At 48.9% G+C, this 140865-nt stretch overlaps 5 protein-coding genes across 13 annotated transcripts in view; 1 reads left to right on the plus strand and 4 right to left on the minus strand.

Annotated features, from left to right (window-relative positions):
* NSFL1C (NSFL1 cofactor) overlaps positions 1-411 on the minus strand; it is a 23997-nt gene extending 23586 nt beyond the window's left edge. For both annotated transcript variants that reach the window (XM_063147418.1, XM_063147417.1), the window contains exon 1: positions 268-411. In XM_063147418.1, coding sequence (XP_063003488.1) covers positions 268-369 — 102 coding nt within the window. In that variant the 5' untranslated portion in view covers positions 370-411. The remainder of the gene's footprint in view (positions 1-267) is intronic.
* A 19421-nt stretch (positions 412-19832) lies between these two features.
* Positions 19833-44298, plus strand: TBC1D20 (TBC1 domain family member 20). Of its 2 annotated transcripts, XM_063147414.1 has the most exons (8): positions 19833-19937; positions 29354-29539; positions 32413-32493; positions 35322-35508; positions 37215-37316; positions 40465-40606; positions 41824-42008; positions 43247-44298. In XM_063147414.1, exons 1-8 carry the CDS (start codon positions 19898-19900, stop codon positions 43503-43505), a joined length of 1182 nt encoding a protein of 393 aa, XP_063003484.1. In that variant the 5' UTR covers positions 19833-19897; the 3' UTR covers positions 43506-44298. The 2 variants fall into 2 exon arrangements, with proteins under 2 accessions (XP_063003484.1, XP_063003485.1); XM_063147415.1 differs by lacking the exon at positions 37215-37316.
* Positions 44299-49245: 4947 nt separating this feature from the next.
* On the minus strand, positions 49246-78696 carry RBCK1 (RANBP2-type and C3HC4-type zinc finger containing 1). 5 transcript variants are annotated; one of them, XM_063147400.1, is made up of 14 exons: positions 78631-78696; positions 77911-78059; positions 72343-72400; positions 70863-71007; positions 69018-69111; positions 67154-67352; positions 64442-64584; positions 64167-64340; positions 61217-61377; positions 58917-59028; positions 56307-56486; positions 54187-54285; positions 52710-52853; positions 49246-49899 (listed from the first exon to the last, which is right to left on the minus strand). In XM_063147400.1, the coding sequence occupies exons 2-14, from the start codon at positions 78055-78057 to the stop codon at positions 49819-49821; spliced, it is 1737 nt and encodes a 578-aa protein (XP_063003470.1). In that variant the 5' UTR covers positions 78058-78059; positions 78631-78696; the 3' UTR covers positions 49246-49818. The 5 variants fall into 5 exon arrangements, with proteins under 5 accessions (XP_063003470.1, XP_063003473.1, XP_063003472.1 ...); XM_063147403.1 differs by lacking the exons at positions 77911-78059; positions 78631-78696 and adding an exon at positions 77779-77796; XM_063147402.1 differs by lacking the exons at positions 77911-78059; positions 78631-78696 and adding an exon at positions 74980-75101.
* Positions 78697-87348: 8652 nt separating this feature from the next.
* TRIB3 (tribbles pseudokinase 3) lies at positions 87349-115368 on the minus strand. Of its 3 annotated transcripts, none has more exons than XM_063147422.1 (4): positions 115153-115368; positions 95453-95737; positions 90544-90836; positions 87349-89189 (listed from the first exon to the last, which is right to left on the minus strand). In XM_063147422.1, the coding sequence occupies exons 2-4, from the start codon at positions 95735-95737 to the stop codon at positions 88694-88696; spliced, it is 1074 nt and encodes a 357-aa protein (XP_063003492.1). In that variant the 5' UTR covers positions 115153-115368; the 3' UTR covers positions 87349-88693. The 3 variants fall into 3 exon arrangements, with proteins under 3 accessions (XP_063003492.1, XP_063003493.1, XP_063003491.1); XM_063147423.1 differs by lacking the exon at positions 115153-115368 and adding an exon at positions 110758-110783; XM_063147421.1 differs by lacking the exon at positions 115153-115368 and adding an exon at positions 101358-101547.
* Positions 115369-130299: 14931 nt separating this feature from the next.
* NRSN2 (neurensin 2) lies at positions 130300-133633 on the minus strand. Its single transcript, XM_063121203.1, has 2 exons — positions 133445-133633; positions 130300-130692 (listed from the first exon to the last, which is right to left on the minus strand). The coding sequence occupies exons 1-2, from the start codon at positions 133631-133633 to the stop codon at positions 130300-130302; spliced, it is 582 nt and encodes a 193-aa protein (XP_062977273.1).
* Between the last annotated feature and the right edge of the window lie 7232 nt (positions 133634-140865).

A 140865-nucleotide genomic window follows, 5' to 3' on the forward strand; every position in this document is an offset into this window, starting at 1 on the left:
CGAGGTGTAAAGGGAGGGAGGAGAGGGGCCGTACTCCTGAGTGTGTGGGGAGGGTGGCTCTTTCCTTTTTTCCAGGTGGGGGGCGATGGCAGCCCGAGAGAGGGGGGCAAATGGCGAGGAAAGAGGCGAACGGGGGGGGTCGCCCAGACGGCCCCTTATGAGCCCCCCCCGGGGGGGGGAGAGGAGTCTCAGGCGCCCTTTTTCCCTCCTCAAGGAAGGAGAGGGGCTTTAGAGGAGGGGGCGCCTCCCTCCCCCCGCCGGCGGTACCTGCAGGTCCCCGCCCGCCGACTCCAAGAAGAACCGCGCTCGCTCCTCCTCGGCGCCGGTCACGGCCACGAACTCCCTCAACGCCTCCTCCCGATCCGCCATCTTGCCCGGTGCAACCGCCAAACCGCTCCGGCCGGGCTGCTCCAGCCGCCGCCGCCGCCGCCTGCCTCAAAGCTCAGCTTCCGCCCGCCCGCGGGAGAACTTCCGCTCCTCGCTCCAACCGCGCGCCCGTGGCTCACTCAAAGCGCTCCGGGCGGAAACAAAAGCCCGCGCAGCGCCACCTGACGGCCGGGCGCGAGAATAGCCTGGAAAAGGAAGTGGGGGGGGGGGTCGTTGGTTGGATGACCCTAGGAAAAGGAGGACTGGGCTCCTGTATCTTCAACGGTGGTATTGAAAAGGGAATTTCAGCAGGTGTCATTTGTATATATGGAGAAACTGGTGAAATTTCCTCTTCATCACAACAGTGAAAGCTGCAGGAGCCCTGCCCTCTTTTAAATCTGGGCACTGTAGTATGGTTCCTGCAGCTTTAACTGGTGTGATGAAGAGGGAATTCCACCAGGTGCTGCATGCATACAAATGACACCTGCTGAAATTCCTTTTTCTATGCAACTGTTAAAGATACAGGAGCCCTGTCCTCATTTTCACATGGTCACCATAGTGAAGAAGGCCTTCAAGAGGCAGCTAGACAGCCATCTGTCAGGGATGCTTTAGGGTGGATTCCTGCATTGAGCAGGGGGTTGGAGTCAATGGCCTTGTAGGCTCCTTCCAACTCTACTATTCTATGATCTCTTCTCGATCCTCCTTTCATATGGTCACCCTAGTCCTTGGTGCCTTCTGGTTAAGAGACCACGAAGAAGAGGGAGGTCTTTTGCGGCTGGGTGGAGGGTTGTCTGTTTATGGGGGCGCCAAAAAAAAAGAAAAAAAAAAGAGGGCAGTTAATTTGTTTGCAGGCATTTTAAAGAGAAAATTGTAAACTTTTTAAATTATTTGTTTGTTAAAAAAAATGGGGGGCAGCTAGAGGCCTGTCAGCCTCCTCATCCTTATGGGATAAGAAAGAGAGGCCCCATCTTAAGAACAACAAACAATGGCTGAGTTCGGATGACACCCTAATCAATGGTTGTTTCCCATTCTGTTCCTATTAGCCCCCAGTTGAGTAGCGTGTGGTCCGTATTCAGCCAATGTTGTTTGCTGGTCCGCATTTTCAAGATGAATTAGTGCTGTGAGGTTTTTTTTGTTTTTCAGGTTTCTTCTAAAACATTCCCTGGAAGCAAATTGTTTTTTCTCTTGTCCTCCCGTTATTTCTCTGATTCTTGAGACGGGAGCGAGGATCAGATCCTGGGTCTTTATTCACGATATAAGGCAAAGAGCAAACTGAACCAAAGGCAGAGATATATCATAGAATCATAGAATAGCAGAGTTGGAAGGGACCTAACAAGGCCATCGAGTCCAACCCCATGCTCAATGCAGGAATCCACCCTAAAGCATCCCTGACAGATGGTTGTCCAGCTGCCTCTTGAAGGCCTCTAGTGTGGGAGAGCCCTCAACCTCCCTAGGTCACTGATTCCATTGTCGTACTGCTCTAACAGTCAGGAAGTTTTTCCTGATGTCCAACTAGAATCTGGCTTCCTTTAACTTGAGCCCGTTATTCCGCGTCCTGCACTCTGGGAGGATATCAAGGACTGCCAGCCCTTGTAAATAAGTCCCCAAAAATTACTAGCCTGATGGGGGCCGTGCTCCTTCAGCACCCTGATGCATTTCTATATTGCACATAAGAAGAGCCAAGTTGCTGGGGAACATGGGTGGGAGGGTGCTGTTGCACCATGTCCTGCTTTCATAGAATAGCAGAGTTGGAAGGGACCTAACAAGGCCATCGAGTCCAACCACCTGCTCAATGCAGGAATCCACCCTAAAGCATCCCTGACAGATGATTGTCCAGCTGCCTTTTGAAGGCCTCTAGTGTGGGAGAGCCCACAACCTCCCTAGGTAACTTTGTTGGTCCCTGGTTGATATCTGGTTGGCCATTGTGTGAACAGTGCATTGTGTGAACTAGATGCACCCTTGGTCTGATCCAGCACCAGGGCTCTTCTGATGTTCTTAAGCTGGATCAGAGACCAGGAGTCTTTCCAGTCCAGCATTCTATTTATTTATTTATTTATTTATTACATTTATATAATGCCCCATAGCCGAATCTCTCTGGGTGGTTTACAAAAGTTAAAATCAGTAAACTTTAAAAATATACAAAATTTAAAACCATCAAAAACATAAAAACAACAGTATAAAAATAACGGTATCCATTTAAAAACAATAGTTCTGGGGTCCGTTAGAAAACAAACTTAGCATTGTTAAATGCTAAGAGTGCAGGACACGGAATAACGGGCTCAAGTTAAAGGAAGCCAGATTCCAGCTGGACATCAGGAAAAACTTCCTGACTGTTAGAGCAGTACGACAATGGAACCAGTGACCTAGGGAGGTGGTGGACTCTCCCACACTAGAGGCCTTCAAGAGGCAGCTGGACAACCCTCTGTCAGGGATGCTTTAGGGTGGATTCCTGCATTGAGCAGGGGGTTGGACTCGATGGCCTTGTAGGCCCCTTCCAACTCTGCTATTCTATGATTCTATGAAATGCTGTTAAATGTCTGAGAGAAGAGAAAAGTCTTGACCTGGCGCCTGAAAGATAACTGTGTTGGCCAACCAGTTGCCTTTGCGTACAGGGGTGTGAGTGAGTGAAGGAGCACCCTGCCTAAGGTGACCATATTTGGGAAACCAAAAAGGAGGACACCTAGTGTGTGTGTGGGGGGAAGCAGCTTTCTGAGTCCTGCAGAAAGTACGTTATTCCCCCGCCACCTTAAAGAACCCGATTGGAGTGGAGGAGGGGAAAGGATTTCATTCTGCACCACCACCATCCACTCCAATTGGGGCCTTTTCTATAATGTCCACGAATGACCCACTTTCCCCTTTAAGACCTCAATTGGAGCTCGGGGTGGGGGAATGATGTGCCTCAAGAAAGCATGTCACTCCCTCCTGCCATGCTAATGGCAGCCTTAAAGGGGAAGGTGTGTCATTCCAGGACATTATTGAAAATTATAGAAAATCCCCCCTGACACCATGGAAAGAACAAAAACCAGGACAAATCTGGGAAAATCCTGACAGTTGGTCACCCTAACCCTGCCCCTCCTCCACAATGGGGATATAACCAAGCAGAGGTGCACAATGTTGGAGCTGTGCACCCCAAGGGTATAGATGTGGAGCCAGCAAAAGAAAAAAACCTTCCTCAAAATTCAAGATTCCCAGTAGTATTTTGGCCAGGACAAAGTGGATGCGTATGTGGAACTCTTCCATCTTGGAGTTGGATATGGAGGATACGCCTGGGGTACTTTGTAGGGGAAGAAACCATTGAACCTCATGTATTTGTGTGCATTCATGTATTGATCATGGACCACCACAAACACATTGCTTGAGGGTTTAAAAAAACAACACATGACTAAATTGGCTTCCAGTTTGTTCCCAGTCTCAGTTCAAAGTACTGGCTTTGGCCTTCAAAGCCCTAAATGGCTGAGGACCAAGGTATCCTTTTATTGATTAATGAATCCTTTTATTGTTTCAACATAAGCTGCTTTGAGTGATGTTTAAGCAAAAAGATGGGATATAACAGCCAGTGTGGTGTAGTGGCTAAGGTAGGGTGACCATATGGAAAGGAGGACAGGGCTCCTGTATCTTTAACAGTGGTATTGAAAAGGGAATTTCAGCAGGGGTCATTTGTATATATGGGGAACCTGGTGAAATTCCCTCTTCATCACAACAGTTAAAGCTGCAGGTGCTCTGCCCTCTTTTAAATCTGGTCACTCTAGCATAGCTCCTGCAGCTTTAACTGCTGTGATGAAGAGGGGAATTTCCCCAGGTTTTCCATATATACAAATGATACCTGCTGAAATTCCCTTTTCTATGCAACTGTTAAATATACAGGAGCCCTGTCCTCCTTTTCAGATGGTCACCCTAGCTAAGGTGTTGGACTGGGAGTCAGGAGATCTGGGTTCTAGCCCCCACTCAGCCATAGAAACCCATTGGGTGACTCTGGGCCAGCCACAGACTCTCAGCCCAACCTACCTCACAGGGTTGTTGTTGTAAGGATAAAATGGAGAAAAGGAGGATTATGTACACCGCCTTGGGTTAATTGGAGAGAGAAAAAGAGATATAAATGCAATAATAAATAAAATAAATATAAGTTTCTTTAAAATCATGAATAAATTAATAAAATTGGCATTTCCTGAAACATCCCTTTCTATGGGCTTAATAGTCTTGGGTGTTACACACACACACACACACACACACACACACGGATTCACACGTTTGCTACTCCAAGTATGTTGCAGTGATCACGTACACCACAAACCATTGGTAAGTTCCCCTGCCATCTGCCAAGATAAACTGCACAAGATGAAGCACAATATACCAAGCTCTTGTTTTATATTAGTTTCTGTCCAATCGCTGCTTTTGCAGCTCTTGCTTTGTTCTGGAAATTCAGTTATGGGTGCAACCTTATTTGAACAAAACGTTTATATACACAGTAGCTAACTAACCCAATGCAGAAAAAGTACCCAGTGTTTCCACCCTCTGCCGTGCCACTAGGCTATTGCATTCAGCCTCATGCCGGCAAACCACCCTCCCCGCATTGGGCGTGCTTGCACGAGCCCTAGAAAATAGGGATGTGCTCCACTTCTAATCGGACCGGCAAATTAGAAGCGGAGCGGGGGGCTTCGCCTCCCCTTAAGGCGGAGGCGAAGAGGATTGGGGGGCCGGCGGAGCATGGCGAAGAGGATCGAGGTGAAGGCGAATCCTTCACCTCGATCCGGAGCTCCACCGGAAAGGTAAGTGGGGTTTACCGGGCCCTGCCGCTGTCGCCCATGCGGCGACAGCGGCAGGGCCCGGAATCCCCCCCTCCTCTCCCTTACCTGCGTCCATCCGCGGTCCGTCGGCTTCTTCAATTGAGCCCGCGGTTCAACCAGGAAATCTGGGCCGTGCGGCCCAGACTTCCTGGTTGAACCGCGGGCTCAATTGAAGAAGCCGACGGACCGCGGACGGACGCAGGTAAGGCCCCCCTCCCCTTTGGTCCCTTACCGGGCTCTGCCGCCGTCGCCGCATGGGCAGCGACGGCAGCAGGGCCCAGTAAATCCCCCCGCCCTCCTCTCCCGGCCTTACCTGGCGCCACTCCCCTCCACTACGGAGCTCCGATTCGGAGCCGGAGCTCCGCGGCAAAGAGCAGCGGAGTATGGGCGGGGCGGAGCGGGGGGTCCGTGCACAACCCTACTAGAAAAGACTGTGTTTGATTAGGCTTATAAATGTTCACGCAGGTAACCCCAGAACTTATCTTAACCCTCCAAACCAGTCCTTCCAGAGGTTGCTTTTCTGGATTTTGTTGTGACCAATTCTTCAAATTAAGGGCACAATCCTATGTATGTATAGGGGAACGCTGGGGAGTTGTATGACTTTGGTCTAAACATGATTGATCCCTAAGTTCCCACAGCGAGAAGTTTGCCTGATCCTCTCCTTGTGGCCTTCGTTGTATTGTGAAGGCCTTTCCCTGTAGACCTGCCAAATGGAGACTGTGTTTATTGATTTCCTGAAATTAATTTATTATTTATATCTACTGGTATATCTACTTTCTATATCTACTGCCCCTGGGTTATAGCTAAATCCTGTCGTTTTTTCCTGTATAATATTGCCAGGATTCAATAATTTTTGTCTGTCTCTCCTACCAAGACTCTTGTTCATGCATTGGTTATTTCTCGGTTGGACTACTGCAACCTTCTTCTCACTGGCCTTCCTTCTTCTCACATCAGTTTGTTGGTTTCTGTTCACCACTCTGCTGCTAAGATCATCTTCTTGGCTCGCCGCTCTGACCATGTTACTCCACTTCTGAAATCTCTTCATTGGCTTCCAATTCACCTCAGAATCCAATATAAACTTCACCTGTTGACCTACAAGGCTTTTCACAGCCTAGCTCCTTCCTGTCTTTCCTCTCTCATCTCACACTATTTATTTATTTATTTATTTATTTATTACATTTTTATACCGCCCAATAGCCGAAGCTCTCTGGGCGGTTCACTATCACCCCGCTCGTGGTCTTCGCTCCTCTGACGCCATGTTTCTCACCTGCCCAAGGGTCTCTACTTCCCTTGCTCGGCTTCGTCCATTTTCTTCCGCTGCCCCTTACGCCTGGAACGCTCTTCCAGAACATTTGCGAACTACAAGTTCAATCACAGTTTTTAAAGCTCAGCTAAAAACTTTTTTTTCTAAAGCTTTTAAAACTTGATTTTGATCTTACTTTTATACTGTTAGTTTTACTGTACCCTGTGCCTGTTTGGTGCATTCTCTTCCCCTTCTTCTTATTGTTTTATTATCATTCTATTAGAATGTAAGCCTTTGCGGCAGGGTCTTGCTATTTTATTGTTTTACTCTGTACAGCACCATGTACACTGATGGTGCTTTATAAATAATAATAATATCGCTTTGCTTGTTTTATGTATGAAAATATAAAAACAGCCACACAATAAAAAAACCTTATGTATTACTTATCACATAAAATAAACAAACATTAAAGATTGGGGCGTGAATCCCATTGAACTCAGTAGGGCGGCTTACTTCCGATTAGACATGCAGTGGATTGCACTGTTAAATACATTCTACTTAAAGCATTAAGTTGTAATTATTGTCTTAAAATGTACAAAAAATATAGTAGTGAAAATTGTAGATGTGGCTGCATATTATGTCCCAATGATTTATGAATAAACTGGGTTGTTTTTATTGAAACATTTATTTAAAAGTATTTTTGGACGGTCTTTAAGGATAGAACTCTTTGCAATGAACTTACTTACTGAGCGTCTTTCTTCAAAATATTTTATCCTAAGTTATTGCTGTTATTAAGTACAGGAAGGGGCAGAGAGAATGCCTTGTTGGGTTATTGTGCCAGAACTTTTCTCTCTCTGGAACTCTGTTTGTGCTCAGAAACAAACACACATCACGCAGGTCTTACACAGCAGAGCTGGTTTATTTCCTTCAGGCTTCTGTGCAGTTCAATTCAGATCAGTTCAGATCAGCACACTGAGGCATACACAGAGAGCAGTGATCAGAGAGCAGTGATCAGTAAGCAGTGATCAGTTCCATTTTACACAAGTGAGAAACTATATACAGATCTACACAATTGTTAACTACATTACATACAGCTGTGATGAGGCTAACTTAGAATCTTGGCAAGGTTCCCAGAACAGCCTCTATCTCAAGGTAATTGCCCACAGATAGACTTTCTCTGTTTAACCCTGAGATAGCCATACACACACAATTTTAATGACTAAGCAAGTATTTATTTTCATATACTTAACAGTCCTCCTCTTGCGCATGTTGTTTAAATTGGGGACGGTGTAAAAGCCGGAACGGAACGGAACAGGCCGGAACAGCCCCATTATATTAAAAAACCATACCAAAAACAGTGGCATGTGTTAGCAACACTTGAGAACAATATTTTAGGACTAAAACCATACCAATATTATATCACTATTAACCCCAAAACTCCCAAAACGACGCCCGGAACAGAATGGGATGGCCGGAACGGCCACTAGGGAACGAGCGATACCAACCAAACTCAACAGTCATGCATAACTAAATGGCAGGGATGCAATAAGCCACAAAAGTTGCCCCGAAACCACGTTCAGATACCCGTTCCGGGCAAAAACACGTATTGCGCAAAACGGGCCGTAACGGCAGCTTCCCAATGAGGAAAGTCAACCAAACTCACCAGAGGCACTTGACAAGGTGGGGCAAATATAGAAAGCTCCAAAAGTTGCCCCAAAACCACGTTCAGATACCCGTTCCGGGCAAAAACGCGTATTGTGCAAAAACGGCCGTAACGGCAGCTTCCCAATGAGGTAAGTGAACCAAACTCACCAGATGCACTTGACAAGGTGGGGCAAATATAGAAAGCTCCAAAAGTTGCCCCGAAACCACGTTCAGATACCTGTTCCGGGCAAAAACGCGTATTGCGCAAAATGGGCCGTAACGGCAGCTTCCCACTGAAGTAAGTGAACCAAACTCACCAGATTCACATAACTAGGTGGGGCAAATATAGAAAGCTCCAAAAGTTGCCCCGAAACCACGTTCAGATACCTGTTCCGGGCAAAAACGCGTATTGTGCAAAACGGGCCGTAACGGCAGCTTCCCAATGAGGTAAGTGAACCAAACTCACCAGATGCACATGACAAGGTGAGACAAATATAGAAAGCTCCAAAAGGTGCCCCAAAACCACGTTCAGATACCCGTTCCGGGCAAAAACGCGTATTGCGCAAAAACGGCCGTAACGGCAGCTTCCCAATGAGGAAAGTCAACCAAACTCACCAGATGCACATGACAAGGTGGGACAAATATAGAAAGCTCCAAAAGTTGCCCCGAAACCACATTCAGATACCCGTTCCGGGCAAAAACGCGTATTGCGCAAAAACGGCCGTAACGGCAGCTTCCCAATGAGGTAAGTCAACCAAACTCACCAGATGCACATGACAAGGTGGGACAAATATAGAAAGCTCCAAAAGTTGCCCCAAAACCACGTTCAGATACCCGTTCCGGGCAAAAACGCATATTGCGCAAAACGGGCCGTAACGGCAGCTTCCCAATGAGGTAAGTGAACCAAACTCAACAGATGCACATGACAAGGTGGGACAAATATAGAAAGCTCCAAAAGTTGCCCCGAAACCACGTTCAGATACCTGTTCCGGGCAAAAACGCATATTGCGCAAAACGGGCCGTAACGGCAGCTTCCCAATGAGGTAAGTGAACCAAACTCAACAGATGCACATGACAAGGTGGGACAAATATAGAAAGCTCCAAAAGTTGCCCCGAAACCACGTTCAGATACCCGTTCCGGGCAAAAACGCGTATTGCGCAAAAACGGCCGTAACGGCAGCTTCCCAATGAGGTAAGTGAACCAAACTCACCAGATGCACATGACAAGGTGGGACAAATATAGAAAGCTCCAAAAGTTGCCCCGAAACCACATTCAGATACCCGTTCCGGGCAAAAACGCGTATTGCGCAAAAACGGCCGTAACGGCAGCTTCCCAATGAGGTAAGTCAACCAAACTCACCAGATGCACATGACAAGGTGGGACAAATATAGAAAGCTCCAAAAGTTGCCCCAAAACCACGTTCAGATACCCGTTCCGGGCAAAAACGCATATTGCGCAAAACGGGCCGTAACGGCAGCTTCCCAATGAGGTAAGTGAACCAAACTCAACAGATGCACATGACAAGGTGGGACAAATATAGAAAGCTCCAAAAGTTGCCCCGAAACCACGTTCAGATACCCGTTCCGGGCAAAAACGCGTATTGCGCAAAAACGGCCGTAACGGCAGCTTCCCAATGAGGTAAGTGAACCAAACTCACCAGATGCACATGACAAGGTGGGACAAATATAGAAAGCTCCAAAAGTTGCCCCGAAACCACATTCAGATACCCGTTCCGGGCAAAAACGCGTATTGCGCAAAAACGGCCGTAACGGCAGCTTCCCAATGAGGTAAGTCAACCAAACTCACCAGATGCACATGACAAGGTGGGACAAATATAGAAAGCTCCAAAAGTTGCCCCAAAACCACGTTCAGATACCCGTTCCGGGCAAAAACGCGTATTGCGCAAAATGGGCCGTAACGGCAGCTTCCCAATGAGGAAAGTCAACCAAACTCACCAGATGCACATGACAAGGTGGGACAAATATAGAAAGCTCCAAAAGTTGCCCCCAAACCACGTTCAGATACCTGTTCCGGGCAAAAACGCATATTGCGCAAAACGGGCCGTAACGGCAGCTTCCCAATGAGGTAAGTGAACCAAACTCAACAGATGCACATGACAAGGTGGGACAAATATAGAAAGCTCCAAAAGTTGCCCCGAAACCACGTTCAGATACCCGTTCCGGGCAAAAACGCGTATTGCGCAAAAACGGCCGTAACGGCAGCTTCCCAATGAGGTAAGTGAACCAAACTCACCAGATGCACATGACAAGGTGGGACAAATATAGAAAGCTCCAAAAGTTGCCCCGAAACCACATTCAGATACCCGTTCCGGGCAAAAACGCGTATTGCGCAAAAACGGCCGTAACGGCAGCTTCCCAATGAGGTAAGTCAACCAAACTCACCAGATGCACATGACAAGGTGGGACAAATATAGAAAGCTCCAAAAGTTGCCCCGAAACCACGTTCAGATACCCGTTCCGGGCAAAAACGCGTATTGCGCAAAAACGGCCGTAACGGCAGCTTCCCAATGAGATAAGTGAGCCAAACTCACCAGATGCACATGACAAGGTGGGACAAATATAGAAAGCTCCAAAAGTAGCCCCGAAACCACGTTCAGATACCCGTTCCGGGCAAAAACGCGTATTGCGCAAAAACGGCCGTAACGGCAGATTCCCAATGAGGTAAGTCAACCAAACTCACCATACGCACATTAATAGGTGGGACAGCAATTCAATAGTCCTGTTTCTAGAAAATCACCGAAAGGAGCATTCTCTACAATCCAGTTCTTGTCTTCAGCAATACAACAGTATTACACTTCATCTTGGTCTTTGTGCTTAATGGGTGATCAGTGCAAGAAACCCAAGAGGGACACCATGGTTCTGTGCGAGGGAGCATGTCAGGACTGGTACCATCTCTCTTGCCTTGAGATAAATCAAGCTTCTCGTGGTATATTCAAATGTCCAAAGTGTTGTGAGAAATGAATAATCTACACTGTAGGCAAAAATTTATGTTAACAGGTGCTATATGTTAGCATTTACATTTACACACACACACACACACACACAAACAGAGAGAGAGAGAGAGAGAGAGAGAGAGAAAGAGTATATATAGATAGATATTATGTACATTGTTTTTGTTCTTACTGTTTGTGGTTATTTTTCTTGTATTCATGTTGTCATAAAGAATATGACTAAAGAAGCGTATATGTTAATAAAGCTTCAGAACATCACAGCCAATGACAATGGGTTATACTGAATCAAACAAATGGTCAACCTAGCTCCCTCTTATTCACATGGGGCTAACCTATTCAAAACACCTAACATACAATTAAAAATTGTGTGATTGGCTTTTAAAAATAAATTCCATGTTTGGGGAGGGGAGGGGTACCTGTCAAGATTGTGGAATGTGGGCATTAACGCTTTGTCTCCTGGTGTGATAAGGGTGACCAGATGACTCGGAAAACCCGGGGGACCTCTGGAAAAATGGAGATCTCCAGGGCAACCGGGACTGGCACCCAATTTCCTGGGGGAAAGGGCTGAGGGGGAAGGCCTCCATCAGCCCTGGAAGGGGTTGGGGGCCACGTTTTTGGACTTCCTGGAATGCAGCCTCCAGTACTCCCATGGCAATCCTCAAAAGACCTGGGCTTTTTTGACAGAACATTTATATCCCACCCGCCACCCAGAAACGCATGGTGAACTACAATGGCCTTTCCCAATTTTGTAATAACCCTGTGGGATAAGTTAGGTTGAAAGATGTGAATAGCCACAGGTCATTGTAAGCTTCATGATGGAATGAGACAGGCCAACTCCAACAATGCCATCATAGACTGATATTTTAAGCACACTACCAAACCACATGACAACTATGGGCTTCTGTAGGAAACCATCTTTGCAGAACTTCACTCCGGATTCTGAGAAAGTTTATTAAATGTTCCAGTTAGTACAATGAAAGTAGTTTATTTGATTGCATTCACACACATAGAAGTTGCCTTTCGAGGCAATTTCCCGACAATAGATAGTGCCTCATTTTCCTCACCCATAATTTTCTTTTCCAGCTAATTTTGGGAATATGAACTATGGCCCGGAATGGGTAACAGAACCTGACTTTCATGGAAATTTCAGAGGTTATTATATCTGTCCCACCTTGTCATGTGCATCTGGTGAGTTTGGTTCACTTACCTCATTGGGAAGCTGCCGTTACGGCTGTTTTTGCGCAATACGCGTTTTTGCCCGGAACGGGTGTCTGAACGTGGTTTCGGGGCAACTTTTGGAGCTTTCTATATTTGTCCCACCTAGTTATGTGCATCTGGTGAGTTTGGTTGACTTTCCTCATTGGGAAGCTGCCGTTACGGCCGTTTTTGCGCAATACGCGTTTTTGCCCGGAACGGGTATCTGAACGTGGTTTTGGGGCAACTTTTGGAGCTTTCTATATTTGCCCCACCTAGTCAAGTTCATCTGGTGAGTTTGGTTGACTTATCTCATTGGGAAGCTGCCGTTACGGCCGTTTTGCGCAATACGCGTTTTTGCCTGGAACGGGTATCTGAACGTGGTTTTGGGGCAACTTTTGGAGCTTTCTATATTTGCCCCACCTTGTCAAGTGCATCTGGTGAGTTTGGTTCACTTATCTCATTGGGAAGCTGCCGTTACGGCCGTTTTTGCACAATACGCGTTTTTGCCCGGAACGGGTATCTGAACGTGGTTTTGGGGCAACTTTTGGAGCTTTCTATATTTGCCCCACCTTGTCAAGTGCCTCTGGTGAGTTTGGTTGACTTTCCTCATTGGGAAGCTGCCGTTACGGCCCGTTTTGCGCAATACGTGTTTTTGCCCGGAACGGGTATCTGAACGTGGTTTCGGGGCAACTTTTGTGGCTTATTGCATCCCTGCCATTTAGTTATGCATGACTGTTGAGTTTGGTTGGTATCGCTCGTTCCCTAGTGGCCGTTCCGGCCATCCCATTCTGTTCCGGGCGTCGTTTTGGGAGTTTTGGGGTTAATAGTGATATAATATTGGTATGGTTTTAGTCCTAAAATATTGTTCTCAAGTGTTGCTAACACATGCCACTGTTTTTGGTATGGTTTTTTAATATAATGGGGCTGTTCCGGCCTGTTCCGTTCCGTTCCGGCTTTTACACCGTCCCTTTAAATTGTGTTACAATCTGAGACCCAGCTTTAAAAGCATCTCTTTGTGTTTTACCATTGAACGTTCCACCTGTCCTTCCTCATTTTGTTTTACTTTGAATACCCATTTACAGGTAATGGCTTTACGACCTTCAGGTAAAGGTACTAGCTCCCACGTTTCATTTTTTTCCATTGCTCTGATTTCCTCTGACATTGCTTCATGCCAGCCCTGAGCTTCTGTAGGTTCCATTTCCTGAATTTCCTCAAATGAAGTAGGTTCATAGGCTATTAGTAAAGCTCTATGAGAAACCTGTTTGCTTTGGTATTCATCTGAGTAACGAATTGGAGCTTTGCGTTCCCTTTCTGATCGTCTTGGCATAGTTACAGGCATAGTTTCCTCCTCTACAGTTTCTTCCCCCTCCCTCTCTTGCTGAGATTGTTCAGGAATTTCTTCTGTTTCTACAGCTTTCTGTTCTACAGGCAAACTTACATACTGTTTTGTTTCCTGCATTTGTTCATGAAAAACTACATCTCTGCTCACAATTACACTTTTGTGATATGGAGACCACAAACGATAGCCTTTTGTTTGTGTATCATATCCCAACAGTTTACATTCCAAACCTCTTTGAGCTAGTTTTCCTGGTCTGTTTTCTTTCTGAATATGAGCAAAACATTTACTTCCAAAAACCCTTATATGTGACACTCTAGGTTTTCTTTTGTAAAACATTTCATATGGAGTTTTTTCATGTACAGAGTGGTAAAGCCTGTTTAACAAATAATTTGAGGTGGACAAAGCTTCTGCCCAGAACAGATTAGACAATCCTGACTCTTTCAATAGAGCTCTTAACATGTTCTGCAAGGTTCTGTTTTTCCTTTCTGCAACTCCATTTTGAAATGGTGAATATGGAGCAGTAAGGTCATGTTGTATACCCTCATCACTGAGGAATTTTTTTAATTGGTTGCTAAGAAATTCACCTCCCCGGTCCGTTCTTAGATTAGCTATAGGTTCTTTAAATCTATTTTTACTCCACTTAACAAACGCTTTGAACTTTCCAAAAGTTTCACTCTTCTGTTTTAACACATACACAAATCCAAATCTACTGTAATCATCAACAATAGACAAGAAAAATCTGTTTCCTCCTTGACTTGTCTCAAAAGGACCTGCAAGATCTGCATGAATTAATTCAAAAATTCTTTTTGTTGTTCTCTCACTATGTTTTGGAATGTTTGACTTATGACACTTGGTTTCACTGCATACATTACATTCTACATAGTTAGAACATGGTTTGATTTTCACCCCTTCACACAATTCTGGAATCTTAGAAATTGTTTTATAGTTAGCATGACCAAACCTTTTATGAGTTAAATGGATACACTCTTGGTGTGGTTTGCAATTGGCTATTGTTTTTGTTGTGACTTTGCTGGCTACAACTTCATTTTTTGTACAAGTATTAATCACATACAAAGATTCTTTCATTATTCCCTGCACACACACCTTGTTTCCCTGTTTTATAGTACAATTTTCTTCAGTAAAACAAACCTCATACCCCATTTCTGTTAACTGAAACACACTTAGAAGGTTTGTTTCTAATTCTGGTACATATAAAACACTTTGTAGTTCAACTCCCAGACAATCAAAATATACATTACCCACACCACAAATCTGGATTTTTATTCCATTTGCAAGGGTAACACACTTTTGCTCTGAAGTAGAAGTTTCCAAGGTTACAAATGAAAGTTTGTCTTTTGCCATACTTATTGAAGCCCCAGAGTCCAAAAACCAAGGATTCATTGTCTCTTTGACTCTTGCTAGAAGACACTTCTTTGTTGATTCAGCTTCATTCATGTTGTTTTCTTCTCTCCACTTTGCTGTCAACAGCTTTTTCTTCTTCTTGTTGCAATCCCGCCTTAAGTGTTCTGTGGAACCACAGTTAAAGCATTTCTTTGCCTTTAATGCAGCCCCCACATCAGAAGATTTATGGCTTTGTTGAAATTCAGCCACAGGATGTTTAAAGCTCTGTTGTTTTGAAGCTTGTCTTCTTTCATAGGTTTCCAGTAGTTTTCCAGCTACATACTCGAGGGTTAAATTTTTCTCCTCTTGACTTTCCATCATGGTGACAACCGCGTCGTACGATGAATCAAGACTTGACAAAATCACATAGACTTGGTGTATATTTGTAAACTCCATCCCTCGTGCCCTGAGTTGATTGAAGATTTCTCTCATGCTTTTCAAATGGTTTGACATAGACTCCCCTGGTTTTAGCTTCATTCCATACAGCTTCCGGGTTAGAATTATTTTACTGCCCGCTGTTTCTCTTTGATATACAGCTTGTAGCGCATTCCAGCACTCTTTTGATGTATTCAAAAACTGAATGAAGGAAATTTGAGAGTCTTCCACAGCTAATGCAATAACTGCCATTGCTTTTGCATCATCCTTAAACCATTTAGCATTCTGTGGATTTGCTCTATCTGGTGGATCCTCTGTGACTACATACCACAGTTCAGCCTGAATCAGATACATTTGCATTTTGTAAGACCATAATGCATAGTTAGAGTCATTCAGCTTTTCTAACAATTGATGCAAACCAGACATATTAGCTCCTGCCATTCCCTCTGCTTTAGGAATTGGTATCTCACCGTCCTCCTGCTCAGAGTCCTCCTCAGAGTCAGCCGACTGAGATTCTTCCTCACTTTGCAGCACTGGCTTTAGCTTGATGTCTTCCTTCATCAACAGTTTTCTGTTTTAGCAGACTCCTGGTTCTGATACTGCACCGTTCCCACCAAGTTCTGGTTCTTTTGCCTGGGTTAGGCTGGCGTAGGCTTCCTGGACTGGACTGGGCTGGGCCCATAACCTTTGTTGGGTTATTGTGCCAGAACTTTTCTCTCTCTGGAACTCTGTTTGTGCTCAGAAACAAACACACATCACGCAGGTCTTACACAGCAGAGCTGGTTTATTTCCTTCAGGCTTCTGTGCAGTTCAATTCAGATCAGTTCAGATCAGCACACTGAGGCATACACAGAGAGCAGTGATCAGAGAGCAGTGATCAGTAAGCAGTGATCAGTTCCATTTTACACAAGTGAGAAACTATATACAGATCTACACAATTGTTAACTACATTACATACAGCTGTGATGAGGCTAACTTAGAATCTTGGCAAGGTTCCCAGAACAGCCTCTATCTCAAGGTAATTGCCCACAGATAGACTTTCTCTGTTTAACCCTGAGATAGCCATACACACACAATTTTAATGACTAAGCAAGTATTTATTTTCATATACTTAACATGCCTTTCTAAAATAAAATAGATTTATGAACGATGGGTTGTATCCAATACTCATATAATTGAAATCCCATTCATTTCAATGGATCTACTCTGCATAGCACTAAAATTGGAAACCGCCCATTGAAAAGTATAGCTACATTGTTTTCTTTCCGTCACCAGCTGAAGACCTTTTTATTTTCTCAGTATTTTAATACCTAATTTAACTTAAATTTAAACTTTGCTGTTTTAATCTCATATTTTAACCTATATTAATTTTTGCTGTGTGGTTTTATCCTGGTTGTGCTTTTTATGTTATATTTCGTATTATTATTATTATTATTATTATTTATTTATATAGCACCATCAATGTACATGGTGCTGTACAGAGTAAAACAGTAAATAGCAAGACCCTGCCGCATAGGCTTACAATCTAATAAAATCATAGTAAAACAATAAGGAGGGGAAGAGAATGCCAACAGGTACAGGGAAGGGTAAGCAGGCACAGGGTAGGGAAAAACTAACAGTAGAAAGTAACAGTAGAAGTCTGCACAACATCAAGTTTTAAAAGCTTTAGGAAAAAGAAAAGTTTTTAGTTGAGCTTTAAAAGCTGTGGTTGAACTTGTAGTTCTCAAATGTTCTGGAAGAGCGTTCCAGGCGTAAGGGGCAGCAGACGAAAATGGACGAAGCCGAGCAAGGGAAGTAGAGGCCCTTGGGCAGGCGAGAAACATGGCATCAGAGGAGCGAAGAGCACGAGCGGGGCAATAGTGTGAGATGAGAGAGGAGAGATAGGAAGGAGCTAGACCGTGAAAAGCTTTGAAGGTTAACAGGAGAAGTTTATATTGGATTCTGAAGTGAATTGGAAGCCAATGAAGAGATTTCAGAAGCGGGGTAACATGGTCGGAGCGGCGTGCTAAGAAGATGATCTTTGCGGCAGAGTGGTGAACAGAAACCAACGGGCTGATGTGAGAAGAAGGAAGGCCAGAGAGAAGAAGGTTGCAGTAGTCCAACCGTGAAATAACCAGTGCATGAACAAGCGTCTTGGCAGAAGAGACAGACAAAAATGATTGAATCCTGGCAATATTATACAGGAAAAATCGACAAGATTTAGCTACTGCCTCAATATGAGGAATAAAGGAGAGCGAGGAGTCGAAGATAAAGCCAAGGCTACGAGCTTCCTTGACCGGAGTAAGCGTAACATCATTGACAGTAAGAGAGAATGAGAGATGAGGAGAAGGTTTAGGAGGAAAAACAAGCAATTCAGTCTTTGCCATGTTAAGCTTCAAGCGACGATGAAGCAGCCAAGCTGAGATATCTGAAAGACATGCCGAGATACGATCGTGAACATCAGGAGAAAGTTCCGGAGATGACAGATATAGTTGTGTATCATCGGCGTACAGATGATATTGGAGACCATGAGATTGAATAAGCTTGCCCAAGGGCAACATGTATAAGGAAAACAACAACGGGCCAAGCACCGAGCCTTGCGGAACCCCTACCGAAAGGGGAAAGGAGGAAGACAAGCTGCCATTAGTCAACACGCTGAAAGAGCGACCCGCTAGATAGGAGGCAAACCAGTTATAGACAGAGCCACAAAATCCAAGGTGTGTTTTAAATTCGTTGGTTGTTTTTATGCTATTCGTGGTTTTTAATTTTTGTGAACCGCCCAGAGAGCTTCGGCTATTGGTGGTATAAAAATGTAATAAATAAAATAAATAAAATAAATAAAATAAAATGCAAAGAAACATCTTGCAGTCAGACAGAAGAGAATGCGTGTCTTCCCAATGTGTTCAAAAGGGCTTAATTTGCGTGTTGAGCACTGCAGCTCGTGTGGGAGAACTCAAATTTATTATTTATTTATTATTATTTATTTATTTAGAATATTTATATACTGCTCCCCATTGAAAAATTTCGGAGCGGTGTACAAGGTAAAATGAAAATAAAAACAGAATAAAACAGTTAAAACAAATTTTAAAAAGAAGCAAAAACAGAAATCCAAGGCTGCATGTTAAAGAAAGGCTTCTTGGAATAAAGATGTTTTCAGGAGGCGCCGAAAGGAGTACAAGGTTGGCGTCTGCCTGACCTCCAAAGGCAGGGAGTTCCACAGGAGGGGCGCCACCACGCTGAAGGCTCTTCCCCTGGTGGACTCCAATCAGAGGATGGATCTATGTGGAACCACCAGGAGCAGGCCCTCGGATGACCTCAGTGACCGGGGCAGGTTGGTAAGGGAGAAGGCGCTCTCTCAGGTATCCATCCTCCCAGAGTGCAGGACACAGAATAACAGGCTCAAGTTACAGGAAGCCAGATTTATTTATTTATTTATTTATTTATTACATTTTTATACCGCCCAATAGCCGAAGCTCTCTGGGCGGTTCACAAAAATTAAAACCACAGTAAAACACCCAACAGTTTAAAACACAATTACGAAATACAGTATAAAAAGCGCAACCAGGATAAAACCACACAGCAAAGTTGATATAGGATTAAAATACAGAGTTAAAACAGTAAAATTTAAATTTAAGTTAAAATTAAGTGTTAAAATACTGAGTGAATAAAAAGGTCTTCAGCTGGCGACGAAAGCAGTACAGTGTAGGCGCCAAGCGGACCTCTCTGGGGAGCTCGTTCCACAACCGGGGTGCCACAGCGGAGAAGGCCCTCCTCCTAGTAGCCACCTGCCTCACTTCCTTTGGCAGGGGCTCATGGAGAAGGCCCCCTGTAGATGATCTTAAGGTCTGGGTAGGTACATATGGGAGGAGGCGTTCCTTCAGATAACCTGGCCCCAAACCGTTTAGGGCTTTAAATGTTAATACCAGCACTTTGAATTGGGCCCGGACCTGGACTGGCAGCCAATGAAGCTGGAAAAGGACTGGCGTAATGTGATTCAGGCTGGACATCAGGAAAAACTTCCTGACTGTTAGAGCAGTACGACAATGGAACCAGTGACCTAGGGAGGTTGTGGGCTCTCCCACACTAGAGGCCTTCAAGAGGCAGCTGGACAACCACCTGTCAGGGATGCTTTAGGGTGGATTCCTGCATTGAGCAGGGGGTTGGACTCGATGGCCTTATAGACCCTTCCAACTCTGCTATTGTAGGATTCTATGAGTCAAACAAAAACCTCAGGCGCGTGTATGACTCTCTTTTTTTTATCTCTAGGTTTTCCTTCCATCCCGGAACTTGCGTCCCTATAAACGTCGCTCTACACTTTCCCACGTCATCTCTATGGTGAAGCTTGTCCTCCACCATCTAGAGGTGTACTGAATGGTACAACGGAGGAGGGGGTTGGTGGCGCATGCGCAGTGGCGCCGCGCGAGCTGCTGTTTACTCCTCCTCCGGCGTGCGCTCGAGGCGGTTGGTGGTGACGTGTCCGGGAGGCGCGAGCCGAGGCGGAGGGAGGAGGGGGCGGAGCCAAGCGAGGAAGGGGTTGGAAAAAGGCACGGAGTCAAGGAGGCCCGGCCGGGATGGTCCTCGGCGGCGCCGGGAGACCATGGCCCTGCGGAGGCCGTCGCGGGACAACGGCGGGCGAGGTAGGGAGGAGGCCCGTGGTCGGGAAGGGAGGCCGCGGCCCGGTCCTTGGCCGGCGGGCGCCCTGAGGAGAGCGAGGCTGAGGCCTTTCCTGGGGCGCCTCGGCCCTGAGGGGAGAGCGGAGGGGGCGGGGCCTGAGGAAGCCGCGCCCACCCCCGCAGCGGCCAATCGGAAGGGGTGCTTCCGAGAAGGGGGCGGGCAATGAGCGACGTGCTCTCACCCTCCCCCCCATTTCACAGAAGAGGTAGGGGCGGGGCCACTTGACCTGGGGGGGGGCAGGCAGAAGTTCAACAGATGAAGCCTGTGTGTGTGTGTAACTTTCTCTCTCTCCCACCCCTAGGGTGACCATATGGAAAGGAGGACAGGGCTCCTGTATCTTTAACAGTTGCATAGGAAACATTCTTTCCTTAATATGCAGCCTTGAATCTCTGTTTTTGCTATTTTGTTTTAACTGTTTCAGTCTGTTTTTTATTTTCATTTTATCTTGTACACCGCTCTGAAATTTTTCAATGGGGAGCGGTATATAAGTATTATAAATAAATAAATAAAAAAGGGAATTTCAGCAGGTGTCATTTGTATATATGGAGAACCTGGTGAAATTCCCTCTTCATCACAGCAGTTAAAGCTGCAGGAGCTATACTAGAGTGACCAGATTTAAAAGAGGGCAGGGCACCTGCAGCTTTAACTGTTGTGCTGAAGAGGGAATTTCACCAGGTTCCCCATATATACAAATGACACCTGCTGAAATTCCCTTTTCAATACAACTGTTAAAGAAACAGGAGCCCTGTCCTCCTTTTCATAGGGTCACCCTACCCACCCCATCCTTGCCACGAAAGCAGCAACACAGAGAAAGAGTCTAGTGGCACCTCAAACGTCTAACACGTATAAGAACATCAGAAGAGCCCTGATGCTGGATCACCCTGAGGATCCATCTAGTCCAGCGCTCTGTTCACACAGTGGCTGATGAGGTGCCTGCAAGGAACCCACAAGCAGAACATGAGTGCAACAGCACCTTCCTGCCCATGGAAGGTGCTTAAAGGAAGCCAGATTCCAGCTGGACATCAGGAAAAACTTCCTGACTGTTAGAGCAGTGCGACAATGGAACCAGTGACCTAGGGAGGTGGTGGGCTCTCCCACACTAGAGGCCTTCAAGAGGCAGCTGGACAACCATCTGTCAGGGATGCTTTAGGGTGGATTCCTGCATTGAGCAGGGGGTTGGACTCGATGGCCTTGTAGGCCCCTTCCAACTCTGCTATTCTACGATTCTATATTCCCCAGCAACACTGCCTCCTATACTGGAGGTAGCACGTAGCTGTCAAAACTACCAGCCATTGGTAGCCTGTATTGAATGATGCCTGTGCCTCTAAGGGGTTACTACTTGTAGGAGCGAAATGGTTTATTATTGCACATATATTTAACCACTGAGGATATGTGTGTGTGTAAGAGAAAGGGCTTCTCCTCCCCTGACTGCTGCTCTCTTGGTGCCAGAGCTCTGAAGGCCTTGCATTCTAATTACTGACACCCATACAATTTAGTAGTAAGGAAAATAAAATGAGAGAGAGAGAGAGAGACCATTATTAAATTGTGTAATTCAGCTAGCACCTGTTCAGATTAACTAGCTTGTTAGACATAATTCGGAAAGGAATTGAAAGTGAAACTCCCAAGACCATACTGCCCTATGGTGCAACCACACTTGGAATATTGTGTTACAGTTCTAGTCACTGCACCTAAAAAAAGATATTGTAGAGTTGGGAAAAGTACAGAAAAGGGCAACTAAAATGTTCAGGGGGCTAGAGCAATTCCCCTCAGAAGGCAGGTTAGAAAAATGGTGAATAAGGGGAGACACGATAGAGGTGAACAAAATGATGTATATGGCGTGGAGAAAGTGGATAGGGAGATATTTTCGCCTCTCTCACAATACTAGCACCCAGTGAAGCTGATGGGTGGGAGATTTAGGAGAGATATACGGACGTTCTTCACAAAATGCATAGATAAAATCTGGAGTGTCCTTCCACAAGATGTAATGATGGCCACTAATTTGGATTGCTTTAAAAGAGGATTGGACAAATTCTTGGAGGATAAGGCTACTAGTCTTGATGGATATATTACTTCCAGTATCAGAGGGGGGCTATGTCTGTATGCACCAGTTGCTGGGAGATATGGGCGGGAGGGTGCTGTTGCACTCATGTCCTGCTGTGGGTGTCCTGGGGTCAGTTGGGTTGGCTCCTGGAGAAACAGAAAGTTGAACAAGATGGAACCTTGGTTTGATTCAGCAGCATGGTTCTTAAACATTTCGTTTATTATATTTCTGTCCCGCTCAATATCTGAAGAGCTATGGGTGGTTTACAAACCTTAAAAACCTTAAAAATACAATATTATACATAGTGTAAAAATTGTTTACACATAAACAGATAGCACACACACACACATAAATATATTTTAGCAATTTTAAACAATAAGAAAATCTAAGGCCTGATTAAAACCTTAGCATATGCTGCCAGATACCTGAGAGTAGAGGAAGATCTTAACCTGGTGCCAGAAAAATAACAATGTTGGTGCCAGGCCTGCCTTATTGGGTAGATGATTGTATAATTGTTCTATTACACAATTGTCCTTATGTACTTATTGACTGAAATCAGCCAGTTCTGCTGGGAGTGTTGTCATAGCCTGGATGCCCAGGTTTCGGCAGTGGCCAGGAGTTCATTTGCACAGTTAAAGCTAGTGCGCCAGCTGCGCCCGTTCCTAGAGATGTTGGACCTGGCCACGGTGACACATGCCTTAGTTACATCCCGTTTGGATTACTGTAACATGCTCTACGTGGGGCTGCCTTTGAAGAGTGTTCGGAAACTCCAGCTGGTTCAAAGAGCTGCAGCCAGATTGTTGAGGCCCAGCATTGGGCAAAAGGCAGGATACAAATAATAATAATAATAATAATAATAATAATAATAATAATAATAGCAGCTTCAGCATCTTACCAAATGTTTTAGCTCTGGTTACAGTTCTTCATGTTTTGAATAATTGTTCAAAACAGTCTAGTGCTGTAAATCCCCTGTGTTCTTCTACATTTCTGATTGCCATGGTAGTCATACAGGGTTGGTTTTTTTTACTATTGTTTATTAAAGCTTATGTAGGGATGAACTAAAACAAGTGAAATATAGTTGCACTTGGTGCCCAAAATTTTATAGAGCCCTTTGGCATTAAGCAAATATTGGGATCTTAATGCCCTTATTCATAACCTGAAATACTTGGCTTGAGTTGCAAGTACAATCAGCCACTCAGTACTTCTGTCTGTTTCCATCTGCTGCTGGAATACAAGGATCCACATGACTTCAGGGATCCCAGAACTAAATATGTGGTCGTTACAGCTTTGCTCTGGAGCCTCTTAGTTATCAACAGAGTACTGCTGACAGACCCCCTTGCTTTAGTGCTAGAAACAAAAATAACTTGCGTCCCCTTGCTCTGAAGAGGGCCAGGCAGTGTAACTTGGTGGAAGGCTTGAAAGGCCTCGTTTGCTTGTATCACTTTTTATATGGATGCCAAAGTGCAAGTATGGGTGTGTGTGTGTTTGCATTGGGGGTGTGAGCATGCACCAGCTGGTGTGGTGATTATTAGACCAGGAAGTCCCCGCTTCAAATCTTGGCTCAGCTGATAGTTTGTTGGATGGCTTCAAACAAGACCTGCTCTCCCTCCACCCACCCCAAATCTGCAATACAAGGATAACAGTGATAACTGATCTTTATGTCTGATGGTCTGTTGACCGTGTAACAATAAAGATTTGTCTAGGATAACTGATCTTACAAGATTGTTGTAAGGCATACAAAGATAATTCCTGAAAAGCCTTTTGGTCATTACGATAAATGACAGCTCCCACCCCAATATTGTAATTTATTTACTGGCTTTTCATGAGGAAGACTGGGTTCACACATCACAAAAAGCAATGGTGGTTCATCCACCATGGCTTATTGTGTCATCTACATGCCGTTTCTCCATCCATGGTGACTTTTTTAGTCAAAATAAGCCACCCTGATAAGCCATGGCTTGTAGTTAGGTTTATTTAAACCATCGTTGCTTATTGTGTTGTCTGACTCTCCACAGAGGCTTATAGAGTGGTTTAAAAATCGCCTTCAGAGTCGCTTGGCAAGCGTGGTCAAAACCACTGCCGCTACTCTGCTCCAGCCACAGATCTGTTTCCGAGATCTGCCTGGCCACACATGGCACTTGCCCCCACCCTAACCCTTCCCCTGGCAGAGTGCTCAGCAAACTCCCAAGGTGTCAAAGACCTTCTCAGTCGGGCACCAGCAACCGCGCAGGGTTTTCATTACGCAATGGGTGCCTCCCTACTAGAAGCTGTGTATGAGACCATTTTGGTGCGGGTGGGCAGTGGGGAAATGCGGATTGCCAACTGCTTAAAAGAAAACTAGCTTGGCCTGCTCTTATGCACCAAAGAGCAGCGTGTCATGAACTCCCTAATCAGAGTTCATGGACGCGGCCAGAAAATGTATGTTCTAGTGATGGCTGCACTACAGATCGCTGTGGTGGTGCAAGGAGAGGCAGGGATGCAAGTGGGCAGGGCTTTGAAACCCAGCTCGGAAGTGGGTGGGTGTCAAAGTGGCAATGCCAAGGAAGCTGGGATACCACCCCAGCAAGAGGGAGGAGGGGAGAGGGCGGGGGAAATAAGGTATGCGCAGTAGCATTGTCTGATCATGTGGGGGATGCAGTAGTTTATAAACTACTGTAAGTAATTTATAAGTTACTGTGAGTAGCTTATAAACCATCATGGTTTAAAGTGACGTGTGAACCCTCCCGGTCTTGGTGATTGGGGACTTTATTTGGTACTTCACACCAAAAGTTAAAAGAACAGCCTGGAAAAAGAGGAAAGTCCAAGCTGTATCCATAGTGCGAGAGCACCATCGACTTAAATTCCCCGTAGACAATCCAGGTTTCTTCTATTGCGAAATAACCTTTCAAGCTTGTTTTTATGGAGTTATCTTCCATTCCTTTCTTCCTGTGTTTATGACCTTGTGTTTTTCCTTTCATGCCTGCTGACATCCCACACGCTGCCATGCAGCATTCAGGGAAATCCCTGCCCTCTCCTTCTGGTTTTAGGATTAGGAATGTCAGGGATGGGGGAGTCATCGTAGTACAGCACAGAGAACTGCAGCATGGCACTATGGCAGCATGAGGGTCAGCGAGAGACTTGCCTGGAGACATTTCTCTTGCTACAGGAAACCCTCAAATTACAAAGCAGTTGTCGGAGTGACCGAGCACAGTAGGACAGCCATCACAGCTTCAGTGTCCTTATTTTTAGAATTTGGATCTAGCAATCTTCCTATTTGCTTGACCTACTTATTTTGGGATGCATTTGTGTCTAGGAGCATTATGCTCACTTTCTAAGCTCTGGCGTTATATTCTAGAGAAGTGGGATGCTTGTGGAATTCCATACCAAAACAACCCCACTACATGCAGCTGGAAATGCAGGGAAAATACACACATCCCACACCAACGTTTTAAAGATGATATTGCAAACTGGAGGGGTTCAGATAATTTGGGGAATGAAGCTTTTGGGTCTCCCTCCCCTTAGGTTGATTTGTGTTTTGAAGAATTTTCAATCAGAATGACAAGTAGTCTTCCCACGTCAAAGCCCTTCAAATCAGGATTGGTCCAATCAGCATTCAAAGACTGGGCTTTAAGATGCAAATAGGACAAACAGACTCTTATGAAAGAGGCCTCTAAATGCCAAACTGGTCATGCTTCCTTGTCCTTGACTCACTGAAGGCATATGAAAATAAAAAGGCAATTATCACTGACTTTTTCTTGGCTTTGATCAGATGTTTAGCAGCAACCTCAGCGTGAATGTGAAAGCTTTTAGGTCCTTTGGGAATCTGTTGTATAGTGCACCGTGCAGTTTATTTATTTATCATATTTATACCCTGCTCCTCAGCCAGAAAAAGACTCTCGGAGCGGCTTAACAATTAGTTAGCGAAAAAGACAGTCCCTGCCCTCAGGTTTACAGTCTAATAAAGACATGACACACAAGGAAAAGGAGTCCAGGAGGGAAGAGGGAAAGAGAGAGAGAGAAATTAAGTGGACCGGGAACAGGGCTGATGGGATTGTCCAACTGGAGCAGACCCCAACGTTTCCTCTGCCTGCTCCTGTCCTGTTGCACTTTCTTCTTCCCCACAGGGCCAAGATGACAGTTTGCCCTGTGGGGGCGGGGGACGAGTCCAACTGGATCAGGCCCCGATGTTAGTCACCCTGTTAGCATTTATTTGCTGCTTTACATGTTGGTCAAGTATCCTTAAATATATGTGCTTTAATAATGCTGTTGAACCTTGGCATGAGAGAGTGAAAAGAACGAATTGGGTAATTCCTAGCAACAGTGAAGTGCCAGGCACTACTGACGCAAGCATTGCCTAGTTTCTGCATGAAGCCCTAAATCAGTGCTGGAGCCCCAGTGCTTTGCCAGCGGAATGCCCCACGTTCTACCCCTGACATCTCCAGGTGGAGCTCAAAAGAATCCTGCTAGAAACCCTAGAGCAGGGCTGGGGCACCTCCATTTTGGAGACGTTCTCAGGGGCCACATTCCAGTGGTGGGCAGGGCTGAAGGCAGAGGGGCGGGGGTCAAAGGCAAAACGGGGAGGGCCCAATAATAATAATAATAATAATAAATATTTCTTATCCGCCTCTCCCTTTGGATCGAGGCGGGGAACAACATCAGAACAGGAATCAATACATCTTAAAAATTCATGATTTAACATTGCCGGAAAAGGCTAGTCCAAAGCTGCCTTAAAATCACACAGAGAGTTAATTTTACGAATCTCCTCCGGCAGGCCGTTCCACAATCTGGGGGAGACAGAAGAAAAGGTCCTCTGGGTAACAGTTGTCAGCCTAGTTTTAGCTGACTGAAGTAAGTTCTCCCCAGAGGACCTGAGTGTGCGGGGTGGACTGTATGGGAGAAGGCGATCCCGCAGGTAACCTGGACCCAAACCATTTAGGGCTTTAAAGGTAATGACCGACACTTTGTACTTTGCCCGGAAACTAATTGGCAGCCAGTGGAGTGATTTTAACGTTGGGGTAATATGCTCACCCCTAGATGTACCGGTGACCAACCTGGCTGCCATATTTTGAACTACTTGAAGTTTCCGAACTAGGCACAAAGGTAGCCCTATGTAGAGCGCATTGCAGAAGTCAAGCCTTGAGGTTACCAGCGCATGCACAACCGTCTTTAGGTCTTCTGATTCTAAGAAGGGGTGCAGCTATTATATTATTAATAATAATACCAACATATTAGATCTTAAATCACTTACTGCGTGCAACTGTGGCCGTAGCTAGACCTAAGGTTTATCCCAGGATTGTCCTGGGGTCAAACCTGTTCATCTAAGTGCCACACAGGGCATCCAGCGCTCAGGCAGGGACGAACCCGGCATGATCCTGGGATAAACCTTAGGTCTAGCTACGGCCTAAGCCTTAAGAGAGGCATTTCAAACTTTGAAATGTGCGGAGGGGGACTGCATACCTACTGGGAAGGCACCAAGCAATAGGTGTTGTGGCAAGGGGAAGTGGTGGGGCTATCTGGAGAAGCCAGGAGTGCCCAATTTGGCTCCCAGTCCGGAGATTTCTCAACCCTTCCCTAGAGAGCCATTGCTGCTCCACATCAACAATACTGGACCAGATAGACCAATGGTCTGACTCCGTGTACGTCAGCTTTTTTCATAGTTTGTAATTAATTTGCATGGGGTTGTGTGCCTATGTCAGTGTGTGGGAAGCTCTCTGTGTTGTAATTTTTTTTTATTGTATCCTGTTATTATTTATTTATTTATTTATTTATTTATTTATATAGCACCATCAATGTACATGATGCTGTACAGAATAAAACAGTAAATAGCAAGACCCTGCCGCATAGGCTTTCATTCTAATAAAATCATAATGAAACAATAAGGAGGGGAAGAGAATGCAAACAGGCACAGGGTAGGGTAAACAGGCACTGGGTAGGGTAAAACTAACAGTATAAAGTCAGAACAAAATCAAGTTTTAAAAGTTTTAGGAAAAAGAAAAGTTTTTAGCTGAGCTTTAAAAGCTGCGATTGAACTTGTAGTTCTCAAATGTTCTGGAAGAGCGTTCCAGGCATAAGGGGCAGCAGAAGAAAATGGACGAAGCCGAGCAAGGGAAGTAGAGACCCTTGGGCAGGTGAGAAACGTGGCATCAGAGGCGCGAAGAGCACGAGCGGGGCAATAGTGTGAGATGAGAGAGGAGAGATAGGAAGGAGCTAGACAGTGAAAAGCTTTGTAGGTCAACAGGAGAAGTTTATATCGGATTCTGAAGTGAATTGGAAGCCAATGAAGAGATTTCAGAAGCGGAGTTACATGGTCAGAGCGGCGAGCCAAGAAGATGATTTTAGCAGCAGAGTGGTGAACAGAAACCAATGGACTGATGTGAGAAGAAGGAAGGCCAGTGAGAAGAAGGTTGCAGTAGTCCAACCGAGAAATAACCAATGCATGAACAAGAGTCTTGGCAGAAGAGACAAGTTTGGACATTACAGGCACCTGTTAGGAGATGAAGGGCTCTTACATTGACTTGAGAGATCTTTTGGGTTCTCAGAAGACAGCTCTGGAGGTGGCTCTGAGAAAGAGTAGGCAAAACGTAGAACTGGATCTGCTGATTGATATCTGGATGAACGGCATTATACTGGCAAGGATTTCTGACTCCCAGATGTTTAACTATAGGAACATAACCTTCCCCGACCCCAATTATACTGCTGAAATAAAGAAAGCTTGGGGTAACCAGGAGTGGATTATTGTGTGGAAGGACTGTGAGCTCAGTTCAGTTCTGATATTCAAAATTCTTGAATTCTGAATGTATATCTTTTGCAACCGGCTCTAGTTGGTGGGTCTTGTGGTTTCAGTAAAAAACGAAGTAGATCTCACGAGCCTGAAATTCGGCTACCCCTTGCTTTTAGTGGCAGTTTTGTGGATAACACTAAATTGAAAAAAGATGGTGTGTGGCTGTGTTTGTGGTGCATAAAAAGTTTTATCTTCCAAAGTGATTCTCAAATAAAGGGTGTAATTTTTTTAAAAAAATGGGAGAAGAAATGCTAGCCAGTTTTGCAAAGGAGTTCAACCCACAACATTCTTACTAGCCTGCCTGATGTTCCTTGTGTCAAAGTTGGTCCACTTTATAGGCTATTGTTTGGTTCCTTCTGAAACAAGGTCATTGCTGTCCTCTAGGAAACAACATTGCCAGCCCCTAGTAAGCAAATCTGATCTCATGAGACTGCTATGCTTCCGTCTTGTCCCAATTCAGCTTTTGCCATTTTTTTTTAGTGAAGCCTTTGACTCTGGGCTGAGGCCCCTACCATTTGTGGGGGGGAAACTGCTCTTAAGACTGATTTGTACTTTTTTTATTATTATTTCTCTTGCAGATTGTGATTCAAAGAAGAAAAGGAAAGAAGCTGAGATCTATCAGGCCCTGAGCAGTGACCCTGTTGATGTTGCTGCCCTCAGGCGCATGGCGATTAGCGAAGGGGGTCTCCTGATGGACGAGATTCGCTGCAGAGTGTGGCCAAAGTTGCTTAATGTGAACACAGAGGACTTGCCACCTCCGCCAGGTGAAGGCACCTGGCTCTTGCCACTCAGGGAAAGACTCTGGGAACCTTTGAATGGGTGGGTTGGGGCATGGGGCCAGTTAGCCAAAGGAAACGCAGGCAAAAAACACAAGTTTGTGTTCTTTTCATGTATTTTCTTTCTGTAAGTGGAGCTCTCTCTTCTGATAGCCTTGGCTTTACCCTTGTTACATATTTAATGGTAGTAAAAGCAGATCCAGGAACGGTTTGGATTTGAAAGATATAAATACATTCCAGAGTGCTGTAAGTGTCTTCTCAGCTTCAGGCCCCGTTTTGGACCCATGGGCACATTTGGGAATTTGAGACGCTGCTGTGGGCACCACCACAAAATGGCTGCCACAGAAGATGTGGCTATTCACAGGATGGCTGCCACGGAGAGCCTGCCTAGACAAAAGTGAGCTGAAGAAGGTGTGTGGGTGGTAGAGATACAGGAGGGAGGGGGAAATACCCTAAAGGTAATTCAAACAAAAACTTTTTGAAGGGGCCCGGGAGTGTAGAGCTGCGTGGGCGCTCTTGGGGGTCCCCTGCAGGCACCACAGTGCCCCATAGGTGCCACATTCGGAGGCACCGCCATAAGTGGCAGGCAATCCATTTGGAGACGTGTCCGGTGCAAGTAGCTGGTGAAGGGCAACTGTTCAGCAGTGATGCCAGTGGCAAAGGGAGTCTTGCTCAGTGGTGGATGTTGTGGCAGAGAGCGCTGGGCCTCTGCTGTCTATGAGGTGTTGTTGTTTTGGAAATACCGAAGGAGGTGTCCAATCATTAAACTCGAGCTTAATGGCTCCCTGAATTTGTGGGGGTAGTTTCCATTCAAGAAAGTGAGACACACAGGCATCAAGGCATTCCAGTTTCTTATCCTGGGAAATTCCCATGATCTTCAGTTTTCGTTTTGATCATAGTCATCTCCCTTGGCTTTGAAACAAAGCAGAGGGGATTCATTCTTTACTTATTTATTACATTTTTATACCGCCCAATAGCCGAAGCTCTCTGGGCGGTTCACAAAGGTTTGACAGGGAGTCTTCCCTGAAGACCTGATCTCTCTCTCTTTCTCTCTCTCTTTCTCTCTCTCTCTTTCTCTCTCTCTCTTTCTCTCTCTCTCTCTCTTTCTCTCTCTCTTTCTCTCTCTTTCTTTCTCTTTCTCTCTCTTTCTCTCTTTCTCTTTCTCTTTCTCTTTCTCTCTTTCTCTCTCTCTCTCTCTCTTTCTCTTTCTCTCTTTCTCTCTCTCTTTCTCTCTCTCTCTCTCTCTCCACCTTTAGCCCCCTCTCCCCACTCCTCTGCCCTTGTCTTTGCCTTCCCCTAGCTACCCCTGGTCTCTGAATAGGACACCGTGAGTTGCACGTGCCCTGGCCTCCCCCTCATGAGATTCCCCTCTCGCCCACGTATTTAAAAAATAAAATAAAAATGTCACATGAGGGTTTCCTGTCTTTGATGCTTTTAATTCGTTTTCAACCCCCTCAACCACAGGCTCACACAAGCCAGGGATACAAGGCAGCGTTTTATTATGGCCCCTGCTTGTTTTGTTTTTTGTTTTAACCATTCTCTGCCTGTTTAGAAATGTATCAGGTGAGCAGGTGCTGGGGGAGGAGGCAGCAACGACCAGGCAGGCATTACTTTTTCCAGAAACGCTCCAAAGCTTCTGCAAGCATATTTGGCAACTACTGAGTTGGACCAGAGAGATGTTTTCCGTGTCCACCCTTCATAGAGCAGGTGTTTATTCTGTAGAAAATCTGTGCAGATGACGGGAAGCAAAAGTTTTAAAGGCTTGTTACTACAGTTACAACAGACAATTTAATGTAGGTTTCACCATGCCTGATAGAGAAGGTGATTCTAACTTTGCATGGTGGAAAAAAACAGCATTATGTTTTGCCATTGAGCCACACTGACCTTGTCATAGAATCATAGAATCATAGAATAGCAGAGTTGGAAGGGGCCTACAAGGCCATCGAGTCCAACCCCCTGCTCAATGCAGGAATCCACCCTAAAGCATCCCTGACAGATGGTTGTCCAGCTGCCTCTTGAAGGCCTCTAGTGTGGGAGAGCCCACAACCTCCCTATGTAACTGATTCCATTGTCGTACTGCTCTAACAGTCAGGAAGTTTTTCCTGCTGTCCAGCTGGAATCTGGCTTCCTTTAACTTGAGCCCGTTATTCCGTGTCCTGCACTCTGGGAGGATCGAGAAGAGATCCTGGCTCTCCTCTGTGTGACAAGCTTTTAAGTATTTGAAGAGTGCTCTCATGTCTCCCTTCAATCTTCTCTTCTCCAGGCTAAACAGGCCCAGTTCTTTCAGTCTCTCCTCATAGGGCTTTGTTTCCAGACCCCTGATCATCCTGGTTGCCCGCCTCTGAACACGCTCCAGCTTGTCTGCGTCCTTCTTGAATTGTGGAGCCCAGAACTGGACGCGATACTCTAGATGAGGCCTAACCAGGGCCGAATAGAGAGGAACCAGTACCTCACGCGATTTGGAAGCTATACTTCTATGAATGCAGCCCAAAATAGCATTTGCCTTTCTTGCAGCCATATCGCACTGTTGGCTCCTATTCAGCTTGCAATCTACAACAATTCCAAGATCCTTCTCATTTGTAGTATTACTGAGCCAAGTATCCCCCATCTTGTAACTGTGCCTTTGGTTTCTATTTCCTAAATGTAGAACTTGGCATTTATCCCTTTTATCAAGGTGTTGATAATCTCTGTTGTTGGTGTCTCACACTTCAGAGCGAACCACAAGCATTGATGGATACTGGCTAATAGGTGCAATTAAAGTTTTTGCGACTGTATTACATAAGCTCTCTCCTTAGTCTGCTGGCGCCAGATCTCTCCTTCGTGACCAGAATGGTTTTGTAACACTCTTCTATATCTGCTAGGAGAGGAACTTCGAGAAGACAATAAAGATTACCAGCAAGTGCTGTTGGATGTGAGGCGATCCCTCCGCCGCTTCCCTCCAGGTACTGTGAGAACTCTCTCTCCTATTTTGGTTTGTAAGGTGAAGCACGTGAACTGCGCTCCAGAATTAGCTTAGATTGAAACTGGCTTTTTTACTGCAACTTCCTCCAAACAGCCCTGGGGACTGCAGTCTTGCAAGGGTGCTGAACTTTTCCTGTCAGGCATCGTGACCCCCTCTTGCAGAATTACAGTTCCCCGAGCTCTTTGGTAGAAAGCTGTGATAGTTGAGCAGGTTCTGCTAATAACCTAGACACGCTGCTTGCAGTTGTGTGGCCATAGCAACGCCCCCGAGTTCCAGAACAAGCGGGTCTTTAGGGAGGCCTTCTCCTCCTGCCTTACCCGCACTGTTTTTCCTTACAGCCAATGGGGTGTCATAGAACTGATGCTGCTGCCGGCTTCCTCTAGCTCAGCCTTCCTCAACCTGGGGCGCTCCAGATGTGTTGGACTGCAACTCCCAGAATGCCCCAGCCAGCTCTGCTGGCTGGGGTATTCTGGGAGGTGCAGTCCAACACATCTGGAGCGCCCCAGGTTGAGGAAGGCTGCTCTAGCTGTTGCTTGCATCACACTGTGCATCACACTGTTCAGCCCCAAGTGAAATAGAAGGTGTTGTTGGTGTTTATCTGGCCCTTAGTCTGCTGAGTTTCTTTGCTTGCAGGTCTGGTACAGAGGGAACGTCTCCATACAGAAGGAGTGTGGCTTGCATCTGGTCTTGCTGCTGTTTCCCCTTATGTGGGAAAGGGTCTTGTGTGCTGCCAGAGGGTGTCTGCGTTTACTGAACATCAGACCGAGATATTTGTAGCTGAAATGTCGGGAACCCCAAAAGTAGATTCCAGTTTTTTTTTTCCAGACCACTTCAAGCCAATTAAAGTGTGTCACATTTTCAATTGCGACTCAGGTCAGCTAAATACATTAATATACGGTGCTGCCTTGTGCTGAGTCAGACCATGGGCCCATCTAGTCCACTTACTGCTAGAGATGTGAAGGCCCGGAAAAAAACCAGAAAATTTCAGGGAAAAAAACGGGTTTTTTTCCGTTTTTTCCCAAAGCCTTTTTTGTTTTTGTTTTTCTGAAAAATTGAAAAAAATGAAGAAAAAACGGAGTATGGAATGTTTTATTTTAGCATGATGAATAAAATGTTTAAGACAAGGTGTTCAGATATTTACTTCTCCAAATGATTTCTAAAAACTGTACAGGATCAGATTATTACAATGTCTGTGCGCCAAGGACAAGCAAGTCCTAGGTAGCAAACTGAGACTACAACTCTCCAATGCAAGGGGAAGACGCATTTCTGCCTCTAGGGGGCAGCACTGCCATGGAAGCAGAGACGGAAACTAATACTGATAGCGATAGGTCAGGAAATGAGTCTGATTAAATTTCATGCCTATTCATTGAATCTTTGTCCCTCCCCCCCCATTTTTCTCAGTTCTTTTTATGGAATGGGGGCTTTATGTCTTGACACTGGAGGACTAGCGGAGACAGAAATAATTTTCTTTGTTACTAATGTTGGTGGTTTCTTCAGTTTTTTAAAAAAAATTGTTTAAAATTGCCTGCTCCTCATAAACTGGCAGAACCAAAGAGGTTCCTTACAGTTCAGGTGTTCCTAACAGTTCAGGAGCTTGTAGCTCCATTTGTTACCAAAAAAAAGTTTAAAAAAAGGAAATTAAGTTTGTAATAATTGTTTGAATACACTAGTTTTAATATACCAAATGTAATAATTTTATGCCAAACCAACTTGGACATAATTGCATTTTATGTTCCTAAAGGAACAAAGTGACTTTCAATCTGTAAAAAGTGCTAATATTGCATTATTTCAATTTTTACGAAAATTAAAAAAAAACCAGGAAAAAAACAGGTTTTTCCATGGCTTCAAAATTTCCGGAAATTTTACATCTCTAGTTACTGCGTACTGTGACTGGCAATAATTCTTCAGGCTCTTGGGTAGGGTTTTCCCCAGTCCTGCTGCTCCTGGAGCCCTTTGCATTGAGAGATGCCAGGGCCTCAACTTGGAAACTTCTGCATGTGTTGACACTGAGCTGTGGCCCTTCCCACCTCAGTTCCCATGATAGGCTGACATTTAATGAACTCTAGACTGTCTTTTGATTAAATAAGAGTTACGTTACACGGGGAATGGGTCGCAGGATGTCCACCATCAGGCAGGGGTGCTGTCAAACTAAAATTACTAAGCTTTCTTGCAGGCCAGGCAATGGCGGTAAAAGTGCTTTATGCTTGTAATGTAGAGCTGCTGAACTTCCACAGTTTGGCCTTGCAGGATCGTGCAGAAGTTAATGGGAAGTGGGGATAATTAAACCCAGTAATTAAATCCAGGAGTCTTTTCTTAACCTTGCCTTCAGGCTCTTGCGTGCCCTCAGCCAAAATCAGGGAGCCCACTGTGGCTCCTCAAGCGTGACAGAGCTATTTATTTATTTATTTATTTATTACACTTCTATACCGCTCCCATAGCCAGGGCTCTCTGGGCGGTTTACAGAAATTCTAAAATTGAGATAAAAACGGGTATGCAAAATTTAAAATTCTAAAACACAGAACATACACACGTAAAGCATTAAAAACCGTTAAAAAAACTAAACATGTGGGTGATTAGGATGTGCCGCCATATGCCTGGGCGAAGAGGAAAGTCTTAATCTGGCGCCGGAAAGATAGCAGCGTTGGCGCCAGGCGAGCCTCGTCAGGGAGATCGTTCCATAGTCTGGGGGCCACCACCGAAAAGGCTCATTCTGGTGCGGCTTGAGGTGACCGGTCCTGTTGGGATGCGGGATGCTTCTCCCGGCTTGTCCGTTGCCTGACTGAAGCCCTCTTGCTGCTCTCTCTGCAGGGATGCCGGATGAGCAGAGGGAGGGGCTGCAGGAAGAGCTGATTGACAGCATCCTGCAGGTGTTGCACAGCAACCCACAGCTGCACTACTACCAAGGCTACCATGACATCGTGGTGACGTTTCTGCTCGTGGTTGGGGAGAGACTGGCAACCGCCCTCGTGGAAAAGCTTTCGACCCATCACCTCAGGTACTCCTGCCCGTGTTTGAGAGCACCCACGACTCAGTCCGTAGAGCAGAAGGAATCCCCACGGTTGTTGTGCAGGGGCAGGATGAAGCAGTGGCTGCCTTTCAGCTAGACTAGAGCATGATGCCACTGCCTTTAATAAAGAGTGAGCCACAAAGCAAAAATTATAGACGAAGGAAGAGGAACATGTTCAAGGTTCTCCTTCCAGGTGCAGGGGGCTCTCTTTGCCCCGAGTCTTCTCACACTCTCTGAGCTGATCTAGGGGGGGTTTCCAGAATTGGTTCTAGTATGGAGTTGCCTCACACCAGACTTCCTTCCTTTCTTTACTTTGGTTTGCAGCCTCCCGGTAAAGGTTAAACTCTAAATTCCCCGCTCTTAGCATCTGCTGGCCCCTCTCCCTGCCCAGCAAGAGAAGGGACACGTTGGCCTTTTTAGAGGTGGAAGCTGCACCCTTCCTCCTTCTCTCTGGGCTACATCCTCAGCATCCCTCCCAGGCTTCCTTTTTGAGAGAGAGAAAAATGCAACGCCACCCTTCCTCCACCTCCACTGCTCTACACCAAAGGTTCAGGCTAGAGGACATACTGCAGAAGCACAAGAAAGGTGGGAGCAGAGAGAAACAGGCTGGATAGATTAAAGTCCTCTGGGCAAAAGAAGAGGATCGAGTTGAGGGATGGAGGTTCTCCAGCCTTCCTCAACCTGGGGCGCTCCAGATGTGTTGGACTGCAACTCCCAGAATGCCCCAGCCAGCTCTGCTGGCTGGGGCATTCTGGGAGGTGCAGTCCAACACATCTGGAGTGCCCCAGGTTGAGGAAGGCTGTTCTAGTCAAATGGCGATGGCACTATAAGCAGTGTTGGAGAAGGGACTGGCATAATGGCCCCCAAAGATGAGTGGAGAATGTATTTCACTGTAAAGGAGATGGCAGCAAAAGGGTCCAAGGAGATTAAGAGAGGCAAATGAGTGCCTGGTGCTTTCCTCCCTCGCCCCATTTCCGTTCAGTCTTTGCCCTTTTTGAGACAGGACTGACTGCAGTTGGGAGAGGGAAAAGGGGTCATTGCAAGTTGCCTTGATGTACAACATTACGGCCCTGAACAAGTCAAGGCTGGGCTCTTGGAGGTATCACTCGCACTCCATCCCAAACTGTTAGAAGATGTGGCAAAGGTTGGAGGAGCGAGAGAGATGGGGGGAGGGAGGGAAGGAGTGGGGAGGGGAGGGGGAGAGGGAGAGAGAGGCTTCTTCAGATTCTGAAAACACCATTTCATCAGGGTCAGAAAGTTTGCTGCATGTAAGCTGCTGTCGGCAGTGAACTCAGAGGGTTTGTGTTGGTCAGCTCTGTGAGGAAAGCTGCAATGAAAATGGTACGTGATTCTGCTCAAGTCTTGAAGACTTGCCTTCTCTAAAAAGCAGAATGAAATGACTTTGTCAGTTTGGCTCTCCGGGGTCGCTGTGCATTCTGTTGCGACACCCCTCTGTTGCGTTCAAGACTGTCAGCGTGCAAGTCCCGCTGCAGGAAAGTTTCTGGCTGTCGGAACTGAAAAGCTTCCCATTTCCCTGAGCCAAGCTCTTCTCACTTCCCCGGGCAAGTGCTGCTTTGGCGACTCTTGGCTTCCGGTCTGCTTAGCGTCATTGATTATCCGTGCCTAATGGGAGCATAGGACTTTTATCAGTGTTGCATAATTACTTGGCTAATCCTACCTGTGTTGCCTGGCAGGGATTTTATGGACCCAACAATGGACAACACCAAGCACATCTTAAACTACCTGATGCCCATTATAGACCAGGTGAATCCAGAACTGCACGATTTCATGCAGAGGTACAAAGAATTATTGTGATTTCCCCTTTCTTTAACACACCTAATGGATATGTCATCCTGGGAAGGTCCTTCCTTGCTGCTCCACACCTGGTAGAGTTGCCTAACGTGGTTGAGCAATGACTTTTTCAGCACCCCACCCCACCCACCCAGGCTTCCATAGGGGAGGCAAAACCTGGAGAATATTTATTTATTTATTTATTCATTACATTTCTATACCGTCCAATAGCCGGAGCTCTCTGTTGTGAATCTGTTAGTTGCTTCCAACCCTTCCATGTTAATATCCTTCTGTATGATCCTGGGAGCAAAACTGGAAGGGGACCTTGAGATGGGACCATCCAAAGTATTTCTTATAGACGTCCAGTTCTGGAATATATAATTCGATGATTTAATACCTCATCTAGAGTATTGCGTCCCATTCTGGGCTCCACAATTCAAGAAGGATGCAGACAAGTTGGAGCGTGTTCAGAGGAGGGCCACCAGGATGATCAGGGGTCTGGAAACAAAGACCTATGAAGAGAGACTGAAAGAACTGGGCATGTTTAGCCTGGAGAAGAGAAGATTGAGGGGAGACATGAGAGCACTCTTCAAATACTTGAAAGGTTGTCACACAGAGGAGGGCCAGGATCTCTTCTCGATCCTCCCAGAGTGCAGGACACGGAATAACGGGCTCAAGTTAAAGGAAGCGAGATTCCAGCTGGACATCAGGAAAAACTTCCTGACTATTAGAGCAGTACGACAATGGAATTAGTTACCTAGGGAGGTTGTGGGCTCTCCCACACTAGAGGCCTTCAAGAGGCAGCTGGACAACCATCTGTCAGGGATGCTTTAGGGTGGATTCCTGCATTGAGCAGGGGGTTAGACTCAATGGCCTTGTAGGCCCCTTCCAACTCTGCTATTTAATGATTCTATGTTGAGCCTTGGCAATCTCCAAGGCAGAAGATGCCACAAACCCCCTTAGGTAGCTTGGCTGTTCTTGAATTGAACCATAGAATAGTAGAGTTGGAAGGGGCCTATGAGGCCATCAAGTCCAACCCCCTGCTCAGTGCAGGAATCCACCTTAAAGCATCCCTGACAGAAGGCTGTCCAGCTGCCTCTTGAAGGCCTCTAGTGTGGGAGAGCCCACCACCTCCCTAGGTAACTGATTCCATTGTCGTAATGCTCTAACAGTCAGGAAGTTTTTCCTGATGTCCAGCTGGAATCTGGCTTCCTTTAACTTGAGCCCGTTATTCTGTGTCCTGCACTCTGGGCTAATCGAGAAGAGATCCTGCCCCTCCTCTGTGTGACAACCTTTTGAGTATTTGAAGAGTGCTATCATGTTTCCTAATGTTTAATCTAAATCTACTCCCCCTGCAGTGTAAGCACATTACCTTCTGTGATCAGAACTATAAGAAACACTCGATTCTGTTTTCATCAGCCCCTTGTCCTCTGCTGTTTCTGAGTGCGGTTACTTTCAGTGGCCTTCTTGTTGGGCCCCAGTCCAAAACAGTGAGGAACAAAAAGGGATCTCCATAGAAAGAAACCTTAACCACCCTGATCAGGGCTAAGCTGACAATCCTGCTTGTTTATTTGCTCCCCTCTCTCGTCTTGTTGCTTTAGAGAAATGCCTGCCAATGCTTTGTTTTTCATTATTATTTATTTAGAACATTTTAATCTGCCTATCTGTGCAAAAACGTCCTCAGGTCAGGTAACGGTTACAATATTTTTTTAAAAAAACACTCAACACTTATTAAGTTTATAACATTAAGAATTACAGTACAATTAAAACAGAGGTAAAGCAACAGTATTAAAACTCACTTCAAAAGGCAGTGTCTGAAAATGTCCGCTGGAAGGGGGAACCCATAGCTGCTTCCCAAAAGACCAGGTAAACTTCCATGGCAGGGTGTTCTAGTATCTGACACCACCACCGAGAAGGGCCTTACGCTCTTGCCCAATAATATGCTGGATTGCATGACTAGGCTCCCAGTTCGGAGCTTTTAGTGCGCAAAAAAATGGTCGCCAGCCCGGAAGCATTTCTGTGCCAGTTTGAAACAGAGAGGCTTCCCCCCCCCTTTGTCATTTAAAGTGACATCCTGCCCTCAATATTTCACCAATCTTCTTGAAACGCGCAGGGTATGTAAAACCAGCATTTCTTTCTGGCAGGACTCCGTTTCAGAAAGATTGGTGAAATATTTTTCATTTTAGGATGCTAGAATGTCCCACCCCCAATAACTCCTTTTAACGTGGTGGAATGCTTTTTTTACTGATCATCCTTAACACAGGGAAACACTGCTGTGTTTCCCTGTAATAATAGGCACTGGCTGGGTTCACACAACACGCTAACCCACCCAGTGTGGGTTGTTGTTGAACCATGTTGTCTGAGCACGGCATGTTTTCTGCAGGGTGGGTTATTGTGTTGTCTGAACGCAGCACGTTTTCCACAGGGTTGCTCGACAACCACGCAGTGTGGTTTGTTAACCATCCTGAACAACCCAACAACAAGCCGTGGGTTCTCAGGGTGGCTTCTTCAAGGAAAACCACACTGCACTTTGACTTGAGTCTGGAAACCAATTAGTAATGCGTAAATGGTAGAGCATCAGAATTACAGATCCCCACTTCCAGGAAGTCTCTGTTGCTCTTCAATCTCTGGCTGGCAGTTCATTTTTAATAGGGGGTATATTTTGAATTGAGCAAAAGCTGAAGTTTTCAGCCATGGATTCCTCCTTGACATCTCCAAAATAATTGAACTACAAGGAGGAAACTAAGGTTACGGATATGTGGCACATCTACACGGAATAACGGGCTCAAGTTAAAGGAAGCAAGATTCCAGCTGGACATCAGGAAAAACGTCCTGATTGTTAGAGCAGTACGACAATGGAACCAGTTACCTAGGGAGGTTGTGGGCTCTCCCACACTAGAAGCCTTCAAGAGGCAGCTGGACAACCCTCTGTCAGGGATGCTTTAGGGTGGATTCCGCATTGAGCAGGGGGTTGGACTCGATGGCCTTGTAGGCCCCTTCCAGCTCTGCTATTCTATGATTCTGTGATCTTTTACCAGGCCTAGTCTGTGCTCTGTCACAAACCCTTGTCACTGCTGCGTTTTGCAATTTGGAGGGAGAGGACTGAGCGGATGGGCCGCTTTACCTTGCATGTTTTGTTTGTGTTTTCCACAGTGCTGAAGTGGGGACCATCTTTGCACTCAGTTGGCTGATCACATGGTTTGGACACGTCCTCTCTGACTTCAGACATGTGGTGCGGTTGTATGACTTCTTCCTAGCCTGTCACCCGCTGATGCCCATCTACTTTGCAGCAGTGGTAGGTGCCACGCACTTCAGCGCTGCAAGATGCACCCGTTGCTGGGGAACATGGGTGGGAGGGTGCTGTTGCACCATGTCCTGCTTGTTCATCCCTGGCCGACGGCTGGTTGGCCACTGTGCGAACAGAGTGCTGGACTAGATGGACCCTTGGTCTGATCCTGCAGGGCTCTTCTGATGTTCTTAAAATGAATTGAATCAGGCCGTGGGTTTAAAAAAGAAAAACATTGGGCGCATAGAGCAGGAAAACCAGCTATCTCCCCAGTGGCCTTTGCCTTATGCGCAGAGGTCCAGTCTCAGCTCTTGGTTCAAGAGAACAAGGTTGAGTCTGTAACAGAGGATCATCTCTTCTCCCCCCGCCCACCCACCCCCCGGGCTCCTTCTCAGTGATTTGAGCCCCTTTGCTGTGTCCAGGCAAGGTGGGGGCAGCTGAGGGCAGAAGGGTCTTGTAGAACATTTTAGCTGGTGGTCCAAGCTGTGGGGATGGAGAAGTGCATGTTGGAAAGGCAGGTTTCTCCTCTGTCGGAGTGGATGGCTTAGGAGCGCTCCGTAAAGGCGAGGGCTGACTACGGCTGTGCGCTCGGTGCGGGCTCTGGCTCCCTTTCCTGACAGCTCACACGTGGTGGTGGCAGGGCCACGTCTAGTTGCCTGGAGACCATTGTGGCTCACCACAGCTACCAGTCAAATGCCTAAACCCAAAGACATGTAGGGGCTCCACGTTATGTTCAAGACACCGTGCCATTTCCATGCTCCGAAATGCCAAATGGGGCACCCTTGTAAGAAGAGTCCTGGCGGCGTGCTTCAGCAGAGGCCTTTGGGTTCCTTATGGTGGTAGCCCTGGAAAAGAAAGGAAAGGAAAGGAACCTCTCGTGCAAGCACTGAGTCATTGCTGACTCCTAGAGGGACGCCTGCTTTTGCTGACGTTTTCTTGGCAGTCTTTGTAGTGGGGTGGTTTGCCGTTGCCTTCCCCAGTCACGGTTACCTTTCCCCCAGCTAGCTGGGTCCTCATTTTACCGACCTCGGAAGGATGGAAGGCTGAGTCGACCTGAGCCTGCTGCCTGAGAACCAGCTTCTGCTGGGATCGAACTCAGGCCGTGGGGAGAGTTTCGGCTGCAGTAACTGCCGCTTACCCCTCTGTGCCACACGAGGCCCTGGGGAAAGGGAAATGTCCGTGTCTTCCATCACCAAGACTGAGTTGCTGCTTTCTTCCTTCTGCAGATTGTGCTCCATCGGGCGCCGGAAGTTTTAGCCTGCGAGTGTGACATGGCTTCCGTCCACCATCTCTTGTCACAGATCCCGCAGGACCTTCCGTACGAGACTCTGATCAGTCGCGCCGGGGACCTTTTCGTGCAGTTCCCTCCGTCGGAACTGGCCCGGGCAGCTGCTCAGCAGCAAGCGGAAAGGTGGGTTAGGGGCCTCCTCAGCTGGCAGTCCGTGCCTTTCCCACATGTGTGCTCACACACACACGCACACACACACCCTTCGCACACTTTGGGTTTGGTGTTCGTGCCTGGATCTGCACCACTGTTACAGAAGGAACACGGCTAGCTAGTCCTCAGCCAAGCCCTGCAGCAGGACAACTCTGTGCTTGCTATTTGCCCTTGAGGAGCAGAGATGAGAGTTGTTGCCCTCCTTTTGGGGAGACCTTAGCAGAATTGAGCTGGGATGGCTCTTCAGGCCAGGGCAACTTTCTAAGTGGCCGATGAGACCACATCACGCCAGTCCTTTTCCAGCTTCATGGGCTGCCAGTCCAGGTCTGGGCCCGATTCAAAGTGCTGGTATTGACATATAAAGCCCTAAACGGCTTGGGGCCAGGCTATCTGAAGGAACGCCTCCTCCCGTATGTACCTGCCCAGCCCTTAAGATCATCCTCAGGGGTCCTTCTCCACGAGCCCCTGCCAAAGGAAGTGAGGCAGGTGGCTACCAGGAGCAGGGCCTTCTCTGCTGTGGCATCCCGGCTGTGGAATGAGCGCCCTAAGGTGGTTCGCTTGGCACCTACATGATATTCTTTTAGACGTCAGGTGGAGACCTTTTTATTCTCCCACCATTTTAATAGTCTATAAATAAATTTTAACTTGGTGTTTTAAATTCGTAATTTTGCATTGTTGCTCTTTTTATCTGGTTGAGCTTTTATATTGTATTTTATATGATGGTTTTATACTGTTTTTTATACTTTGAATGTTTTTAATTTTTGTGAACTGCCCATTGGGCGGTATAGAAATGTAATAAATTAATTAATAAAGTGTCCGTGGGAATGGAGCAAGTCAGATAAGTCCAAGTGTGATCTGCTCCGCCCTGCCCTTGTCGGAGAGTTGGGCTAATCCTCACGGAGGTGACTTTCCTCCTCAGTATTCACATAAGGAAATCTGATATTGTGAAAGGGCACGGTCTAGCAGTTTACCAAGTTCTAAAAAACGAAACAAAGATGGAGACCACAAGACCATTTTACCAGATCTAGTACAGGGCAAGGGTCCGCTTGTGGTCCTCCCTCCTCAAAACGGTCCTTACGAATTAGCCTAGAAGACAAATCCTAGGCAGAACCCCCCACTTTGAGGTTGTCTTCTGCACTTCGAGGAAGCCATGTGTCCCCCCGGTCGCCCGGAATGACGCGCCCTGCCTCCTTTTTCTTGTTCCCATCCAGAACGGCTGCTTCCACCTTCAAAGACTTTGAGCTGGCTTCGGCCCAGCAGCGGCCCGACACCGTTCTCCGGCAGCGCCTCAGAGATCGGCTCCGTACCGAGGAGCGGGCGAAGTTGCTCCTGGCGACCAAACCGAGGACCAACCGTTTTGTCAAGCTGGCGGTGATGGGGCTGACGGTGGCCCTGGGTGCCGCGGCGCTGGCCGTGGTGAAGAGCGCGCTTGAGTGGGCACCCAAATTCGAGCTGCAGATATTCCCCTGACCGCCAAGCAGGAAGTTCCCCTCTGTCGCATTATGCTTGGGTGCCCGTGTCTGCAGAAGGAAAACTGGGCTTTCCGTGGTCTGCTCCCCTTCCTGCCCCCAGGTCCGGCCCTGCTGCGATTCCGCTTTCCAGCCCCTGAGTGTTGACCACCCTTCTGTTCTCCTTCCCAAGCACCCAGAATTTCTTAGGCGTGTCTTCGTCGGGAAAGCGTGAAGGAGCCTTGGGCTGCTACCAGGCTGGAGTGCCTCAACTTTGCTGGGTTTCCTGCCCAGTTGGTGGACTTGTAACCTGGTAGTGACTGAGCAGTTGCCGCTCCATGGCTGTTCCCTTCTCCCTTCACCTGCTTGGTGAAATGGGAGAGGAAGCAACACGGAGTATTTTCAGGGAAAGTGTTTGTTGCTTCTGAAATATTAACTGGAACGGAGTGACGGGAGGCGGCATGCCTGGGATACATTTTCAGAGGTGTTCTCCCCTTCTTTGCCTCACGACTCTTTGGTGGCCTGCATTTCCAAATCTGGAAGTGGGTGGGCAAAACTCTAGGACCCAGCTAGACTCCTGCTTGTTTCTGCTGTTGAGGTCTACTACAAATTGGTTAATGTTGTTATTTCTCCAGGCTGGCAGGCATGCAGCTGAAACAGAGTGTGTATGAATAGGTTCAGTTTTGGGGAAGAGGGTAGCTGTCATACAGCTGCACTCCACAGAACTACCTATTTTGGCCGGGATTGATAGTACTTTTGCACCTCTGAATATGTTCCATCGTGACTCTCAAAGTTGTTTTATGTTTCTACAATCTTTTTTTTAAAAACAATAGTAAAAGCCATTTCGGTTTAAAATGGAGCAGGGGGAAAGGTTGTGAAATTTAATTATTATTATTATTTATTTAATAATAATAATAATTAAATTTCACAATCTGCTGACAATTGTCCCTTTAAAATACCTTGGCTACTAACAGAAAAATAGACATCGCATTGTTCTATGTGAACGATTCTCCCAGGACCTGCCAACTAAATCCAAAGTCCCACGCACTCCGTAGATACCTCTACCTCCTTCCTCTGCTAAAAAAAACCCTCTCACAAGTGTCCTTACCTAACCTACACCACTGACTGTCGTTTCTCTGGCGGCAGCCGTGTTCTTGGCAATCCCTAAAACAGCCTGTTCATCTGGGCAGGAACTTCACAGGGAGACTCCGCTGTCCTGAGGACTGAGGAAAGTCACTCTTGATGACCAAAGCAAGGATCACCTGCTTCGTCAAGCTGGCAGGACGGGCTGAGGCTGGGCGCAGCGACGATGGCTGGGGTGAAGAGTGTTTGAGCAGCGAATCGGTTACTGAGGTCTGCGGCTTTTAAGCACCGCAATGAACCCTTTCCTGCAGCAGCAGCTGAAATCCAAGTAATTCCTCATGTGCTCCCCAGGGTGGAGGATGAACAGACCTTGCCGTTTCGAAGCAGCAGCTTCTAGAGGAAGCCACAGTGCCTGCAGCCCATAATGACCTGCACAGTAGAAAGACCTGGAACGGACGGGTGCATCATGTGTTTCTTTAAAACAATGGCCTTGCTGAATTCTGCTGCGTAGTGGGATTTGCATACACACAGGAAGAACGGTGTTAAAGGAACAGAGAAACCCCTTTCCCCTTTGTCTTGCTGGAACTCTCTTTTGGACAAGCTTCGGACTTCGCCCTACAAGTACCTTCGACCGTTCCTCTGGCTGGATTGTGCCTGTTGTTCCAAACAAATCATTCAACTAATAGTGTCCTTTTCTTCTCAGATGCAGCAGTGGACTTCAGCTGTGTTGTGGGGCGTATCAGCCCAGCCGAACCAGTTTCCCTCCCGGAACCGTTCCCTCTAATGTACACCTGCTGCTAGAGGGGACTGCTGACACCCCAGTCCCAACTGCCACGGATCCGTGCGCAGTGCAGTAGTATCGCAAGGAAATGGTGGGAATGGAAGAGCAGCAGAGAGAAAAGTGGGCGGGGGCGAAGTGAAATCTTCAGTGATCTCACTGACCTTGCCTTGGGCTGACTTGATGCCTCTTGAAGAACAGGAGTGTCACCGGCTGGAGCTCCTCCGTTGCTGGTGGCGGGTGGGGAGAAATATTGAAGCATTATTTTACTAAGCACTTTATGAAAATCGAGGCTAAACCGAGGCCATTCTGCCCCTTGTGGGTTTCTTCTTGCCTTAGGAGAAAATGGCCTCTTAACCGTTTGTAGCGTCTCACCTTTTGAGGTGTGAAAAGACCTCTGAGAGGTCTGTCCGATGAGTGAATGAAGATGGATGCAGCCTGGGCCTGTATCTTTCTGGGCAAGAGAAAGGTTACGACAGAACACACACACACACCCTTTGTGCTGGTCTCCTGATGTCTGGCTCATTAAAAAGCAACCGAGTCATTTCCTCCATCTGCCACATAATCTACCACTACGTTGAAAAACAAGAAAACCAAATCTTAGCAGTTCTAGAAACTCTTCGTTTAGCAAGAGTGAAGGAAATGAAACTTGCGCAACGGTAGAGGCTGAGAAACTTTCATGGTTGTCATCTTGTTATATTCAAGTCCTTCAGGCCAGTTTATACAATCAGCAGAACCCAGTGGTTAAACTTTTTTTGAGACTGCTCTACTTGAGGCCTGCATGCTCCCCTGTATTAATACATAAATAAAACCCTGCATGTAGAAAAGTAGCACGTTGGGGGGGGAAGTGTTCAGCCTAACCTTTCTCCCTAGTGTGCTACTTTTCTACATGCAGGGCCCTAGACCCAACTTGGTTTTGCTGAGTATATAAACTTTGCCTTATTGGCCCAGAGCAATAGGCTGGCCCAAACACTCCTCTACAAACTTTGCTGAAAGTTTGGGAATAAGCTAAGTGGAAGACCATCTTCGAGGTGCAGCCAAAGGGGAGGCTGCTTAGCTTCATAGGCCTCTTTGATCTGTGCAAGTCCCATGAGATGAGCCCCAGGTTACACACACGCTTCTTGCTGTTCATCTTTGCAGCCTGGTGAATCTGGCAGCCGCATAGCCCTGAGTCTTGCTGTAAAGTGGCTTCCTTTGCTCACTGTGGCTATTAAATCCATTCTGGAGCGAGAGCCTGCGTTTTCACCACGAGTGCAGATTATGGGTTGCTGCTACCTCAGAAGGGTTCCTAAAGTGATCCTTTGGCTGTGCATTGAATGGTTACTGTAACCCACTCTCTAACACTAGCAAGATGTGGCTTTGCCTATTGGCAGTCGTACGTCCAGAAAAAAAGAGACACCGGTTCTCAGGATGCAAATAATTTATTAATAAATTATTTGCATCCTGAGAACCTTCTTTCTTTTCTTTTTTCTGACCTGGCTGGGATGCTCTCCTCCTTTTGTTTTCGGCATTTCTGTGTCCACCAAGCCAGACGCAAGTCACCATCCTTGAAGGGGGGGGGGGGGGGCTAACACTTGCTTAATGACAAACCCACCCACCCCATTTATGCAATCACAGGAGGTTTAATTGAGGCTAACTGTGTTTCTGGGCCAAATTCGGTAGGCTTAGTTGCACGCTGTGCAGACCTGGTTGATACCAACCTCTTAATAAATATGGTGGCAAACAGCACTCTGTCCCAAAAGCAGCCTTGTAGTACCTGAAGGGAGGAGAAAGCCGGAGGGGGGGGGTGTCTTGATGGAAAGAACAGCTGCCGTTCTTGCTAGAGGTGGGCAATCGCATCAGGGCCCCCAGGGCAAAAACGTGGCTGAGGTGACCCCCACCTCTCCGTTTCCATCTTCAGTGGGGAAATCAGCTGCTGCTCCCCTTCAATGGTTTGGCTACTCTGTATAAAGATTATACATATGTATGTAAAACGCAAATTTGTACAGGGCCTGTAATTGTGTAAAATAAATAAATGCTATATCCACTTACTAAAGCAGGTGTTTTGCAATGCTTGGGGTGGGTTAGGACCACAGCAGCTCCTCTACTCATGAGCTCAAGTGACAGGAAACCAGATTCTGGACATCAGGAAAAACATCCTAACTGTTAGAGCAGTACGACAATGGAATCAGTTACCTAGGGAGGTGGTGGTCTCTCCCACCATAGAGGCCTTCAAGAGGCAGCTGGACAACCATCGGTCAGGGATGCTTTAGGGTGGATTCCTGCACTGAGCATGGCCTTATAGGCCCCTTCCAACTGTACTATTCTATGATTCTTCTTCTATCCCCCCTGCTCTATTAGGCTTTGTGTTATTTCCTGGCCAGGTAGATGTTAGTCTACACCGTGAGTTCACTTGAAATGGTTACCATGCATTTTGACGCAAGTTTGCAACTCATCGCATGGCTCACCCTGCCGTATTCATTATGGCTGCCACCATCTACCCATGGAGAGATTAATGTGTGGTCTCGCCCTCACTGCTTTCTTTAAAAACTTCCAAAGGGCTCTGCTGGGTTAGGCCAAAGCTGCTCTCTCTCTCTCTCTCTCTCTCTCTCTCTCTCTCTCTCTCTCTCTCTCTCTCTCTCTCTCTCTCATAGAATAGCAGAGTTGGAAGGGGCCTACAAGGCCATCAAGTCCAACCCCCTGCTCAATGCAGGAATCCACCCTAAAGCATCCCTGACAGAGGGTTGTCCAGCTGCCTCTTGAAGACCTCTAGGGTGGGAGAGCCCACAACCTCACCAGGCAACTGATTCCATTGTTGTACTGCTCTAACAGTCAGGAAGTTTTTCCTGATGTCCAGCTGCAATATGGCTTCCTTTCACTTGAGCCCGTTATTCCGTGTCCTGCACTCTGGGATGATCGAGAAGAGATCCTGGCCCTCCTCTGCGTGACAACCTTTTAAGTATTTGAAGAGTACTCTCATGTCTCCCCTCCATCTTCTCTTCTCCAGGCTAAACCTGCCCAGTTCTTTCAGTCTCTCTTCATAGGGCTTTGTTTCCAGACCCCTGATCATCCTGGTTGCCCTCCTCTCTTTCTTTCTCTCTCTCTGCATCCTGTTGATAGCAGTAGCCATCCAGATGCTGTCTGGGGGATCCATTTCTAGTTTGAGGGACATAAAACTTTCCGAAGGGAAGCATTACTTCAGCCAAGCAAGAATTTCTTCTTCAACCTTGGAAATCTGAAAAGGCTTGCAGGAAGTAAGGGAAAATCTACCATGATGTCTTGGCTGACTCACGCCAAGGAACGCTTTCCAAATCAATGTTGTACAGAGGTACTGACGGGAAAACTTCTTCCCCTTCTCTTCCCTGACGTGAACCTTTCAGAAACCAGCACAGAAATGTTCACGGTTGCTACATAGCAATGCATGGATGGCTGCATCTATTTGGAGTTTCTTATTTTATAGACCCACCAGGGCAGTAACTATCTCTGGCAAGCTAGAGAGGAAGCTTGCCATAGAAAAGATACTCCAGTTACCTGGATCCTGAGGCAGAACATTAGATTTGTGTTGGGGAACCATTTTGCAGATTTCTCGCTTACCTTAATTCTAAGTTCTTACAACATTCTATGAGCCCATCTGATCCTCACGTTGACTCTGTAAGCTAGATTCAGCTGACAGAAGATACGCGCATGGGACTGTTAAATCCAAAGCCCAACGTGGTCTTAAATAAATTACTTTGCAGCTGAACTACCCTATTTCTTCAATTCTAAGACGCACTTGTTCCCCCATATAAACATCTCTAAAAATGGGGTGTGTCTTAGGTTGTTGTTTTTTCTGTTGGTGGTACTGAAATTAGTGTGCGTCTTACAATCGATGGCGTCTTACAATCGAAGAAATACGGTATTTGCAGAAAAATGCAGCAGCAGGTCAGTTTATAAATACCACTTTATTTGGGCAAATCCAATGAAGATTGTATATACACTGAGTCAGTACATCTTGTAGTGAAACCAGAGCCATCAAGCTTGGTTCTGATGTACTGTAGGGCAATGCAGATCCTGTGACAAGGGTCAAAGATTTTGGCTAAACAGCTACGCCTTGGCCAGAAAGTAATGCTACTTGTGCAGAAGGAACACAAGAAGGAAAAATTGTGCTGTTGGTGGGGAAAGGGAGCTGGAACATCAATAATACTAGGAAATGCCTCTCCACATGGTGGCTACATGATGTATGATAAGAATACCACACGCCCTCAAGGGCAGAGGCCAGCACCTCCACTCGGTCTCTTCATCCGGTCATATATTGAAATACAAGGAAGCCGTCTTTCTATGAAAGATGAATCTGCGCGTGTTGATCTCCTTGGAGACAAGAGCACCAATTGGAAAAGGCTGCAGATGTGCCCAGTTGTCCAGAACTCTGCTTGGTGGTGCTCCTGGCTTTTGTACTTCCAAGTGAGACAGCTTGTCCTTTCAAAAGCCCAACAGAGAAGTTCTCCTTCCCTCTTGATCAGTGGCAGTTCTGACAGTTGGGGTGGCAGGGATTTCCGTTCAGCTTGCAGTGGCAGCCCCCGCTGGTATCACCGGAGCCCTGGGTAAAATGAGGACAGGGATGAACAGCACGAAGGAAACAGGCAGGAGGGTAAGTCAGAAAGAGTTGGAGGGCTGTTTAAGCAGGAGTGGAAATTCAAGGTAGGGTGCTGACAAGAGTAGAAGGACAATGTAGGCCTTCCTGTATATGAGAGAACAGAGGAAATCAACAACTGAAAGAAAGGAAAACAGGAATCACAGAATAGCAGAGTTGGAAGGGGCCTACAAGGCCATCAATGCTATTTTGGGCTGCATTAATAGAAGTATATCTTCCAAATCATGTGAGGTCCTGGTTCCTCTCTTTTCGGCCCTGGTTAGGTCTCATCTAGAGTATTGTGTCCAGTTCTGGGCTCCACAATTCAAGAAGGACGCAGACAAGCTGGAGCGGGTTCAGAGGAGGGCAACCAAGATGATCAGGGGTCTGGAAACAAAGCCCGATGAAGAGAGACTGAAAGAACTGGGCATGTTTAGCCTGGAGAAGAGAAGATTGAGGGGAGACATGAGAGCACTCTTCAAATACTTGAAAGGTTGTCACACAGAGGAGGGCCAGGATCTCTTCTCAATCCTCCCAGAGTGCAGGACACAGAATAATGGGCTCAAGTTAAAGGAAGCCAGATTCCAGCTGGACATCAGGAAAAACTTCCTGACTGTTAGAGCAGTACGACAATGGAATCAGTTGCCTGGTGAGGTTGTGGGCTCTCCCACACTAGAGGCCTTCAAGAGGCAGCTGGACAACCCTCTGTCAGGGATGCTTTAGGGTGGATTCCTGCATTGAGCAGGGTATTGGACTCGATGGCCTTGTAGGCCCCTTCCAACTCTGCTATTCTATGATTCTATGAAAAACACATTTCCAGAAGATCATTATTCCTCAGCTTGCGGGTTGGGACCAATAACTGCAGCCTTATTATTATTATTTATTTATATAGCACCATCAATAGCACCCCAACCTGGTGCCCTCCACACAAGTTGGACTACGACTCCTCCAGCCAGCTGCACTATTTATTGGATTGCCGGCTGACCTGTCGTGAGTCACAACAACAGTAATGTCATCGTAGAGAGATAAGGCAGCAGATCCCCAAATGCACATTCAGACCAAAGACTGAACCTCAGGTCTGAACAGATTGAAGACCTGCACTAGATCATCCATGTTAAAAGCCAGGAGACGAACACCCATACTAAAAATGGCTCCTGAGAAGCGTTAGCCCCAGAATTCTCGCTTGCTAGCTCATCTCCTTCCTCGGCAATCTTAAAGCAAAAGGCCTTAAAACGGGAGCCCAGTTGCCTTGCTAAGGTCTCCCTCTTAGCATGTCTGGAGGCCGAAGCCCAGCAGCATCAAGGCGATTTTCCTATAGACGTTTCTCCCTTTTTATCCCTTTTAGACCACAGCCATGTCTTATCCACAGGAGACTTTGTATGTCAGCTGACCATCCGTTGGCTCATTCAGTCCAGGGCTGGACAGACTGTGGACTTACAGGATCTACTTTCTTTTTTACTAGAACCCCGGGTTCCAGTAATCTGAGCCAGGTGCAAAATACAGACAGGAAGGGAGTCACCTACTGCACCTGCATGATCACTGTATATACAAATCTACATCCGAGTTACTATGGATCAAAGATCCTAAGCACAACATTCAAGCTGCTCAGTAGTGTTTTGCAAAGTCCTGGTCAAAGGCCACCAATTAATACCCCTATCTTACAGGTGAGGAACCCTGAGGCTAAGAGATTAATGCTTAGCACAAGGCTAGCCATGGTGGAGATTTTTTTATATATATAAAAAACCTTGCAATATGACTTGCTATTGTTAAGTTATGGGGAGTCAGAAACCCTTGCCCATCTCTCGCTAATCATCCCACGATCTACCAATAGATCCTGCTCTGTTCTCTGCCTGACACAGGATCCAAATCCTCTCCTAGGTCAGCTACCCACTGGGTCCTCTCAAATGTGTGGAAACAGATGTGATATATGTCACAGTAACTACAGTTTCAACACACTGGAGCCATTAGCACAGCTTGTGCCTTCAGTTACAAAGTGGAAGCTTGCGATTAAAGTTTCTCAACTCTGGATGCAATCGGAGAACCGTTGACGTGGGGTAGTGATGGTGGCATGGGTGGTATCTCCCTTGGGAGCACTGCAGTAGCGGCCCTGTTGTTGAGACAGGTTTACTGGCTCGGCTACATCCTGCAAGGCCAGGAAGATTCCTGCATTGAGCAGGGTGGTGGGACTCGATGGCCTTATAGGCCCCTTCCAACTCTATGATTCTAGGGTTCCTATCATCTTCAGAGATAATGCAGAAAATCCTTTAGAGAAAAAAAGGTGGAACAGCCGCACATTGGCTTCTCACTGAAGATGATAGGAACCCTAGAATCATAGAATAGTAGAGTTGGAAGGGGCCTATAAGGCCATCGAGTCCAACCCCCTACTCAATGCAGGAATCACCTTAAAGCATCCCTGACAAATGGTTATGCAGAGGCATCTTGAATGCCTCTAGGGTGGGAGAGCCCACCACCTCCCTATGTAACTGGTTCCATTGCGGTACTGCTCTAACAATCAGGACATTTTTCCTGCTGTCCAGCCGGAATCTGGCTTCCTGTAACTTGAGCCCATTATTACACAAAGGTGCACCAAGGTTCCCTAAGGCCACAGGGCAGTTAACTAGTGAAGGCTTCTCAGATCCTGTTCAGGCATAAGAGCCATTGCCGTGGGGGTGGGACTTCCAAAGCCTTAAGCCTGTACCGATTGGGTTATGTATGTGAAAGCCCACCGTAGCCACCCATTCAGATTGCTTCCTGGATTGCTCGGCCAACCCACATACCGCTGGCCCCCAGCGTGGGCCTTTGGTCACCCAGCAGATCTCCGTGTGGCAGACGGTACACCGGATCCAGTCGCAGCCGTCTTTCTTCTGGACAATGATGTTGCATGTCGGGCAGTACATGGCCTCCCCTTTCTGCACCATTCCCTGAAAGGAGAGGAGAGCCGTGAGGCACGTTGGTCTTGCCTCTTCCGATTCAGGGAGGGGGCAAATAAATCAACAGCCAACGTGCAGCAGAACTGCGTGATGCAGATTTTGCTGGGACTGTACCATTGAGACTCCCAGGGCAGAGAGGAGATTGAACAGGCAACCTCACCCCTCCTCTCCATCTCTCTCTCTCTCCCTCTCCCCCTCTCTCTCTCCCCCCTCTCCCTCTCTCTCTCCCTTCTCCCTCTCCCCTCTCCCTCCCTCTCTTTCTCTCTCTCCCTCCCTCTCCCCTCTCCCTCCCTCTCTCCCCCTCTCCCTCCCTCTCTCTCTCCCTCTCTCTCCCCTCTCCCTCTCTCCCCCTCTCCCTCCCTCTCCCTCCCTCTCCCTCTCTCTCCCCCTCTCCCTCTCCCCTCTCCCTCCCTCTCTCACCTCTCCCTCTCTCCCTCTCCCTCCCTCTCCCTCTCTCTCTCCCTCTCTCTCTCTCAGATTACTAAAAATTTGACAGCCGATTGAATGCACGAAGATGGCTCCACTGGAAAGCAATGCATCCGAAGGGGGAGGAGTTTTAAAAACTCCTCTCTTTGGTACATGAAGCACTATCCTGTGAATTACTCAGAGGCAAGTAAAGGTGTTCCAGATCGCAGCCTCAAGCTATGATGCGCTCATTTATACATGCTCATCACCACTTTATAGTTGCATCCTGACTTCCCCTTGCTAAGGAGCTCGGGATGGCATATGAGGTCACCCCCATATTTTCCTCGCAGCAAAACGGGTCAGACTGAGAGAGCCCCAAATCACCCAATGAGCTTCACAGCGAAGCAGGGATCCAAATCCACGTCTCCCCGGCCTAAGGCCAGCTCACCATCCACTAGTCCAGGGGCCCACATCCAGTCCTCCTAGGGGCCCACATCCAGCCCTCTAAAGTTTCTCAGGTGGGCCACATTCTCTTCCCCTGCTCCCAATCGTCTGGAGCTCCCCTACTTCCGCAAAGGTCCCCCCACCACCCCAAATTCTAAAAGGCTTATTCGTTGGCAGTAAAAGCTTCAAGCTAAAATACGCTGGCATTTTTTTTGTCCTTTGGGGCCCTCCCCTTACGCTGTTGACCCTGACCACCAGTGGGATGTAGCCCCGAAAGCTCCCTCAAAATGGAACTGGGGGCCCTGCACCCCTTCCCTGGTCCATTCCGGTTTTTAATGTTGCATCTTAACTAGGCCCAGCTCTCTGTCCCGGCGACTTTGTGGTCCTGCTAATGGCATCCTGGGGGCCTGAACCTGGGGGGTGTGTGGTGGTGCAGGGGGGACCCTCCCCACTTCAGGCAGCCGCCCTTTCTCACCAGCAACATGGCCGTGGTCTGCTGTGCCGCCTGGTCATTTTTAGCTCGGAGTTGGAGATCATCCTGGTATTCTCTGCAATCCATGTTTTCGTGAATAGCCTGTGGACAAGACACCGTTTGGTTTTCTGGCTGCTGTGGAAATTTGTTCGGGGGCTTAAATAGCGGGGCATTTCCTTACATTCTCTTAGCACTGCTAACCCAGGCATCTGCCTGCATGAGCCTCATAATGTTTTCATATTCTATGTTGTTCCCTGCCTCGATCCAGAGGGAGAGGCGGGTAAGAAATAAATATATTATTATCATCATCTCTTTCTCGATCGTGGTTTTTCTAGACCAGCCTTCCTCAACCTGGGGCGCTCCAGATGTGTTGGACTACAACTCCCAGAATGCCCCAGCCAACTGGCTGGGGCATTCTGGGAGATGCAGCCCAACACATCTGGAGCGCCTCAGGTTGAGGAAGGCTGGTCTAGACGGACATGACGGGCAAAGCCAAATCATGCTGTCTTTTACAGATTCAGGAATTTCCTGACAATTGAGCATGTTTTAAGTATGACTGCTTTCTGGATGTTGGCGTGGATGTATTGTGGTAGGCCCAGTTTCTGAAGGTTTTCCGTATAGTTTTTTGATTTGATGCCGCTGACTGATGTGACTAACAGAATAATTGCGACCTTTTCCTGTTGCCATAGTTCTTTGACTTCCATGACCGGTGGTGTATATATTTTTCTCTCTTTTCCTCTTCCTTTTCAACAACGTTTTTGTCATTCAGTATTGCTATGTCGATGAGGTATTATTGCTATTACCGTATTTCTTTGATTGTAAGACGCCATCGACTGTAAGATGCACACTAATTTCAGTACCACCAAAAAAAAAATACCACCCTAAGACACACCCGCGAATCTAAGACACACCCCATTTTTAGAGATGTTTATATGATATGGTCTTTTTTTCATTTTTGCTATCTGGAGGGCTCCGCATAGATATTACATCTGAAGCACCCGTACATCTGCACAGGTTAGTTATCTTTTGATATACTTTAAGCCAGCCTTCCCCAACCTGGCACCTTCCAGATGTTGTCCAATACATCTGGAGGGCACCCTTTTCCAGAAGGTTTCTTTAACATGAAAAAGGCCTTTTTGGTGTCCGCTCCCTCTCTGCAGTCCTTCCACTAGCAGGCAAAGATCGCTTTATTCAAGCGGGACCTTCGCGTGTGAGCGAGTCTGTTGGGTTGGAGGCTATATTTAGTCTGTTGTTATTGTGGTGTGTTTAATTGTGTTTGTGTTATTATTGTTGTTTTAATCAAATTTCATTCGAGATAGTAAGCTGCCTTTGGTGCCATCTGTTGTAGAAAGTCAGGGTACAAGTTGTGTGTGTGTGTGTGTATGTATGTATGACTGGATGAATGAAGAGTCCCCCTATATGCAAGATCATAGAATCATAGAATAGCAGAGTTGGAAGGGGCCTACAAGGCCATCGAGTCCAACCACCCCTGCTCAATGCAGGAATCCACCCTAAAGCATCCCTGACAGAGGGTTGTCCAGCTGCCTCTTGAAGGCCTCGAGTGTGGGAGAGCCCACAACCTCACCAGGCAACTGGTTCCATTGTCGTACTGCTCTAACAATCAGGAAGTTTTTCCTGATGTCCAGCTGGAATCTGGCTTCCTTTAACTTGAGCCCGTTATTACGTGTCCTGCACTCTGGGAGGATCGAGAAGAGATCCTGGCCCTCCTCTGTGTGACAACCTTTCAAGTCTTTGAAGAGTGCTCTCATGTCTCCCCTCCATCTTCTCTTCTCCAGGCTAAACCTGCCCAGTTCTTTCAGTCTCTCTTCATAGGGCTTTGTTTCCAGGCCCCTGATCATCCTGGCTGCCCTCCTCTGAACACGCTCAGAGCCTGCTTTGCATTCCGCCTGCCCGCATCTAGCCACAGCACTTACAGACCCTCCTTTACCCATAAGCAGAGATTTAGAAATGTTTAGGGCTAAACAAAGTTCTTCCCACTGTTCTGTTTGCCCTCTGCTGACTGTGCATGGGACCCCTTCCCGGCACTATGTTCTCAGAAGAACATGGATGGATGGATGGATGGATGGATGGATGGATGGATGGATGGGTGTGCCTCATCTCACCTGGCAAAGCAGACAGTTGTTTTTCCCACAGACTGGGCAAAGGAACTCGTTCACGTCATCCTCGTAGAAGCACCAGCCCCGGCAGTCCGTGGTTTTGCAGTGGTAGCTGGAACGGCTGCGGTTCTCGGCGATTGAGATGCCCAGGTCCAAGAAGTGCTGGTATTCGCCATCACTCAGGAGCTGCGGATCAAGCCGAGGACACCTCAGAGATGACTCCAGAGAGAGGGACCGGGTTGCCCATACCGCCCCAATAACGCTTTTCATTTGGGAGGTTAGCCCTGGAGGTATCTCGTGACAACAGTTTTATCCGTGGAAGCCATTGCTCCAGGACAGCCTCCTTCAACCTGGTGCCCTTCAGCTGTCTTGGACTTCAACTCTGATCAGCCCCAGCTAGCGTCACCCACGGTCAGGAATGCTGGGAGTTGTAGTCGAAAACATCTGGAGGGCACCAGACTGGGAAAGGCTGCCCAGGGTATTGGGAGGGCAGCCAGGGAACGATAGCGGGCTTCTAACTGGCAGATCAGTGGATCAAAGGTTTAGTAGAGACTCATTTTAATCAGCAAGGGCCAATTTTGAAAAGACCAGTGTGTTGTAGTGCTTTGGGAGCGATGATGAGGATCAGGGGGAGGTCCTGGTTTAAATCCTCAGGCAGCCCTTCCATTTGACCTTGGTCCAGTTACTTTCTCTCGGCCCATCCTACCTCGCAGGGTTCTTGGCAGGATTAAACGCACACCTTCTCGAGCCGCTAGAACAGAGGTAGCAAACCTCTTTCCGCTTGGTGGGCACAGGCAAAAGGGGCGGGGCTAAAAATCAGCCACTGAAAGCTCTTACTGCCAGTCACTGTACTTTAGTAGAGGGATTTCAGCCTTTTAGGAAGAGGAGGAAGCTGCACAATTGCTGGGAAACTACCGAGCTGTTGGTGGGAAATGTGGTGAGACCACAGGTTGGTGCCCAGGCAGGCTGTTCTACACCCTGGTCCGAGAAGAGCACGAAAATGTAATACGACTGATTCTGGCTGGTAAGGCTGAGATCAAACAAACAGCCGTTCTTTGGGGAGCACTTTTCTGGCTCTGAGGTCGTACTGTATGTAGTAAGGGAATGAAAAAGAGGATGTGAAAGGAAGTCCTTCGTTCCATTTTCTTTTTAAATAGAATCACAGAATAGTAGAGTTCGAAGGGGCCTACAAGGCCATCCAGTCCAACCCCCTGCTCAATGCAGGAATCCACCTTAAAGTATCCCTGGCTGTCCAGCTGCTCTTGAAGGCCGTTAGTGTGGGAGCGCCCACCACCTCCCTAGGTAACTGGTTCCATTGTCGTACTGCTCTAACAATCAGGAATTTTTTCCTGATGTCCAGCCGGAATCTGGCTTCCTGTAACTTGAGCCCGTTATTCCGTTTCCTGCACTCTGGGAGGATCGAGAAGAGATCCTGGCCCTCCTCTGTGTGACAACCTTTTAAGTATTTGAAGAGGGCTATCATGTCTCCCCCCAATCTTCTCCAGTCTTTATGCTCTGCATCAAGTGTCCTGTGCCAAAGCTTTATTTTTTATTTTTTTTATAGTTTCAAATACAAATGCCTCTCGGACCTGCCAGTGAAAACTGGGCCTCAACAAATAAGGAATGAAGCCCATTCAAGGCTGTCCTCCTTCTTGCTTGCCTTGCTCGTGGCCTTGACAGCGATCCACACGCAGTGGGTCGGATGTGGTGTCAGGTGGCCCCGATCCAACTTAGCCATGCTTTGGTGACCACTTGGCTCTATAAGGCTACTGAATAGCTCATGGTTCCCTCGCACTGGGGATGGATTTGGAATAGAGTGAGGTCTGGCAGGCAGCGGAGGTTGGTGGCTCCGATGCCAGTGGGGCTGCGAATCCGCTCCAGGTTTCAGTCACAACTCTAAAGGAGCAGAGGTTGGTGGCTCCGATGCCAGTGGGGCTGCGAATCCACTCCGGGTTTCAGTCACAACTCTAAAGGAGCTCCTTTAGAGTTGTGACTGAAACCCGGAGTGGATTCGCAGCCCCACTGGCATCGGAGCCACCAACCTCCACTGGGTTATTCCTGTTTAGGAACAAAGACCTAGACCAAGGGTGTTGAACCTCCGGCTCGTGGGCCAAATCCGGCCCTTTAGGGTTCCCTATAAGGCCACGTCCCTTTCCGCCAATCGCAGGTCGCTTGGTGGTGGCCCAGTTCCCACCCACCCCCGTTCTTAAAAGGTTGAACCGCCTCTCCTAAAGCAGGACGTTACTGGCACAAAGAGCTTGGAGCTAAACTACGTTGGTGTTTTCGGCATTTTAACTCCGCCTCTATGGCCTCTGGCCCCACACACTATCGGGTTGCCGCCGGCCAGACATTCTCCAAGATGAAAGCGGCTGGACGCCCCTGAGTGCGATAACCGGGAATTTTGCAAGGGGCTCCTTTGCTTCCGTCATAGCCAAGGAGGTAAAAAAAAGAGCCCTTTGCCAGCATCTCAGCTCCTGGGGCACAATGGCTGACGTGTCTAATGAAGGGTGGGCCTCTGGGATGTGGAGATGGGAAGCCCAGGGCAGCCCAAGCACTTCCCCAACCTCTGCGACGCACACAAGGCCCCGCTCCGCCTGAGCCACCCTGGATGCCTACCGCTTTGATCTCGCGGTCCAGCAACTGCCCGGGGCAGGAGTAGCTCTCGTCGATGTAGGGGCAAGGCACTTCAGGCTCCGGGCTGTTGAGAATGGTCCCTCGCAAACAGTCCCTGGGGGCGGGGGGGGGGGGGAGAGAGATTGGTGGAACAACAGAGCAAAGTGGATGGCAGCTTCCTCGTAGAACTGGGGCACAGTCTAGAATCATAGAATCATAGAATCGCAGAGTTGGAAGGGGCCTACAAGGCCATCGAGTCCAACCCCCTGCTCAATGCAGGAATCCACCCTAAAGCATCCCTGACAGATGGTTGTCCAGCTGCCTCTTGAAGGCCTCTAGGGTGGGAGAGCCCACAACCTCCCTAGGTCACTGGTTCCATTGTCGTACTGCTCTAACAGTCAGGAAGTTTTTCCTGATGTCCAGCCGGAATCTGGCTTCCTGTAACTTGAGCCCGTTATTCCATGTCTACATCTTGTAAGAACGTAAGAAGTGCCCTGCTGGATCAGACCAAGAGTCCATCCAATGATAGAATCATAAAATAGCAGAGTTGGAAGGGGTCTACAAGGCCATCCAGTCCAGCCCCCTGCTCAATGCAGGAATACACCCTAAGCATCCCTGACAGAGGGTTGTCCAGCTGCCTCTTGAAGGCCTCTAGTGTGGGAGAGCCCACAACCTCCCTAGGTCACTGGTTCCATCGCCGTACTGCTCTAACAGTCAGGAAGGTCAGCCTCCCGCTGCCTGGCCCTCTCCAGGTGTACCAGACTACAATTCCCATCATCCCTCAGCCAGCATGGCCAGGTTTATCCCCTCCTATCCTCCTGTCTTCAGTTTCACATCTTGTTTGTTTATTTAAAGCTAGGGTGACCCATATGGAAAGGAGGACTGGTCTCCTGTATCTTGCACAGTTGCATAGAAAAAGGAATTTCAGCAGGTGTCTTTTGTAGGCAAGCAGCATCTGGTAAAATTCCCTCTTCATCACAACAGTTAAATCTGCAGAAGCCCAGCCCTCTTTTGTATCTGGTCACTGGTATAGTATAGCTAGAGTGACCAGATACAAAAGAGGGCAGGGCTCCTGCAGATTTAACTGTTGTGATGAAAAGATAATTCCACCAGGTGCTACATGCATACAAATGACCCCTGCTGAAATTCCCCTTTCAATACAACTTCCTGGCTGTTCGAGCAGTATGACAATGGAACCAGTGACCGGGGTGTGTGTGTTGTGGGCTCTCCCACACTAGAGGCCTTCAAGAGGCAGCTGGACAACCATCTGTCAGAGATGCTTTAGGGTGGATTCCTGCATTGAGCAGGGGGTTGGACTTGATGGCCTTGTAGGCCCCTTCCAACTCTGCTATTCTAGGATTCTATGGTTCTATGTTAAAGATAAAGGAGACCTGTCCGCCTTTCCATACAGTCACCCAAAGCGTTTTTATCCTGCTTCTCACCTGAAAAGTCTCTTGAAGTAGCTTAAGTACAATGGATGTAAACAAGACAGTCCCTGCTTAGGATCTAAAAAGACATGACACAAAAGAAGGGTGTCCCTAAGGAAAGGAGGATGGGGCTCCTGTATCTTTAACAGTTGTATTGAAAAGAGAATTTCAGCAGGTGTCCTTTGTATATATATGGAACCTGGGGAAATTCCGTCTTTATCACAGCAGTTAGAGCTGCAGGAGCCCTGCCCTCTTTTGTATCTGGTCACTCTAGTATAGCTCCTGCAACTTTAACTATGGTGATGAAGAGGGAATTTCACCAGGTGCGACGTGCATACAAAGGACACCTGCTGAAATTCCCTTTTCTATGCAACTGTTAAAGACACAGGAGCCCGGTCCTCCTTTCCATAGGGTCACCCTACACAAAAGGGAAAAGGGAGGGGGAAGGAGGAGGCAAGCGCTCCCCACCTTATCTTGCTTTTAGCCAAAGCCTGATGGGTTGCAGAAGGAGGCCGGCGGAGAAGGAGCAGCTGGGGCCACGCCTTCCCAAAATACCTTTAAACCTGGCACTTATGCTACTGGGATGACTCCACTGTCAAGTTGGAATCCACGAGATTAAGCAAAAGGAACTAGGTGAGCCACTGGTGACCCTCCAAGCCAGTGACGGGGAACCTCCACCCCACGTGGCTTCCGCCACAGGCCTTCCGAGGCTCCGCCCCTCTCCCAGCCTCAGCGGTTCCCAAAGGATTCCCTTGCCCCTCCCCTTTCACGCTGCGAGATGGGAGGGCAGCTGTCTCTAAGCCCAGCGCCCTTCGGCACCTCTCTAGCAGGGCCTGCCCCGGGGCCAACAGGCAAGGCTCTTCCGGGGAAACTTACTTGCAGAAGGAATGCAGGCATTCCCGCAAGGTCACGCCCTCCCCGGGCTCCAGGGTGACGAAGCAGATGGGGCAGTCCACGGCCTCATCGGATGGCACCAGGCTTTGCCCGTCCAGCTGCAGGAGCTGCTGGTAGTTCCTCTGTTTCTGCTGTTCCTTCGCCTGCGTCGAGGAAAACAGAGAGAAAGCGTGCTGACCACTAGCTGGGCACCTCTAAGAAACACACTTATTTATTTATTTATTTATTACATTTATATACTGCCCCCATAGCTAGAGCTCTCTGGGTGGTTTACAGAAATTCTAAAATGAGATAATAACAAGTATACAAAATTCTAAAACACAGAACATGCACACATAAAGCATTAAAAACCGTTAAAAAACTAAACATGTGGGTGATTAAGATGTGCCGCCATATGCCTGGGCAAAGAGGAAAGTCTTAACCTGGCGCCGGAAAGATAGCAGCGTTGGCGCCAGGCGAGCTTCGTCAGGGAGATCGTTCCACAGTCTGGGTGCCACCACCGAAAAGGCCCTGTCCCTCGTTGCCACACTCCGAGCCTCTCTCGGGAGTAGGCACCTGGAGGAGGACTTTAGATGTTGAACGTAGTGACCGGGAATATTCACGTCGGGAGAGACGTTCCGTCAGGTATTGTGGTCCCAAGCCGTGTAAGGCTTTATAGGTCAAAAACAGCACGGGCTACCTTTTATTTACCCAACCTGGTGCCCTCCAAATGTGATGGACTACAACTCCCAGTATCCCCCAGCCAAACTGCTACTAGTCCTCACTTCAGCGCCCATGTTACCTAGGGTGACCGTATGAAAAGGAGGACAGGGCTCCTGTATCTTTAACAGTTGCATAGAAAAGGGAATTTCAGCAGGTGTCATTTGCATATATGGGGAACCTGGTGAAATTCCCTCTTCATCACCACAGTTAAAGGTACAGGAGCTATACTAGAGTGACCAGCTTTAAAAGAGGGCAGGGCACCTGCAGCTTTAACTGTTGTGATAAAGAGGGGATTTCTCCAGGTTCTCCATATATACAATTGACACCTGCTGAAATTCCCTTTTCAATACAACTGTTAAAGATACAGGAGCCCTGTCCTCCTTTCCATATGGTCACCCTAACGTTACCTTACAGCCAGGGTGCACTAATACCCGTGTGTGCCTGCGCACTAAGGAACGCATAGCAAGGGACAAAGCTCAGAGGCCGAGCGCACCCTTCTCATGCAGAAGGCCCCAGATTTAATCCCTGGCAGGGACCGGCAGGGTTGGGGGGAGACCCCCAATCCACCCCAAGGCAGAGTTTCCTTTTGGAGAAGCTTTCAGGAGCCCCCTTTCAGAGGGAGGGGGAGCGAAAGGGAAAGCGGGATGGAGCCATAATACCAGCACACTTTCACTGAAAGTCCTTTGCTCCCAGGAACGCAGCTTTTGGAGAAGGCGTCTCAACCTTTTCGAATGGGGGGGAACCGTGCAAAAGATGAGAAACACCAAATTACCATATTACCAAAGTGACCATATTACCCCAACATTAAAATCTCTTCACTGGCTGCCAATGAGTTTCTGGGCGAAGTATAAAGTGTTGGTTATCACCTTTAAAGCCCTACATGGTTTGGGTCCAGGCTACCTACGGGATCGCCTTCTCCCGTACAATCCGCCCCGCACACTCAGGTCCTCTGCGGAGAACTTACTCCAGTCAGTCACAACTGTTACCCAGAGGACCTTTTCTTCTGCCGCCCCCAGACTGTGGAATGGCCTGCCGGAGGAGACTCGTCAGCTTAATAAAGCTCTCTCTGAGTTTAAGACAGCCGTAAAGACTAGTCTCTTCCGGCAGGCCTACCCAGATGAATTTTAAACCTAAGAATTTTAAGATGTTGTGATTGCTATGCTCTTTTAACCAGTTTTACGTATTGTATTGTATTTAATGTTTCCTGCCTCGATCCACAGGGAGATATTATTATTATTATAGTTATTGTTATTGGTTGGGAGAAAAGTGGTTTGTGAACCGCCCAGAGAGCTTCAGCTATTGGGCGGTATAAAAATGTAATAAATAAAATAAATAAATAAATAAATAAATACGTGGTTGGACCCAGGGAGCGGCACATGGGCCATCTGGGAAACCCCGGGGAGCCTGACTGGGGTCCCAGGGTTGGCATCTCAAGGAGCAAGTATTGGAAATACTTAAAATACTTAAAAGGTTAAAATACTTAAAAGGTTGTTCAAATACTTAAATGGTTGTCCCACAGAGGAGGGCCAGGATCTCTTCTCGATCCTCCCAGAGTGCAGGACACGGAATAACAGGCTCAAGTTAAAGGAAGCCAGATTCCAGCTGGACATCAGGAAAAACTTCCTGACTGTTAGAGCAGTACAACAATGGAACCAGTTACCTAGGGAGGTTGTGGGCTCTCCCACACTAGAGGCCTTCAAGAGGCAGCTGGACAACCCTCTGTCAGGGATGCTTTCGGGTGGATTCCTGCATTGAGCAGGGGATTGGACTCAGTGGCCTTGTAGGCCCCTTCCAACTCTGCTATTCTATGATTCTATGAAATGCTCCTCTCCTCCAAAGGAGCTTCCTCAGTAGCAGAGGCAGTAAGCTTATGTATACCCACCGCTGGGGAACATGGGTGGGAGGGTGCTGTTGCACCGTCCTGCTTGTGGGTTCCTGGTCGACAGCTAGTTGGTCACTATGGGAACAGAACGGTGGACGAGATGGACCCTCGGTCTCATCCAGCATCGGGGCTCTTCTGACGTTCGCAAGGTTGTGGCAATCCGTAGCAGACAACAATTCTAGGCTTAGATGGATCAGTGATCCCACGTCGGGCTCTACTACAGGCTTGACCCCTTCTCTGCCTCGAAATTCAGCCCCAGAAGCGTTAAACCACCAGGCTCGGCTGCAGGAGATCACTCTCCATCCACGCGGTCCTCCCGGGTGACGGCACACCCCATCGCCCCCTCACCTGCTCATACTGGCGCGTGGCTTCTGCCTCCTTCTGCAGCCGGTCCTGCTCCTCTCCGTCCAGCTGGTAGCCTTCTGGCAAGATGTAGCCCTTGGGCCGTTCTCCACAGCACATCTCACAGCCGGGCCAGGTGGGCTTGTTTAGGTAGGTGCACCTCGGGCACTCCCAGCCGACCTAGGAAACCGCCCGCGCAGGAGAAGAAAGGAGAGCGATGGGACAGTCCACGAAGAGCACAGGCGTCCCTAGCTGTGCCCTGCCTCCTCCTAGCCCCTTACCTTTGGAGGCCCAGCAGAGAGAGGTGGACCACAGTCGCTTTTCTCCTCGCCGGGATCCGAGATACCCGAGGGCTCCATCGCGGGCGGGGCTGCCGGTCCAGTCATTCCCCGTGGAAGCAGGACACCTTCTTTAATGCCTAACTCTAATGGGGTCACACACAAGAAAGGAAGGCATTTATAGAATCATAGAATAGCAGAGTTGGAAGGTGCCTACAAGGCCATCGAGTCCAACCCCCTGCTCAATGCAGGAATCCACCCTAAAGCATCCCTGACAGATGGTTGTCCAGCTGCCTCTTGAAGGCCTCGAGTGTGGGAGAGCCCACAACTTCACCAGGCAACTGATTCCATTGTCGTACTGCTCTAACAGTCAGGAAGTTTCTCCTGATGTCCAGCTGGAATTTGGCTTCCTTTAACTTGAGCCCGTTATTCCGTGTCCTGCACTCTGGGAGGATCGAGAAGAGATCCTGGCCCTCCCCTGTGTGACAACCTTTTAAGTATTTGAAGAGTTCTATCATGTCTCCCCTCAATCTTCTCTTCTCCAGGCTAAACCTGCCCAGTTCTTTCAGTCTCTCTTCATAGGGCTTTGTTTCCAGACCCCTGATCATCCTGGTTGCCCTCCTCTGAACACGCTCCAGCTTGTCTGCGTCCTTCTTGAATTGTGGAGCCCAGAACTGGACGCAATACTCTATTAAATTTCATTCTGCTGTTTTCAGCCCAGCACTCCAGCCTATCAAGATCCCTTTGAAGTTTGTTTCTGTTTTCCAGGGTATTAGCTATCCCACCCAATTTTGTGTCATCTGCAAATTTGATCAGTGTTCCCTGCACCTCCTCGTCCAAATCTTTAATAAAAATGTTGAAGAGCACTGGGCCCAGGACTGAGTCCTGCGGTACCCCACTTGTTGCCTCTCCCCAGTTTGAGAAGGTAAAGGGATCCATCCTGCTGTGGCTAGGGATAGGCCAAAAGTGAAGCGATCGACTGAAAAGATGCTTCGTTACTGGAAGTATGAGCCTGTTTTGGGGGTATTTTGGCCCTGCTGCTTTTGCCTTCAGCACCACCCACCACTGGAATGTGGTCCCCGAGAGCTTCTATTAAATGGAATTTGGCCCTCGGGCTGAAAAAGGTTCTGCACCCCTGGGGAAGACAATGCCAAACAGCTGACCTGGTATAAGGCAGCTTCCTATATTCCTACATGGTGCCCCCACGGAGGCGATGATCCGGCCTGCACCTGCGGAGCTTCAGTAATGCTGCTGCAGCAGGTGCGCCTGGATTTTTCTTCGAAAGTGGTTCACAATGTACTTTCAAATAATAATAATAATAATAATAATAATAATAATAATAATAATAATAATAATAATAATTTTATTTATTTCTTACCCACCTCTCCCTTTGGATCGAGGCAGGGAGCAACATTAGTACAGGAATCAATACATCTTAAAAATTCATGATTTAACAGTGTTCTGGATAGGCCTGCCGGAAAAGGCCAGTCTTTAAAACTGCCTTAAAATCACACAGAGAGTTAATTTTACGAATCTCCTCCGGCAGGCCGTTCCACAATCTGGGGGCGACAGATATGATCCCGATCATAATCATCAAAAATACTGAAGAGCCAAACATCTCTCTGGAGTTATTAAAGCAGCAATTGGACTGCTGAAGAGGCAAGCCACCACTCAGTCTACATTTTCAACTTCAACATTTAAAACAGAAACCAGACCTGCCTCTTCAGCAGTGCATGCAAACAAAGTGGTTCAACAAAAGCCTCTAGTGGCACACACGGCTCTATGTCATATCAACGAAACAGCATGTACTAACATAGCAGCATTTGAGCCATGTGGTGACAAAAAACCCAAAGGAGAACTTGAGTTGCCACCTTAACGGGAAACAGGTTCTGGAGCTGAGCCCTGGGGATCCCCAGTTCTGATTAAGCCCTGTGGGCATGAGTTCCCTGGAATTCTTCTATGCCCCCCCCCACCAGAAAGTCAACTATGCAAATGGGAAGATCCATGCAGATCTCTGGACCAGCACATCGCCACAAAGTGTGCCAGTATTCCGAAAGCAATCCTCCTGATGCACAGAATTCTACCTAAATGGATCCTTGGCATTCACAAGCCTGGATTCCCCAGTTCTACCTCCACCACATAGAATCATAGTTGGAAGGGTCCTCTAAAGGCCATCAAGTCCAACCCCCTGCTCAAACATCCCTGACTCTTGAATGCTTCTAGTGTGGGGGAGCCCACAACCTCCCTAGGTCATTGGTTCCATTGTCGTACTGCTCTAACAGCCAGGAAGTTTTTCCTGATGTCCAGCCGGAATCTGGCTTCTTGTAACTTGAGCCCATGATTCCGTGTCCTGCACTCTGGGAGGATCGAGAAGAGATCCTGGCCCTCCTCTGTGTGACAACCTTTCAAGTATTTGAAGACTGGTGTCATGTCTCCCCTCCATCTTCTCTTCTCCAGGCTAAACCTGCCCAGTTCTTTCAGTCTCTCCTCATAGGGCTTTGTTTCCAGACCCCTGATCATCCTGGCTGCCCTCCTCTGAACCCGCTCCAGCTTGCCTGCGTCCTTCCTGAAGTGTGGAGCCCAGTGCACCACCTCCCAGTGCACCACTCCTTGTTATAGTGTCACCCGTTGTTTTCCAGTGGTGTGTGTGTGTGTGTCTCTGGGTGATTCTCTCTCCACCGCCAGCCCACCAACCAAGTCACCCGGCAGACTTACCTTCCAACTGCCTGCGTTCGTGGTCGCGCTCGAAGGTGTCTTTGCTCAGCTTGGCTGCCCTAGCAGAGAGGAGGTAGAGATACACGGTGTCGCCATCTCTCTGGATGCCGTGGTAGTGAAGCGTCTCCTGATCCCGAGGCAACCTCTGTCCTACCACCCACTTCTGTATGCTGGGAGGGAAACCGTAGTGGAGGAACACCTAAGCCAGAAGAACAGAGTGAGCTGCCCATCCATCCACCAGTGGCAGGACCAGGGGTGACCACCAGAGGGTCCAGAACCGAGGGAGCCACGACTTTTTCTTGGGAACCGCTACTTCTATTCCAGACTCTGGAACGATCTCCCTGAAGAGGCTCGCCCGGCACCAACGCTGCTATCTTTCCGGCGCCAGGTTAAGACTTTCCTCTTTGCCCGGGCCTATGGCGGCACATCTTAATCACCCACATGTTTAGCTTTTTTTTAACGGTTTTTAATGCTTGGTGTGTGTATGTTCTGTGTTTTAGAATTTTAAATTTTGTATACTCGTTTTAATCTTAATTTCTGTAAACCGCCCAGAGAGCCCTGGCTATGGGAGCGGTATATAAGTGCAATAAATAAATAAAATAAATAAAAATTCTTAGAATGGATTCGGCAGACGCAAAGAAACCTTCTGTGCAACTCAGCATTCAGCGTCGTTGTCTTTAAACCCAATTGGAAGGCCTCATAAAAAGTTATTTATTAGGGTAATAATAATAATAATAATAATAATAATAATAATAAATTTATTTATTTCTTACCCGCCTCTCCCTTTGGATCGAGGCAGGGAACAACATTAGAACAGGAATCAATACATCTTAAAAATCCTTGATTTTACATTGACCTGGATAGGCCTGCCGGAAAAGGCTAGTCTTTAAAGCTGCCGTAAAATCACACATAGTGTTAATTTTACGAATCTCCTCCGGCAGGCCGTTCCACAATCTGGGGGCGACAGAAGAAAAGGTCCTCTGTGAAACTGATGTCAGCCTAGTTTTAGCTGACTGAAGTTATGCTCCTCGCTACGCTGCACCTTTTAGGCTGGATGGCTACCTGTGACCTCCAGTATCAGAGGCAGTACATCTAGCCCAGTGGTTCCCAAACTTTTTCAGGTCACCGCCCCCCTTGGTTCCACAAACTCATGCCCAGCGCCCCCTACCCTACACTATAAAAATCATTATTCAAAATAATGGTTTTCAACGACCCACTAAGGAAGATAATAACAATAAAATTCAAAACAGTAACAATTAATTGAATATTTATTCAAAATCTGAAGCACCTGCCGCAGGCTTGCCGAGGGAGGGAGGGAAAAGAGAGCGAACGCCTCTGTTTTGCAACCGGCATGGCGGGGCACACCAAGCAGGGTATGTCTCTTCATTAGTGTTTTGGTGCTTTTGAAACATTTCAATTCACCGTTCAAAGGACTCTTCTTAAACGGTATTAATACATGTGTGGATTCTTCCCCTATATGTCTTGGGACCAAACTACCTTCTCCCATAAAAATGACCCTGGGTTTTAAGACCTTCTGGAGAGGCGCTTCTCAGAAAAGACCACCTCGAGCGCGCCCCTGCCACCCCGTTGCCTCTTAACGCCCCCCTATGCAATCCCACCGCCCCCAAGGGGGTGGTACTGCCCACTTTGGGAACCACTGATCTAGACATACCAGATGCTGGGAACATGGGGAGGAGGGTGCTATTGCACCCACGTCCTACTTGGCAAACAGAGTGCTGGACTAGACGGACCCTTGGTCTGATCCGGCATTGCCCACCTTATGTTCTTCCGTCTTTATGACAATCCTGCAGCTTGCATGGAAGCTGCAAGTTTGATTCTACAAGATCCGCACAACAGCCCGTACCATATCTTTGAGAGATGCCAAAGTCATGCAAGGTTGGACCTTCAGGTAAATGGGGATGGTGCTCATCTGGGCATCTTCCACACCCACCTGCAACCTACGAGAAGGAAACGAACTGTTAGAAGGCCATTCTGCTGGAGAACTTGGAGGGCTCTTTATTCTCAGGCGAACAGCTGCCTGTTTCTTTAAGAGCTCTTTCAGCCCCAGGCTCATTCACACAACCAAACGTCAGAGGTGGCTGTCTCAGGGGCTTTTATCACCCAGTGCATTTTCGTGGCCGAGTGGGGATTAGAACCCGGATCTCCCGACTCCCAGTCCAACATTTTAGCCACTACTGTTCCCTCCACCTCCCCTGTGCTTTCTACCTGGGCAATCGTGTTTGTATTCAGAGGGGGAAACCCTGTTGTCATGTTCACATAACAGCTGGATCATGGTGTGAAAGGGAGGGGAGCTACAGAGACCCAATTCAACCTTCACTTTCATCCCTTGAACAGCTGGACTGACCAGAGGTTATTTATTTATTTATTATTGCATTTATATCCCCGCCTTTTTTCCTCCAATGAACCCAAGGCGGTGTGCATAATCCTCCTCCTCCTCTCTATTTTATCCTCACAACAACAACCCTGTGAGGTGGGCTGGGCTGAGAGTCTGTGACTGGCCCAAAGTCACCCAGTGAGCTCCCATGGCCGAGAGGGGACTAGAACCCAGATCTCCCAACTCTCAGTCCGACACTTTAGCCACTACACCACACTGGCAGAATGCAGAGGTTATGATTAGGGCTGTGCAGGGACCCCCCCCCCGATCCGCCTCGGAGGCCAATCCGGAGCCCCAGAAGCAGCCCCGATCTGCCTCAGGGGTTGCCAATCCGCCTCGGCGCCGAAGCCAAGGCAAAATTCGGACCCTCCAAGGCGACTCGGAGTATTCTGGGTGCCGGCTGCACAGCTGGCGCCCAGAAAACTCTCCCCACTTAGCTGGTGCCTCTGCCGCGGCCTACTTCCTGGCTTCAGCGTCCTCGCATGGAAGCTGCCAGATACAAGCCGGTGGCGGCAGTGGCGGACCCAGGTAAGTGGGGCAGGGGGAGGGGGGCTTACCTGCTGCCTCTGTCGCTGCCATCTTTCCTCTGGCGGCTTCCAGTGCTGATGGAAATGAAAGGGAGTAGGCCACATGATAACTTAAAATCACACAGCCTACTCCCTTTCATTTCCGGCAGGGGCACTGGAAGCCGCCAGAAGAAAGATGGCGGCAGTGACGGAGGCAGCAGGTAAGGAGACTGGTGGTGGGGGAGGGGGGGCTCCGAAGCGCCGAGGCAGCCCGAAGCTTTGGAGCCAATTGGCTTTAGATTCGGGCTGCCTCAGCCGTCATCCGAACCGCCTCGGATCCGGTTTGGAAGGGCCCGAACCACCCCGACCCACTTCGGATTCAGGGTTCGGGTCCGAGGCGGTGCACAGCCCTAGTTATGATCCCACAATTACCAGGTGGTGAAAAAAACAGGGATGCTGAACCTCTTTCAGCCTGAGGGCTGAATTAAATTCCAGAGAAGCTGTTGGGGGGTGTGTGCATTCCTGTGGTGGGAGGGGCGGCCAAAAGCAAAAGGGGCGGAGCAAAAAGCATGAGGCCAAAAATACAAAAAAAAGATGCCATTCTGTCGTAGCTTACTGCCTCAGGAGAGGCATTTGAACCTTTTAAAGTGATTGGAAGTTGGAGGAAAGGGGAGGGACATGGGGAGGGGCCATCCCTGGAGGGCTGCGTCACGACCCTGAGCAGGCCAGATTTGGCCCACAGGCCTGAGACCTGCACCCCTGGTGCAAAATCATTCCCGATATAATTCACCGGCTACTACGCAATCACCTGATCTCTTGCAGGGGCTGGGCTTCTTGTTTCACCTGCACGGCAACAGGGACACGTCGCTCCGCCAGCCAGGAAGCACACTGCTGGGCCTCCTCTTTGTCCCCTCCTTCGATGGCTTCTGCCAGCCTCAAGGCCTGCTGCTCAGCTGGGAACAAGAGAGGGGCTAAATGGTCTGGCCAATTCACCCATGGAACTCCTTGCCACAGGATGTTGCAGTAACCGCAGATACAGATTTTTTTTATTGATTGTTTATAAACTTGTTCATTTATAAATTAGTGATCAAAGTCATGTTTTAATGTCAATTTCCAAAATGACAACGTCTATATAAAATCAATTATCAGATCAAACTACTACACTAAAACTACTTAAAGAGTGTGCAGGGATAACACAGCAGAAATGTCTAAAACCACAAATTACCTGAAATAGCTGGCAGGACTAGTGGGCTCTATCCAACCTTTTTAAAGGTCTTCAAAAATGATGCACATTGGTACTCAGTGGGGAAGGGCACCAACACAGAAAAGGCCCTGCTTCGTGCTCTCACCAGCCCCATTTCCCCAAATGTTTTTATTTTTATATTTACAGTGCAATTCTATACATGTCTACTCAGAGGTAATCCTGATTTCTATTTCGGTTTGAAATATTTATACTGCATAGAATCATCGAATAGCAGAGTTGGAAGGGGCCTACAAGGCCATCAAGTCCAACCCCCTGCTCAATGCAGGAATCCGCCCTAAAGCATCCCTGACAGAGGGTTGTTACTTATAAATGCACACATCCCCAATTGATAAAACATAATATCAAGACTGATAAAATCATACTAGTAGCTGTTTCAAAGTCACAGGGGTTCTCCCAAAGCCAACGGTTTTCTTAGGCCTCCTAGCAGGACCCATCACTGGCCAAGAGGAAGTCTATTTTGGTCCTAAAAAACTGTGCACTTAGCCAGCTCTAGGGTGACCCTGTGAAAAGGAGGACTGGGCTCTTGTATCTTTGACAGTTGCATAGAGGAGGGAATTTCAGCAGCTGTCATTTGTATGCACAAAGCACCTGCTGAAATTCCCTTTTCATCACAATAGTTAAAGCTGCAGGAGCCCAGCCCTCATCTGGTCAAGAGGGCAGGGCTCCTGCAGCTTTAACTGTTATTATTTATTTATTTATTTATTTATATAGCACCATCAGTGTACATGAACAGGGAATTTCACCATGCATACAAATGACACCTGCTGAAATTCCCTTCTCTATCCAACTGTTAAAGATGCAGGAGCCCTGTCCTCCTTTCCATATGGCCACCCTAGCCAGCTCCTCTTCGTTTCAGCGGGCCTTGAGTTTTGCAGACTGTACCCCCAACACAGCAAGGGGGAAACCACTTTGCATTCCAGAGCAGAAAGGGGGCTACGAGGGCCCTTGGGGCATTCCCGACTGCTCTGCACGCCCCCCGCCCCGCCCCCCAGGACACCCACCTCGTGCCTCATACAATGCCCACCTTTTCTGACTGTGTCCTCCATAAACGCTTCCCCCTCCAGCACCACCGAATCCAGAGGCTGTTAAAAAAAGAAAGAATTTTATTTATTTATTTATTTATTTATTTATTTATTACATTTTTATACGGCCCAATAGCCGAAGCTCTCTGGGCGGTTCACAAAAATTAAAACCATGATAAAACAACCAACAGGTTAAAAGCACAAATACAAAATACAGTATCGAAAGCACAACCAGGATAAAAACCACGCAGCAAAATTGATATAAGTTTAAAATACAGAGTTAGAAGAGTAAAATGTAAAGAACAAACACATCTTGGGCTTGACGTGTCCAACTGGACAGCACCTGTGCATTCACTAGCAACAAGCTGGGGCCAGCTCTGGAGGATTTGCGCATGACACTTGACTGCACGTATATATAAGAAACGGAAGACGCTGCCTTTTGCCAAACAGACTATTGGCTCCAATGGAGGCTGGTGGCTCTGATGTCAGTGGGGCAGTGCATCCGCTCCGGGCTTCAGTCAGAACTAGTCAGACCTCTAAAGGAGATATCACACACCTTGGAGAGCTCCTTTAGAGTTCTGACGGAAAGCTGGAGAGGATTCACCACCCCACTGACATCGGAACCACCAGCCTCCGCTGATTCGTTCCATCTTGTATCTCAGCATTGTCTGACAGGCAGCAGCAGTCCGGGGTTTCAAACAGGAGTCTTTCCTGATCCTATCCAGAGACCGACCCTGGGACTTTTCCATGGAAAGCATGGACTCTGCCACGTAACCACCTCACTGAACTCTGAAGGCTGCCAACTTTTTACAGACCCACCCTGCTCCTGTGCTTTTAATAGTAACTTGATCAAAAGACATTAGAGGGGGGTTGTGTTTTTTTACATGGCAGGAAGAAGAAGAAGAAGAAGAAGAGGAGGAGGAGGAGGAGGAGGAGGAGGAGGAGGAGGAGGAGGAGGAGGAGGAGGGAGGAGGAGGAGGAGGAGGAGGAGGGAGGAGGAGGAGGAGGAGGAGGAGGGGGAGGGGGAGGAGGAGGAGGAGGAGGGGGAGGGGGAGGAGGAGGAGGAGGGAGGGAGGAGGGGGAGGAGGAGGAGGGGGAGGGGGAGGGGGAGGAGGAGGAGGAGGAGTTGCACAAGCTTCCCAAGTTATGAAAGGACAAAAAATAAAATAACATAAAATCCATCATTACCCAATTAATAGCAGCCCGAGCTTTCCACAGGCCAACACCTGCTCTGTGAAGAGTTTTGTGCAACTCTCAAGCTGGCAGAGGATTCCTTTGCCAAGAGAAGCAAATTGAATACAGGATATCACTTCAATATCAGAGGCAGTAAGACTATATACACCAGTTGCTGGGGAACATGGGTAGGAGGGTGCTGTTGAACCATGTCCTGCTTGTTCATCGCTGGTCGACAGCTGCCTGGCCACTGTGTGAACAGAGTGCTGGACTAGATGGGCCCTCGGTGTGATGCAGCATCAGGGCTCTTCTGATGTTCATTTTGTATTGCTTTTCCTTTTCAAAAGATGGAGTCAACGCTTTTGTTTTCTGCCCCTATAGCTGTTGCCCTGTTCTCTGTTTTTGTTTTTTCTATAAAAGGACTTCTTCTCACAGTGCATAGTTAAATGATGGAACTCACTACCACAAGATATAGTGATGGCCACCAATTTAGATGGCTTTAAAAGAGGGTTGCATAAATTCCTGGAGGCAAAGGCTATCCATGGCTACTAGCCCTGATGGTTGTGTGCTACCTCCGGTATTCGAGGCAGTAAGCCTGTGTGCACCAGTTGCTGGGGAACATGGGTGGGAGGGTGCTGTTGCCCCATGTTCTGCTTTGTTGGTCCCTGGTCGACAGCTGGTTGCCCACCGTGTGAACAGAGTGCTGGACTAGACGGACCCTTGGTCTGATCCAGCATCAGGGCTCTTCTGGTGTTCTTATGATCAAAATCACCCTGCATATTCAACAAGCATTTCTATAGTAGATGAGCGAATTCTTTTTCTTTGAATTTTGCCATCATTTAAATTATTCCTTTTGCCCGTTTCTAAATCATAGAATCATAGAATAGCAGAGTTGGAAGGGGCCTACAAGGCCATCGAGTCCAACCCCCTGCTCAATGCAGGAATCCACCCTAAAGCATCCCTGACAGAGGGTTGTCCAGCTGCCTCTTGGAGGCCTCTAGTGTGGGAGAGCCCACAACCTCCCTAGGTAACTGATTCCATTGTCGTACTGCTCTAACAGTCAGGACGTTTTTCCTGATGTCCAGCCGGAATCTGGCTTCATTTAATTTGAGCCCGTTATTCCGTGTCCTGCACTCTGGGAGGATCGAGAAGAGATCCTGGCCCTCCTCTGTGTGACAACCTTTCAAGGATTTGAAGAGTGCTATCATGTCTCCCCTCAATCTTCTCTTCTCCAGGCTAAACATGCCCCGTTCTTTCAGACTCTCTTCATAGGGCTTTGTTTCCAGACCCCTGATCATCCCGGTTGCCCTCCTCTGAACACGCTCCAACTTGTCTGCATCCTTCTTGAATTGTGGAGCCCAGAATGGGACGCAATACTCTAGATGAGGTATTAAATCATCGAATTATATATTCCTTTTTTAAAAGAAAAAATCCACTGCATATTAAATCAAAACGAAATGAATCACTGTCACGCCTGAATCACTCCGCTGAGAAATATCGGAGCTTTTACAAGCTTGAACTTTGGCAGGAAAACCCCACGTGAAGTCAGCAAATTCCTCGTGCATAGCGGTCGGCTGCCCTTGTGCTCCGAAAGAGTTTCGGTTTGAAATGGGCATGTTTTAGCCCACCAAGGGGTTCAGGGGCACTTAATTAGGTTTCCTAGTGGCCTCCTCTCTAAGGCACCGTTCAGGAGTCCAGACGGGTTGTGGGGCATCATGTGTCTTTGCACCATTCTCCAGCCCCATTCTGTTGTACACATGGAAAGAGCGGATAGAAGTCTTCAGCCTTTCTGAATGGAAACTTTAAGGATGACTCTTTGCATACAACGAAAGGGTCAAAAAGGGAAGAAAAAAGCAGGAAATAAAAGCAGTCGCTCTGTTTGGTGGGGCGATGCCTGAGCGATAAACAAACAGAGCCAGAGTCAGAGAGGCAGCAGTTCCGGGGAGGAAGGTGGGACAAAGCGAAGCGTTCGCTTCAGGGCAGCCAAGCGGCCAAACTCACCCTAGGAAGAAAAGCATACAACAAACACAGACTTTGATCTTGAAGTCTGCTGCACTGGCTGGACTTTTCCTCACCAGAGGATGCTCTGCACCAGCTAAACACCTCCAGTTCATTTATTTATTTATTTATTTCTTACATTTCTATACCGCCCAATAGCCGGAGCTCTCTGGGCGATTCACAAAAATTAAAAACATTCAAAGTATAAAACAACAGTATAAAACCATCATATAAAATACAATATAAAAGCTCAACCAGATCAAAACAGCAGCAATGCAAAATGACAAATTTAAAACACCAAGTTAAAATTTATTTATAGACCGTTAAAATGCTGGGAGAATAAAAAGGTCTCCACCTGGCGTCTAAAAGCATATAATGTAGGTGCCAAGCGAACCTCCTTAGGGAGCTCATTGCACAGCCGGGGTGCCACAGCAGAGAAGGCCCTCCTTCTGGTAGCCACCTGCCTCGCTTCCTTTGGCAGGGGCTCACGGAGAAGGACCCCCTGAGGATGACCTTAGGGTCCAGGCAGGTACATACGGGAGGAGGCGTTCCTTCAGATAGCCTGGCCCCAAGCCGTTTAGGGCTTTAAATGTTAATACCAGCACTTTGAATCGGGCCCGGACCTGGACTGGCAGCCAATGAAGCTGGAAAAGGACTGGCGTGATGTGATCTCGTCAGCCAGTCCCTGTTAGTAACCGTGCTGCCCTGTTTTGTACCAGACTGTTTTCAAAGGCAGCCCCACGTATAACGCATTGCAGTAATCCAAACGAGAGGTGATCAGAGCATGGATCACTGTAGCTAGGCTATCTCTGTCCAGATAAGGATGCAGTTGGTATATCAGCCTAAGCTGATAAAAGGTGCTCTTTGCCACGGAGTTCACCTGTGCCTCAAGTGACAGTTCTGGATCCAAGAGCACCCCCAAACTACGGACCCGATCCTTCAGGGGAAGTGCAACCCAGTCCAGGACAGGGCAAACATCACCTTGCCGGACAGATGAACCACCCGCTAACAGTACCTCCGTCTTGTCTGGATTGAGTTTCAGTTTATTAGCCCTCATCCAGTCCATTACCGTGCCCAGGCACTGGTTCAGAACAGCCACTGCCTCACCTGGTTTTTTTTATATAAACCTAGCCTCTGGGCATAGGCAGAGTAGAGAAAGCAAAGCATGGAGGGTGCTCAACCTGTTCTGGATGGGGTTGTACTCCCCCTGAAGGAGCAGGTTCGTAACTTGGGAGTTCTCCTAGAACCAGCTCTGTCACTTGAGGCCCAGGTGGCCTCGGTGGCACGGAGTGCCTTATTATTATTATTATTATTATTATTATTATTATTATTATTCTACTAGCTTCGGTTGGTGGCCCAGCTACGCCCCCGTCTGGACAGGGATAACCTGGCTGCTGTTGTCTATGCTCTCGTAACCTCCAAGTTACTGCAATGCACTCTACGTGGGGCTGCCTTTGAAGACGGTTCAGAAGCTGCAGCTTGTGCAAAATGAGGCGGCCAGATTGGTAACAAGGACCAGAAGGTCCAAACATATAAGACCGATTCTGGCCTGCTTGCATTGGCTGCCTGTATGTTTCTGAGCCCGATTCAAGGTGCTGGTTTTCACCTAAAAAGCCTTACGTGGCTTGGGACCACAATACCCGAGGGAATATCTCTCCGGACATGAACCTACCCACACACTATGCTCAACATCTAAGGTCCTCCTCCGGGTGCCTACTCTGAGGGAAGCTCAGAGGACTGCAACAAGAGAGAGGGCCTTCTCTGTGGTGGCCCCCCAATTATGGAATGATCGCCCCGATGAGGCCTGCCTTGTGCCAACATTGTTATCTTTTCGGCGCCAGGTCAAGACTTTTCTTTGCTCCCGGGCATTTAACAGCATATGTTGAGTTTTTAACTGACTCCAGAACTGTCTTTGGCCTTGCTGACAGTTTAAAAATTGTTTTTAATGTTAGGTGTTCTTACATTTTTATGGTTTTAAATGTTGTACATTGGTTTTTAATGTTCAGTCTTTTCATCTTTGTAAACCGCCCAGAGAGCTTCGGCTATGAGGAGATATATAAATGTAATAAATAAATAAATAAATAAATATTATTTTTTAAAACAATCCACACAAGAAACAGCCCAAGTAAGTAAAGGATCTCCCAAACCAGAGAAATTAAACTCCCCTCGACAATGCCTCAGTTCCCACCCACTCCAAAACCCCACACTGCAGCTTGCTACAAGAGCACCACAAGCGAAGAATCACCATCCATGCCTGGGTGCAGCACCCTGCTCTTTGATGGGTCTACTCGCAAGTCAGTATTCAAGTGAGGGAAAGGCCGGTGCTACCATAGAGGCCACTCAGGCGGCTGCCTAGAGCGCCAAGCTAAGAGGGGCGACAGGCACAGCACAGCACTCACATGCATTGTTGGCTGTGAGCTGGCCTGGCCCGAGGATTCAGCTGGGCCTGGGCGGGCGAGATGGCGCCCCGCGCCCGCCCAGCCAAAGCGAAGCCAGGGATGCTGGGGTGGGGGTGGGGCGGCTCCACGTTCGGACTTCCGGAACATGCCTGGAAGAGAGAGAGAGAGAGAATGTATGGGTGAATGGGGAGCATGAGGTCTTTGAGTGAATGCATGTGTTCATGCGTGTGTTTGTTTGGAGTGAGTGATGCTGAGTGTGTGTGTGCGTGCGCGTGTGTGAGTTGAGGGGGGGATGATTTGGAGGTGATATTCCTATTAAATAATGCATTTTAGACCCATCGACGTTCCTTTCCAATTTGTTTGCTATAATTGGCGTGACGTATTTCTTGCACTTTAAAATCAATTTAGCAGTTTCAAGTTTTGTGCTTCTTATTTTTTCCAGGAACCATATGTTCTTAAAAATATGTTCTGACTTTATACTGTTAGTTTTACCCTACCCTGTGCCTGTTTGCTTTCTCTTCCCCTCCTTATTGTTTTATCATGGTTTTATTAGAATGTAAGCCTATGTGGCAGGGTCTCGCTATTTACTGTTTTACTCTGTACAGCACCATGTACACTGATGGTGCTATATAAATAAATAATAATAATAATAATAATAAAAATCAAAGTTGGCATTTTCTTTTGGGTGTGTGTGTGTATGTGTGTGTGAAAGTAGCTCACCTTGCCTAGGGTTCAAAATAGTCTGGCACTGGTCTTGAGTGAGGGCCGAAGGGCTCCCTAAAAAAACCTGTTCCCAACGCCAGCTTTGGGAGAGCGAACTTTTCAAGCATGCCTTTAAAATGTGACGGGGATCGTTCCTGTAGTTGGAAGGGTTGTCAATAAGGGTTTTAAAATGGGTTTTTTAAAAAATAAGGCTATGTGAACCTCTTAGAGATTTGATTCTATTAAGCGCTATGGGAGTATTACTAATAAGCTTAATTTTTTTTAAAAAAGCCAGTATCAGCTGTGGGTTTTTTGCCGGGGGGGAGGGGGCAAGGGGATCTACACTACTGCTTTTAAAGCGCTTTAAAGCACTTTGAAAACGTTTTGAAAACTGTGTCCTGGGCTCAAACAGTTGTCAAGATTGTTATAAAGCGCTTTAAAGCAGTAGTGTAGATCCCCCCCAGAGAGAAGTCACAGTTCGGTTCTTTTGGGCTGCAGGGATGGGGCGGAGCTCTCCAGTAAGAAGTGGGGGGCGTTGGAGAGAAGGGGAGATATAGGGGAGGGTGTCGGGCGGCGTGGAAAGAAAAGATTCCCCTCCCCCCCCCAAAAAAGGGAAGGAAGAGCGAACGCGAATGAAGAACTTTTACGCCCCGTAGAGAGCAATCTTCGCCGAACTGTCGCCCTCCAGGTGCGTTGGACTACAATTCCCAGCAGTAGTCCAAAACACCTGGAGGGCGCCAAGTTGTCGACGCCTGCCGCAGATATATAGGGGCCGTTGAGCTCAGGCGCGCGCGATCTTTTCAACGCCTTTTACCCGGAGTTTGACCAGGCAAGGGTGCTCCCGTTCGGATCCGGGGCAGGGTCTACTCGGAAGGAAGCCCCGCGGCTTCTGATGCCCCCCCCCCTCTTTCTCCCACGCTGCGTTTTCTTGGCGATCCCGGGACGCAACGGTGCGTGGGGCCCCCCGGCAGGATCGCGCCCCAGGGGACGGGCAAGCGGAGCGATGCAACGAAGGACACCTCCCACCCCACCCCCCAAGATCCCTCTCCTGTAAAAGGAGCGCGAGGCCCCCTGTCCGGAACGCCGCACCCCCGGATCGCCGCCCGCACCGCCCGGCACTGACCTGCAGGCGCGGAAAGGAGCCGGAGGCCGCCGCCGCCGCGCCGAAAACGAAAGCGAAGGCGGCCCGACGGGGAAGGGGAGGAGCGGGCAGGCCCCGGCAGCGCCGAGCACGCCCGGGGGCACCCCGCCCCAGGCCCCGCGGGGGTTGAGGGGATCCCCCGTGACGTCACTGGCCCGGATCTCCCACGGACCGCTGCCTTATTTATTTATTTATTTATTTAATTATCGTATTTTTATCCCGCACCTCAGCCAAAAGGCTCTCGGAGCGGCTTACAATGTATCACTAAAGAATCATAGAATAGCAGAGTTGGAAGGGGCCTACAAGGCCATCGAGTCCAACCCCCTGCTCAATGCAGGAATCCACCCAAAAGCATCCCTGACAGGTGGTTGTCCAGCTGCCTCTTGAAGGCCTCTAGTGTGGGAGAGCCCACAACCTCCCTAGGTAACTGATTCCATTGTCGTACTGCTCTAACAGTCAGGAAGTTTTTCCTGATGTCCAGTTGGAATCTGGCTTCCTTTAACTTGAGCCCGTTATTCCATGTCCTGCACTCTTTGAGGATGGAGAAGAGACCCTGGCCCTCCTCTGTGGGACAACCTTTTAAGTATTTGAAGAGTGCTCTCATGTCTCCCCTCCATCTTCTCTTCTCCAGGCTAAACCTGCCCAGTTCTTTCAGTCTCTCTTCATAGGGCTTTGTTTCCAGACCCCTGATCATCCTGGTTGCCCTCCTCTGAACATGCTTCAGCTTGTCTGCGTCCTTCTTGAATTGTGTAGCCCAGAACTGGATGCAATACTCTAGATGAGACCTAACCAGAAGACAGTCCCTACCCTCAGGCTTACATTCTAAAAAAAAAAGAAAAGACATGACACACAAGGAAAAGTGGATGGGGAGGGAAGAGGAAGAAAAGAAAAAGAAAAAAACAGGGGTCCAATCCATCCCGTCCAGCATTCTGTTCCCACAGTTGCCCCACTGGGCAGCCCACAAGCAGGACACGGTGTTACGCAAGTAGCCTGTAGCCATCAGGGCTTGTATTGATTTTATTTTATTTTATTTTATTTATTGCATTTCTATACCGCCCAATAGCCGGAGCTCTCTGGGCGGGTCACAAAAATTAAAACCATTCAAAGTATAAAACCATCATGTAAAATACAATATGAAAGCTCAAGCAGATCAAAATAGCAGCAATGCAAAATGACAACTTTCAAACACCGAGTTTAAATTCATTGATAGGCTGTTAAAATGCTGGGAGAATTATTATTATTATTATTTATTTATTTATTTATTTATTTATATAGCACCCTCAGTGTACATGGTGCTGTACAGAGTAAAACAATAAAATAGCAAAACCCTGCCGCAGAGGCTTACATTCTAATAGCATCATAATAAAACAATAAGGCGGGGAAGAGAATGCACCAAACAGGCACAGGGTAGAGTAAACCTAACAGTATAAAAGTCAGATCAAAATCAAGTTTTAAAAGCTTTAGAAAAAAAATTTTTTTAGCTGAGCTTTAAAAACTGCGATTGAACTTGTAGTTCTCAAATGTTCTGGAAGAGCGTTCCAGGCGTAAGGGGCAGCGGAAGGGAATGGACGAAGCCGAGCAAGGGAAGGAGAGACCCTTGGGAGGGTGAGAAACATGGCATCAGAGGAGCGAAGAGCACGAGCGGGGCAATAGTGTGAGATGAGAGAGGAGAGATAGGAAGGAGCTAGACAGTGAAAAGCTTTGTAGGTCAACAGGAGAAGTTTATATTGGATTCTGAAGTGAATTGGAAGCCAATGAAGAGATTTCAGAAGTGGAGTAACATGGTCAGAGTGGCGAGCCAAGAAGACGATCTTAGCAGCAGAGTGGTGAACAGAAACCAAGGAACTGATGTGAGAAGAAGGAAGGCCAGTGAGAAGAAGGTTGCAGTAGTCCAACCGAGAAATAACCAATGCATGAACAAGAGTCTTGGCAGAACAGGCAGACTTCACCTGGCAGCTGAAGGCGTATAATGGAGGTGCCAAGTGAACCAAGCCATGGATAGCCCTGCTCCTCCAGGAATTTGGCCAACCCCCTTGTAAAGCAGTCCAAGTTGGTGGCCGTCGCTACATCTTGTAAGAGTGCAAGAAGTGCCCTGCTGGATCAGACCAAGAGTCCATCTAATCATAGAATCATAGCATAGCAGAGTTGGAAGGGGCCTACAAGACCATCGAGTCCAACCCCCTTCTCAATGCAGGAATCCACCCTAAAGCATCCCTGACAGGTGGTTGTCCAGCTGCCTCTTGAAGGCCTCTAGTGTGGGAGAGCCCACAACCTCCCTAGGCAACTGGTTCCATGGTCGTACTGCTCTAACAGTCAGGAAGTTTTTCCTGATGTCCACCTGGAATCTGGCTTCATCAGTGGCAGCTACTTCCTTGTGCCCATGGCTGCTGCCAGTGAGCTGCCTAGCTGAGCAGGGACTTTAATCCAGGTCTCTCCACTCCAAGCTTGGCCCTCTGTTCACCTTCCAATTAACAGGCATGTTCAGGAAAGGGCCTGGTGAAGGATCACCGGCAGGGCCATTTCTAGGAGGAGGCAAAATGGGCGGTCGCCTAAGACACCAAGAGATCCAGTGTGCCAAATATCCCCCAAGCAAGCAGCAGTCATAGTGGCCGGGCCGTTCTCAGCACCACAGTGAAGGAAAGCACCGAATTTGCCAGGCCAGGCTGCAGGTAGGTGCCATTTCAAATCACAACATTTCCCCTAGTGTGGGGTGAGCAGCAAGCTGAACCAGTCAGCTCACTAGCGTTTTGGGTGTGTGCAACCATTGAGGGTATTGGGAGGGTTAGACGTCCCATGAACCCATTTCACATCGTTCAGGATCTAACGGTGTTTGCACATAGGGGGATGCCAAAATTGTGCCTTGCCTATGGCACCAAAATACCTTGAATTCGCCCTGATCATAAGCTGGGTGTGGATGTCTCCGAACGGCACAGACCCATCTATATTAACTAAGAGCCTTGCTAGACCTACCTGATAGGTAGGTCCCAGCCAGCTGGTGGGAAGTAGGGGCGATGCCACGCTACAGCTAGTACAGGCCATCGCCCTTTTCCACACGTAACACTCGACAGGGTAAGGGAAAGCCCCGTCGCGTCTGCCATTTTTTTTTTAACGTAAAGGGCCATGTGCGCAGGAGCACACCAATGGAAAAGGCAAGGCTGTTTTTTTAAAAAAATAAAGGGTTCCCCGCTTCCCCTGCCCCCGATTTCCCCCCCACGATGTCTGATGCCCCCCCTGCCTGCTCGCTGCCTGCTCCCTGCCCGCTTGTCATGTCCGATGCCCCCTCCGCGCCCCCCTGTCCGTGATTCCCCCCCCCCGGCCCGATGGGCACAGCGCTCCTATGGAATGCTGTGCCCAGTGCGCGGCTTCTCCCGGCTACTCGTGAGTAAGCGAGCAGCCGGGAAAAGCCACGGACCCTGCTAGACCTTCCGCAGCCCCAGCCTCAGCCCGGGGCTACGGAAAAGCCGGGCCATAAGCGCATCCACTTATCCCGGGTCAAGGGAGGACTTAGCCCGGCCTGACCCCGGGATCCCCTCTGCGTCATCTGGATGCACAGGAGGGAGACCGGGCCTCACACCGGGCTAACTCCTCATCTAGCAACGGCCTTAGAAGCACTTTCCCCTGATTTCATTGCTGATCTACCCCCAAGTAAATGTCTTAGGGTTGTGGCTTGATTTTTACAGGCTCTAATAAAAGCAATCCCTTTGGGGTCATATAAGGTTGAAGTGGACTCACAGTTGGGGACGGGGAAGAGCCCCTCCACCATCAGACGTTCTAGAGCAGCCTTCCTCAACCTGGGGCGCTCCAGATGTGTTGGACTACAACTCCCAGAATGCCCCAGCCAGCTGCTGGGGCATTCTGGGAGATGCAGTCCAACACATCTGGAGCGCCCCAGGATGAGGAAGGCTGTTATAGAGTTAGAAACTGCTACATGGCAGGGATTGGGCGAGAGTGGTGAGCCCCAATGGTTGCCTGTGGGACCTCCTAGGCTCTCTCCCTGCCGTCTCCAGCTCAAAGGGTCAGTCAGCAAGGGTTGGGGCAGAGACCTGTTTGCGCATGAGACCTTGGAGAACAAGCATCCCACCTCCATCAGAAGAGACGAGGCGAGATGGACCGCCATCTTCCAACACTGTTAGCATCGTCACCTGTCTTACAGTAATTAAAAATAACCAACCATTTGGTGACCTTTAATAGTACCGCAAGTCTACAACAACCTACTTCAGCTGTCCCCAAACTGGCGCCTTCCAAATGGGTTGGACTACAACTCCCAGCATCCCCCCAGCCAGCCACGGAAGTTGTAGACCAAGCTCTCTGGAAGGCATCCGGTTAGCGAAGTGTGCCTTAAGCAATAGAAACACCATTAAAAAACACAAAGTTTTCTTGTCCCTGTAGCTGTTTAGGACCTGTGCTAATTCAAGTGTCAAACAGAAATATCTTTTCACATGCTCAGGGGCATTTCCCCCTCTAGCTGCGAAGAAAACCTCTTGCCGCCAAATGCGTGACACGGGAGACCCATGGGAACGGAAGCAGCGCTGACGCTCATTTTTCTGTTGCCCTGTGAAACTCACCTTCGCTAAAAGAACTCAGATGGGGGGGATAGAACTGAGGTCTCACTGGCAGCGGAGCAGAGCGTAAGAAAGAGAATCAACATTGTTGTTTTCGGAACGGTCGGTGCTCCAGAGTAGCACTTACGGAAGCACAGAAGGTGGGAACTTGCCCAAATTTCAACATTCTGCTTGCTAGTGTTGTTTTTTTTTGGGGGGGGTGTTCTGGTTTTCAAGGCACCTTTCCCTAACCTGATGCCCTCCAATCCACCTGGAAGGAAGCAATTTGGGGGCAGGAACACCTGAAGCAGGCTGTTGCAGACTTGGGGTTGTAGAAGAATATGCACTGTAGTGTGTAGAATTGATAAGGATTGAATGCATCTTGTAGGTGTGACTAAGTTCTGTACGCATGTGTTATGAGTAATGGAATATGTTCTTGGAAATGGAGGAAGGCTGCCACAAATGGGTTGGTCAAATGCTGGAAGAGGCACATAGCTTAATTTGGCAGAGATACCTCCGTCTGTCATCCCCCCCCCTTTTGCTTTCAGACGTCACTGGAATCGCGCCCCCGAGGAGCTCGAGATGAAATTTGGACCTTGGGAGGAAAGGAGGTTCTGCCTCCATGAAGTAAGGCAAGAAGGGTTATAACCAAAACACAGACAAGGCCATCGCTTCAGAGCAGAGCATCTGCGTTGCATGCAGAAGGCCCCAAATTCAGCCCCTGGCATCTCTGGTTAAAAGGTGAACGATTCTTCTCTGCCTGAGTCCCCGGACAGCTGCTGCCAGCCAGGAGAGAGAACCCCGGGCTGGATCGTTAATTTACATGAATAAATTCCAATTAATTTAAACAACTGGTGTGCTCTGTGGAAGAGTGACTGAGGAGAAAGCAGTTAATGGTGGCAGCAGAATAGGAATTGGAGGGCCAGGTTACTGGGTTGTGGGGCCTAAAGAATAAAGGCGAGACAGGAGCAGCAGCAGTAGGCCTAAACCCTCGCACACGTCATCAGCACAGGGTGGGTATTGAGTGGTCCTGGGTGCAAGTGGCGTGGACAGTTCTGTCAGGTAGCTTGTGGGCATCTCAGGTGAAGCCAAGATGACACAGGTGGGCAGGACATCACAGACGCCTCCAAATTCGGGGGTTTCCGATCGCCGAGGGCACAAGCGATAGGTTTGCCCCCTACGGCAGCTTCTGATGTCCAACCTTACGAAGGATGTGCGAGACGTTGGCAAGGCCCGTTTACAGAGAGGCAGCTGTTGCAAGCCGTTCCTCTGGTTCGTGCCCCGAGAGGTTCTCTTGCAATGATACCCCGAGAGCAAATCAATAGTTCTTTTATTTTCCGAGAGACAGAAAAATAAGCAAATCCACTCTGTTTAAAAAAAGAGAGAAAGAGAGAGAGAGGGCCGTGGGCTGTGATGGTAGCGTCACTGTTTGGTCAGGTAGGAAAAGGCACAGATATGCTACATACACACGGACGACATGGAGGACGGGGGACTGATTCGTGAGGAGGTGCTGCCCAGGGCTCAGCCCGCTTGTGAGCCAAAGAGAGAACCTTCCATGGGGCCAGGTGGTGGTGTTTGCTTTCCGTGGGAGAGGAACACGTCGGAGTCAATCTTGACTCCCCACCTTCAATCCACATTCTTGAAGCTTTGCCCCGACACGGCACGAGCCGTGCTAGAAGCTGGGCTTTTGCCAGGTGGGCCGCCCTGCCGGAGCAGAAGTCTGTTTGTGCCCTAAGGGCAGAGGGAGGTGCCTTTGCGAACAGTTCCGCTCCCTCCAAAAACATCTTGGGAACTATAGTTTGGCAAAGAGTTCTGCCAGAGACTCCTAGCTCCCTCCCAGAACCATCAGTCCCAGGGCATCGGGAATGGCCGGTCAGCCGGCTTCTGTCCTTCGGTAGGGTGACCCTATGAAAAGGAGGACAGGGCTCCTGTATCTTTAACAGTTGGATAGAGAAGGGAATTTCAGCAGGTGTCATTTCTATGCATGGTGAAATTCCCTGTTCATCACAACAGTTAAAGCTGCAGGAGCCCTGCCCTCTTGACCAGATGAGACCTGGGCTCCTGCAGCTTTAACTCTTGTGATGAAAAGGGAATTTCAGCAGGTGCTTTGTGCGTACAAATGACAGCTGCTGAAATTCCCTCCTCTATGCAACTGTTAAAGATATAAGAGCCCAGTCCTCCTTTCCATACGGTCACCCTACCTTAGGGCCCCACAAAGGGAACTTACGACATTGGCTGGCCCAGGAAGCCCAGGTTGGCCACACTGGCCTCTCTCCAGGGGAAAAGGCAACACCAAATGTTTGCCCACACCTTGAAGGCCTCAACCTCCATGACATTCAGTGGGGCGGGGAAGATTTTTAAGGCAGGGCTGGCAGCCTCCAAGGGCCGCGAGGGGTGCATTGCCCTTCCGAACCCTGGCACGGACCACACCCCTGAACCTGCCACGCTGCCAAAATTTGGTGGCCCAGTAGCAGCAGCAAAGAAAAATGGCCTCCTTTCGCCACCAAAATTCAGCAGCGCAACGGTAGGAAAGAGACTATTGCCTTTAAAGTAGCCCCTTGGTGCTGTTAAAATTACCATGGCGCCAAATTTCAGTAAATTTGGAAGGTTCGGTGGGTGCGTGCACAAAGGGCACAGCGGGGCCGCACAGCTTTGCTCACCCCTGTATTAAGGTCTGAAGCAACTGGAAGGAGCCAGCTCTACAGCCCCCCCCCCCGAATCCCAGAGGAAATGGCGTCCATCTTTTGGCTTGCCCAGGTGTGCGTGCCGGAGCCCTCTGCCAGGCGTGACGGTCTCCAGACTTCCCCCCACTTTGGAGCCCCAGAAGAGAGCAGGGATCGTCCCTGCACTAGGGCAGTGATCCTTGTCCCCTCCCCAGCCCCATAGTGGGGGCGAAGGGTGAGGGTTGTTTGGTTGCTGCACTGCCAAGGGATTGTGGGGTGGGGTGGGGTGGAGCGAGGCCGTGCAGGCCAAAGCGGAGCAGAGCTGGACTGGAGGATGGCAGCTTATACCGAGGCGTAAAAACGCTTCAGCCAGCGGCACGGCAGCCAAACCAGCAAGCCCTCACTAGCCTTTCCTGCACCAGGGGAGCCGGGAATGGGCCCCCGACCTCTCACAGGGTTGCAGCACGAAGTCAGGACTGCGGGAGAGGGGAAGTGCCCTGGCAAACAGCAAGGCGGGCTTGGCTACCAAAGCCAGCCAAAAGCCCTGGACCCCTGCCAAGGGGCTCGGTTTTGCCTCCAGGGAGCCAGCGGACACGTGCGACTCCAAAATGGCCACCGGCCTCTTCCGGTCCCACCTTCAGCAGCAAAGGACAGACAAGGCAATACTGGGGAGGGAAGCCATCCCGAGTTAGATCCACGAGCCTCGCGATGGGGTCTGACCCGATGGGAGTTCTGGGGGAGGATGTGCACCCTTCCACGTCAGAAGAGGGCCGTGACGTGAGCCCCAGGCAGAGGCCCGGCCCCGTTTATCTTGTCATTCAGCTACGGAGGTGCGAGAGTTTTCGGGGAGAGACAAGGGGAGGGTGGCCAAGGAGGGTAGCCATCACTACAGCTACCCGCCCCAGGCTCAAAACACGTCAAGTATTGAGTGAAATTCAAGTAGAAACACAGGCAGGGCCCACGAGCCCTTCCCCAGAGCCCTGCCTTCTTTTAAGGCAGGGCAGGAATCAGAGGCACTGTGATTAAAAAAAATTGGAGGGGAAGGGGGTGGTAAGAGACTGCTTCTGCCCCAAACAGGAGGAGGAGGTTTAAGGCACAGATTATCTAGACGTCGTCACAGCAGGGAGGAGAGGTGAGTGACCCAACCCTGCCTCTTCCCTCTAAGGATGCTACCCTGTCCTCAACATCCTGGGGCCAAGGAATACGTTTGACTGTAAACGGCACTTCACTGGAGTCAGGCTACGGCCAAAACCCTCAATTGAAAGTCCATGTCTTTGATCACGAAATCCGGTCCTTGGTCACGGAGCGGGAGGATAAGCATTCTAGCTTTTGCAACCAAAACCTCTTTCTCCAGTAACCCCAGAGGGGTCCCCAGTACTGTTTCCAAAGCTTCTTGTTGCCACCAGTGTGGAGCTCGGATCCTTCGATTCAGAGTCATGTAGGGGCAAAGCGCTCCCCCCTCCCTTAATGCGGGAGACGCAGCTGTCAATAACAGAGTTCGGAAACGTTTCTTTGGCACACGCAAACCGATCGGGGGGGGGGGGGCATCGACTCCCTTCTTCCCTGATTTGGATGCAAAAGCACCTTCTTCATGTGAGTGACTCCAGTTGCAGCTCAAAGGCACTTTGTGGGCCAGTCCTAGCCGTGGAATCAGAGATGGGAGGGGACGGGCCTGCCGTTGAGTAGCATGAGTCAGGTTAAGACGGAGGCCGCCATTTTGCTTCCTCGTAGCCGGCTCAGCTATACAAGCCTTCTTCCTCCTCTGGTTCCTCTTTAACCTTTCTTAAGCCCCCCACTTCCGGGACCACCTGCTCCAGCCCTAGCTCTCCAGAGGGGCTGCTCCAGGAGCCCTCGGGGGTGCTACCGGCAGCCAGCCACGGGTGCAACAGTATTCCGCTGGCTGTCAGCCTCTCGGCCGGGTCTTTGCGCAAGAGGCAACGGATGAGGCAGCGGGACTTCGGCGAGAGGTCCTCGGGGACGGCGAAGCGCCCGCGCCGGATCTTGCCAAACAGCGAGGCGGGCTTGGTGTCTTGGAAGGGGTAGCAGCCCACGAGCAGGGTGTAGAGCGCCACGCCCAGGCTCCAGATGTCGGCCGCCTTCCCAGAGTAAGATGCCCTGGAGCTGAGGATCTCAGGCCCCACGTAGGCAGGGCAGCCGTGCTTGTCCTCCAGGGAGTCATCAGGGCCGTCCAGCACCCAGGAGTCCTCCAAATTCTCCAGCAGCAATTTGGATCTATGCAGAAGAAGGGGGAGAGTTCAGAGCCAGAGGCAGGGTTTCGTGGTGAAGCTGCAGCAGTCTGGAATAAAAGCGTATCTACATTCTGCCACCAGCAAACCTGAATTCTGCAACTGGGATACGTTAAGCACTTTTCTGAACAGATTTGCGTTTTGGTTGAGTCATCATGGGTGAGAGTCTGGATTCTCTGCTTTTCGCCGCCCCACCAAACATTCTAACGTTTTAGGAGTCAAATGACTTGGTTCATTATTAAAAATGAATAGATGCCAATTGCAAATGCAACGTCAGGCAAGTGTGCCAATTTCAAAGTTGTAACTAATGTTTTTCAGGTGATTCAGTATTCCAATAAAACATCTAGATTATATAACATTTAAATCACACATTATGTGTGCTTTAACACTTCCCCTCAATGGTTTCATAGAATCATAGAATAGCAGAGTTGGAAGGGGCCTACAAGGCCATCGAGTCCAACCCCCTGCTCAATGCAGGAATCCACCCTAAAGTCAAATACCTGTGGTGTATTGAGAGACAAAATAACATGGGGTACATATTTAGGTTTGTTTACTACGTGCAAGTCAAATTAACATGCTTAACTGTATCTCACTCCAGGGCTCAGATTTATTTATTTATTTATTTATTTATTAATTAATTAATTAATTACATTTTTGTACCACCCAATAGCCGAAGCTCTCTGGGCGGTTCACAAACGGGCATTTCATGGCCCTTCAGACGTTTTAGCCTACATCTCCCACGATCCCTCACCATTAACTATGCTAGCAAGGGCTGATGGATGTTGTAGGCCAAAACATCTGGAGGCCCATAAGTTGCTCACCCCAGCTCTGGAGCATCAGGAAATGTTCAGATGCAAACCAAAAACTTATATAAACTGACTTTCCCCCCCAATACAAATTACCATATGCAAATTGCCCGAATTTGCATGGGAATTCTCCACCCCACCCCGTTTTACATTTTCTACAAAACTCACACCACAGTAAAAGTTTGTGCATAATTCCTAGTGCTATATAAATAGGCAATGATAAACAGCCACATGCTGCTGGTGGTATAGCTTGGTGCGCAAGTACAAACGCGGAGAGGCAACGTCTATTAAGTAGGGCTGTGCATGGACCCTCCCCCCCGATTCACTTCAGACCCCGATTCGGACCTTCCGAATCGGGCCTGATTCACTTCGGGTCGATTCGGACCTTCCCCAATTCGCTTCAGATCTGTTTTAGGGAGGTCCGAATCACCCTGATTCACTGCAGACTCGGGATTCGGATCCGAAGTGGTGCATAGCCCTAATATTATGGAGGAATCGGCCAGGCAGGCTTCCTTCGCCTTCTCAGCCCCTCACCTTTCTCTGTCGGCAAAGACGAACCTCCTCAGCTTGATGTCCCGGAGGACGACGCCATGCTGGTGACAGTGGGCGACCGCTTCGGCCATCTGCCGGAAGAGCGCGGCAGCCTCAGGCTCCGGCAGGCGCTTACACCGCCGCACATAGTTGTGCATGTCATCCTTTCCAGGTTGGAGAAAGAGGTAAACGTTCTGGTCCCCGACAATCACTTCGGCCACACGGGCGATGTTCGGGTGCGAAGGGAGGGCGCCGTACGGGGCCATCACCTCCGGGTAACTCTTGGCCGGATAAACCTAGCAAGGGTTCAAAAGAAGAATGTGAGCAAAAGTAGCCCCAAAACACTAAACCAAAAGCCAGTTTGTGGAAGAATCTCGGGCCAGGAGCACATGGGGGTGGTCAAGCTGGATCTGGGCTGCATTAGCAGATTTGCAATGGGAGAATGACAAGGAAATATCACTTTGTCTGGACATCTTCCTGTGAAAACTGATTGGGGGAGGGAGAACTTTGTTGGCATGATATACAATATAGGGTATCGTCTCCTACATAGTCTTGGACTGATTCTTTGTTCAAGAACTTGCTCTCCCCTTGCAAACCATAATCTTTAAGAATGCCACCTGTCTCACCCACAACTGACCCTCTCCAAGTCGGGAGGAAAGCACGAACAAGTGAACCTATATTTTCTACAAATGTTATACTGAGGTCATTTCTACACCGACGGGTGTAGAGGGAGGGAGGGAGAGGGGGCGATCCCGGACTTACCTGCTTCCGGGATCGTCGCCCTCAGTCTAAGCGGGCCGTGCAACGTCAGGGGTGTCGCACCCACCATTTTTTTTAAAGGGACAGGTAAAAGGTTTTTTAAAAAGCCCCTACGCCACTCCTCACCCCACCCCCAATGGCCCTGGACTCCCCGCCCCCCCCCTGATCCCAGCTCCTTCCCTCTGTTGACCCACGCCACTCGTGGGGAAGAAGGAAGAAGCCAGGATGGGCACCCACACTGCCCGCGGTCCTTGGGATCATCCCAGGACTGCATGTAAAACCGAGATAACTGAGGAATGGAGGGATCATCCCTCCCTCATCCCGGGATCCCCTGTGCGTCATTTGGACACTCAGGGATGATCCCTCCAAAAAATGATGGTGTAGAAAGGGCCTGAGAAATCAAACAGACCCTTTCAAAAACCTACATCCACCAATCCACCCAGGGCTGGGTATTTTGGTTTTGTTCGTTCAGCATATTATATGGAGAGGAAATTAGCGCTCCGTGACAGTGCAATCCTATGCATGTCTGCTCAGCAGGTGTGTATAGGATTGCATCTGAGTAGACATATATAGGAATGTCCTTCATAAAAATTACTTGGTGATGATTATGATGATTGCAAAATAAGATGCAGGTGTTTTAATGTCTGGAGACAGAAAACCTTGGTTCCTATCCTGCCCCCATTTATCTTACTGTCCTAAAACTGAAACGAAACAACCATGTAGTTAAATTATGGAACTCACTACCACTCTGTACAGCACCATGTACATTGATGGTGCTATATAAATAAATAAATAAATAAATAAATAAATAAATAATAATAATAATACAAGATGTAGTGATGGCCACCAATTTGGATGGCTTTAAAAAAGCCAGATTCCAGCTGGACATCAGGAAAAACTTCCTGACTGTTAGAGCAGTACGACAATGGAACCAGTGACCTAGGGAGGTTGTGGGCTCTCCCACACTAGAGGCCTTGAAGAGGCAGCTGGACAACCCTCTGTCAGGGATGCTTTAGGGTGGATTCCTGCATTGAGCAGGGGGTTGGACTCGATGGCCTTGTAGGCCCCTTCCAACTCTGCTATTCTATGATCTATGATTCTATGAAATTCCTGGAGGCAAAAGCTATCAATGGCTCCCAGCCCTGATGGTTGTGTGCTATCTCCAGTATCTGAGGCAGTAAGCCTGTTTGCACCAGTTGCTGGGGAACATGGGTGGGACGCTGCTGTTACACATTGTCCTGCTTTATTGGTCCCAGGTCGACAGCTGGTGGGCCACTGTGTGAACAGAGTGCTGGACTAGACGGACCCTTGTTCTGATCCAGCATCAGGGCTCTTCTGATGTGCTTATGTTCTCAGCTCAATAAGAAACTATCTTAAAAAAGCAACCAGATTTTTTTAAAAAAATGGGAACTCCCCTTTCTGTCTGCTCCACCAGAGATTTGCCCAATTTTGCCTGTATTTCAGTCATGCCAAAGCCACGCGCCTGGAGACAACTGCAGGTGCACCATGCGAAACATGCTTCGTTTTTAAAAATTAAAGTCTCTGGTGAGCTCAAAGTACCCACCGAAAGAAGCGTCTGCTTGCTGCATCTCTGCATAAGTTTCTGTTCTGGGTTTGCCTCCTTCCGATCCGAACTCACACAGAAACACAAGCGCTCCCGAGAGCACGTAATACTGATCTCTTTCACATTATAAGAGGCAAACGTCTTTGGGTTTAAAACGGGAAGGGTGCCTCCCCCAGCTGTTATTCGCTTGCATGGAAGGGGAGCGCCTTTGGGAAATGAAACCCCACATTCAGCCTGCAGGTGTCAGCAGTGGGCTACTTGGCGTAGCATTTGGACTTCGGCTGTCTAAGAAATGTGCCATGAAAAGTACTGCGAGGCTTTTCATAGACGTGGACTTGCATTCGCTGTGGATTGCGTGTGTGGCCAGACTCAGGTGGTAAGCTGAATATGAGCCAACAGTGCAATATGGCTGCAAGAAAGGCCAATGCTATTTTGGGCTGCATTAATAGAAGTATAGCTGCCTCATCTAGAGTATTGCGTCCAGTTCTGGGCTCCACAATTCAAGAAGGATGCAGACAAGCTGGAGCGGGTTCAGAGGAGGGCAACCAGGATGATCAGGGGTCTGGAAACAAAGCCCTATGAAGAGAGACTGAAGGAACTGGGCATGTTTAGCCTGGAGAAGAGAAGATGGAGGGGAGACATGAGAGCACTCTTCAAAGACTTAAAAGGTTGTCACACAGAGGAGGGCCAGGATCTCTTCTCGATCCTCCCAGAGTGCAGGACACGGAATAACGGGCTCAAGTTAAAGGAAGCCAGATTCCAGCTGGACATCAGGAAAAACTGCCTGACTGTTAGAGCAGTTCGACGGTGGAATCAGTTCCCTAGGGAGGTTGTGGGCTCTCCCACACTAGAGGCCTTCAAGAGGCAGCTGGACAACCCTCTGTCAGGGATGCTTTAGGGTGGATGAGCAGGGGGTTGGACTCGATGGCCTTGTATAGGCCCCTTCCGGCTCTGCTATTCTATGATTCTGATTCTATGAGTTGCCAGTCCTAAGCAGAAGGATGGGAATCCTGGGCCTGAAGTTTAACCTTCCCTAAAGTCATGGTAACCAGAGTCAGCTCAGTTGTGGCAGGCTGAGGCCTCAGCTAGACCTACAGGTCTAGCGTGATGGAGGGGTGAGGATCTCGCGATATTTTTATTGCGAGATCTCCCCATCTGTTTACACGTGACGTGCGACGACCTCGAAGGGAGAGGATGTCACACCCACCATTTTGTGTGGGGCTTTTTGTTAAAGGAAAAGAGCGCACGAGCGCTCATACACTCATGCGCAAAAGGTCAGTGTTTTTTTATTTAAAATAATTTTCCGTGCTCACACACACACACTCAATGGGTGCAGAGCTCCTGTGGAACTCTGCGCCCTGTGCACAGTTCCCAGCTCCTCGCGAGTAACTGCGAGGAGCCGGGACAAACCGCGACGCCCACCAACATGTTCCGCAGTCTCAGGATCAGCCCGAGACCGTGGAAAAAGCGGGCTGAAAGGGTAGGACAATATCCCAGGGAAAGGGAGGGGTCATCCCTCCCTGCTCCCGGGATCTTCTCTGCCCAGCTCTGGCAGCTCAGAGCAACCCTTCCCAAAGATTTAGTTTTAGGCAATTGGCCAGGTCCCTTAAGGTGCCAGCATATGCAGCGTCTGGCGAAGCTCAAATCGGATGGTGGCGTGCCCTAAACACCCCCACCCTCCGAGTGTTTGTCTTAAGGATCGTATCAGAAAAGGAGCCTAAAGTTTTCTAACCATCGTTCAGTTTTATGTATGTTTTGGCGACTGTGTGACCATTAAACCCATCTACTGTGTGATTTTTTCAATAAAGAAGTCTCACCGATGTGAGTGTCTCGTGTCAGCTTGCCAGCACGTGTGAATGCCAGGGGGAACAGGCAGGAACATGACAGCACAAGCCCTGGCAAGGATGGCGTCAGAAGAAGACAACCAAGGCTCTTGCGGTATCTTAAGGACTAGCGGCTTTATGATGGCATAAGCTTTCGTTGGCTCTGATGAAGTGGATTGTAGTCTACAAAAAGCTTGTGTCACTCTTCAAATACTTAAAAGGTTGTCATACAGAGGAGGGCCAGGATCTCTTCTCGATCCTCCCAGAGTGCAGGACACGGAATAACGGGATCAAGTTAAAGGAAGCCAGATTCCAGCTGGACATCAGGAAAAACTGCCTGACTGTTAGAGCAGTACGACAATGGAATCAGTTACCTAGGGAGGTTGTGGGCTCTCCCACACTAGAGGCCTTCAGGAGAGGCAGCTGGACAACCATCTGTCAGGGATGCTTTAGGGTGGATTCCTGCATTGAGCAGGGGGTTGGACTCGATGGCCTTGTAGGCCCCTTCCAACTCTGCTATTCTATGATTCTATGATCATAAAGTTGTTCGCTCCGAAGGTGCCACATGGCTCCTTGTTGCTCTTTTCTGCAACAGACCCACATAGCTAAACTGTATTTGAAAGCAGGTTCAGAGAATAAGTTTGGAAAACAATGGGATGGAAGAAACTAATTTATTGCCTGTCCCGCCTTTTTAAGAAGTGCGTTTTAAAATGCAGCCTCTATTCCTGGGAAGTCGGTCAGGGAATTTTTCTCTAGGAGCGCCTACCTTGCAGGTGTATTCCGCCTCGGTGTGCCTGTTCACAGCCCTGTAGCAGCGGCCCCCGTCAGTGGCCTCTAGAAGGACGTATGGGCCGATCTGGGAAACTTTGGACTCCTGGTCTGGAGCAGGTGGGCAGTGAGCTAGGGGTTGGAGGCAGGGGGCCAGCCCTGGGAGCAGGCCAAGACGGGGTCGCTTGGCTTCTGGGATGTCAGCCTCGGATGCATCGTCAAAGTCCAGCCGCTTGTTCCGCGGGGCGGCCACCGCAAGACTCTCCGGAGGAAGCACGCTCATCTGCAGAAAGAAAGGAGAGCAAAGGCTGAACTCCCAATGGAGGCAGGAGCCGAGCAGTAAAGGGGCACAACCAAGGCCAGCAAGACGGCAACATCCTAATCCCTTGCCCGGTTACTAGTCCTCAGCGTCTGGTAATCAGCGATATGCCATCTCTAGAAACTGAGGATGGAGACACGGAAACTGGCAGGCCGCCTCTCTCTCCTTCTGGTCATCCCAAGGTCCAAACATCGAATTAGAGTTAGAAGGGACCTCAGAGGTCATCTAGTCTAACCCCCCTGCCGCCAATGCAGGATATCTGTTGCTGCAGGATTCTTCATAGGTGGCCATCTAGCCTCTGCTTGAAACACTCGAAAATGCACCCTATCCCTTATTTTAATTAGTTATTATTATTATTATTTATTGAATTTATATACCGCTCCGTAGCCGAAGCTCCCTGGGTGGTTTCCAAAGATTAAAAGACTGGACGTTTTAATATTTACAAACCAGTGGCGGCTGGTGCCTCCGAGGTCAGTGAGCTGTGCATCTGCTCCGGGTTTCAATCACAACCTGTCAGAACTCTAAAGGTGCAAAGCGCAGTATTCCACCTGACCAGTGGAGGCTGGTGGCTCCGAGGTCAGTGGGGCGGTGAAGCTGCTCTGGGTTTCAGTCAGAACTCTAAAGGTTTGGAGAGATCCCTTAGAGTTCTGACTGAAAACCGAAGCGGATTCACCACCTCATGGACATCGGAGCCACCAGCCCACATTGTTCCAAACTACCCAAAAGATGCCCAAGAAGGTGACATAGAATCATAGAATAGAATAGCAGAGTTGGAAGGGGCCTAAAAGGCCATCGAGTCCAACCCCCTGCTCAATGCAGGAATGCTACATTAAATACTGCGATCCCTTAGAACTCACGCAGAGAACAATTCCATGCAATCAAAAGCATCCATGTGAAACCACAACATCCCTGCAAAACGGCCATGGCGGGTCGTGGGAGAGGGGGAGCAACCCCGCTTCTGCAGCTCTACCCCAGAAAACAGCTGGCTCCCAGCCCCCACCAAAAAGGAGGGACCAGAAGAAGAGAACCGCGCCGTGGAAGCTCCTCCAAGGGTTTTCTGCCTTTGCAGAGCCAACGAGAAAGCGCTTCTCTGCTTCACCATCTCGTGCGCCTGAACGCTTGGGGTCTCCGGTCAATGGAACATGGAAGCATGCAGCCAAGGCACATAGCTTCTGTTCAGCATGGGAAGGAGCCAGGGGGCCAGGACTCCCCGGATGCAGAGTTTTCCAACAAGGACCAGATCCTGAGCCTTTTCTGCAGTCCAGGATCATGGAATACACACACACACACAGAGCCACATCACAGTATCACAGGGCAGCCTTCCCCCAAACTTGCGCACTTTACATGCGTTGGGCTGCAACCTGGTGCAGAGCCCGCCGGGTGTGGTGGCCTGCAACTCCCATAATCCCCCGGCCCAGGAATCTGGCTGGGGGGGATTATGCTGTCTATGGGGATTATGGGAGTTGCAGTCCAGCACATCTGGCTGGGATTATGGAGGTGAAGGAAAGAGTTCTGCCAGGGCAATGCGTTCCTTCTCATGCCTCATGTGAAGCAACGGATGCCATGTGGGATCTGACCAGTGGTCCACCCACAGATCACTGGGGAAGAGACAGCAAAGCCATCCCATGCTCCACCCTGCCCCATTTAATCCCAGTTGTCAGCAAGACAGAGCCTGGGTCCAAAGAGTGCGTGTCAAAGGCCTGAATCACTCACTGAGCAATAGCAATGGAACACGGCTTCCGAGCAGATAACAAAGGGATCGTTGTCTAGGTCCCTGGTTGTTGACCTGGGCGCTAGAGAGAACAAGTGTGTGTGTGTGTGTGTGTGTGTGTGTGTGTGTTTAGCCTGCCTTCCCCAACCTGACGCCCCTGAGATCACTACTATAGTGCTTGGGGGGGGGGGACTGCGAGTTGTAGTCCATCACATCTTGAGGACACCTGATAGAAGAAGGCTGCTCTAAGCTGGAGAAGTTCTCAGCAAGTGGGCAAAATGCTCTCCGGATCCCATCTAACGCAGGAGATGCACACCGTGTCCTGCCCTCTGGGAGGATCGAGAAGAGATCCTGGCCCTCCTCTGTGTGACAACCTTTCAAGGATTTGAAGAGTGCTATCATGTCTCTCCTCAATCTACCCCGGAGAAGAGAAGATTGAGGGGAGACATGAGAGCACTCTTCAAGTACTTGAAAGGTTGTCACACAGAGGAGGTCCAGGATCTCTTCTCGATCCTCCCAGAGGGCAGGACAGGGAATAAAGGGCTCCAGTTACAGGAAGCCAGATTCAAGCTAGACCTCAGGAAAAATGTCCTGTTAGAGCAGTACGGCAATGGAACCAATTCCCTAGGGAGGTCGTGGGCTCTCCCACACTAGAGGCATTCAAGACGCAGCTGGACAGCCACCTGTCAGGGATGCTTTAAAATAGATTCCTGCATTGAGCAGGGGGTTGGACTCGATGGCCTCATAGGCCCCTTCCAACTCTGCGATTCTATGTTCTATGCTGCTGTTGCCGCTGCTACAGAGGCGGCCTTTTCCCCAACGACAAGGAAACACGCATTGCCATGAAATACTGAGGTTGGCCGCATTGAAAACAACCGAAGGACGGTCCTAGATCCTCCAGGGAGAGCCTAGGACCCCCTCTGCTCCAAAGGCAGCCAGGGCCCACCAGCCTCAGCCTTCCAGAGCGATGCCAAAGGGCTTGTGGTGCAGGCCAAACTCCAGGGCGGGAGTCTCCTGTGATTGCAGTCTTTCCCTTACAGTCACCAGCAGGGATAGGAAGATGGATGATGCAAGCAGAGAGCAAGGCTGCCCGAGACCTTCTCAACATGCTGGGCCAGGTGGCCGAGAGCCAGGCTGACTCTGGGTCATTGTCCCTACGTTCCCAGGCCTGGAATTCTGGGGAAATGTTGTGGCTATTCAATGAGGCTGAAAAAAATACTCTGTGCATGCTCAAAGTCCCTCTCTTTATGACTAACTCAGACTTATATTACTAATTTGCTCAGCTCCAGAGCTGTGCGTTAATACACACGCACACGTACACACAATCCTGTGCTCAAAAATCCTGCTTACAACCTCACGCTAACCCCTGGCTATGAAAGGGGAGAATGAGGTAGTGGTAATCCTGATTTTACTCTCAATCTCTGGAACTTCTCCCCAGTAATTAATGACAACCTTGATTTAAATCTACGTTTAAAAATAGTAACAAAAACTTGGCGTTTATGACCCACCTTATTTATTGCCTATTTGATTTGCACCCCGCCTTTCTACCAAGAAAATGGCACTCAAGGCAGATTTTCCCAAGTGCTCAGGGCATTTTGTACTTCTCATCTCATTAAATCGTACAACACTCCTGTAAGGAGTTACGTCCTCTGATTCCTACTAAAGACAATCATGGTACCTGTCAAAATGGGACAGGGAGTGTCATTCCTCAGCTCCTTTTCCTAGTGACAGATGTGACAGTTCTTACATAGACGACCCAGCCCAATTTCACACCGTCCCAAAGCTCTGCATAAGCTGACCTTCAAGGTCAATTTAGATATTACAGGCTCCAAATGGAGGTCATGGAACGCTATCTGTGCCTGGGGTCCACATAGTGGCCATCGCCTTGAAAACAGGCTTACAAACAACCACTTGCTTGGTCACTTGTAGCAAGTCCAGAATCGCCCCCAGGCGACCAGAGAAAGAGAAACACTCTTGTTTAACTCACAACACTGGCACAAGAGTTTCTTTCTCTTTTCCTTTCAGATTCATAGAATCATAGAATAGCAGAGTCAGAAGGGGCCTACAAGGCCATCGAGTCCAACCCCCTGCTCAATGCAGGAATCCACCCTAAAGCATCCCTGACAGAGGGTTGTCCAGCTGCCTCTTGAAGGCCTCGAGTGTGGGAGAGCCCACAACCTCCCTAGGTCACTAGTTCCATTGTCGTACTGCTCTAACAGTCAGGAAGTTTTTCCTGATGTCCAGCCAGAATCTGGCTTCCTTTAACTTGAGCCCGTTATTCTGTGTCCTGCACTCTGGGAGGATCGAGAAGAGATCCTGGCCCTCCTCTGTGTGACAACCTTTCAAATATTTGAAGAGTGCTCTCATGTCTCCCCTCAATCTTCTCTTCTCCAGGCTCGAAGATTCTCCGCAGGCCATAAATGACTAACACTGGTTTGCTAGTAAAGAGATTTCCTTGGCCCATGACTTTGGGAGACTCAATTTGCAAGGCTGCTTTAAAACGGCGCACACTCCTTCTGCTTCATTAGGCACTGAAAATCTGGACAGCTCTCAGTTCAGCAAGGTCCCAGAATGGCAAGGCCATTCTCACCCTTTCAGTCCCCGAGCAAGCACGCCCTTGCTGGGTGACAATTAGCCTCCGTGAAGCAACCGTCCCCAGGTCGGCTGGGCCAAGCAGAACTTCCGAATCACCTCACCTCACCTCAGGCCCAGCCGCAATTGTTTTCAATGGAGGAAGTTGACACATTCACCGGGTAGTCATTCAGTGATGCCATACTGAGTGATCGATGTGCCTGTCATTCATCAGCTCTTGGATGTCTTTGATTCCTCATCTGACAAATCAGGAGGCTGAGAGCTATGCCCCAAGAGAGGGCTCAGCCTTCCCACACACCCAGCACCCACCAAACGTGTTGGACTACAACCCCCATCGTTCCCAGACAACACATCTGGAGGGGGGGCAGGCCAGGGATGGCTGCATTAGCACATATCAGGGATCCAGGAATGAGGAATCGGGAACCAGATGAGTTTGGCTACAGTTCGTTACACGGGGCAGAGGTGGGGGATGGGAAAGCAGGTGTGAGTTTCCACATCACAGCCAGACCCTAACATCTGGGCACGGGGGGGGGGGGGGGAGGGATCTCCACGGGGATTTCTCATGAGCAGCCATGAATGCAAGGCGATGCTGGGTCCATGGCAACGTTCTCTTTTTACCAATGAAGCCCAGCTCCCCAAAATGGAAGGGGCCCTCCTCATCCTCAGCCCACCCCCCACAGTGCACAATCTGTGCCTCATTCCTCATAGGTGCGGGGGCTCCAACCCGCCCAGAACCCCTGCAACCTTCAAATAAGACAGGACTGACTACAGCATTAAACCGTTCGAGTTTAAAAGCAGAATGAACACAAAATAAAAACCAGGGTAGCACACTGTTTCTCTGTGTGTGTGTGTGTGTGTGTGTGTGTAGGTTGGGAGGGGGGAGGTTACTGGGCACTATGGTAAAGCAGCTTTAAAGGGCGAGAGTGCCTCTGAGCATGGACAGAGGGGGAAAAGATTTTCCGCCAAAAGTCTTGCGTCACTTTCAGGTGTTCTGCGGCCTCAGCCCTTGAGCCGATTCGAGATCATAGGAAGACATGGTGCGGGGGGGGGGGGTGAGGATTAGAGGGAGGGTTCGCTGTTGCTTCCAGGTGCTGAAAGCAGGTTTGGGGGGGTCACCGCCCCCCAGGTGAGCCACACAGCGCCTACTCAAAACGCCTCCACTCCCCGAGGTCGCTGTGGTGTCCGCCTCGCCCCCCCCAAAAGCCCTCCGCGCCTCGCCTCGCCCCCCCCCCCCCAAGCCAGTTCCATCTTTCCCAGGTAGCTGAAACCGCCCTCCCGTACCTCTGGCTGGGGAGCCCCCGACGGCGTTCTCCGCAGCGAGGAAGTGGGGCGGGGGGGGGGGATGTCCTTCTTTTTCCTTCTCTCCCCGCAACTCGGGAGCCCCTTCTTCCTGGCCCGGAGGGAGCGATCCTGCAACGGAAATTCCTGGTGGCTGCTCGATCCTGGATCCCAGGTTGGGGGGGGGGGGCGTTGTGCGGGTGGGGGGTGGGGGTGGAGGGCAGCTCAAAGGATGGATCCCACCCGGGAAGGCTGCTGGGGGGGGGGAGGCGGTTTCAGGCGCAGCAGCGACTCTCCATCCCGCGCGCTCGAGGGTCCCCCGGCCGAGCAGCCGCCCCCTGGGCTGAGCGCCTGGCTTTGTCTGAGCTCCGGCGCGCCTGGGCGACCGAGGCGCCTCCTGCCCGCGCCGTCGGGGGATGATGTAACTCCGGCGGCGGCCGCGGAGCCACCTCCTCCCGGAAGGCGGGCCGGCGGGCGGGCGCGCGGGCAGGCAGCAGCAGCAGCAGCAGCAGCGCCGCCCTGCGCGGCTCTCGCTCCGCCTCGCGGCGCCCGGACGGCTGATGCGGCGGCGAGCGCGGATTGCACCAGGCGCCCCCGCCGCCCCCCCTCCCCGCGCGGCTCCTCCCCGGCCACGAGGACGCGCGCCGCGCCTCCCTACCGCCGGCCCAGCGCGTGCACGCGCCGGCTCAGCTCCGATTGCAGCCGGATTGCGCCAGGGCCGCCGGAAAGTGGAGGGGGGGGGTCTGGGAAGAGAGGTGCTGGGGCGCCGCCGCACGCGCGCCCTGCTTAGCTAGGGTGACCCTGTGAAAAGGTGGACAGGGCTCCTGTATCTTTAACAGTTGCATAGAAAAGGGAATTTCAGCAGGAGTCATTTGTATATATGGGGAACCTGGTGAAATTCCCTCTTCATCACCACAGTGAAAGCTGCAGGAGCCCTGCCCTCTTTTAAATCTGGCCACTCTAGTATAGCTCCTGCACTTTTACTGCTGTGATGAAGAGGGAACTTCACCAGGTGCTGCATGCATACAAATGACACCCGCTGAAATTCCCTTTTCTATGCAACTGTTAAAGGTACAGGAGCCCTGTCCTCCTTTTCATAGGGTCACACTACTTTAACAATTGTATTGAAAAGGAAATTTCAGCAGGTGTCATTTGTATAGAGAGAGAACCTGGTGAAATTTCCTCTTCATCACAACAGTGAAAGCTGCAGGAGCTATACTAGAAGGACCAGATTTACAAGAGGGCAGCTTTAACTGTTGGGATGAAGAGGGAATTTCACCAGGTTCTCCATATATACAAATGACACCTGCTGAAATTCCCTTTTCTATGCAACTGTTAAAGATACAGGAGCCCTGTCCTCCTTTTCATAGGGTCACCCTACTTTTGTATTGAAAAGGAAATTTCAGCAGGTGTCATTTGTATATAGAGAGAACCTGGTGAAGTTCCCTCTTCATTACAACAGTGAAAGCTGCAAGAGCCCTGCCCTCTTTTAAATCTGGTCACTCTAGTATGGCTCCTGCAGCTTTAACTAGTGTGATGAAGAGGAAATTTCACCAGGTTCTCCATATATTCAAATGACCCCTACTGAAATTCCCTTTTCAATACAACTGTTAAAGATACAGGAGCCCTGTCCTCCTTTTCATATGGTCACCCTAGCTTAGCCCCAGAATCCCTTTCTCAGGGCGAGGCGATTCCCTGCCTGTCTGGGGAAGGATGAGGATTGAGACTGATGGTGGAGAACATGAAAGTTAGAAGAGGAATGATAAAAACAAATGATTTTGAAGGAATATGGAAACAGTTTTTAGAATTTGTACTATTAAAGGGGAGAGGGAAAACACCTCCAGAGGAAGTAATGAGATTTTGGAAATATGAATAAGATCCCGGGGTTGGAGCAAGCACACTTATGTTAATTATGTTATGTTAAATGGAATTAAGTTAGAACATATGTTATTAAATTACTTTATATTATTGTGTATTATGGGGCATTGTTTCATATTGTATTGTTGTATTGTTTGGATGTTTAAAAAAATATTTTAAAAAAAGAGACTGATGGAGAACCAGGGGACATCCCAGGAAGCTTATTAATATTATTTATTTATTTATTTATTTATTTATATATATAGCACCATCAGTGTACATGGTGCTGTACAGAGTAAAACACCTTGCCACATAGGCATACATTCTAATAGTGGGAAATCATAGAATAGTCGAGTTGGAAGGGGCCTATAAGGCCATCGAGTCCAACCCCCTGCTCAATGCAGGAATCCACCTAAAAGCATACCTGACAGGTGTTGTCCAGCTGCCTCTTTAAGGCCTCTAGTGTGGGAGAGCCCACAACCTCCCTAGCTAACGTTCCATTGCCATACTGCTCTAACAGTCAGGAAGTTTTTCCTGATGTCCAGCCGGAATCTGGCTTCCAGGAATTTGAGCCCATTAGTCCATGTCCTGCACTCTGGGAGGAAAGAGAAGAGATCATAGAATCATAGAATAGTAGAGTTGGAAGGAGCCTATAAGGCCATCGAGTCCAACCCTCTGCTCAATGCAGGAATCTACCTAAAAGCATACCTGACAGGTGTTGTCCAGCTGCCTCTTAAAGGCCTCTAGTGTGGGAGAGCCCACAACCTCCCTAGGTCACTGGTTCCATTGTTGTACTGCTCTAACAGTCAGGAAATTTTTCCTGATGTCCAGCCGGAATCTGGCTTCCTGTCACCTGGTTAAAGGCCTCTTCATTAACAAACCAAATCAGTTTTAATCAAGTCCATCAACATATTTTATTTATTTATTTATGTATTACATTTTTATACCGCCCCATAGCCAAAGCTCTCTGGGAAGTTCACAAAAATTAAAACCATAATAAAACAACCAACAAGTTAAAAACACAAATACAAAATACAGTATAAAAAGCACAAAAGAACTTCTTCACAGAGCGCAAAGTTAACTTATGGAACTCACTGCCACAAGATGTAGAGATGGCCACCAGTTTGGATGGCTTTAAAAGGAGGTTGGATCAATTCCTGGAGGCGAAGACTCCCAATGGCTACTAGACCTGATGGTTGGGTGCTCTCTCCAGTATCCGAGGCAGTAAGCCTGTGTGCACCAGTTGCTGGGGAATATGGGTGGGAGGGTGCTGTTGCACCATGTCCTGCCTTGTTGGTCCCCGGCCGATGGCTGGTTGGCCCCTGTGTGAACAGAGTGCTGGACCAGATGGACCCTTGGTCTGGTCCAGCATTAGGGCTCTTCTGATGTTCCTGCAAGCACCGACTGAATGTGCTGGTACATCCTTTCCCTTTCCCTCCCAGAGGAGCTGTATCCTCAAATTTTGCATTTCTCCTCCTACCACCACCCCAGAAGAGCTCTGCTCCAGTGGGCGGTCGCCACAGAGCTACAGATGATAGCTGGGATACGCACCAGCCACAGGGCGACTGGGCACCTGCTCTCCACCTGGAAGAACACCAGGAAGAGGACCTCAGCCGTCAGCAGGAGAATGAGATGCTGCAGGAAACTGCCTTCCGTCCTAGCAGCTGCCAGTTGTGAATTGCCCTGGAAGGGAAGAGTATAATTCTGGCCAGTGGATCCCATGTCAGTAGGGCGGTGAATCCGCTCCGGGTTTCAGTCAGAACTCCAAAGGAGCTCTCCAAGGTTGAATAGCTCCTTTAGAGTTCTGACTAAAACCCGGAGCGGATTCACTGCCCTACTGACCTCAGAGCCCCCAGCCTCCACTGGCTCTGCCTCACATCACCAGCCAGAGGATGTTCAATTCCACCAACTCTAACTAATTGACAACAACGCTCTCCTTGCCTCCAGCATCCCTGAAACACGTCTCCTTTGACTTTTAATTTGTATGTAGGCTAAGGGAAGGGACTGTGCCGTGTTTTCCTTTACCTGCTGCACCTGCCGCCAATGGCACAGAGTATGGAATTATCATTTTGCTGAACCCCTTTGGGAGATGTGGTTTTTTGTTTGCAGAAATACTTAAGGGGAGACATCCTACGGGGGTGGGGAATCCAAAGGGGGGAAGACCTCCCCCCCATAAAAAAAGCTCAATGGAAAACGAGGGAGGGGAAATGGAATAGAGTACCTCAAAACCAGAATCTTGAACAAGACTGCTCCCATACTGCAACCTTTTATTGCAGCTGCGACTTGCAAACTTTGCGAAGGGAAATTACAACTGCACTCTTTGTGGCTTCCGTTGCCCCGCATCCCGTCTCAGTATCTTCCACCAACACCATCCCCTCCCGCCCAGCCTTCAGCAACCTGATGCCATGCTGGCTGGGGATGATGGAGTTTGTAGTCCAACACATCTGGAGGGCAGTGGTTTGGGGAAGGCTGCCATGGCGCCATGCCTCTCGCTCCCTCTCTCCTGTTTTTCTCAATTTCTGCCTTTGCAGCCTGCTGGGGATTCGAGTCCCTAACCCAGGAGACGGTTGCCTTCCTCCTGCTGAGTCACCCAAGGCACTCTTGCAGTGAGTTTCGTAATGGCCTGACAGGTTGCAGGTCTCTTGCCTGGGAGACTCTGACCTTTCAGAATTGGATTGCGAAATCACATCTGCGACTTCAAAGTATTCCTTCCAGCTGGGGCTCCAGAACTGGAACAGGGGAGGGACAAGAAAGGGTGGATGAGGCTTTTAACATTAGCTATAGTTGTTCAGAGGAGGGCAACCAGGATGGTCAGGGACCTGGAAACAAAACCATATGAAGAGAGACTGAAAGAACTGGGCATGTTTAGCCTGGAGAAGAGAAATGGAGGGGAGACATGAGAGCACTCTTCAAATACTTGAAAGGTTGTCACACAGAGGAGGGCCAGGATCTCTTCTCCATCCTCCCAGAGTGCAGGACACGGAATAACGGGCTCAAGTTAAAGGAAGCCAGATTCCAGCTGGACATCAGGAAAAACTTCCTGACTGTTAGAGCAGTACGACAATGGAACCAGTTACCTAGGGAGGTTGTGGGCTCTCCCACCCTAGAGGCATTCAAGAGGCAGGTGGATGTCGAGGATGCTTTAAGGTGGATTCCTGCACTGAGCAGGGGGTTGCACTCGATGGCCTTAGAGGCCCCTGCCAACTCTACTAGGATTCCATGATCCCTGTTTTCCTGCCAGTAGCAAGAGAGGAACAGCCATCTCAGTGGCCCTGACTCGGGGACAGAGAAGGCTTTCGCCTCATAGAATCATAGAATAGTAGAGTTGGAAGGGGCCTATGAGGCCATCGAGTCCAACCCCCTGCTCAGTGCAGGAATCCACCTCAAAGCATACCTCCACACACACATGCCAGCAAGCCCTAGATCTCAATGGGCAGGGAGGGGAGAGTGGGGGTCTTTGCGTGCATGTCTGGCCCCCAGCCAGCCAGGGCAAGATAGAGACTGCGGTGCAGCAAGGGCCCTGGGCCCCCCAAAGAGTGGCAAGTGATTGCACCAGTGGCAACAGTCCCTGTGTCAGCATTAAGGCCAGCAGAGTCATTGGGGGGGGGGGGGGACATTACTCAGGACAACTGTTTGGGCGTGGACATAGTTACTGATTATATTTATTATTTCTGCTGCCGTATATTGAGTCAGACTCTGGGTCCTATCTAGCCTGCTATTGTCAACACTGACTGGCAGTAGTGACTCTCCAAGGTTTCAGGTAGGAGTTTTCCCAGCCCTACCTGGAGGTGCCGGGGATCGAACCTGAGACCTTCTGCCTGCCAGGCAGGGGCTCTACCACTGAGCTACGGTCCCTCTCTAAATATTCTCCTTTGCTGCAATAAAGTGGAGTTTATCTCCCAGTAAATTTATTATTAATTTATTTGATTTCATTACATTTATATACCGCCCCATAGCCGAAGCTCTCTGGGCGGTTCACAAAAGCTAAAAACCAGTAAACATTAAAAGTATACAAAATTTAAAAACCATCAGAGACATAAAAACAACAGTATAAAAACAGCAGCATCCATTTAAAACAACAATTCTGGGGTCCATTAAAAAACAAACTTAGCGTTCAATGCCATTAAATGCCTGGGAGAAGAGGAAAGTCTTGACCTGGCGCCTGAAAGATAACAATGTTGGCGCCAGGCGAGCCTCATCGGGGAGATCATTCCACGGTCGGGGGGGCCACCACCGAAAAGGCCCTCTCCCTTGTTGCCATCCTCTGAGCTTCCCTCGGAGTAGGCACTCGGAGGAGGACCTTAGATGTTGAGCGCAGTGTACGGGTAGGTTCATGTTGGGAGAGGCGTTCTGTCAAGTATTGTGGTCCCAAGCCATGTAGGGCTTTATAGGTTAAAACCAGCACCTTGAATTGGGCTCGGAAACATATAGGCAGCCAATGTAAGCGGGCCAGAATCAGTGTTATATGCTGAGACCTCCCTGCACCAGCTATCAATCTGGCCGCCGCATTTTTTACAAGCTGCAGCTTCCGGACCGTCTTCAAAGGCTGCCCCATGTAGAGGGCATTGCAGTAATCTAATTTGGAGGTTACCGGAGGAGTATGGACAACTGAAGCCAGGTTATCCCTGTCCGGATAGGGGCGTAGCTGGGCCACCAACCGGAGTTGGTAGAAGGCACTCCGTGCCACCGAGGCCACCTGAGCCTCAAGTGACAAAGATGGTTCTAGGAGAACCCCCAAGCTACGAACCTGCTCTTTCACGGGGCGTGCAACCCCATCCAGACCCAGTTGAACATGGGCAGCAGAAGCAGACCCCATTTTGTTCCTTTAGTCAGGATGGTGCTTTGATTTCACTGAGTTTGAAACGATAATATTATATATTTAATTTTTTAAAACCAATTTTAGCAAACAAGGTGCTATTGTTTTTGTTGTCGCTAATAAATAAATAAATAAATCGGGATTGTAGAAGCAGCTGCAAAGCATGAAGGGGTGGAGAAGGGACAGGTGAGCTGTGTGCTGTGAAGACCGGGGGTCTAAATGGCCCGGTTGCTGCACGGCTGGGTGGAGAGCCGTGGCAGGGCGGAGGACGGGATACTGAGGCTGCAGCCAGCTAGGCAGGAAGCACAGCGGTGTGCCTGAGGAAAAGGCGGGTTGTGGTGGTGCTGAGGTCACCTGCTGAGCCTTGCCCTTCTGCAGCCTGGTATCTGGAACAAAGCTCTTGGCAAAATGCACACATCCAGCTGTGTGGCAGCAGGAGGGTGGAGAGGGGATGATCCTTCCCAAGCAGCTGTTTCTGGAAACAGATGGTTTCCCCTGCCCGTTTACCATCTGAACAGGAAAAGGAAGCACTGCCTCTCCCTCATCTAGAGTATCGCGTCAAGTTCTGGGCTCCACAATTCAAGAAGGATGCAGACAAGCTGGAGCGTGTTCAGAAGAGGGCAACGAGGATGATCAGGGGTCTGGAAACAAAGCCCTATGAAGAGACACTGAAAGAACTGGGCAGGTTTAGCCTGGAGAAGAGAAGATGGAGGGGAGATGCGAGAGCACTCTTCAAATACTTGAAAGGTTGTCACACAGAGGAGGGCCAGGATCTCTTCTCGATCCTCCCAGAGTGCAGGACACAGAATAATGGGCTCAAGTTAAAGGAAGCCAGATTCCAGCTTGACATCATGAAAAACTTCCTGACTGTTAGAGAAGTACGACAATGGAACCAGTTACCTAGGGAGGTGGTGGGCTCTCCCACACTAGAGGCCTTCAAGAGGCAGCTGGACAACCATCTGTCAGGGATGTCTTAGGGTGTATTCCTGCATTTGACAGGGGGTTGGACTCGATGGCCTTGTAGGTCCCTTCCAACTCTGCTGTTCTATGATTCAGTGATAGAACCCTTGCCTTGCATGCACAAGGTTGCAGATTCAATCTCCTGTGAAAATAAACTAACAAAAACACCTCCCTGAAATCTTGGAGAGCCATGGCTGCCAGTCAATGTCAACAATACTGGGTTAGGCGGACCCATGGTCTGACTCAGTATAAGGCAGCAACTTCGTATGGCCCTATGAGGACAACAGGTTGGGAAAAGCTGTCCTAGATCCACTATTAATCAGAGCATTACGTGCCTACACGGACCAATGAACTCTGACCCAGTATAATGTTATCTATTATTTATTTATTCCATTTATATCCCACCTTTCTTCCTCCAAGGCACTCAAGGCAGTGTATATAATCCTCCTTCTCTCCATTTTATCCTCACCACAACAACCCTGTGAGGTAGGTTGGGCTGAGAGTCTGTGATTGGACCAAAGTCACCCAGTGGGTCTCCACGGCTGAGTGGGGAGACTAGAACCCAGATCTCCGGACTCCCAGTCCAACACTTCAGCCACTACGCCACACTGGCTCACACGGCGGTTCTTGTCGCACCAGGCAACCTGTGTAATAAAGCTCAATGAACTTGCTTCCTGTTGCAAGGTGTTCATTAGCTTGCAAAAGCCTCAAGCTGAGTTCTCGTCCTTTGCCAAAATGCTTTGGTTAGCTCAGTGTTCCTCAAATGCCTTTTAAGAATAATAAGAACAGAGGCACACTTCATCTTTCCATTGCTCTTGCAGCCTGGTGAATGTCAGACACTTGTCTTAAGAATATAAGGATACAAGAAGAGCCCTGCTGGATCATACCAAGGGTCCAGCTGGTCCAGAATTTTGTTCATACGTTGGCTAACCAGCTGCCCACGGGCTGGACATGAGTACGACAACACACACACACACACTGCAGACTGAAGACCGCCTTTACACCAGAAAAAGTTTGCTTTTATTTGTTTGTTTGTTTAGTGGCAGCTTGGCAATTATTAACAAGCTTCCCCGATACATCTGTCTTGAACATGGAAAAATCCCAGTGAATAGATTTCATAGAATCATAGAACAGCAGAGTTGGAAGGGGCCTACAAGGCCATCGAGTCCAACCCCCTGCTCAAGGCAGGAATCCACCCTAAAGCATCCCTGGCAGGTGGTTGTCCAGCTGCCTCTTGAAGGCCTCTAGTGCGGGAGATCCCAGCACCTCCCTTGGTAACTGGTTCCATTGTCGTACTGCTCTAACAGTCAGGAAGTTTTTCCTGATGTCCAGCTGGAATCTGGCTTCCTTTAACTTGAGCCCGTTATTCCGTGTCCTGCACTCTGGGAGGATCGAGAAGAGATCCTGGCCCTCCTCTGTGTGAAAACCTTTTCAGAATTTTGAAGAGTGCTCTCATGTCTCCCCTCAATCTTCCTGGAGGCAAAGGCTATCAATAGTTACTAGCCTTGATGGTTTATTTATTTATTTATTACATTTTTATACCGCCCAATAGCTTAAGCTCTCTGGGCGGTTCACAAAAATGGTTGTGTGCTATCTCCAGTATTCGAGGCAGTAAGCCTGTGTACACCGGTTGCTGGGGAACATGGGCGGGAGGGTGCTGTTGCACCATGTCCTGCTTGTGGGTCCCTGGTCGACAGCGGGCTGGCCACTGCGTGACCAGGATGCTGGACTTCCTTGACCCTCAGTCTGACGCAACACGGCAGTTCTTACGTTCTTATGAGTTCATTTGGTCCAAGCCGCTGCTCAATGCGGGCTCTGCAATGCAGGTTGCGGCAGGATGCAGCCTCTGATGAAATTCCTCCAGCGAAGAAAAGCCCCCGCACCTCTCGAGGTGCCCTGTTTCGCTGCCAAACAGCCCTCACGGTTTGGAAGTTTCTCCTAATGTTTAGCTGAAATCCGCTTCACTGTAACTTGCACACTGTGCTTTTCCTGCTCTGAGCACACGCGGTTTTGATCTTGACCTCCAACAACCGGGTTCAGTATCGTTCATTAATCAATAACAAGCCAGCATTACAGATTAATCAGCGTGAAGCGCCCAAGAGGCAATCTCTCTCTCTCCGCCACAGCTTGCCTCCCCACCCTGCTTTGGAATAACGCCACGCTGGATTCTGTGGTTGTGCTCTCCCGGCTGCAGGCTTCCGCTTTCACCAGGTAACCTTACGTAACTCCTCAGTTCTCTTTCCCAGAAGTGCTTATGGAAAAAAATCCCTTCCGTTGTTGCCACTCAAGCTCTTATGTCATCATGTTGCCAAGGTGTCAAAAATCTATACCCTGAGAGGCTGAATGGGCGAGGAGCGTTAAAAGGGCTTAATGCTCACGGGTGCCGATATGGCCTCAGTCCAGATCCATCATCTGCAACATCCTCTCTCCCACAGGCCCGTGAACAAATCCTACCTGCAGAAGCAGTGCATTCTGGGAGTCAGGTCTTGCATCTGTCGAAGGGTATTGTAGATCAACAATCCAGCAGTGATTACTAGAAGCCAACTTGGATTTGTCAGGAGCAAATCCTGTCAGACTAATTTGATCTCATTTTTTGATCGGGTAACCTCCCTTGTGGACTGTGGGAATGCTGTGGACGTCATATATCTTGACTTCAGCAAAGCTTTTGACAAAGTGCCCCATGATATTCTGATGAGCAAACTAGCTAAAAGTGGGCTAGATGGAACAACTATTAGGTGGATTCACAGTTGGCTACAGAATCGTACTCAAAGAGTACTTATCAATGGAACCTTCTCAAACTGGGGAGAGGCAACGAGTGGGGTACCGCAGGGCTCAGTCCTGGGCCCAGGGCTCTTCAACATTTTTATTAGTGATTTGGATGAGGAGGTGCAGGGAACACTTATCAAATTTGCAGATGACACAAAATTGGGTGGGATAGCGAATACCCTGGAAGACAGAAACAAACTTCAAAATTATCTTGATAGGCTGGAGTGCTGGGCTGAAAACAACAGAATGAAATTGAATAGGGATAAATGCCAAGTTCTACATTTAGGAAATAGAAACCAAAGGCACAGTTACAAGATGGGGGATACTTGGCTCAGCAATACTACAAATGAGAAGGATCTTAGAATTGTTGTATATCGCAAGCTGAATAGGAGCCAACAGTGCGATATGGCTGCAAGAAAGGCAAATGCTATTTCGGGCTGCATTAATAGAAGTATAGCTTCCAAATCACGGGAGGTCCTGGTTCCTCTCTATTTGGCCCTGGTTAGGCCTCATCTAGAGTATTGCGTCCAGTCCTGGGTTCCACAATTCAAGAAGGACGTAGACAAGCTGGAGTGGGTTCAGAGGAGGGCAACCAGGATGATCAGGGATCTGAAAACAAAGCCCTATGAAGAGAGACTGAAAGAACTGGGCATGTTTAGCCTGGAGAGGAGACGATGGAGGAGAGACATGTAGCACTCTTCAAATACTTAAAAAGTTGTCACACAGACGAGGGAGAGGATCTCTTCTCAATCCTCCCAGAGTGCAGGACACGGAATAACGGGCTCAAGTTAAAGGAAGCCAGATTCCGGCTGGACATCAGGAAAAACTTCCTGACTGTTAGAGCAGTACGACAATGGAATCAGTTACCTAGGGAGATTGTGGGCTCTCCCACACTAGAGGCATTCAAGAGGCAGCTGGACAACCATCTGTCAGGGATGCTTTAGGGTGGATTCCTGCATTGAGCAGAGGGTTGGACTCGATGGCCTTGTAGGCCCCTTCCAACTCTGCTCTTCTATGATTCTATGATTCTATCTGTAACAGTTGTGTTGAAAGGGGGATTTCAGCAGCTGTTGTTTGTATGCACTGGTGAAATTCCCTCTTCATCACCACAGTTAAAGCTGCAGGAGCCCTGCCCTCTTTTGCACCTGGTCACGCTAGTATAGTTCCTGCAGCTTTAACTGTTGTGATGAAGAAGGAATTTCACAAGGTGCTGCATGCATAACGACGACACCTGCTGAAATTCCCTTTTCTATGCAACTGTTAAAGATTCAGGAGCCCTGTCCTCCTTTCCATAGGGTCACCCTAAGCAGCAGGGTCACCTTGGGAGGCCTTCTACCCTGAAAAGTGGCCAAGAAATATTTTAAATAAATAAATAACCCATCCCAAGCAGCGAAGGAGGCAAGGCAGAACAGGGATTTGGGCAGAGGGCCAGAGAGCAGCCTCCTCACTGGTGAGTTGGTTGAGTTCACTGGAGCCTTTGAGCTGCAGGACGGGCTGAAGGATGAACCCTAAGCCCTTCCTGCATCCTGACTCCTGCTTTGTGGCTTCTGTTTGGACATCCTGGCCAATAACCCCGTGAAGGAAAAGGAAGGGTGGAGACAGCTGATCTCCCAGCTGGCTGCCAACACACTCTGCTCTCGTCTCACTGCTGGGAGCAGGGATGGGTTGCAGGCCCGAGGGCTTTGGTAGCAGGGATGGCTGCTGACACCTGAGAATTGGATTTCAGGGTCTTCAGAAAGGCCACCCTCCAGCAGGAGACAAGGAGGGGGGGCACTTGTGCATGGCCAGAAAGATTCAACCATTCATTCATTTTATTTAATTTTATTTAAAACATTTCTTAGCTGTCCTTCAAGGCAGAAGCCCTCACAAGGCAGCTTACAACAATAAATATGTTCAGAGGAGGGCAACCAGGATGATCAGGAGTCTGGAAACAAAGCCCTATGAGGAGAGACTGAAAGAACTGGGCAGGTTTAGCCTGGAGAAGAGAAGATTGAGGGGAGACATGAGAGCACTCTTCAAAGACTTAAAAGGCTGTCACACAGAGGAGGGCCAGGATCTCTTCTCGATCCTCCCAGAGTGCAGGACACGGAATAATGGGCTCAAGTTAAAGGAAGCGAGATTCCAGCTGGACATCAGGAAAAACTTTCTGACTGTTAGAGCAGTACGACAATGGAATCAGTTACCTAGGGAGGTGGTGGGCTCTCCCACACTAGAGGTCTTCAAAAGGCAGCTGGACAACCATCTGTCAGAGATGCTTTAGGGTGGATTCCTGCAATGAGCAGGGGGTTGGACTAGATGGCCTTGTAGGCCCCTTCCAACTCTGCTATTCTATGATTCTAGTCTATGATTCTATGATTCTACATTAAAAAAAAGTTAAAATATTAAAAGCGATTGAAACGTAAAAACAATAAAACAGCAATTAAAAACAATAAAAGCCAACAATAAAACCAGCAAGAACAACCATGACAATAGTAGCGATATCAGTACACATCCTGAGAAGGCCACGGGAAAATAAAATGTTTTCAAAGCCTTCTTAAAAGCCTGCAAGGATCCTGCACGCTGGACCTCTGATGGGAGTTTGTTCCAAAAGCGAAGGAAGGCCCTCTCCCATGTGATCACCCACCTAATTGCTCTCACAGGAAAGAGGGCACTGATTTGCATAATATTTACATGTGCTAATTAATGTAGGGTGACCATATGAAAAGGAGGACAGGGCTCCTGTATCTTTAACAGTTGCATAGAAAAGGAAATTTTAGCAGGTGTCGTTTGTACATATGGGGAACCTGGTGAAATTCCCTCTTCATCACAACAGTTAAAGCTGCAGGAGCTATACTAGAGTGACCAGATTTAAAAGAGGGCAGGGCACCTGCAGCTTTAACTGTTGCGATGAAGCGGAAATTTCACCAGGTTCCCCATATATACAAATGACACCTGCTGAAATTTCTTTTTCAATAAAACTGTTAAAGATACAGGAGCCCAGTCCTCCTTTTCATATGGTCACCCTAAATTAGTGTGTATATACTGTATTTCTTCGATTCTAAAATGCCATCGATTGTAAGACGCACATTAATTTCAGTACCACCAACAGGAAAAAAAGCTTTGATTCTAAGAAATAATAAACGCACCAGCGATTCTAAGACACACCCCTTTTTTAGAGATGTTTATACGAGGGGGGGGAAGGTGCATCTTAGAATCGAAGAAATGCGGTATATGCAAATTTGGAAATCATACTTTACACCGAAATATGGTACATCTCAGCGTGGCGCACGCAACTGTGATGAGGTGAACTCCTGCGCCTGCTTACTGATCTTATTGATACAAGGCGGGATATAAATGTTTTAAATAAATAAAATAAATATTCAGTTTCCTGTTCAGCTGCTCACTGTGGGTTGATCTTACGGTTCTTTGCCTTTGAACTGGAAGTGGGCAGGTCAGCCGTTCAAATAGAGGCCAAAGTGCTGTTTATCGAGAAGCTCCGTTCCTATTTAGCCCAGCCTGGCTAAAGCGTCTACAGCGACAGGCAGCTGTTCTCCAGGTCCACCTTGAGGGTGTGTGTGTCTTCTTCAGCCATATCACCTATGAAAAAGCTTCTGAAGAAGGCTCAGGTCTGGCTTCTCCCTGGCTGCCACCCTGTGCTCCTTTCTGGCCTCAACTGCTGCCCTTTAAAAGTCTGGGCACTGACTTCTCAGCCCTCCTTTTCCCGGAACAGCAGTAAGCCCGGATCGTTGCCAGAGGAATGCGAGTTGCATCAGGAGTGCTTATGTAAGGAGTAAAGATTGCTCTCACAAACATCCCAGGGAGTGCAGATGCCACGGGACTAGGAGGGGGTGGGCTGCCGTCCACCAGAGCTTCTGGCCTGCCTCAGGCACTGTTATGTGTGGGCACCAGGGACAGGGGCTTCACCCAGCGGAGGCAGGTGGCTCCGCTGTCCGTGGGGCGGTGAATCCGGTCCGGGTTTCAGTCAGAACTCTAAGGGAGCTCTCCAAGTTTGGAGAGCTCCCTTAGAGTTCTGACTGAAACCCGGACCGGATTCACCGCCCCACGGACAGCGGAGCCACCTGCCTCCGCAGGCTGCACCCATTGCTTGCCGTTTGCTCCAGGCAGAGGAGGGCCAGGCTCTGAACTCGCCCACCAAGAACCCTTGTGGCTCTGTGGAGGACAGCCAGGACCCTGAACAGCAGTGGCAGCAGGGGAGGAATGAGGAGCGGAATCAACCCAGCGCCTGTTGGCAGGGCAGCCCTGACATCACACAGGTGGGCTGCCTCTGGTTGCCGCTTCGGGGGCACCATGAAAGGGCAGCGAGTTGTCAGTTCGCTTCTTGTGATGTTTTCTGCTCATCTGGGAAGGGGTTTCCCTTGCCAGCACAGCGCCGCCATTGCGGCAGGTGCAGGTGGGGAATCTGGTAGATTGCCAGAAAAGTCTTGGTGGGCCGTATCTCACTGGCCGGCTAGACCTTCTGCGCCCCTTCCCTATGTGAATAGGAAGACGCCTGAGCCTGAGCCAAGCCAGGGGTCCATCTTGCCCAGTCTTGCCCCCACCCCCTTTCCCCATCTGCCAATCTTTTGGTGGCAACTCAGCTTTAAGTGTCCTGCCTCTATTCTAAAGCATTGAAATTCTTCCCCAAGACTTAGTTACTGGCACTAACAGTAGGGTGACCATATGGAAAGGAGGGCTGGGCTGCTGCATCTTTAACAGTTGCATAGAAAAGGGGATTTCAGCAGGTGTCATTTGTATATATGGAGAACCTGGTGAAATTCCCTCTTCAACACAACAGGTAAAGCTGCAGGAGCTATACTAGAGTGACCAGATTTAAAAGAGGGCAGGGCACCTGCAGCTTTAACTGGTGTGATGAAGAGGGAATTTCCCCAGGTTCCCCATATATACAAATAACACCTGCTGAAATTCTCTTTTCAATACAACTTTTAAAGATGCGGGAGCCCTGTCCTCCTTTTCATATGGTCACCCTACCATAAGATACTCTTATAACACCATAGCCAAGAGCAGGTGGGGCGGGGCGATATGTTAGCAATTTGGCTGTTCTGCTTCTTGTGTAATGGACACTTCACACGATCAAAACCAACCATGGTGGCTTAAACAAGGCATTGTGCTTTGTTGTGAACCGTGGCACCGCCTGGCATGTCATCCGAATCAGGGCAGCTTGGCTTGTTGGAGGATTAAACAACCCTCAAATAACCCTACAGCAGCCCATGGGTTGTTGGAGGATTGTTTAAGCCCTTCCCCCTCTCGTGCAAGCACTGAGTCATTACTGACCCTTGGGGGACGCCATCTTTCGCTGACGTTTTCTTGGCAGGCCTTATGGCGGGGTGGTTTGCCGTTGCCTTCCCCGGCCGTTATTCCCTTTCCCCCAGCTAACTGGGTACTCATTTTACCGACCTCGGGAGGATGGAAGGCTGAGTTGACCAGAGCCAGCTGCCTGAAACCAGCTTCCGCTGGGATCGAACTCAGGCCGTGGGGAGAGTTTCAGATGTAGAAACTGCTGCTTTACCACAATGCGCCACACGAGGCTCATTGTTTAAGCCCACGGGTTATTTATTTGAGAGTTTTTTGGATGACACAGCAAGCTGCACCCAGGCAGTGATTATGCAAATTTTGCCCGGAACAGGCCATGGTTCACAACAAGCCAATGTGGGTTGTTTCGATCATACGAACCAGGTGAATGTCAGAGTGGAAAGACCTGGCTTAAGATCCTTGGATCTTCATAAATGTAGTGGGTTGCAGCATGTGGAATCTTGGGATTAATATGACTGGTGTGTGGGTGTATGAGAGTGTTAGGGCTGCAATTCTAAACAAATTTAATAGGTAGTAAGACCTATTGAACATAGTAGGACTTACTTCCATGTAAACATGCATAGGGCTGTGCTGCTAGCATTCTCTCTCTCTCTCTCTCTTTTAAAAATGCTTTTGTATCTATTAATATCTGATTTAAATGGTTGTTTACCCAACTTGACCCTTCATGGGGTAGAAATTTGAACAAGCAAAGTAGCTGAAAAATATGTGAAGCCTGGGGTGTGGGGACCCTGGAGGTGGCAGCTTGTCCTGTGGGAATGCTGCCTCTGGCCGCCAACTGACAAGAGAAGATCAGCCTGGGTTGCGCCAACGCCTCTAATAGCAGCTTGAAGCGGAGAAATCACCTTGTTACACTTTCCATGTGCCAACGTCTCCTGCTAACCTCTGGAAAACTAGCCGCTGTTAAGGCACAGGCGCAGGGACCAGTAAAATAGTTGGCAACCCCTGCTGACTTTCCCTTTTCTGTGCAGCAGTCAAAAACATAGGAACGCCGTCCTGTACAGGATTTGGCAACCTGAACTCATGGGTGTGTGGAAGCAGCAGAGCACAATTCCTCTGGGGATTTGGCTGCGTCTGGAACGGCCCCTTCCCTTTGCCAAAGGAAGCGCTCACTCGCTCTCGCTCTCGGCCTCACGGGCCGGCATCCGTTTCCCCGAAAAGCCCCGCAAGGCCTTCTTGCTTTCCCACACGCTAGGGGTCAGCCGCTCAGCCCATGACACGGCGTTTGTGGAATTCTTGGAGGAGAACCTCCTCCTCTCACTGCCGGAGGTGGGGATGAATGGCTCTTCCTGTCCAACTCCCAGGCTTTCCGCCAGCAGCAGAACTCCTGGGTCCTGGGAATGGGATGAGAAGGCCACCAGGGACCAGATGCAAAAGGCGAGGCTCCTCTACCATGACTACTACTGTAGGAGAGGAGAGAAGCTGCACGCCTGGGAATCCCCCTTGCTGCACAACTGCTAGAGATACATCCTGTGCACCTGGTCACCCAGAGGAAGCCTTTGCCTTGACAAGGCAACTTCAGTGAGGAGAGGCTGTTAGTACGGTGACCATCTGAAAAGGAGGACGGGGCTCCTGTATCTTTAACAGTTGCATAGAAAAGGGAATTTCAGCAGGTGTCATTTGTATGCATGCAGCACCTGGTGAAATGCCCTCTTCAACTCAACAGTTAAAGCTGCAGGAGCTATACTAGAGTGACCAGATTTAAAAGAGGGCAGGGCACCTGCAGCTTTAACTGTTGCGATGAAGAGGGAATTTCACCAGGTTCCCCATATATTATTATTATTATTATTATTATTATTATTATTATTATTATTTATTACACTTATATACCGCCCCCATAGCCAGGGCTCTCTGGGTGGTTCTAAAAAGAAATTCTAAAAAATTAAGATAAAAACAAGTATACAAAATTTAAAATTCTAAAACACAGAACATACACACATAAAGCATTAAAAGCCGTTAAAAACTAAACATGTGGGTAATTAAGATGTGCCGCTATATGCCTGGGCAAAGAAGGGAAAGGAAAGGAAAGGAATCTCTCATGCAAGCACTGAGTCATTACTGACTCTTGGAGGGACGCCAGCTTTCGCTGATGGTTTCTTGGCAGGCCTTATAGCGGGCTGGTTTGCCGTTGCCTTCCCCAGTCACAGTTACCTTTCCCCCAGCTAGCTGGGTCCTCATTTTACCGACCTCGGGAGGATGGAAGGCTGAGTCGACCCGAGCCGGCTACCTTAAACCAGCTTCTGCTGGGATCGAACTCAGGCCATGAGGAGAGTTTCGGCTGTAGAAACTGCTGCTTTACTGCTCTGCGCCACACGAGGCAAAGGAGAAAGTCTTAAATACAAATGACACCTGCTGAAATTCTCTTTTCAGTACAACTGTTAAAGATACAGGAGCCTTGTTCTCCTTTTCATATGGTCACCCTACTATTAGGCTGCTGCAGGGTGCCTGTGTTTCCTTGTTTCCCTTTTCCCTCCCAATCCCTTTTTCCTTTGATGTGTCATTGTTGTTGTTATTGTTGTTGTAAGCCCGTGGGCAGGACTATCTTGTTTTCATTGAACAGCAAGGTATGAGTGCAGTGAAGGGTTGTCAATGGTCCGATATAGAAATTGAGCTTTTATATTGTATTTTATATTATGATTTTATACCTTGAGTCTGGAAACAAAGCCCTATGAAGAGAGACTGAAAGAACTGGGCATGTTTAGCCTGGAGAAGAGAAGATGGAGGGGAGACATGAGAGCACTCTTCAAATCCTTAAAAGCTTGTCACACAGAGGAGGGCCAGGATCTCCTCTCGATCCTCCCAGAGTGCAGGACACGGAATAACGGGCTCAAGTTACAGGAAGCCAGATTCCGGCTGGACATCAGGAAAAACTTCCTGGCTGTTAGAGCAGTACGACAATGGAACCAGTGACCTAGGGAGGTTGTGGGCTCTCCCACCCTAGAGGCCTTTAAGAGGCAGCTGGACAACCATCTGTCAGAGATGTTTTAGGGTGGATTCCTGCATTGGGCGGGGGGTTGGACTTGATGACCTTGTAGGCCCCTTCCATCTCTGCTATTCTATGATTGTTTGAATGGTTTTAATTTTTGTGAACCACCCAGAGACCTCCGGCTATTGGGCGGCATTGAAATGCAATAAATAAAAATAAAATCAATAAATAAAATCAATAAAATGAATTAGCCCTGGGACCTCCACATTTAGAGGCAGTAACTCAGAGGTCCTGGTGGTGCTCTCTCTAAGGACCCCTCAGTAAATGTATATTGTTCCTTGGTGAGGGTGACCGTGGCCAATGCAAAAATTCAGTGCCCACTTCCAGCTCGCTGGAGTCTGGAATTCTCTAACAATAACAGCTCGTGGTTGCAAGGTCTGGTCTTGCTTCTTTCGCTGGGTTGAAGCTCGGAGGTTTGTTGCTTTTTTCTTCCAGCACACTGAACTTCCTCCCTGTGGAGGTGTTTGAGCCCTACAATTAAGCCATGACTCACATTTCTCGTCCTCATCATGCGGCGGTGAACAGAATGTCACCATCACGGGGAGGCGGGATTGGCTGTGGCGGCAGCAACCCCATTCATAACGAGGGCTGTCGAAACGAAACACTTGGCTGATGAGTTCAGTGTCTATATTTGCACATGAAGAGTCAGGCCCAGGATGAGGGATGGCTGCATTAAAGAGCCGTTCCTGCTGCTTCCATGTAGACCAGCCTCCCTCTACCTGGGGCACTCCAGATGTGTTGGACTACAACTCCCAGAATGCCCCAGCCAGCTGGCTGGGGCATTCTGGGAGATGCAGTCCAACACATCTGGAGCGCCCCAGGTGGAGGAAGGCTGATGTAGACAGATAGTGCTGAGGTTTGGGGCACATTCCGGGGATTGAGTTGGACCCTGCTGAGCATAGCCATATACTAGACATGTGCATCGCATTTGGACCAAGCCAGAGCAGAACTGGGTCACCTCAGTCCAGTTCTGTCGCTTCCCAAGGCGAAGCAGGCTTCTGTCCGAAGCGAACAGAACTAAAGCGAGAACGGGGCTTCGCTAGCAACTCGTGATACGGAGAGAAGCATACATTCGGTGTCCTCCAAATAGCATCTTTTAGTTTCGTTTCTCTTCCTGATTAGACTACTGCATTGCACTCTACGTGGGGCTGCCCTTGAAGACGACACAGAAGTTGCAGCTAGTGCAAAATGCAGCAGCTAGACTGCAGGCGGGTACATTTTACAGAGACCACATAACACCAGTCTTAAAGGAACTGCACTGGCTGCCTATACGCTTCTGGTCGGAATTCAAGGTGTTGGTAATGACGTTTAAAGCCCTAAACAGCTTGGGACCTCGATACTTGAGGGAGTGCCTCTCCTTATATATGCCTGCCCGAGACCTCAGATCTGTTGGAGGAGCCCTTCTCCGCATCCCACCAATGCAACATATACACTATGATGGGACAAGGGAGAGGGACTTCTCTGTGGTGGCACCCCGACTGTGGAATGCCCTCCCCTTGGAGGCCCGATTGGCGCCAACGTTGACTGCATTTCGTCGCCAAGTAAAAACACAGCTTTTTAACAAAGCCTTTGATGGTTAAACTCACTGGGCACATTGTTTTAACTGTTTGAAGTTGAACTGCATCTACCAACTGTCTCTGGAGATGCCACCAGTGAGGGAGGAAGCAGCAGCCAGGCACCTCTCCACCGTGACTGGGTCCAGCTCCAGCTGAGAGCCCCCTCCCTCCTGCTGTCAACTGTCACTGCTGAACTTTGCAACTAAGATTGTAGTGCCTGAATTTGCTTTCCTTTTCCCCCTCCTCCTCCTCCCTCCCAATCCCCTTTCCTTTTGTGTCATGTCTTTTAGGTTGTAAGCCTGTGGGCAGGGACTTTCAAGAAATACTTTTGTAAGCCGCCGTGAAAGCCTTTTTTGGCTGAATGGTGGCATAAAAATCCTTAAATAAATAAATAAAATAAATAATTGCTTTTAAATTATATATTGTTTTAACTTTGATCATGGTTTAATTTGTTTTTAACTGTGTATTTATTGTTTTACACTGTATGTTTTTATCTGAGATCTTAATGATATAGGGAAGGATATAAACGTTTTAAATAAATAAATAAATAAATAAATAAATAAATAAATAAATAAATGCAGGGGGGAAGGAGGGAGTGTGGTTCAGTGACTGACAGGTCCATCTTCTAATCCTTGAACATGTTTTACCAGGGGCTCCAATCGCTGTGCTTTGCGGGAAGGCAACGATGGGACCGTGAGATGGCCATTCTTCCAACGTCTCTGGGCTTCACTATGGAAAGAGCCTTCAATTGGTTCTCAATCATCATAACTCCCTAGCCCCCAAACCTATCCTTCTGAAACATGACAGGTTCCATACTTGGGGACATCTCTATCATGTGTGCCGATTTGATACAAATTGATGGAGGATAATGCTATTGATGGCTACTAGTCATGATGGCTATGTTACTTCCAGGATTAGAAGCAGCAAGACAAGCTGGAGCATGTTCAGATGAGGGCAACCAGGATGATCAGGGGTCTGGAAACAAAGCCCTATGAAGAGAGACTGAAAGAACTGGGCATGTTTAGCCTGGAGAAGAGAAGATGGAGGGGAGACATGAGAGCACTCTTCAAAGACTTAAAAGGCTGTCACACAGAGGAGGGCCAGGATCTCTTCTCGATCCTCCCAGAGTGCAGGACACGGAATAATGGGCTCAAGTTACAGGAAGCCAGATTCCAGCTGGACATCAGGAAAAACTTCCTGACTGTTAGAGCAGTCTGAAAATGGAATCATTTACCTAGGGCAGTTGTAGGCTCTCCCACACTAGAGGCCTTCAAGAGGCAGCTGGACAGCCATCTGTCAGGGATGCTTTAGGGTGGATTCCTGCATTGAGCAGGGAGTTGGACTAGATGGCCTTGTAGGCCCCTTCCAACTCTGCTATTCTATGACTCTATGATTCTATGACTCTTTGTGCCAGTTGTCGGGGAACATGGGCAGGAGAGTGCTGTTGCACTCATGTCCTACTTGTGCGCTGTCCATTTCTTCATCTGGTTGGCCACTGTGGAAACAGGATCGTAGATGACATAGGCTGGACGAGATAGCCCTGATCCAACATGGATGGATGGATGGATATATAGGAAGTGAGGCAGGTGGCTACCAGGAGCAGGGCCTTCTCTGCTGTGGCACCCCGGCTGTGGAATGAGCTCCCTAAGGAGGTTCGCTTGGCACCTACATTAAATGCTTTTAGACCCCAGGTGAAGACCTTTTTATTCTCCCAGCATTTTAACAGTCTATAAATAAATTTTAACTTGGCGTTTTAAATTTGTCATTTTGCATTGCTGCTGTTTTTATCTGGTTGAGCTTTTATATTGTATTTTATATGATGGTTTTATACTGTTGTTTTATACTTTGAATGTTTTTAATTTTTGTGAACCGCCCAGAGAGCGCTCTCTCTCTCTCTCTCTCTCTCTCTCTCTCTCTATTGTTCTTATATCACAAACCTTAACCCTAACCTCTGCCCTCAGCTTGCATGACTGGATGGACTTTTGAAACTTCCTATCCTGTTAGATCATAACATGAAAACAGCTGTATGGGGTCAAACCAAAGGTTGCTCCAGCTGAAGCTCTTTGAAATGTGGAATTCAATTGGTTGGTTGGTTTTTAAAAAATTAAAAAATATTCCAAGGAAACTTTAAATATATATATCCATGGAAGCTGTTGTCCATGTTTCTCCTTTCCTGTGGGAAAATTCAGTGTTGACAAAACTCTTGTTTCCTTCTCCCTCTGTATCTCCCCCCCCACCCCCACACCTCCACCCTGCTTCATCTAAACATGGCAAACATGGGTGAAGCAGAGCTGAGTTCAGCCACTACAGTGACCAGAGACAAAACAGACTTGGCTGGGCTTCGCTAACTTAAACTAGCGATGGGCAAATTTAGTGAGTTCAGTATCTCCTCGGAAAGTAACAAATGCATCCATGTGCGCTGGGACAAGGAATCGCCTTTCATACAAGATCTCATTCCATGGATATGAGTTTTTGCGCATGCACAATACCAAAGTGCATCTTGGGAGTTGTAGTTAAAATGTTGTCACACAGAGGAGGGCCAGGATCTCTTCTCGATCCTCCCAGAGTGCAGGACACGGAATAACGGGCTCAAGTTACAGGAAGCCAGATTCCAGCTGGACATCAGGAAAAACGTCCTGACTGTTAGAGCAGTACAACAATGGAATCAGTTATGTAGGGAGGTTGTGGGCTCTCCCACACTGGAGGTATTCAAGAGGGCAGCTGGACAACCATCTGTCAGGGATGCTTTAGGGTGGATTCCTGCATTGAGCAGGGGGTTGGACTCGATGGCCTTATAGGCCCGTTCCACTTCTGGCTCTGCTATTCTATGATTCTATGATTCTAAGAGGGAGAATGCAGGCAGACCTGGGGAAACTCCAAGGTTCAAAGAAGTAGAAAAATTCTTGAAAAAGAGAGAGGGGGAGGAGGAGGAGGAGGAGGAGGAGGAGGAGGAGGAGGAGGAGGAGGAGGAGAAGAAGAAGAAGAAGAAGAAGAAGAAGAAGAAGAAGAAGAAGAAGAAGAAGAAGAAGAAGAAGAAGAAGAAGAAGAAGAAGAAGAAGAAGAAGAAGAAGAAGAAGAACCACCACCCCAGGGTGAGTGAAAGCCACCAACTAGCCCAAAGGTGACTGAGGATGTTCGCTGGACACAGAGTGCTGAGCGTCTGTTGGGGTAAGATGGAAAGGCAGGAGGGAAGGGGAAATGGAATGGAATATCCTGACCAGGAGCACACCACACCGGTGGAGGCTGGTGCCTCTGATGTCAGTGGGGTGGAGAATCAGGCCCCGGTTTCAGTCAGAACCAGCCAGAACTCTGAAGGAGCTCTCCAAGACCTTGGCTAGGTCCTTTAGAGATCTGACTACTCCTGGCTGAAACCCAGAGTGGATTCACCACCCCATTGACATTGGAGCCACCAGCCTCCACTGTTTCACACTGCAATATTCTGTTGCAGGTCGCACTTGTGCAGTTAGATTCTGCTATTAATTTGTCCGTCCTTTAGGGTTTGGTGTACAGCTCCCCCTAGTGGAGATGTGCTGAAAAGAGCCCTGTCTGAATGTTTGTGCTAGGAAGCCCCTGGGGGTCGCCATCCTTTGCATGGAACAGGCCAGGCTCTCAAGCAGGGAGTGCCCTTTGGCAGCATGTGCAGGGTGGCCACATGGAAAGGAGGACAGGACTCCTGTATCTTTAACAATTGCATGGAAAAGGTTATTCAGCAGGTGTCATTTGTGTGCATGCAGCACCCGCTGAAATCCCCTCTTCATCACAACAGTTAAAGCTGCAAAAGTATTGCTAGAGTGACCAGATACAAAAGAGGGCAGGGCCCCTGCAGCTTTAACTGTTGTGATGCTTTAGGGTGGATTCCTGCATTGAGCAGGGGGTTGGACTAGATGGCCTTGTAGGCCCCTTCCAACTCTGCTATTCTATGATTCTATGATTCTATGAAGAGGGAATTTCACCAGATGCTACATGCATAAAAATGACACCTGCTGAATACCCTTTTTCATGCAACAGTTAAAGATACAGGAGCCCAGTTCTCCTTTCCATAGGGTTGCCCTAAGCATGTGCAGAGTACCTTTCTATTCCCCTTCCTCCTCCAGCAGCACAGTGGTGTGTGTGTATTTTTAAAGACCTGGGGCTCTGAGCACATTGCTTTTCTTTTGCGAAGGAAACCACCTTCTGTTTTGTTTTTTATGGAACTAAGGACACAGTGCCTCTGAACATGTGAAGACAATCCTTCCCAATGACTACCCACATCTAGGATTTGTTAGTTTTTTAAAGTAAAAACAAAACCTGCATCTTATAGAAAGCAGGGAAAGAGCAACGGCGTGATGTCTGCCCCTGTCACATTTTTTTTTCTTTGCATCCTCCCATTCAGGCAACGGGGTGGAAGGATGATATTATGGCTAGTAGACAACCCAAGGAGGAAGTGAATGGCCATGTTGACTGAGGATAAACTAGGATGACCCTACGGAAAGGAGGACTGGGCTCCTGTATCTTTAACAGTTGCATAGAAAAGAGAATTCCAGCAGGTGTCATTTGTACGCATGCAGCACCTGGTGAAATTCCCTCTTCATCACCACAGTTAAAGCTGCAGGAGCTATACTAGAGTGACCAGATTTTAAAGAGGGAAGGGCTCCTGCAACTTTAACTGTGGTGATGAAGAGGAAATCTCACCCGGTTCTCCATATATACAAATGACACCTGCTGAAATTCTCTTTTCTATGCAACTGTTAAAGATACAGGAGCCCTGTCCTCCTTTTCATATGGTCACAGGGTTGTATTTCGACACGGATTGAGCATCCGGATTCAGCTATTTTGTGAGCTTCTTTGAAAGCTGTTCAGAAAATCAGGGTAAAGATGGGAGGCGGCAGGGTTTTCGTGCCTGGCTTTCTATGTGCAGCACCAAAATGTCCGAGCTAGCCTCCATTTCTGCCTCATGCTCTTCCTTCCTTGCAAAATTCATTTTAAAAGATGGAATAAACTTTGGTTTAATCGGTCGAGGTGGGAAGAGGGCACAGCAGCGGGAGGGAAGCCGGGCTGTAGTCTCTTATTTTTGTGCATTTGTGGGTGTGGCGGATCACAGTGGAGTCTGGTGGCTCCAATGTCAGTGGGGCAGTGAATCTGCCCCGGGTTTCAGCCAGAATGCCTTTAGATAGGGTGACCCTATGGAAAGGAGGACAGGGCTCCTGTATCTTTAACAGTTATATTGAAAAGGGAATTTCAGCGGGTGTCATTTGTATATATGGAGACCCTGGTGAAATTCCCTCTTCATCACAACAGTTAATGGTGCAGGTGCCGTGCCTTGCCCTCTTTCAAATCTGGTCACTCTAGTATAGCTCCTGCCCCTTTAACTGTTGTGATGAAGAGGGAATTTCACCAGGTTCTCCCTGAAGGAGCGGGTTCGTAGCTTGGGGGTTCTTTTAGATCCATCATTGTCACTTGAGGCTCAGGTGACCTCGGTGGCACGGAGTGCCTTCTACAAACTCCGGTTGGCGGCACAGCTACGCCCCTATCTGGACAGGGATAACCTGGCTTCAGTTGTCCATGCTCTGGTAACCTCCAAGTTAGATTACTGCAATGCACTCTACGTAGGGCTGCCTTTGAAGATGGTTCGGAAGCTGCAGCTCGTGCAAAATGCAGCGGCCTGATTGATTTCGGGAACCAGAAGGTTCGACCATAGAACCCCTGCTCTGGTCCGCTTGCACTGGCTGCCTGTATGTTTCCGAGCCCAATTCAAGGTGCTGGTTTTGACCTATAAAGCCTTACATGGCTTGAGACCACAATACCTGACAGAACGCTTCTCCCGATGTGAATATACCCGGTCACTACGTTCAACATCTAAGGTCCTCCTCCGGGTGCCTACTCCGAGAGAGGGTCGGAGTGTGGTAACGAGGGACAGAGCCTTTTCGGTGGTGGCCCCCAGACTATGGAACGATCTCCCTGACGAGGCTCGCCTGGCACCAACGCTGCTATCTTTCCAGTGCCAGTTTAAGACTTTCCTCTTTGCCCAGGCAGCACATCTTAATCACCCACATGTTTAGTTTATTAACGTTTTTTAATGCTTTATGTGTGTATGTTCTGTGTTTTAGAATTTTAAATTTTGTATACTTATTATCTTAATTTTAGAATTTCTGTAAACCGCCCAGAGAGCCCTGGCTATGGGAGCGGTATAGAAGTGCAATAAATAAATAAATAAATATAAATGACACCTGCTGAAGTTCCCTTTCCTATGCAAGTGTTAAAGATACCTTTCCTCCTTTTCATAGGGTCACCCTACTTTAGAGTTCTGTCTGAAACCCGGAGTCAATTCACCACCCCACTGATGATTCATGGCCAAGTTTGCATTCCAACCCCAAACTTTAGAATTGTGGAATTATTTTGGAATCTGTTCAAGGAAAGAAAAAATGAGGAACGTCACAAAGACAGATCATGCGACGTTATTTCTCCGCAGCTCTGCCACACCAATCAAACCAAGCCAATCCGTTCATGTTGCTTTTTTATTGAACTAGGAAGGGGGAATGCTGCCCTCCCAGTATGATTGCATCGGGGTTTCTTCAGTTTCAAAGAGGAGCACACAGGACCTGGTGGGAGAGATACCACCACCACCGGAATTCAACTGGGGCAGATTCGTCCTACACAGAGATGACGTCAAACAATGGGACAGTGTTGCCTGTTGAATTTCCGCCCGCCCTCCGGCTGCCGTGGGCCCAGAGCTACGGCTTTTTTAAAACAGGTGGCAAACGTGTTCTCGCACCACAGGGAAATCTGTAGAGTCGAAGCAAATCAAGGGCAAGGGAACCTCACATCCAACATCTATTTATTAAGAACTTTGCTCAGGGAGCAGGAATGGCAAGACATTGGGCTCCAATTGGAATGTCCCGGGTTCAAATGCTGCTGGGCAGCCTTAGGTGAGGCACCCTCTCTCAGCCTCTGCACCCAATCGGCACATTACGGGGATGATGATGATGATGATGATGATAATGATAATACTGGCCTACCTTTCAGGATCATTGAGGACATTGCAACACAGTCATACTTGTGAAACACTTCAACCACTTAAAGGCTCTCTATCAGCCTTCTCCTATCTGGTGTCCTCCAGATATGTTAAACTACAACTCCCATCATTCCCAGCTAGTTGGCCATGCAGTCTGGGAATAATGGGAGTTGCAGTCCAACCTGTCTGGAGGACACCAGGGCCGGATCTACACCAAGCAGGCTAAAACACTTTGAAAGCGGTTTGAAAATGGTACATGGAATGTGTCCCGGTGGCCCCCGGTGTTGTCAGTACTGTTATAAACCGTTGCTCTGTATTAATGGGGAGTATCATTGTTATTCAATTTGCATTCTGACGTTAAAACTGCAGCAGGATGGTGTGTGTTTTTAAGCACTCAAGTCTGAACAGTGTTTCCGTTTTAGGAGCGGATCTCAAGCTGACTGTTAGAGCAGTGCGACGGTGGAACCAGTGACCTAGGGAGGTTGTGGGCTCTCCCACACTAGAGGCCTTCAAGAGGCAGCTGGACAACCATCTGTCAGGGATGCTTTAGGGTGGATTCCTGCATTGAGCAGGGGGTTGGACTAGATGGCCTTGTAGGCCCCTTCCAACTCTGCTATTCTATGATTCTACGATTCTATTCCTCTCGGTCTCTTTGCAATTCCTTGAGTTTCATGCATGCACTTCCTGCTGCTACGCTCCAAACAGGCCTGGCAATTTCATGCCAATGTGGCAGTGTGTGTGTGTGTGTGTGTGTATGTGTGTGTGTGGCGGAGGGGAGCTCTCAATGGTGATGAGCCAGGACGGGTAGCAATAGAACCTCCATATTCCAAAGCAATCTACTGGCGACCACCTGGCGAAGTCCGCAGGTGACGGCTCCATTTGGGAGCTAGCCAACCAGAGCCACCTGTTGGAAACAGAACGGCAATCCCACGGCAGGGACCTGTGCTCTCCTCTAGCGGGCCCATTGCGGTGAAAGTGGTGCCGCCAGGGGAGGGGTGTGTGGAATCCGGTGGCCATCTGTTCTGTCACGTCTCCTCCTGGGCCTTTTTGACAGCAGGCTGGCGCACACAAAATTAGCAGGTGACATCTCTTCCCCTCCGCCCCCCGCCCCCATCTCCATACCAGGAAAAGGAAATCTCGCTTAAATTCAAGTGTGCCGGCAAGCGGGCTGCCGTGGGAAAGGTCCAGGGACTGGGGCTTGAATCCCAAGAGCCAGGCCGGCTCCAGGTTCCGGAGGGCCCTTGAGCAAGACCCCCTCCAAGGTAGAGGGGTGGGTGGGCTCCTCCCTCAGTAAGCCTGCCTCCTCCCTGCCATTATCACCAGCTCGCTCACCATTGCTCCCACTTTCTTGCTTGGAAGGCAGAGCGCTGGGGAGCCTCTGTTCCTCTCCTCCTCCTCCTCCTCCCCCTCCTCCTCCTCCTCCTCCTCCTCCTCCTCGTCACCCTTGTCTGGATCAGAGCAAGCGGCAGGTGAGCAAGCAGGTTGCCTGGGCGAAGAAGAGGAGGAGGAGGACGACGAGGAGGAGCCACTCCAGGGGGCGCTGGCCAGGAGGTGCCTGCTGGGCCATGGGCCCTCGGTAGATGCCCGACCAGGCCTGCTCTTGACGCTGACCAAAAGGTGGGAAATGACGACCCCAAAGGTGGCTGATCTTCCTTCGCACAGGGCTGCTGCTGTCGTGAGACAGAGAGCTGGTGGCGCTCCCAGCATCACGGGTCTCTCTTTGGCTGGACGCGCTGCACCCACGCAGCTCGGAAGGCCGCAGGCGGCGCCGTGACAACGGGGCCTCTCTGCCCGGTGGAACTCTCCCGCAAGACGGGGACCAGCGGCTCGTCCTGGGCGTCCTGTCCTTCCTCCCGCTGGTTCGTTCTGCGGAGGCCAGAGGACAGAAGGCAGGTGACCAAGAGCGCCCCGGCCAGGGCACACAACGCCGTGCCCACCGCTCGGCAAATCCCCAGGGCATGGTTGTACTCCACGGCCTGCTGATCAAGCACCATGAACTCTGCTTCGCCGATTCCTTCCAACTTGGTGGGCAGGAGGTAGCCCGTGGCCAGAGCCGCTGCTCCAGTGAGCAACAGCAGGGTCGCGGCAGAGAAGGTCACCTTGGGAGAAAAAGGGCAGAGTGAGAGCAGCTTCAGGCAAACAATCCCAGTCTGCCTACGCTCTTCTGTGCACTTCGATGGAGTTCAATTAACTCCAGTGCACTTGGCATAAAGCCATGGACACTGCGGCAGCATCGTGTACAATGGTTTGACCGAGCAGTTTTAATTGCCCAATGAAATGCTGAGGAAGCCTTCCCGATACCTGTATGTGTCCAAATCTATCTGAAGAGTTGTTACAGAGGGCTCTGCTCCCATGCCCAGCCATTTGCACTTGGTTAAAAAAAATCAACACAAGCCCAACTTAGCTATGCACTTTAGTACACTTTGGTGTTATTCAATTAACTTTAATGCACTTTGCATGAAGCCATGGAGATTGCAAGAAGGGAAACAAAAGTACAGAAATGAGAGCTCTTCCAGTAAAAGGGCAATCTGACACACTTGGGAGCAAAAGACCCGTTTAACTAGGGCTGCAATCCTAAACGGATTTACAAGGGGCTAAGACCCAGTGGAATGCTCTATAGGTGGAATTTCTTTCTGAGTAAATGTGACTGCAGAACCGGCCTGTTAGGGTGGATCAAGGATGGAGGCAGGACATCTCTGCCCCTGTCTGGTCGCTGGTTGGAGGGATTGTCGCCTGTTCAATAAATTGCCACTTGCCTTTGTTTCCTTCCTGAAGATCTGTGTTCAATATTGCCAGATTTCAGCTCTAGAACATGGGAAGAAGGACAGGGCTCCTGTATCTTTAACAGTTGTGTTGAAAGGGGAAATTCAGCAGGTACCCTCGCTGCACCCCTGGACGAGGCCTCTGGAGCCTGGGGACTCCTTCTGGGTAGCGACGAGGTACTCCAGCACTTGCCTGCAGGTGGCGCCAGAGTCATCCCAGACGCCGCCTGGACCTGCTGACCTTCCTTGGGTAGCTCTCAATGCACTGGGCTGGTGGAGCAGCTGCCTTCATTGCTCTCCCAGCCTCATTGCCTCACTGTTTCCCCCCTGGACTCTGATCCCCTCCTTCCCTTTAGCACTTCAACTCAATGCAGTCCAGGGAATGATCTCACCAGGGAATGATTCCCAGGACTGCATTGAGTTGAGGTGCTGCTATTCAAGCCATGTAACGTGACCCTATGGAAAGGAGGACAGGGCTCCCGTATCTTCAACCGTTGCCTAGAAAAGGGAATTTCAGCAGGTGTCCTTTGTAGGCCTGCAGCACCTGGCGAAATCCCCTCTTCATCCCAACAGTGAAAGCTGCAAGAGCCCTGCCCTGCTGACCAAATACAAAAGCGGGCAGGGCTCCTGCAGCTTTCACCCTTGTGATGAAGAGGGAATTCCACCAGGTGCTGCAGGCCTACAAAGGACACCTGCTGAAATTCCCCTTTCAATGCAATTGTTAAAGGTACGGTCCTCCTTTCCATAGGGCCATATATCTAGCAAAAATTTCAGAGCAGCCACAGATGAAGAACATCTCAGAAGAGCATTGCCAGATGATGAGCGAGGACCATTCGGTGTCCAACCCTGGCCACTTTGCAACACAGTGCCATAGAGTGTTGGTGCCATACATCAGCCTCCCCTAACCCAATGCCCTGCAGACATATTTGACTACAACTCCCACCATCCCCAGTTTGACTGGGGATGATGGAAGTCGTGGTCTGTCCTACACTTCTGGGTTGGGTGAAGCTGCCTTACATGTGTTTATGGTCCCGATGGAGATCTTGAAACTTGTCAGGCCTAATAAATTATCTAGTGACAGGAAACCGGATTCCGGCTGGACATCAGGAAAAACTTCCTGACTGTTAGAGCAGTATGACAATGGAACCAATTACCTAGGGTGGTTGTGGGCTCTCCCACACTGGAGATAGCTGGGCAGCCATCTGTCAGGGATGCATTAAGGTGGTTTCCTGCATTGAGCAGGGGGTTGGGCTCGATGGCTTTATAGGCACCTTCTATTCTATGATTCTATGGATCAACACAGATCCCTGGATTTTGGGGAGTCTCCTTTTGGGTGTGGCAATGGGGATGATCATGGTGAACATCTGTGCTTCCAAATTTACCACCACACCACTGGTGTTGACTGATGCCACTGACAGCCTGTCTCCGTTTCGGGCTCAAGTTAAAGGAAGCCAGATTCCGGCTGGACAACAGGAAAAACTTCCTGACTGTTAGAGCAGTGCGACGGTGGAATCAGCTACCTAGGGAGGTTGTGGGCTCTCCTGCACTAGAGGCCTTCAAGAGGCAGCTGGACAACCATCTGTCAGAGATGCTTTAGGGTGGATTCCTGCCTTGAGCAGGGGGTTGGACTCGATGGCCTTGTAGGCCCCTTCCAACTCTGCTATTCTATGATTCTATGATTCTCAGCCATAGCCGCAGGAAGATGGTTGCTGTGACCCGGAACAGGCACAGAATGAGGTAAGATTTCCTCGAAGGGCTGCAGTCCTACGCACACTTACCCAGGAGTAAATTGAGCTCAAGGGAACTTGCTCCCCTGACATGCCTCAGACTCACCTGTGAGGGCGAAACAAGGATCTAGAAAAAAACCCACCTCCTTCGGAGGGGGGGGAGGGGGAGAACGTCCTTTCATAAAGCGAATGAACTTTGTACATGCTCAGGGGCGCTTTTTTGTAAGCTCGTTTGGAGAGAGAGAGAAAATGCTTCTGGCAGGGGAAAGAGACTCTGCACGTGCTCAGAGGAACACGATGCCTCAAAGCCCAAAGCAGCAACTGAGCCTGGTCTGCGTTGACGCTGTCATTCCAGCCCTTACCTTCCAGAGGACGGAAGTCCACCCACTGCTGTCCGTCGAGGCAGGGGGCTCCCCAAGGTCATCATCCAGGCTGGCGCTGGTGCAGTCCTCGTAGAAAAGGTGCAGGTAGGAACGCACGCCGTACCACTTGCCCTGCTCCACGTTTGGGCCCCGGCGGCAACCACACGCAGGCTCGCTGGTCACGGGCATTGGACCTAGGTGGGCGTGGAGAGCAGAGCATGCAGAAGTTTATTCGTGGAAATATTGAGCCCGATCAAACAGTGACGACGTCCGGGGTCTCCGTTTGCGGGCCGTGCAGCCCCTGGATTCACCTTGAAGCAATATCAGCACATCTTTAGGACACCATATCAGCACATCTTTAGGACACCAAAGGAAGGAGGCACCACAGAGGACTGGTACCATAGCCGTAGCCATCTAATTTAAAGGAATTCCAGATTAAAAATCGGTTTCAATAAATTTTTGCATTTGCATTTTCCCCCTTATAACAGTTTTTTTTTTAAAAAAATGCATAAAACAGGGATGAAAATTTGTATTTTTTTCTGTTGCCTTAGTTAAAAGTAATTGGCTTATATTGCTTGCTGCTATTTAGTGGTAAATAAATATAATGAAAAACAATTTATATTTAAGATAGTTGTGTGTGTTCTGGTGTGGGGGATGGCCTTGAAGGAAACTGAGGTTTTTAATGTCTTATTTCACCTTCAGCCCTTATTGAGTATTAAGGTCTTGCCGGCTAAGCAATGGAAGGACCAAAGGGGCACCATGATGGGGCTGTGCTTGGGGCATCAGTGGGCCTTAATCCGGCCCTGGGGCCATGATATCATAGAATCATAGAATAGCAGAGTTGGAAGAGGCCTACAAGGCCATCGAGTCCAACCCCCTGCTCAATGCAGGAATCCACCCAAAAGCATCCCTGACAGATGGTTGTCCAGCTGCCTCTTGAATGACTCTAGTGTGGGAGAGCCCACAGCCTCCCTAGGTAACTGATTCCATTGTCGTACTACTCTAACAGTCAGGAAGTTTTTCCTGATGTCCAGCTGGAATCTGGCTTCCTTTAACTTGAGACTGTGTCCTTTACTCTGGGAGGATCGAGAAGAGATCCTGGCCCTCCTCTGTGTGACAACCTTTCAAGGATTTGAAGAGTGCTCTCATGTCTCCCCTCAGTCTTCTCTTCTCCAGGCTAAACATGCCCAGATCTTTCAATCTCTTCTCATAGTGCTTTGTTTCCAGACCCCTGATCATCCTGGTTGCCCTCCTCTGAACACGCTCCAGCTTGTCTACGTCCTTCTTGAATTGTGGAGCCCAGAACTGGACGCAATACTCTAGATGAGGCCTAACCAGGGCCAAATAGAAAGGAACCAGTACCTCATGTGATTTGGAAGCTATACTTCTATTAATGTAGCCCAAAATAGCATTTGCCTTTCTTGCAGCCATATTGCACTGTTGGCACCTATTCAGCTTGCGATCTACAACAATTCCAAGATCCTTCTCGTTTGTAGTATTGCTGAGCCAAGTATCCCCCATCTTGTAACTGTGCATTTGGTTTCTATTTCCTAGATGTAGAACTTGGCATTCATCCCTATTAAATTCCATTCTGTTGTTTTCAGCCCAGCACTCCAGCCTATCAAGATCACTTTGGAGTTTGTTTCTGTCTTCCGGGGTATTAGCTATCCCACCCAATTTTGTGTCATCTGCAAATTTGATAAGCGTTCCCTGCACCTCCTCATCCAAATCATTAATAAAAATGTTGAAGAGCCCTGGGCCCAGGACTGAGCCCTGCGGTACCCCACTCGTTGCCTCTCCCCAGTTTGAGAAGGTTCCGTTGATAAGTACTCTTCGAGTCCGATTCTGTAGCCAACTGTGAATCCACCTAATAGTTGTTCTATCTAGCCCACTTTTAGCTAGTTTGTTAACTAGCTCATTGAGTCTCAATGACTTGCCGACCAAGCAATGGAAGGGCCAACGGGGCACCTTTATTGGGCTGTGCTTAGGGCATCAGCGGGCCTTAATCCAGCCTGGGGCCATGAGGTCCTTCACCACCACCCCTTCCGCCGTTTCAAATTATTATACGAGTGGGACCTGCAATGAAAATGCTGCAATGGGAAATTCAGGGTTCCAGCCAGCCATGTCCTTTCCCAGGCTATGCTAGGGTGACCATATGACCGGATTTGCCCGGATTTGCCCGGGTTTTTCCTTGGCAAATCCGGGAGGGGGGAGGGGAAATCCAGATTTCCCCCAAAGAGCAGCTCTAATGGGAATTAACAAAAATGCTTATAACTCCGTCATTTTTTAAGAGAAAGACATGAAACTTGGCACAATGGTAGCTCCTAGGAAGGGCTTTAGTCATACCAAATTTTAAACAGATCTGTTCATCCATTGATTTTGTAGGATTTTTTTAAAAATTGAGGTTTTAAAATTATTATTTTTAAAATCGTCATTTTTAAAAGATAAAGAGATGAAACTTTGCACCATGAAAGGATTTAGGTAGAGCTTTAGCCACACCCAATTTGAAACAGATCTGTTCATCCATTGATTTTTTAGGAATTTTTTTTAAAATTGAGGTTTTAAAATTATTATTTTTAAAACTGTCATTTTTAAAGATAAAGAGCTGAAAGTTGGCACCATGATAGCTTTTAGGTAGCGCTTTAGCCATACCAAATTTGAAACAGATCTGGGGCCAGTAGCAAACCCTGTTAACAACAACAGCAGCTTGCAATGAGTGAAGATACAGTCAGAAAAGATATTTGAGGGAAGGGGAGAATGTAACACACAGAGTATAGCAAAAGCTTCAAAGTACAGCAAAACCTACAAAAGTAGGAGTAAGTGAAGTTAATTTCAGATACATTGAATCTCTCACTTGTTCCTTATTTCAGTGATTTTAACATTAAGATGTTATGTAGAACAGATTTGTCTTAAACGTGTGCTGTAAAATCAGACATGTGACCAAGGCTATGTTCGGGTGGGCACGCCCCCTTGGTACTGGACACGCCCCCTTGGGAGTCGACCATGTTGTCCTCCTTTTTGGTTTCCAAAATATGGTCACCCTAGGCTATGCCATTCCAGGACATGCCATCCATTCCTCTGTTACTCAATCAGCCAGTCACCATTCTGTGACCACTGAGCATGCTCAGTTCTTATTGGGCTGTTTTGAGTCTCCTCCCCTCTCTCTCTCTCTGCAAATCTTGTGTACTCTGTAAGCCTGCTAACACCGCTTTCTTGTGCATGGATGGTACCATCTCAGCTACATTAAGATCCGCACTCTGAGAATGAGTTCGCTATGAATATACTGAACAACCATCTGTCAGGTATGCTTTAAGGTGGATTCCTACATTGAGCAGGGGTTTATTTATTTATTTATTGCACTTTTATACCGCCCCCATAGCCAGGGCTCTCTGGGCGGTTTACAGAAATTCTAAAATTAAGATAAAAACGAGTATACAAAATTGAAAATTCTAAAACACAGAACATACACACATAAAGCATTAAAAAACGTTAAAAAAAACTAAACATGTGGGTGATTAAGATGTACCGCCATATGCCTGGGCAAAGAGGAGAGTCTTAACCTGGCGCCGGAAAGATAGCAGCGTTGGTGCCAGGCGAGCCTCGTCAGGGAGATCGTTCCATAGTCTGGGGCCACAACTGAAAAGGCCCTGTCCCTTGTTGCCACACTCTGAGCCTCTCTCGGAGTAGGCACCCGGAGGAGGACCTTAGATGTTGAACGTAGTGACCGGGTATATTCACGTCGGGAGAGGCGTTACGTCAGGTATTGTCTTCCCAAGCCATGTAAGGCTATATAGGCCAAAACCAGCACCTTGAATTGGGCCTGGAAACATACAGGCAGCCAGCGCAAGCGGACCTGAGCAGGTGTTATATGGTCGAAACTTCTAGTTCCCGAAATCAATCTGGCCGCTGCATTTTGCCCGAGCTGCAGCTTCCGAACTGTCTTCAAAGGCAGCCCTACGTAGAGTGCATTGCAGTAATCTAACTTGGAGGTTACCAGAGTATGGGCAACTGAAGCCAGGTTATCCCTGTCCAGATAGGGGCGTAGCTGGGAGTTTGTAAAAGGCACTCCATGCCACCAAGGTCACCTGAGCCTCAAGTGACAATGATGGATCTAAAAGAATCCCCAAGCTACGAACCTGCTCCTTCAGGGTGGACTTGATGGCCTTATAGGCCCCTTCCAACTCTACTATCCTATGATTCTATATAGAATTGTTTTATGCAACGCAAGTAGATCGATTGTGGTGGAGCAAAGAAGGCGTCGCTCACTTGGATTTTGGCCCCTTTAGGTGTGACTTGAGCATCCCACTTGGTGGTGGGAGAGCAAAAGATAGAAGAAAGGGGGGAATCCATGCTCTGGTAACATTCCAGTTAGACTACTATAATGTGCGACATCCCATTAATGCCGCCAGGCAATAAAAACGCAATCACAATGAACAAATGACGGAACAATTTGCTGCTGTTTATGACACCGGCTGAAGCTGGTGTCTCAGTCGGCCCAGTGTTAGGGCCCAACCCTCAAGTTAAGGAGGAACCAGCTGAGCTTCCTTATAGCAAATCCGCCTGTCGGCAATGGGGTAGCAGAGGCTTGCAGGGTCAAAATGCCAGGACTTCTGGATTGGCAGGCATGATGAGGATGTCAGCTGCCACAACCGCCCCTTCAGACAGCCCAGTTCCCTCTGAGCTAGCTAGGGGTGGAGAGAGCCCTCTTCCACATCCCGCAGGTGCCCTAGAGAGCCCCGCCAGCTGCTTCCCCGCAATGGCATTTGCCACACTGAGAAAGTGGCCGGCAAGGCTGTTCGGACCAGCCCATGGCTCCTGGACTCTCTTGAGATCTTATGAGGTTTTAGCCATATCCATATCCCACAACAAGCCCTATGAAGAGAGACTGAAAGAACTGGGCATGTTTAGCCTGGAGAAGAGAAGATGGAGGGGAGACATGAGAGCACTCTTCAAAGACTTAAAAGGTTGTCACCCAGAGGAGGGCCAGGATCTCTTCTCGATCCTCCCAGAGTGCAGGACACGGAATAACGGGCTCAAGTTAAAGGAAGCCGGATTCCAGCTGGACATCAGGAAAAACTTCCTGACTGTTAGAGCAGTACGACAATGGAACTAGTGACCTAGGGAGGTGGTGGGCTCTCCCACATTAGAGGCCTTCAAGAGGCAGCTGGACAACCATCTGTCGGGGATGCTTTAGGGTGGATTCCTGCATTGAGCAGGGGGTTGGACTCAATGGCCTTATAGGCCCCTTCCAACTCTACTGTTCTATGATTCTATGATTCTATCTCGCAAGAGCCCAGAGCCACTGAGACCTCACAAGCGCCCCTGTGCAGTAGCAAAGGGAAGGTGGTAGTGGGCTTTCCCGGCTGGGGCAGCAGCGTTGCGTCTGCTTCAGGCGGCAAGAGAGCTTGAGTGGGCCTGGCCATTCGCTTTGCAGAAGACCTGCTGCTCCTGGTGGAGCTGAGGAGTGCTAGAGCTGGGTGGCTGATATGGATCTACACAGCAGCATGAAAATGTGGCTTCTCGTTGGGGGCAACAGGCATGGTCATGACGTGCGCCCCCCCCCCACTTCAAAATGTACCACTACGCCACGGCTGCCAGGAGCGGATCCTGCACTCCCCCACATCGGATTTCCAGACTGAGGCACACTGCACCCCACGAACAGGGCTGTTGCTACCATAGAGGCCACTCAGGCGTCCGCCTAGAGCGCCAAGGTAAGGGGGGCGCCGAATGCCGCACCCGGAAGCTGCTCTCCCACAGCGGCTCTGAGAGAGCAGCTTCCGGGCGCGTCATTCCGAAGCCGCCCGCCCGCCCCAGCGTCCTGGCTTCGCTTCGGCTGTGCGCCCACCCAGCCAAAGTGAAGCCACGCCCTCCCTCCCGCCCCAGCGTCCTGGCTTCGCTTCAGCTGGGCACCCACCCAGCCAAAGTGAAGCCACGCCCTCCCTCCCACCCCAGCGTCCTGGCTTCGCTTCGGCTGTGCGCCCACCCAGCCAAAGTGAAGCCACGCCCTCCCTCCCGCCCCAGCGTCCTGGCTTCGCTTCGGATGGGCGCCCACCCAGCCGAAGTGAAGCCACACCCTCCCTCCCGCCCCAGCGACCTGGCTTCCCTTCGGCTGAGCGCCCACCCAGCCAAAGTGAAGCCACGCCCTCCCTCCCCAACGTCCTGGCTTCGCTTCGGCTGGGCGCCCACCCAGCCAAAGTGAAGCCATGCCCTCCCTCCCGCCCCAGCATCCTGGCTTCGCTTCGGCTGGGCGCCCACCCAGCCAAAGTGAAGCCACGCCCTCCCTCCCGCCCCAGCATCCTGGCTTTGCTTCGGCTGGGCGCCCACCCAGCCAAAGCGAAGCCACACTCACACCCCACTCCAGCGTCCTGGCTTCTCCCAGAGCGGCTTCCTGCCAGACACACCATTCCAAAGCCGCCTGCCCACTGGCACCCCCCCCCCCCCAGTGTCCTGGCTTCGCTTTGGCTGGGCGCCCACCCAGCTGAAGTGAAGCCACGCCCGCCCCCCCACCCCAGCTTCCTGGCTTTACTTCGGCTGGGTGGTCCCAGCCGAAGCGAAGCCAGGATTCTGGGTTGGGGGGGCCGGCGGCTTCGGAACGGCATGCCCAGCCAGAAACCGCTCTGAGAGAGTGACTTCCGGGCGCGCCATTCCAAAGCCGCCCCCGCCCCCCCCATCCCAGCATCCTGGCTTCGCTTCAGCTGGGCGGGCGAGATGGCGTCCCACACCCAGGTACACTGGGGTGGGGTGGGGGTGAAAGCAGCTCACCTGCCTAGGGCGCAAAATAGTTTGGCACCGGCCCTGCCCACGAAGCTTCCAGCCTTGGGCTCACAGCTCGCTCGCTCTCTCTCTCTCTCTCTCACACACACACACACACACACCTGACATCAACACCCCTATCCCATCCATCCCAGTAGCCAGGGGCTGCCAGGTGTGTCCCCCTTCCCCAAGCTCTGAGGGTTTTCCCATTTCCGACATTCCAGAGGGGCCGTGGCTCAGGCGTAGAGACCCTGTGCTTGGCATGTGGAAGGTCCCGGGTTCGAACCCTGGCACCTATTATTATTATTATTATTATTATTATTATTATTATTATTATTTATTTATATAGCACCATCAATGTACATGGTGCTGTACAGAGTAAAACAGTAAATAGCAAGGCCCTGCCGCATAGGCTTACAATCTAATAAAATCATAGTAAAACAATAAGGAGGGGAAGAGAATGCCAACAGGCACAGGGTAGGGTAAGCAGGCACAGGGTAGGGTAAAACTAACAGTATAAAGTCCAAGCAACATCAAGTTTTAAAAGCTTTAGGAAAAAGAAAAGTTTTTAGTTGAGCTTTAAAAGCTGCGATTGAACTTGTAGTTCTCAAATGTTCTGAAAGAGCGTTCTAGGCGTAAGGGGCAGCAGAAGAAAATGGACGAAGCCG

This window comes from Elgaria multicarinata, chromosome 1, assembly GCF_023053635.1.
Source record: "Elgaria multicarinata webbii isolate HBS135686 ecotype San Diego chromosome 1, rElgMul1.1.pri, whole genome shotgun sequence".
Taxonomy (NCBI): Eukaryota; Metazoa; Chordata; class Lepidosauria; order Squamata; family Anguidae; genus Elgaria; species Elgaria multicarinata.

What these genes read in the sequence shown, in the direction of transcription:
- RBCK1 (XM_063147400.1), bottom strand. Translation starts at nt 78,057, where the DNA reads ATGTTCCGGAAGTCCGAACGTGGAGCCGCCCCACCCCCACCCCAGCAT. An exon ending in CAGCCCCTGCAAGAGATCAG is followed by an intron (nt 69,112 to 70,862) that starts GTGATTGCGTAG and finishes TCCTTCTCGTAG; the next exon opens with GTTGCAGGTGGGTGTGGAAG. An exon ending in CCACGCGCCAGTATGAGCAG is followed by an intron (nt 61,378 to 64,166) that starts GTGAGGGGGCGA and finishes TCCTCGACGCAG; the next exon opens with GCGAAGGAACAGCAGAAACA.
- TBC1D20 (XM_063147414.1), top strand. Translation starts at nt 19,898, where the DNA reads ATGGCCCTGCGGAGGCCGTCGCGGGACAACGGCGGGCGAG. An exon ending in GGACTTGCCACCTCCGCCAG is followed by an intron (nt 29,540 to 32,412) that starts GTGAAGGCACCT and finishes TATATCTGCTAG; the next exon opens with GAGAGGAACTTCGAGAAGAC. An exon ending in CCATCTACTTTGCAGCAGTG is followed by an intron (nt 40,607 to 41,823) that starts GTAGGTGCCACG and finishes TTCCTTCTGCAG; the next exon opens with ATTGTGCTCCATCGGGCGCC.
- NRSN2 (XM_063121203.1), bottom strand. Translation starts at nt 133,633, where the DNA reads ATGCCCGTGACCAGCGAGCCTGCGTGTGGTTGCCGCCGGGGCCCAAAC. An exon ending in GGACTTCCGTCCTCTGGAAG is followed by an intron (nt 130,693 to 133,444) that starts GTAAGGGCTGGA and finishes TTTTCTCCCAAG; the next exon opens with GTGACCTTCTCTGCCGCGAC.
- TRIB3 (XM_063147422.1), bottom strand. Translation starts at nt 95,737, where the DNA reads ATGAGCGTGCTTCCTCCGGAGAGTCTTGCGGTGGCCGCCCCGCGGAAC. An exon ending in AGGCGGAATACACCTGCAAG is followed by an intron (nt 90,837 to 95,452) that starts GTAGGCGCTCCT and finishes AACCCTTGCTAG; the next exon opens with GTTTATCCGGCCAAGAGTTA. An exon ending in GTCTTTGCCGACAGAGAAAG is followed by an intron (nt 89,190 to 90,543) that starts GTGAGGGGCTGA and finishes TCTTCTGCATAG; the next exon opens with ATCCAAATTGCTGCTGGAGA.